The sequence below is a fragment of the Bombina bombina genome, chromosome 1 (assembly GCF_027579735.1).
Source record: "Bombina bombina isolate aBomBom1 chromosome 1, aBomBom1.pri, whole genome shotgun sequence".
NCBI classification, from domain to species: Eukaryota; Metazoa; Chordata; class Amphibia; order Anura; family Bombinatoridae; genus Bombina; species Bombina bombina.
Window position 1 is genome coordinate 567,806,626 of NC_069499.1, and position 144,179 is coordinate 567,950,804.

The 144,179-nt window shown below is 40.4% G+C and overlaps 2 protein-coding genes across 4 annotated transcripts in view; one reads left to right on the forward strand and one right to left on the reverse strand.

The window, feature by feature from the left end:
• The first annotated feature begins 19,205 nt into the window (after positions 1–19,205).
• Positions 19,206–117,651, forward strand: RPE (ribulose-5-phosphate-3-epimerase). Its single transcript, XM_053698778.1, has 6 exons — positions 19,206–19,279; positions 26,706–26,785; positions 29,662–29,801; positions 36,946–37,080; positions 92,246–92,332; positions 117,235–117,651. Exons 1-6 carry the CDS (start codon positions 19,272–19,274, stop codon positions 117,355–117,357), a joined length of 573 nt encoding a protein of 190 aa, XP_053554753.1. The 5' UTR covers positions 19,206–19,271; the 3' UTR covers positions 117,358–117,651.
• A 7,748-nt stretch (positions 117,652–125,399) lies between these two features.
• KANSL1L (KAT8 regulatory NSL complex subunit 1 like) overlaps positions 125,400–144,179 on the reverse strand; it is a 406,715-nt gene continuing 387,935 nt past the window's right edge. For 2 of the 3 annotated variants that reach the window (XM_053698780.1, XM_053698779.1), the window contains exons 15-16: positions 127,897–128,123; positions 125,400–126,091 (exon numbers count right to left, since the gene is read on the reverse strand). In XM_053698780.1, the coding sequence (XP_053554755.1) occupies positions 127,950–128,123 (174 nt within the window). In that variant the 3' untranslated portion in view covers positions 125,400–126,091; positions 127,897–127,949. Of the gene's footprint in view, positions 126,092–127,896; positions 128,124–144,179 lie in introns of those variants that run through there. The other variant, XM_053698781.1, reaches the window with a different exon arrangement.

The following is a 144,179-nucleotide window of genomic DNA, read 5'->3' on the forward strand; positions in this document are numbered from 1 at the left end:
GAAATTCAGTAAGTAAGCGGGGAGCATGAATATTCTTCAGAGGTATCCAAGAATCCTCCTCTACTCCGTACCCAGTCCAATGAACCAAATATTCCAACTTATTATGTCGCAGGCGAGAGTCAAGAATCTTCTCAACCTCGTATTCAGTTTGATCATCAACAATTGAGGTGGTATCAGTGTGAGATAATGAATCTGTTGATCCGAGATAAGGTTTCAGCAGGGAGACGTGGAAGGATGGATGGATTCTCAATGTTGATGGTAAACGTAAAGTTAAAGCATTACTATTAATGATCTTTATAACTTTGAATGGTCCAATGTATTGATTTGCTAATTTCTTTGCTGGCACTTTGAGCTTGAGATTTTTCGTAGAGATTAGTGAGTACAGCGCTACAAAATCCTAGAGAGAAGGATTTGTGGCTAAAGATGGTGTCCACGATTGGTATAAATATAAGTGACGGGTTGATAGTATTGCAAATAGCCTATAGGTCTAAGTGCATGAATATTATAATATATACGAAAAATAATAACTTATAATGGATCAGATGCTCCTATATGTTAAGCTAAAAACCATTTATTTTGCTAATAACATCTTACTAATAACATTTGATTTAACATATATAGTTAAAAATCCTTGACAATGTGTGTGTGCATAAAATACATAAAAGTCCTTTAAAACACAGTTCTATGACAGGATATAAAAACAAATCTATGGTACCAATATGTGCACATAAAAATAGGGGGGTTCCAGAATACAGTCTTAAAACTGAAGAATGGTCATGAGATCCTATGTTATATCGACTTGGTAGAGTGTCCCAATGAAAAATATAGGATATAAAGATGTGTGAAAAAATGTGAAAAAATTAAAAATTCAAAATTAAAAAATATCAAAAAATATATCAAAATATCAGAAATATATCAAAAATATATCAAAAATATATCAAAAATATAAAAATATATAAAAATATAAAATTTGTGATATCACAACTGTGAAAAAATATGTGAAGTGTTTCCAAAAAAATACCTTGGTGATAGTCAAATATATCCTTAAAAATAGTGATATATATATAATATAGTGTAACAAATAATCCCAAAAAGGTGTAACAAATGTTCCCAAAAGGTACTGATAACTCCAAATGCAAATGGTATTGAGAAGTCTATTGAGACTTAAATGTGTCCAAAGTATATATCCAAACAGGTGTAGTTATATTGTGTAGGTCCTCTTCTTGAGGTGTGTATTAAAACTGAAGATTTGCAGCTGTCAAAACACAGTAAGAATCCGAAGTGAGGGGGGACTGAAAACTGTACACTTATCAAATCTAAACGCTTTCAATATCTCCTGAAACAAATATGGTTCAAGATGTTATAATGAAGTTTTAATACACACCTCAAGAAGAGGACCTACACAATATAACTACACCTGTTTGGATATATACTTTGGACACATTTAAGTCTCAATAGACTTCTCAATACCATTTGCATTTGGAGTTATCAGTACCTTTTGGGAACATTTGTTACACCTTTTTGGGATTATTTGTTACACTATATTATATATATCACTATTTTTAAGGATATATTTGACTATCACCAAGGTATTTTTTTGGAAACACTTCACATATTTTTTCACAGTTGTGATATCACAAATTTTATATTTTTATATATTTTTATATTTTTGATATATTTTTGATATATTTTTGATATATTTCTGATATTTTGATATATTTTTTGATATTTTTTAATTTTGAATTTTGAATTTTTTCACATTTTTTCACACATCTTTATATCCTATATTTTTCATTGGGACACTCTACCAAGTCGATATAACATAGGATCTCATGACCATTCTTCAGTTTTAAGACTGTATTCTGGAACCCCCCTATTTTTATGTGCACATATTGGTACCATAGATTTGTTTTTATATCCTGTCATAGAACTGTGTTTTAAAGGACTTTTATGTATTTTATGCACACACACATTGTCAAGGATTTTTAACTATATATGTTAAATCAAATGTTATTAGTAAGATGTTATTAGCAAAATAAATGGTTTTTAGCTTAACATATAGGAGCATCTGATCCATTATAAGTTATTATTTTTCGTATATATTATAATATTCATGCACTTAGACCTATAGGCTATTTGCAATACTATCAACCCGTCACTTATATTTATACCAATCGTGGACACCATCTTTAGCCACAAATCCTTCTCTCTAGGATTTTGTAGCGCTGTACTCACTAAGCACTTTTTATATATTGACATTTTGGGATCTGGTTGGGAGATTCCGCAAAAAGAGCACAGCTTGTATGGTTGACATCTTGGCGCTGCAAGATATACATCTATAACATTTTTCGTAGAGAGCCACACTAGATCTCCTAGTTTATAAGAGGGAGGTGCTTTATGTTTTTTTATCAAAATAAAGTTTCTGGTTATCTTTTGCGTCTTGAAGATGTTTCCTCAATGTCAACATGGATGCCTTGATATTGGTAAGATGATCCTCTACATAAGGAGCAGATGTTTTGGGTAATGTCAAAGGATGGAATCCATACGTGGCAAAAAAGGGAGACATTTTTATGGATGAATTGTAGGCATTATTATATGAGAACTCAGCCATGGGTAACCAGTCTACCCAGTCATCTTGAATATGTGAAACATAACTTCTTAAGTATTGTTCCAAGGTCTGATTAAGACGCTCCGTTAGCCCATTTGACTGAGGGTGAAAAGCTGTTGACATTCTAGGAGTTATCTTGAGTAGGTGACAGAGTTCTTTCCAAAACCTGGAGGTGAACTGTGTTCCTCGGTCGGTTACGATGGATGTGGGTAAACCGTGTAGTTTAACAATATTTGAGAACACATTTGCGGTTGTTATTGCATTAGGGGTCTTCTTCAGAGGTATAAAATGTGCCAAACAAGTCAAATGATCAACCACTACCAAAATGGTTGTAAAATGTTGAGAGTTAGGTAAATCTACGATAAAATCCATCCCAATCATGGTCCATGGAACTTCTGGTACAGGTAGAGGGTTTAATAAGCCAAAAGGTTTATGATGTGCCTTTTTGTTTCTTGCGCAAACATCGCAGTTTCGTATATAAGAAATGACATCCTCCTTCATGTGAGGCCACCAGTATTGTCTATTTAATAAGTCGTGGGTTTTATTCATTCCTGGATGTCCAGACATCGGGAAGTCATGAATATGTTGAAGAAGTTCCTTGCGTAGAGATTATGGTACGTATATGAGTTCATTAAAACGGAACAACCCAGAAGCAGTATCTTTTGTGCATGATGCTGGTATGGAGTTGTCCATATCTTGAGCAGTGAGCAGGTCTGATAAGAAGGTGCTTGCAGTTGCTAAGATCTTGTGTGGAGGGATGATAGACCTGACTTCCTCTGACTCATAGTGTGGAATTAAGGATCTTGAAAGAGCGTTGGCCTGGATGTTTCTTGACCCGGGTCTGTAACTTAGCTGAAAGTTAAAGCGGTCAAAAAACAGTGACCAGCGTACTTGTCTTGAAGAAAGTGTCTTGTTTCTTTTTAGATATTGTAAGTTCTTGTGGTCAGTTAATACCTGGAAAGGTTCTTCAGTTCCTTCTAGTAGGTGTCTCCAATGCTCAAGGGCACTCTTTATTGCTAATAACTCCAGATCTCCAATGGAATAATTCTTTTCAGCAGTGGAAGTAGTCGAGAATAGTAGGCAACAGGATGACGGTCTTGAGTTCCTTTACGTTGTTGAGACAGAATGGCACCAAGACCTATATTTGAAGCATCTACTTCCAAGATGAACTGAGAATCAGGGTTCAGTAACTGTAAAACTGGTGCTGTAGAAAAACTTTTCTTTAATAAGTCAAATGCTTCCTGAGCTGAGTCTGTCCATGTGAATTTTTGTTTGCCAGTAAGCTTAGTTAATGGTTAAACTATTGTTGAAAACACTTGGATGAATTTTCTATAGAAATTCGAGAAGCCTAAAAATCTTTGTAGAGATTTAAGCGTTGTGGGTGTTGGCCAATTAAGTACGGCTTCCACCTTGTCAGGATCCATAAGGATTCCAGTTGGGGTGATGATGTATCCAAGAAATTTAATTGTATTTGCGTGGAATTCACATTTCTCAGCTTTGGCATATAAACTATGTTCTCTTAGTCTTGTAAGGACCCAACGTACGTGCTTAACATGTTCAGTGATATTCTTAGAAAAAATCAATATATCATCTAGATATATAACTACGCACACATCCATTAGATCTTTGAAAATATCGTTGATAAAGAATTGGAATGTGGCGGGGGCATTTGTTAAGCCAAAAGGCATGACGTTATACTGGAATAGCCCATAACGGGTCCTGAAGGCTGTTTTCCATTCATTCCCTTTTCGCATTCTGACAAGATTATACACCCCCTTGAGGTCTAACTTGGTAAAAACAGTGGCGTCTGTCAGCCTTTCCAGCAATTCAGGGATAAGAGGCAGGGGATATCTGTTTTTAATTGTGATTGCGTTTAGACCTCTATAATCAATAATAGGCCTAAGGGATCCGTCCTTGTTAGTTACAAAGCGGGTGAGGTTGAGGTAGAGATAAATCCCTTTCTTAAATTATCATCAAGATAATCTCTAAAATATGTTAATTCCTTTTGGGACAAAGGAAATATACGACCAAAAGGGATAGTGGTACCTGGTTTAGTCTCAATGGGACAGTCGTATGGACGGTGAGGGGGTATATTTTCTGCTTCCTTGAGATTAAAAACATCTGAAAAATCAGAATATTCTGAGGGTATCTGTTTTTGAACATGATTAATTTCTACATACGGGTAACATGTAGTGGAACAATAGGATGAGTTGAAGATGAGAGAGTTTTTACACCAATCTATTTTAGGGTTGTGTTTTTGTAACCATAGGAATCCCAATATAATGGGGTGTAGAGAACTAGGAATTACATCAAAGGTGATGTATTCCTTGTGATTTTTATCAGTTGTAACTAATAGAGGTATTGTATGGTGTGTAATAGGCCCTTTTAAATAAGTGGAACCATCAATTACCTTCACATACACAGGGTTTTGCTTGAGCACACAAGGTATTTTATGTTTATTTACAAGGTTTTTATCAATGAACACTCCATAAGCACCGGAGTCAATCATAGCCACGTTCTTGAGAAGATGTTGATCCCACTGCAAAGACAATGGTATTGTTATGCATTTATCACAACTAAATACAGTTTTAGGGTTAACTGATAAAATCTTACCCCGTTTTTGTCGGTTCAAGATAGGACAAGTAGACACCGTATGATCCTTTTGACCACAATACATGCATAAGTTTGCTTGTCTTCTTCTAGACTTTTCCTCTTGGGAAAGTGGACCTTTGATAGTGCCGATCTCCATAGGGACTGGTGTTATGTTACCTCTGTCAGGGTGATTAGTTGTATATTTCTTTGGATAGGGTTCAGTGTGTTGTTTCTCAGAGCGTCGTTCTCTGTACCTGCGGTCCATCTGAATACATATTTTAATAAGAGTGTCTAAGGACTCTGGAAAATCAATTCGAGACAATTCATCTTTTAAATGTTCTGAGAGTCCCAATCTAAATTGGTTTCTTAGACTCACAGAATTCCACTGTGAGTCTGTGGCCCATAACTGGAACTCTGCTACATAATCTTCCACTGGTCTTTTTCCTTGTCTCAGAGTCCTTAGATTGTTCTCGGCAGTGATTTGAGTATTACTGTCTTCATATAAAACAGACATAGCCTTAAAGAAATCATCTAAAGACTCCAAGATAGGATACGAGGTTTCGAAAAACCTGTCTGCCCATGATCTGGGCTCTCCATTGAGAAATGAAATAACAGTACATACTCTTATTCTGTCAGTATGGTATTTTTTTGGTTTCATTGTGAACATCAATATACAAGCGTTTCTAAACTCACAGAAACGTGAACGTATGCCAGAAAAAATAGGAGGAGGGTTAATATGAGGTTCTGGATGCTCTGTTGTTTTCTGTGTAAAATAGTCATTTATTAACCTCTTGAGTGTGTTGTTTTCATTTTTTAACTCATTTAAACCTTGTGCCAGAATTTCTACTTTTTGATTTAAAGTAGTTATTTCGGTAGCCATAGAAGCTGGATCCATCTTTTTTAGGATTGTTTATTCTATCATATGCTGAGAATGTTTAGTAAAATAATTGAACTAGTCTCATAAAAATGAGGTTTTGTAGCTTGAGTAGGAATTTCCAGCATATATTCCTTTGCTTGATAAGTGGATATTCGAACTAGTAAGCAGTTCAATGATTTATCAAATTACATATATCCTTCTTTCACAACTGAATGGTTTTCAATTGCAGAAAATGTATTAACTAGTAAACAGATTTAGGCTAACACAGAAATTAGAACCAGGTATGAGGATATTAGATAAATATTAACCTGTTCGTCTGTACTGTGTTTCTTTAATTCAGTGCAAGGTTTAGTGAGGATATTGCTTAGCATACAAACAGAATCTGAGAGTCAATATTCTAGCAGCAAGTAACAGTTCATACTCAATCTGGTCATGAATTATTGCAACAAGTGATATTTAGAAAGTAACTTAATATAGAGTAACTTTGTTACAAATACTTGCGGAAACGAATAGGCTCTTCTGTGTCAAACCGAATGCGTGCTGATTGCCTGTCAGCTGTTCAGCTAGGAGCTGTGGATCTGAGCTGCAGAGAGGAGGAGAGATCCGGCAGCGTGAGAAGGAAGGCGCTCTGTGTACTGACAGAGAGCAGATGACGTCAGCTGAATAGCGTTCCGGATTCAGTAGTGCAGCGGTAAAATTTTGGAGAGAATGAACTTTTCCTGTAATGCGTTTAATCCAGAGCGAAACAGAAGTTATAAATATAAGATTGCCCAAGTTCCAAGAACAAGATAGTTCAGTGTAAGAGATTTCAGTCTTGAATACAGGTAACGATTCACCTTAGCAGGTACGTCTGTCTGGCTTGAAAGTTGTCAGCAAGTGAGATTCAATAAACAAGCAACTACAGGTGTTCTGATCAAGCTATTTAAGAGGAGTGAACTTAGAGCAGGTAATGGATCTTCTTAAAGAGACAGTATCGTGACACTCTGCCTAAGTTTTTGGTGTTCTGTTTATGAAAGGTGTGTCTCCTCTAGTATCGCAATATCAGTTTTCCTAATGTTGAGTTGTCTTAGGATGGCTTTTCTTTTGATTGGGGATGTGATCCCTCCCACATTCCAGGTGGTTATCCTCATTCTACCACAGTGGCATGAGCACTAATTGTTTGAGTTTGTTAGAGTACCTGTTGCGTACTTACATGCGATAGAACCAGAATCTGTCCTCTTTCCCCCCCCCCCCCGGGGGAGCGCCTTAAGGTCGTGGACTCAATCTACTCACAAACAAGACAATTAGTAAACAGTAGTATAAACCAGTAACTTTCCCTTTCCCCTTAACCCTCCCAGCAAAACAACAATGGACAAAGTTCTTCAAACAGAGACGATATGTCCCCCCCCCCCTCACTTGTAAAGGATATAGTTCTACATTACTTGGTCTGTAAAATGTTCAATGTCCTTCCTCTGTAACCTTAGTGTCAGTCCTCAGGTTCCTGAAGCAGAAGGTGAACTTTCCTGATCCGAGACTGGGTGATGATCTTTCTCTCTCTGTAAATGCAGATTGAGCTGTTGTGGAGACTCAAAAAACAAAGGTCCATTTGTTGTGTGCAGGCATAATCTCGCTGGGTAAAGCAGAGCTGCTGTTCTACCCTGCTCCATCAGCTGTTTGCAATAGGGTGAAAATTCTTTCCTTCTGGCGGCTACTGCCGCAGAGTAACCTTGGAACAGGTATATTTTCTTGTCCTCATACTCCAAGGATGGAATCTTCCTGTACGCTTGCAAGATGGTGATCTTTGCCTTGAAATTGAGATACTTCACCATCACCTGATGCGGCTGTTGGTTCTTTTCTCCTTGTCTTCTTGGGTCTCCTACTCTGTGAGCCCTTTCTACCGTGCACGGTAGGCAAGATCTAGGGATATGTAGTAAATTTGGCAGGGTGTTTTCAGCAAACTCTATCAGCTGCGGACCCGGAAGAGACTCCGGTATTCCCACTATCCGGATGTTATTTCTTCTCGACCTGTTCTCCAAGTCGTCGATCTTTGCCCACAACCGATCTGCCTGTTGTTGTAGCGTTTAAATAATGGTTTCAGCTTCTCTATGGCGAATCTCACCTTCCGCCATAAAACAAATATTACAGTAGTAAAAAATACAAAAAAAAGTCCCCCCCAATGTCAGATCAATCTAACATAGTGGATGTCTCATAAAAAGTCATATTTGATTTATAAAACCACTTGGAGTTCAAAATATATGTCAATTAAAAAAAATAAAATAGTGAATTTCGTGATAAGCTTAAATTTTTTGCCAGATATGGCATTGTTCCCAGCCTGAGGTAAAAATGTAAATATGGCTTATTCTCTGCTTTTCACATAAAAAGTGCATGGAATACATCTTAAATTAAATGCATTTAATACATTGTGCTGGTAAAAATACATTTTAGACCTTTCTTGAAACTAAATGAATAAAATGGTATTATTTTAATTAATAAAATACAAAACGTCTGAGCATTTATTTGTAACAGAGGTTTTGTAAAGGTTTTATCTATTCCCTGAGAATGTGGGGTATATACTTTACACTTTAAAACACAAGAAACCTTTTTTGAAATACAAATATAAAAAAAAAATTATATATATATATATATACACACACACTAAATATATGGTTTTGAGACAGTTGTTCATTCCTGTGACTGTGCTTCTCTCCATGTGTATTTAGTCTCCCTATGGGGAAAAGGGGCAACCAGACATAGACTTGCTCAGTGTTCTTAGAGGAATATGGCTACACCTCACTGACGAGGCCTAATGAAGGCCGAAATGGGGTTGCTGTGTTCCTTCTTCGGAGAGGAATTGCCTGGGTGAGCCAATAACACGAGGCATCTTTGTGCAGCCACCAATCAGCTACTGTGCCTATCTAGATATGAATCCTATCTTTCTTTAGAATGATTTATTATTACATTATGAAAAAGATGGTCTTATAAAATAGTTTGATGGCCTTATAAAATAAACTCTACATGCTTGAATAAGAAAAATTGAAGCACATATTTAAATAACAAAAAATAATATATATATATATATATATATATATATATATATATATATATATATATATATATATAAACCTCCAATAAAAAGCATTAAATACATTGTGCTGTTGCAAATACATTTTAGACCTTTCTTGAAACTAAATGAATAAAATAGTATTTCTTTTACAAGATATGACGAGTCCACGGATTTTATCCTTACTTATGGGATATCGCCTCCTGGTCAGCAGGAGGAGGCAAAGAGCTCCACAGCAGAGCTGCATATATAGCTCCTCCCTTCCCTCCCACTCCAGTCATTCTCTTTGCCTGTGTTAGTGCTAGGAAGAGGTAAAGTGAGGTATTAGTTTTAGAATTCTTCAATCAAGAGTTTTTTATTTTAAATGGTGCCAGTGTGTACTGTTTTTTTTCTATAGAGCAGCATCTGGAGTAATAGCCTGTTAGGCTGTGGGAACTAGTGGAGTTTTTAATTTCATTGCACCTCCCTTGCTTGTGCTGTTTTCTATTTGGGTCTTAGAGAATGTTAACTATGACTTTGCTATCCTTGCAGGACCTCAAGAGGACCTCAAGAGGAAGAGTGGACCTCTTGATACCGGGGGATCATCATGCTGTTCCTCAGCATGGAGGTAAGTGCAGTCTTCCTCTCTGGGTCTACTATGGCTATCACAGACTTGACTGTGCTATTCCTCTATCTGTGAAGGGGCTTGGGCTAAGGGCTTTCCCTTCTTGCTGGTGTGGGTTTCATTTGTGTAATGGGACATAGACACATTTAGCACTCCCTATTCTCTCTGACACATACTATGACTAAGTCAGAAGCGCTGGGGATGGTTGTTTATTATGCAGGACTCGAGGTTAGAGTTTACATTTAAACGGGCTGACGCTGGGATGTAACATTTTTCTCTTGTCAGACTCTGGTGTATGGCGGCACTTTGTTTTTTTCCCGGGGGTTGTTTGAATACGCCCACAAAGGGCGGAGCCTAATTATCGCGCGCTTCTGACGCGCAGCTATCTGTTAGAAGTTCCGACAACTGTGTTTCACTACGGCTCCTGAGTTTGCTTGTGTCTGTAATTACAAGCGTGCTTAGGATCGCTGTGTGTTTTGAGGCGATATCCCATAAGTAAGGATGAAATCCGTGGACTCGTCATATCTTATAAAAGAAATACTATTTTATTCATTTAATTTCAAGAAAGGTCTAAAATGTATTTTTACCAGCACAATGTATTAAATGCATTTAATTTAAAATGTATTCCATGCACTTTTTATGTGAAAAGCAGAGAATAAGCCATATTTAAATTTTTACCTCAGGCTGGGAACAATGCCATATCTGGCAAAAAATTTAAGCTTATCACGAAATTCACTATTTTTTTTTTTTTAATTGACATATATTTTGAACTCCAAGTGGTTTTATAAATCAAATATGACTTTTTATGAGACATCCACTATGTTAGATTGATCTGACATTGGGGGGGATTTTTTTTTTGTATTTGTTACTACTGTAATATTTGTTTTAGCTCCAACAAAGGCTAACTCAAGCACATTTGTGTTTTTCCCAATACACTGTTATTTACTATAACTAGGCCTTTCTTTTTTAAATGATATTTACTAAATAACCAATTAAAGGAGAATGTATCTGAACTCTAATAACTATAAAAAGGCTTTTCAGGCCTATACAATACTCGTTGTAGACATGTGCCAGTTAATCCCTGTTTTAACCATGCAGAATTATTAGGCAAATTGTATTTTTGAGGATTAATTTTATTATTGAACAACAACCATGTTCTCAATGAACCCAAAAAACTCATTAATATCAAAGCTGAATATTTTTGGAAGTAGTCTTTAGTTTGTTTTTAGTTTTAGCTATTTTAGGGGGATATCTGTGTGTGCAGGTGACTATTACTGTGCATAATTATTAGGCAACTTAACAAAAAACAAATATATACCCATTTCAATTATTTATTTTTACCAGTGAAACCAATATAACATCTCAACATTCACAAATATACATTTCTGACATTCAAAAACAAAACAAAAACAAACCAGTGACCAATATAGCCACCTTTCTTTGCAAGGACACTCAAAAGCCTGCCATCCATGGATTCTGTCAGTGTTTTGATCTGTTCACCATCAACATTGCGTGCAGCAGCAACCACAGCCTCCCAGACACTGTTCAGAGAGGTGTACTGTTTTCCCTCCTTGTAAATCTCACATTTGATGATGGACCACAGGTTCTCAATGGGGTTCAGATCAGGTGAACAAGGAGGCCATGTCATTAGATTTTCTTCTTTTATACCCTTTCTTGCCAGCCACGCTGTGGAGTACTTGGACGCGTGTGATGGAGCATTGTCCTGCATGAAAATCATGTTTTTCTTGAAGGATGCAGACTTCTTCCTGTACCACTGCTTGAAGAAGGTGTCTTCTAGAAACTGGCAGTAGGACTGGGAGTTGAGCCTGACTCCATCCTCAACCCGAAAAAGCCCCACAAGCTCATCTTTGATGATACCAGCCCAAACCAGTACTCCACCTCCACCTTGCTGGCGTCTGAGTCGGACTGGAGCTCTCTGCCCTTTACCAATCCAGCCACGGGCCCATCCATCTGGCCCATCAAGACTCACTCTCATTTCATCAGTCCATAAAACCTTAGAAAAATCAGTCTTGAGATATTTCTTGGCCCAGTCTTGACATTTCAGCTTGTGTGTCTTGTTCAGTGGTGGTCGTCTTTCAGCCTTTCTTACCTTGGCCATGTCTCTGAGTATTGCACACCTTGTGCTTTTGGGCACTCCAGTGATGTTGCAGCTCTGAAATATGGCCAAACTGGTGGCAAGTGGCATCTTGGCAGCTGCACGCTTGACTTTTCTCAGTTCATGGGCAGTTATTTTGCGCCTTGGTTTTTCCACACGCTTCTTGCGACCCTGTTGACTATTTTGAATGAAACGCTTGATTGTTCGATGATCACGCTTCAGAAGCTTTGCAATTTTAAGAGTGCTGCATCCCTCTGCAAGATATCTCACTATTTTTTACTTTTCTGAGCCTGTCAAGTCCTTCTTTTGACCCATTTTGCCAAAGGAAAGGAAGTTGCCTAAAAATTATGCACACCTGATATAGGGTGTTGATGTCATTAGACCACACCCCTTCTCATTACAGAGATGCACATCACCTAATATGCTTAATTGGTAGTAGGCTTTCGAGCCTATACAGCTTGGAGTAAGACAACATGCATAAAGAGGATGATGTGGTCAAAATACTAATTTGCCTAATAATTCTGCACTCCCTGTAGACTTTCCCAAGCCAGTACTTATACATGAGCTTTATTTACTAAATAACAAATTAAAGGAGTATTTAGTAAATATCATTTAAAAAAGAAAGGCCTAGTTTTAGTAAATAACAGTGTATTGGGTTAAAGCACAAGTATGTTTGAGTTAGCCTTTGCATATACTAAATATATTATTTTAAAAAAAAGTGTTTGGTCAAACTGGCTTTTATGTACAGTTAGCACAAAAGTTAGCTTTGCCTGTAACAGGCAGAAAACACCCTCCCCCAATTAGATGTACATTTCTGGTTACCTGTGAGTTTCAGGTATTTTACACCATAAAATATGGCTCCCCTATTGTTGGTAGCCCTTATTTAAAACCCCTATAACATTTTTGGAAGTAAAATAATGTTAATAAGTTATCGCCTTATCTGTGAGAGAATGTAAAATAGTTTCATACCAACAACTATCCCTTTAAGGGGTTCAACTTATTGCAAAGTATTGCTGGCCTCTGGCACACAATTGGTTTGAAGGGATATGAAACCCAACATTTTTCTTTCATGTTTTAGAGAGACCATACAATTTGAAACAACTTTACAATTAATTTCAATGATCAAATTTGCTTCATTCCTTTGGTACTCTTTGTTGAAGGAGCAGCATTGCACTGCGGGAAGATAGCTGAACACATTGGATGAACCAATGACAAGAGGATATTTGTGCAGCCAACAATCAGCTTCTAGCTCCTGGCAGGGCACGACTGCTCTCAACCTACCTAGGTATGCTTTTCAACAAAGGATACCAAGAGGACAAAACAAAATAGATAATAGAAGTAAATTAGAAAGTTGTTTAAAATTGTATGCTAAATCTGAAACATGAAAATAAATTGCATTTAAGAGAATAACCACTCAGGGACACACTCCCTGACTCACATGAGCTCCATAGACATACCCTCACTCACATTTCAATAAGAATGTAATCATAACTTGAGAAGCCAGTTTTGGTGACTCACACAGACACACATTTAGAGTCAAACATGTACACAGGTTCAAGATCACTCAGTCACCCTCTGTCAATCATCTTTTCTTATTTGCACAGTCAGAAATATTAACCCTTATTATTAGTTTCTATTAACCCTTATTATTTTGGTGTATTCTTCGTATAATCTGTATACAAACTTCATTAGCTGTGTCTAATATTTGTGCTGCATACTAAATTTGTAAAACTACTGTATTAATTTGAATTTGATGCCATCCGTATAATGGTGATGAGGTGATAGTGGGACTGGAGCATTTGATAAGGCTAAAGGGATATAACATGGGAAAGAGGCTGTGATGCAGCACATCTTAAAGGGACATGAAACTCAAATAAATTATTTCAGGATTCAGACAAAGCACACAATTTTTTTTAAACAACTTTCCAATTTGCTTTATTAAATTGTGGGTTTGCACTGAAGTGATGAGTTGACACTGCCCGCAAGATGGTAAGATGAAGCATTGCTGGCACTGACTCAGACACCTCTTGGGCAGACATGCTAGGTGTGAGGAGTCTGTGATAAGCAATAAAATGGGAGCAAATGAGTTGCCCAGTGTGAGTAGGAAACTCAGAAGGACTTGGTGGTTAATATGAGGGTAAATGTGAAAAAGGATAATGGAGCAACAAAGCTCAGTGTTGTGTAAATCTCTCCCAATACCCTGGATTATGTATATGTCAGAACACTGAACATAAGTAGAGTTAGAACATTTATGCTTTTCTTTCTTATATTCCCTAAATGGGTCCTAAAGGTTTTTTCATAAACATCACATTGTTGTAGTTTCCAGGTCCTAAAGGTTTTTTCATAAACATCACATTGTTGTAGTTTCCAGTATCAAGCAATGCACTTAGATTTTAACAACATGAGTTCACATATTAGCTATTTATAAATATGAAGGAAAAAGCACAGCTTCAATCAAATGTTACCATTAGCCTAATAGCCAAAATGCACAATTATATATAGTCGTATTAGCCTAATAGCCAAAATGCACAATTATATATAGTCGTATTAGCCTAATAGCCAAAATGCACAAATATATATAGTTGTATTATGAGCTCTCTGTGTGCACGCCAGTGCTAGATAAGTCATTAGTAAAAATGTCATAAGCCACCAATAATACATTTATTAAAAACGATTCTGTTTGACAAAAGATAAAGTATGTGAAAGTTCAGGCCTTGAATAATACATTTATTAAAAACTATTCTGTTTGACAAAAGATAAAGTATGTGAAAGTTCGTTGACTGTATTTAGTACCCTTTCTGGTTACAAAATCCAATGACAGACCGCTTGTTCATTGTGATTTTGTAACCCTTGCCACATAATTCCTCGTATTCTCATCAGCTGTTTTAAGGAGTTTGGGCCTCTAGCGCATGCACAATGAGCGCCACAAGCCTCCACCAGCTGATTATACGTCACCGGAAGTGACGTGGTATACAAATTCCTATGGTAGACCCATTACTTTAGGACACCTGACAGGCTTGGACATCTGCGGCATTGTCACCAACTCAGGAATACAGAAATGCAAAGTGAACAAACTGAGCCAAGCCACTCCTACTGCAGGCTATGTCCCCAAGGTAGCAATGAATACTCCCAAGTCACGTGATGTGTTCTAGGGCATGCCTGAAAAAGTCTCACTATTAATGAAGAAATGTCTGTGAAAATAAAATAGCAAAATTCAGCTAATGTTCCTTTATTTGCAGAAGTAGGTTAGCTGTGCAAGCTTAGAAAACTGCTAAATTTCTTCATTTATAATATGTTTATTTGCACATTTTATAACATTATGGTTAATCATAAGCCACTCTCAACTTACATTCCTTATTTATGGTGTTAATATTGTCTTGCAGTGTTAAACAGTAAAGTTTATGACAATAAACAAATTAAAAGAAACACACAAAAGTTGTTTTTATGGTGATGTCTGTGAGAAACAAATTTACCACATTACACAACACTTTGCAATTTACTCCTATCACCAGTTTTTCTTCACTCTCTTGCTATCTTTATTTGAAAAGCAAGAATGTAAAATCTTAGGAGCTGGCCCATTTTTGGTCCATCACCCTGGATAGTGCTTGCTTATTGGCAGCTACATTTAGCCACCAATCAGCAAGCGCTACCCAGGTTCTGAGGCAAAAATGGGCCAGCTCCTAAGCTTTACATTTCTCCTTTTCAAATAAAGATAGCAAGTGAACGAGGAAAAATTGATAATAGGAGTAAATTACAAAGTTGCTTAAAGGGACACTAAAGCCAACATTTTTCTTTTATGATTCAGGTAGAGAAAACAATCTTAAACAACTTTCCAATATACTTCTATTACGTAAGTTGCTTCATTCATTAGCTATCCTATGTTAAAGAAATAGCAATGAACATGGGTGAGCCAATCACACAAGACATTTATGTGCAGCCACCAATCAGCATCAACTGAGCCTATCTAGATATGCTTTTCAGCAAAGGTTATAAAGCAAATGAAGCAAATTAGATAATAGAAGTAAATTAGAAAGCTGTTTAAAATTGCAAGCTCTAAATCATGAAATAATTTTTGGGGGTTTCATGTCCCTTTAAAATTGCATGCGCTATCTGAATCATTAAAGAAAAGATTTGGGTTTAGTATCCCTTTAATGCCTTAGTTGCCAAAGAAGGTTGTAATTAATTTTACTACCTCAGTACAAGGCCTCTAATGCCAGAAAAACAAAAAACAAACTACTAAATAAAAAACTACTAAATTAAGACACCTTAAAAGGAGGGTGCACTCCCAGATACCTGACACCAACTATTGAAGGACATAGGTGCAATAAGTAGTGGGATTCCGAAATTTTAGGAACACTGCATCCTTTTGCGGTGTCTACACCTGCAGGAATTCTCCTTTTAGACTTTAGCCTTCATAATCCTATATTATAAAAGGCAAGTGTTTGTCTGAAGCTGTCATGCGCAGTACAGACAAACACTTGGCCTTAGATTGACCTCCTCGCACGCGCACCCTCAGCGCACAGAGACCTCGCACCCACACACACCTCGCACGCACACCTCCATATAGACCTCGCATAGCGCGATGAGGATCAGTTAACAAGCGTCAGAGCGTCAGGCACGCGCACCCACACACACCTCGCATGCGCACCCACCCACAGTAAACAGCAGCGCGAGACAGCACCGGCGCGAGTAGTCGCGTGAGCAAGCATCAGAGCGTCAGGCTGTCATGAGGAGGCGCGAGCCTTTAAAAAGAGCGCAACGCTCCGCTATACCTCATAACCTCACACATGAATTTAAAGCTCAGACCTCAACGCTCCGCTATACCTCATTGAAAGCTCAGACCTCACACATATAACTGCTGGCCTCAGAGCGCAACGCTTCGCTATACCTCATAAGCTCAGACCTCACAATAACAACGCTCCGCTATACCTCATAACCTCACACAGAAAGCTCAGACCTCACACATATAACTGCTGGCCTCACACATGAATTGAAAGCTCACTGATATAGAAAATAAATATTTTAGTAGGCTCGTAAAAGAGGGGGAGAGAGAGACAGGGGGAGATAGAGAGAGAGAGAGAGAAAGAGAGAGAGGGGGGGGGGGGAGAGAGAGGGGAGAGAGAAAGAGGGGAGATGTGGAGAAAGAGAGGGGAGAGAAAGAGGGGAGAGAGAAAGAGAGAGGGGGGAGATAGAGAGGGGGGGGGAGAGAGAGAGGGGAGAGACAGAGAGATGAGAGAGACAGAGGGGAGAGAGATAGAAAGAGGGGGGAGAGAGAGAGAGGGGAGAGAGAGAGGGGGAGAGAGAGGGGGGGGAGAGAGAGGGGAGAGAGAGAGAGAGAGGGGAAAGAGAGAGAGGGGAGAGAGAGACAGAGGGGGGGGGGGGAGAGAGAGAGAGGAGAGAGAGAGGGGGGAGAGAGAGAGAGGGGGGAGATAGAGAGAGATGAGAGAGACAGAGTGGAGAGAGATAGAAAGAGGGGAGAGAGAGAGAGAGAGGGGAGAGAGAGAGGGGGAGAGAGAGAGGGGGAGAGAGAGGGGAGAGAGAGGGGAAAGAGAGAGAGGGGGGAGAGAGAGAGGGGGGAGAGAGAGAGAGGGGAGAGAGAGAGACAGAGGGGGGGGAGAGAGAGAGAGGAGAGAGAGGGGGGGGGGGAGAGAGAGGAGGGGAGAGAGAGAGGGGGGGAGAGAGACAGAGGGGGGAGATAGAGGGGGGAGAGGGGGGAGAGGTAGAGAGGGGAGAGGGGGAGAGAGATAGGGGGAGAGAGGAGAGAGAGAGGGGGGAGAGAGAGAGAGAGAGAGAGGAGAGAGAGGGGAGAGAGAGAGAGGGGAGAGAGAGAGGGGAGAGAGAGAGAGGGGAGAGAGAGAGAGGGGAGAGAGAGGAGAGAGAGAGAGGGGGAGAGAGAGAGAGGGGAGAGAGAGGAGAGAGAGAGAGAGAGAGAGAGAGAGAGAGGGGAGAGAGAGAGAGGGGGGAGAGAGAGAGGGTAGAGGGAGGGGGGGGAGAGAGAGAGGGTAGAGGGAGAGGGGGAGAGCGAGGAGTGGGGAGAGAGAGGAGCGAGAGAAGGGGCGAGAGAGGAGAGAGAGAGGGAGGAGAGCGAGAGAGGGGGATGAGAGAGAGAGAAGAGAGAGAGAGGGAGAGAGAGAGAGGAGAGAGAGAGGAGGAGAGACGCGGGGAGAGAGAGAGGGGAGAGAGAGAGGGGAGAGCGAGAGAGAGAGAGAGCGAGAGAGGAGCGAGAGAGGGAGAGAGAGAGGGGAGAGAGAGGGAGATAGAGAGAGGGAGAGAGAGAGAGAGAGAGAGGGGAGAGAGAGAGGGGAAAGAGAGAGAGGAAAGACGAGCGAGAGGGTGAGAGCTCGAGAGATGAGAGAGAGAGGGAGAGAGAGAGGGAAGAGAGAGAGGGGTGGGAGTGGGACCACTGTACTGCAAAAATGGCCCGTGTGAACGGGCTTTAGGACAAGTTTTAATTATAAAGCATCCAATAACAAGCAGGAGATTAGGTACAAAGTAGTTTATATTTTGATCGGTATGGCTTATTAAATCCTAAAAAGATCAAACGGATTCCAGTATTGCAATTATGCTTTAAAATGAACTGTATGCCCAAGCCTCACCTTTAACCCCATTAAATGGCAGAATGATTCAATATATTTTCCTATGTTAGTCAATACAATGTGGCATACTCTTAAAGGCGATCAACAAAATCTAGACCTCAGCAAATAGTTTTGTAGTACAGATTTAGTAAAAGATAAAGTATGTGCAAGTTCGTTGAGTGTAATTAGTACCCTTTATGGTTACTTGTATTTCGCATCAGCTGTTGTAGGAGTTTGGGCCCTTTAGCGCAATGCGCAGTGAGCGCCACAAGCCTCCACCAGGCTGATTATACTTCACCGTAAGTGACATAGTATACAAATTCCTATGGTAGTCGGTTTATTTTAAGACACCGGCAAGCGACCTTAAAATTTTACACTCACAGCCAACGAGTGGGACCAAGGTAGTGAGTCAGTGAGTTACTGTAGCGCGCCGCGCAGACAGAAAGAGGTGGGTGGAACACAGACATTGAACCATATTAAAAGTTACCTTGGTAACCCTAACATCTGTGACTTCTCTTAAAATCGAAAATATTACAGTACAATGTCACTTTAAACATCATACCCATCATGCTCTGTGTCGTTCCCCCATCACAGGAGCATTATGGGAAATGTAGTTACTTTGCTCTTTTATATCGGAGCGTATACACCGGCTCTTGGAATCTGTTTCCCAGCATTCACTCGGAAATTCGGAACTGTGAGCACGTGGTAGGTGGTTTGCATTCTGTGCCCATTGAGTTTCCATCATGTCGTCTGGTTCTAGATCGGACCGTCCATCCTAACAGCAAACCCTATCCTGCCTTGGTGCAGAGTGCGAGCGAAATGCTTCAGAGCGGGGCTGATTCACCTGCATCTGGATGTGATGGACGGGTGTGAGAGTCGAGGAGGCAGACCTTGGTTAAGGGGAAGCAGTTAATGCATCATTGCTTTAAATGACCATGACATTAATAAAATATAAGTTAATAATTATTATTCCACTCTTGTAATGAAAAGTATGTGTTTGTGCTTTTATAACCTTTAGGTTTAGTGGGCTACAGTGCAGTAAATACAGGTGTGATGTAAGAAATATAGGAATACGTTTAGTGTCTAGAGAAATAAATTATGGTTGATCTATGTAGTTGAAGCAAGGGTTACATGGAGAATGATGATGGTGACTCCCAAGAAATAAAGTTACCAGCTTATAAGGATAAACATTTTTAACACAAAAGTAGCAAATTGCTCTTTCATGACCTAGATTCATACATATATCTTATGCGCTTAGAATAGTCCTTTATGTCTTTGTTATTTTGTGGTGCAGGTTAATCGGAAATTAAATTATTACGACTCGTTGTTTGGGAAGCATCAAGTTTAAAGGGGCAGAATTATTGATCAACACAATTATATAATATACAGCAATATGAACTATATAAACAGGGTTTGCTTAGATTCTTAGGTAACTACAGTTGGTAATTTCTTATCATTTTTAGCGTTTTGAAATAAGAAATTACCACCACAGTTTATATCACACGTGCTCTCCATGTTTGAGACGACTCTCATATGCTCAAACTTTATTAATCTGAAAAATCGATTACTCTGCACGAGCACTATAGAGTGTTTAATTTATCTTATTTGAGGTATTACATTTAAATCTAAGCTTTACTTGTTGATCATGTATTTATTGTTTCTGAATATTTGTGGGTCAGGGATAATGTGGATATATCTAGCCAAACTTTACCCATACCACTAGGATTTATTTACAGTATGTACATTTTAGTCACGTGTTTTAAGTAAAAAAAAAAAGTTTGGTCAACACCCATAAACCTTCAATATAAATGGTAATTCATCCTCGAGCTGTCATGTTCCTTATTTACTCAGGCTGAGCAGGTAAACTGTATTTTTCCTGTTTCACCACACGATGGCGATTATATTCTATTTATTAGCCTTGAGTTCACAAAGGACAAGTCTATTACTTTTTCAAGTGCTTTTTATATTAAAGGCACATCAGGTTAAATTAAATTTTCATGATTCAGATACAGCATGTCCATTTTAAACCACTTTACAATTTACTTCCATTAAAAAAATCTTTGCACAGTCTTTTATATTTACAATTTTTGAGTCACAGAACTCCCTACTTGAGCATGTGCAAGAATTCAGACTATACGTATATGCATTTGTGATTGGTTGATTGCTATCAACATGGTACAAGGGGAGTGGAAATAGACATAACTTTGAAATTTGTTATAAAAAAACTTACTGCTCAGTTTGAAGTTCAGGACTAAGTGCTATTGCATTGTCTTGTTATCTTGCATTTGTTGATTATGCAAACCTAATGTGTTGACTGGGTCCCTTTAAAGTGAAGGTCAATTTTGGGTGAATTAGTGCTCGGTTTTTAATAAACCTATTAAAAACAAGGGCACTTTAATGAATCAAAATTGACATTTCACTCCTTTTCTTCAAAACTTACCTTTTAATCCTGTCAGCCGCTGCTATGCTTCCTCCGCCCGTCGCAAGCTCTCTAAGCGGGCCCCAAAATGACGAAATCGGCTTCCTCCAATCACGGCATTGCATCAGGCCTCTTCGTGGCTTCGACTGCCAGCCGCGTTACGAGGACAGATGTAGGTTGAACATACACATTATTAATGGTTTTTGGTAATTGTGATCTTTCCGAGAGCTATATTTAAAGGAATTGGTTATCTCCTTATACCACTAAGCTACATTAGATCTTGTAAGCTGTTGGTACAGTGTAAACTAACGTGCAGATGTTATTACTTCGATATAGGTGCCCTCACCTACACTATAATAATGGCCTCTTTATGGGATGCATTTTATTAAATGGAAACATAGAATCATAAACAAGATAAACGTAAAACCAACTAACATATTATGAAACATCTCAAATGGGTTATCAAATATTTCTAAACAAGATTGTGATGGTACATTACCTGCATATTATCAACCCCCAGAGTTTGTTTGCAAATGGAGCTGAGTTTTGATGTCTTCAGAGACAGCATTTTGCAAAGGTTGAGCAAGCCGTTGCTGTAGGATTGAGTATTGTAGAGTTGTGTCGGCTGGTGGTATTTTAAAAAGTTCAAAGTCTGTTCGTAAATCACTACCAGTATGTTTGAGGGCCTTCGGGATGAGGTCTGAAAACTGTTCAGAATAATGTTATGAATCGGAAAGACAATACATCTCTAAGTCCCCAACCCACCAGGGGACCCCCCCCCCCGAGCCCTCGCAATGGCAACTCGACATCCGTCCCGGTCTGGCTGGAGGCAAACTTGATATTCCAGTAGATTCTGGGGTCAGTAGTGTAGCAAGAAATGTGCCCCGCTCTCTGATAACAATTTTTATCAGAGTAGAGTTTGGAATATTCTCCAGCTGGATGTGGGGACAGGATCACATTACACTAATTATTTCCCCATTTCTTTTAAGATTTAAAGTACACACACGTTTACAGTATTACAAACTATCACAATTACTTTTCATCTATATTTGGTTTATTCTCACATAGGTTATTGGCATGCTTTTCTCTTGTATGCAAATCTCCTTCGTTTGGCATGCACGTCACAATCACATTTCATGAGGTCAAACCTTGACCAATCTAACACACCATACACTAAAATCACAACAGAATTATAATTTCTGTCATCGTTTCTAAACCCAACTGGTTGCCATTAGCTAAGAGCCACATATTTAAACAGCATTAATGATTAATAGTCCATCACATAGTAGAATAACTGTTTTTATATATTCTAGTCATACACTAATGGGTAATTACAACTTACCCATTGCACTAGAGTTATATACCCTAAGCCACAATGGATCCTGCAGCCAAAAACAAAAATGAGGCTTTCTACTTTTTTTTTTTTTAGAATTTTGGACAGGATAACACAGCCTTGATATAATACTTGCAGTATAGACCCAATACAATAGTTTGAGTGAAAGGACGAATACAGATTAAGACAGACTGTAACAGAGATTATTACCATAATCAATATACTGCCCCCACGTCTAAACAGTAATGTTACAATCCACAAGTTAATGTTTACATAATAGACATCTTTTACTAACATTGTATCTAACATAGTATATATGAAAGCTGTCACGGCCCTACATTGGTTTACATGATGGGAGTGGCAGATTAAGCTATCCAATTACATTAATAGAGAAACCTTCAACAGGCGTAGTGTTAGCACTTAAACCCGAAATCCGGCGGTTTTCCGCCTTTTAAAAAGCCCTATATGGGCGAAACGCGCCAGGGGTGTGTAGCATACGGCGAGCTCCATTTTTTAATATATCTTTAGATCCGTTGACTGCACTGGCTGGTAAGCAATTATTTTATGGCTCCTTATACTATAATCGTTAGAGCATTTAATGATAACCCATTACCTGCAAACTATATATACTAATAACATCAATATAGTAAGAGCGTAAAAGACATCTATTTGGTAGTCCTTACGCTTCTGTGAAAATTGTTTCCAGCAGCGGTGCACAACAGAGAAAGAAGCATAGGGTTGTTTCTCAGTACCTGCACAGCGGGATTAACCCGGCAACAGAAACTCAGCTCCCAATCTTTATCACACACACACATACGGTGTAGAACGCAGTCTCAATAGAATCAATAAATATATGTATATGTGTGTGTGTGTGTGTATGTATGTATGTGTGTTATGTATATGTATGTATATGTATGTATGTATATGTCGATATGTATGTATATGTATGTATATGTATGTATGTGTATATATTTATGTATGTATGTATGTGTAAGTATATCATATATATATATATATATATATATGTTATTTATTGTGTTATAATATAGCTATCTGTTAAGCTGGGGATAGCATACGCTGTACATATTGTGGTACTAGAATTATATTAAACCTGGTACATTAAACCTAATCTACTGAATACCTAGTATAGCCTTATTTTCTCCGATTTAGGCTACAATATAAATGTAACTTTATCTAACAAGTGATAGATTAATTATGTCTTTACTCTAGACAATATCCGTACAGTGTGGATTCCTGGTTAGATTTAAACATTTATCAAAGGCAATACTTATTGATAACAGGAATCCAGGCAATGGTTTTGTTAATAGTTCACACACACTGGGGTCCCATATTTTAACATCAAAAAAAGTTATATTTTAACCTTTCCAGTGTCTCCATCTTTAGTCCTAGCTTTGAGTGCTACAAGTGCAGCCTCTGGGGGGGCTCTTCCCTCATTAGTTGTTTGGATGTGGGGACATAGCTGTATTCGCCATTTTAGGATGCGTGTTGTATCGCCCCCATCCGATGGGTCTGGTTTAAAGGCGAGATAGTGGCTTGAGAGTGATGCCCGTCTGTGTTGTCCGTTAACCCTGTATTGTTGGTAAGGGGTGGTGCTGTAAAGCCGATGTCAAGCTGTGTGGTCTCTTTATCGATCAAAATACCGGCTTGATCATTCTCTTCAGACTTTGTGGTCAGACCTGGCCTAATAATCATAGGCAGCTGTAGTGATGGTTCTGTAAGCTTTTCAAGCCCTGCTCTATCTAGAGGAATTGTAATTCTTGTTCAGAGGCAACTCTGTCCATTTTAGATTGTAGCATGGCCTTCTATTTGCTGTGAAATTTAGCATTATCATTTGCTGTGTGGTTGGGTTGCTTAAGGGTTTCTGCCTATATAGGAAGGCAATGTAGGCTCTAGGAAACCTGAGATATTGATATCGGTGTTGAATGTTACCAGTTTCTGGCTAAGATGTCCTGGGGGGGGGGGGGGGGGGAGAGGACACTGCCTGTGAGATTTCTCCGTTACAGGCCTCAGTTGGCCAATTCCATCTCTAGGTTCATTAACACAGTAATTTGGGGCTGCAAATTTGGTAGTAGTATTAAGAAGTATGATTAGCAATCGTTAATTTTGATAAATGCTGTAAATTTATCACAGTAATCGGCGGATTACTGTTTTTTCTCTCCCGGAGTTCAAGAAGGCTGTGACTGCTTAGAGCCGCTGCTTGGACACGCCCCCTTTTTGTTTAATAATATTTTAATGAATTTTTTTAATTTCTGTAGTGTAGGATTCTCTCGCTCCCACTGTTTCCTGCTTTCTTTGTAACTGGCAGGAAGTGGTATGTTATATATATATATTTAATATATATATAATACCGCTCCTGATTATAAGCCGCACCCTTAAAGTTTTGGTGCCATTTTAAAGAAACTACATTTTTCAGCCCCTCATCTTCCCCCCATACACAGACCCCTCTTAATCTCTTAGCCTCCCTCCCTGACAGATCAGTTTTCTTACCCTCCCCCCCTCACACACACATCATAACCTTCACAAGCTGCCTCCTCTTAACACCCACTCAGACTCCTTTTCTCACACAGTGCCCACTAATCCCCCTATTAAACTATGCTACCTATACAAGCCTCACCCTCATCCCTCCTCACCCTTTTAGCCCCCTTCCTTCATCACAAACCCCCACAACCCCCTCCTCACCACTTTCACATACCCCAATCCAGACTCACCCTTCTCACCCTCAGCACACATACATAAGGCAGCTCCCCCCTAGGTGTTAAAGAGATTTATAGAGAGATTTTTGGTATTTTCAAAGGGGTTATTGTAGTTAATCCTCTTACTAGTAGTAAGTACAGTACTGAAGTTAGATGACTTTATTAAGATCAATATTATAGTCTACCTTAATCCGGACTCGCCCTCCTGTCACGCTGCCTCCTGTGTCACAAGCCGATACCTATAGTGTACCTTAATCCTGACTCGCCCTCGCTGTCACGCTGCCTCCTGTGTCACAGCCGATACCGGTAACTCAAAGCAGCTCCTCCCAATCCCATCCTGAGGCACATTGACGTGGGCCACGTTGTCTGCTGGGGGATATACCGTGTCAGACATCTGCTTCTGTGACACTGTGCAGTGGATCTCTGTTGGGATATTCTGGTGGTGCTCTCTGATTATGCTCATCGCGGGTGGGTCGGGCAGAGGGTTGCTTTTTTCCTGCTCCTTTAAGTAGGGGGATTTCTCATTGGTACCCATCCTGTCTGGTAGTGTTGTGTGCGGAAGCGTTCAGTTGTCAGAATTTCCAGGAAGTCAAGTGTGTGTGACCAAACCCCTCCTTGTAATGAGAACAGCGCTTCCGTCCAACCCCGACACGGACCATTTAATGTAAGACCCTGAGTATAGGCCCGCACCCCTGATTTAAATACTTACATTAGGGGAAAAAAAGTGCGGCCTATACTCGGAATAATACGATATATATATATATATCCTTTCCAAAACCCTTTTTTTGCGTTAGTGTGGGAATCTCCTGCGCTGGGCTGCCCACCCGTCTCCCTCTTTCTCTCCCCAGCACCAACAGATGATTGTTACAGACAGAGACAAAGGACAGTGTCACTGTCTGTAACAATCGGGCAGCCTGACTTCATATGATTTTGCTCTCTTACCATATGAAGGCAGATGCCCAGTGTGAAGATGCAGAGCTTCACTAACCAGCACTTGTAAATAGTTAAAATAAGTGAACTTCTTTAAAGAGAGCTGCATCTACTGGAGAAAAACAGCATGTTTAGTATTAACCCTGTTACTGTAGTTTTTTTCCATCAGTTTAATGTCCCTTTTAAATACAGCAGTGCACTACTGGTAGCTAGCTGAACACATCTGCTGAGCTCATGACTAGTAGCACATGCGTGTCTACCAATCACAAGCTAGCTCCCAGTACTGCTGTTGTTGAAGACGTGCACTTGTGCTTTCACCAAAGTATACCAATACACCAAAGTAAGTTTGTATTTTAAATTGTATGAAAATGAGATGCTCTATCTGAATCATGAAAGTTTAATTCTGACTTTTATGTCATCTTAACCATTTTTTTCCCCCAGAGAGCCAAAGAAGGCAGAGAGTAAGTCTGTTTGGTTTCTTAGGAGTTATTAATGAGTCTTCTGTTCTTTATTTTTCTACAATACTGGTCTTTTGAAGACTGGTTAGGTACATGAAAATAATATAAAAGTAATTTTTTTCATATTACAAAACTGTAAACGTGTTAACATATAAGACATTATATTAGATTTTACCCTCTGTGGTTGGATTTTTTTGAATGAGCACTGCAGTGAATATGATAAAAATAGTCTTTACTGATGATTTGATCATGTTTGTATGACCACTAACCTATGGCTTGTGGCTTCACTGGTACATTCATATATAGGGCACAGACGCTCTGCTCATTGTGACATCTGATAAAATAACAAGTTCCAGTACCATATTTCTTAAATAAATAAATAAATGTATGTCTATACCTTTCAAGACAATTTTAATATCTGCTTGTAACTTACTTACAGACATTTTGTTCCTAACATTACATTTGGACATCCGGTGGTGGAATGTCTACGGAAACAGCTGGGAAGTGATCCATTTTTTGGTAAGGTTTTTTTGTTGTTGTTGTAAATATATGAGATTAATTATGATTTTATTATAATATGCTATTAAGCGTTAAAGGAATTTACTTTAATTATGATAATTATAATTGTGTGTATATGTCCATAACCGCTTTGCCGTGTATGACGACATGTGGTTGCCATCTGCGCAATGATTTTAGTGCAGATGGCAACCGTGCGTCACCCCGGAAGTAGCAGGTTGGTTACAGAGGGATTAAGGAACCTGGACTGAGCTGGTAAATATCCAAACTCGTAAAAAAAACTACCCACACACATTTTGTAGATAGGTGATCTCTATGGGCCTGTAACAGATCAAAAAGGTCTAGAGACCACCAAGGCCTCTAAATTTAAAGCCCAAAGGCCCCTTTTTAAAAATGTGACACTCCAGGGAGTGCAGAATTATTAGGCAAGTTGTATTTTTGAGGATTAATTTTATTATTGAACAACAACCATGTTCTCAATGAACCCAAAAAACTCATTAATATCAAAGCTGAATAGTTTTGGAAGTAGTTTTTAGTTTGTTTTTAGTTATAGCTATTTTAGGGGGATATCTGTGTGTGCAGGTGACTATTACTGTGCGTAATTATTAGGCAACTTAACAAAAAACAAATATATACCCATTTCAATTATTTATTTTTACAGTGAAACCAATATAACATCTCAACATTCACAAATATACAGTTTCTGACATTCAAAAACAAAACAAAAACAAATCAGTGACCAATATAGCACCTTTCTTTGCAAGGACACTCAAAAGCCTGCCATCCATGGATTCTTTCAGTGTTTTGATCTGTTCACCATCAACATTGCGTGCAGCAGCAAACACAGCCTCCCAGACACTGTTCAGAGAGGTGTACTGTTTTCCCTCCTTGTAAATCTCACATTTGATGATGGACCACAGGTTCTCAATGGGGTCAGATCAGGTGAACAAGGAGCCATGTCATTAGATTTTCTTCTTTTATACCCTTTCTTGCCAGCCACGCTGTGGAGTACTTGGACGCGTGTGATGGAGCATTGTCCTGCATGAAAATCATGTTTTTTCTTGAAGGATGCAGACTTCTTCCTGTACCACTGCTTGAAGAAGGTGTCTTCCAGAAACTGGCAGTAGGACTGGGAGTTGAGCTTGACTCCATCCTCAACCCGAAAAGGCCCCACAAGCTCATCTTTGATGATACCAGCCCAAACCAGTACTCCACCTCCACCTTGCTGGCATCTGAGTCGGACTGGAGCTCTCTGCCCTTTACCAATCCAGCCACGGGCCCATCCATCTGGCCCATCAAGACTCACTCTCATTTCATCAGTCCATAAAACCTTAGAAAAATCAGTCTTGAGACATTTCTTGGCCCAGTCTTGACGTTTCAGCTTGTGTGTCTTGTTCAGTGGTGGTCGTCTTTCAGCCTTTCTTACCTTGGCCATGTCTCTGAGTATTGCACACCTTGTGCTTTTGGGCACTCCAGTGATGTTGCAGCTCTGAAATATGGCCAAACTGGTGGCATCTTGGCAGCTGCACGCTTGACTTTTCTCAGTTCATGGGCAGTTATTTTGCGCCTTGGTTTTTCCACACGCTTCTTGCGACCCTGTTGACTATTTTGAATGAAACGCTTGATTGTTCGATGATCACGCTTCAGAAGCTTTGCAATTTTAAGAGTGCTGCATCCCTCTGCAAGATATCTCACTATTTTTGACTTTTCTGAGCCTGTCAAGTCCTTCTTTTGACCCATTTTGCCAAAGGAAAGGAAGTTGCCTAATAATTATGCACACCTGATATAGGGTGTTGATGTCATTAGACCACACCCCTTCTCATTACAGAGATGCACATCACCTAATATGCTTAATTGGTAGTAGGCTTTCGAGCCTATACAGCTTGGAGTAAGACAACATGCATGAAGAGGATGATGTGGTCAAAATACTCATTTGCCTAATAATTCTGCACTCCCTGTATATAGCCTTTAATAGCCAGGTGATCACTGCATTTGAGTGGAGGCTCATGGGAGCCCCTATGTTCAGATCCAGCAATGACCTGCTCCTTGTATCTTCTATCATTACCTCTTCCCATGCAAGACTACAGGACTTCTCTCATGTGACACCAACCCACTGCAACGTATATCTTTGCACTGTCAGACTTTCCCCTAATCTGCTTTCTTTAAAACGCTCCCTAAAGACGATTTTGTTCAGGGAAACCTACCACCCAACTAATTCCACTTACCTAATAATTGCTCTCATCTAACTCTGTATTAACATCATTACTTTACAGTTCTTACCTCCAGTTTCCCACCCTAATACCCTTCCTACATGAATAGGGCCCACAATTCCTCCTGTATTTGTGTGTCAAATTTTGCCTTTTCTCTTACAATCATTATATCATTGTTTTTCTTATATCAATTATACCGATAGACAGCTCTACAGAATATGTTGGTGCTTTATAAAGTATAATAATATACTTATACAGAGTTAAGTAAAAAATATATACATTTAACACTTTGATTTCAAGTGTCATCTGCTGATTAAAGAAATATATCTATCTATCTCTATTTATATCTCCTACCCCCCAGGACCACCCGGCTAAAATTAACCAGTACTAAAAATGTTTATTGCACAAATGATCATTAAATACATTTATGTTAAGTTATGCAATTAATTTGTGCTTTCGATAGGTGAAAATGATATAATATTAAAGAAATATTACACTGCTGCCATCCAACTTGTAAAATTTTCTGTGACGAAAACTGATACCAAGATAATTAAGCAAATTTGTTAATGGTCTAAATTGAAATGCTGTTTAAAATTGTAAGTGCTATTTGATTCATGGGAAAAAAAAGTATTTTATGTATTTTTAACTGAGGGTTCTTTCTCTATACAGATATGCACATGATGGTTGCCAAGCCAGAGCAGTGGGTGAAACCTATGGCAGTTGCTGGTGCCAATCAGTACACATTTCACCTAGAGGCCACAGATAATCCTGGATCCCTTATTAAAGAAATTCGGGAAAATGGTATGAAGGTTAGTACAATAGTCCATTGTTTTTGGAAACCGATCTTTGACAGAGACTCCATTTGTTATAGTTGATGCAGATAATATTTTAAACTATCCATTGCACCACGGCTTAAGTAATACTGACCGCAATGGAAGCGCTTGATAAACCTGGGGGAGAGCCACGGGTGCTATTGGCTCCCTAAAATTAGCCCTTTGGTATCATGACCCCAGTACACCCATGGGTGCTCCTTATGACCGCAGCTTGCTGTTGCTAGCCACACTTAGTTCAGCCCGGTACTGCTGAATTCTTTATAGGCTGCACAGCAATCTTATAGTTCCATCCCATTATCTCTTTTCAATGAGTGTGGGCATTACTTGTTGATGCCTGCGTGCTTTCATTTAGGTTATGCGCATGCCCTAAGCTATTGAATTCGGCACAGATAAGTCAGTAAAGGGGCATTACAGGAGATAGACTTAGAGGCTGGTATTCTGGTCAGTCAGTGCTTCTAAGAATAACTACAGCCAGGATAGGGCTTGCTCACCTGCGGTCACCGCTTGTGAGTAGAGAACAGGAGCTACCGGCCTGTCTTTGACTTTCTTTACCGAGTGTCTCATTACTGCTTTCCATCTTAGAAGCTCCGTCCTGTATACCGCTGTGTGCACTGAGGCTCTAAAGCTGGAAAATGTTTGTCTGTGTATATATAATTTCCATCTTAATGGGAGGAGAGTCCACTGCTTCATTCATTACTTGTAGGAATTAAGAACCTGGGCACCAGGAGGAGGCAAAGACACCCCAGCCAAAGGCTTAAATACCTCCCCCATTCCCCTCACCCCCCACTCATTCTTTACCTGTCGTCACAGGAGGTTGGCAGAGAAGTGTTGGAAGATTCGGAGTAGCCTCTTATGGAGGGTAGTACTCTTTGCAATGGGACTGGAGTTTTAAGTAATCCTGTCAGCCTCTCAGTGAGAGCATGGGTGAAAGTTAGTGTCCGGAGATGCAGGGAGTGTCGTCTCTGCAAAACTAAGATAATTTCATATTTTATACATGTATGATAACGCTAGAAGACAGGGTCACAGTGTGACTCCTTTTATCTGTATAGAATCAAGGGTTAATATCTCCTGAGGGGGATTATTGAACAGGGGGGAATAATCTTATATGTTTGTTTGATGTTATGCTGCTTTTATGTGTGAGATTTTAAGGGCTCATAGGCTGTTATGGAACATACAGGTTTCACTTTGAGAGCCATGCAGCTTACAAGCTTGGTGCGCTTTTTCTCATAGCAGGGATGGTCCTGCATTGTTCATCATATGATTCTTTCCTGACCGGTTGTCTATCAGAGAGGAGTCCTAACTCTCTGTACTGTCTGGGTCATGGGAGGTGGTGAGTGCCAAAGCCATTGGGATATAAAGGTACAGTTTTTTTTTTTTAATAAAATGTTTTATTTCTATAGTTCTCCGGTTATTGCACTAGCGCTGGAGGATTCTGTTACTTAGAGATTCCTGTTTATAATGTCAGGAGGCCTTACAGCCCCCTCAATTATGTTCCATATGTCTTCATAATGTGATATCAAACATGTTTGATACCACTGAGCCGTCCACCTCTGAGGAGTTGTCGTCCAGCTTTTAATTATGGCAAAGTACATGTTGGTCACAATGTGAGGCTAACGAGGGGGGTGGAGGGTGATCACGTGATGCTGCTCAGCAGGGACCATGGAGGAATAATTAAATTTGCCCTATATTAATACCATTTGAATTGTTGTCTCATGACATATCTGTCACATTCTGAGACTGTGCTGGGCTTCCTGAGTTTTACCCTGTGATCATTTTTTTTTTTTTTTAAATCTGTAGCACAGTGATTATTTTCAGACTGTTATACGGCTCCTCACATTCCCCCACCCCTCCTGAGCACTACATTTCTGAAACAAGATCAGAAACTGTTTCAGTAATTGTTCTTATACAGCTTATGGGTTTGCGTGAAATTTGATTTTTATCACAAATGAACAGATCCTCATACAAATTGGTGATTTCAAAATTCAAAACTTCAACTGTAAGTTGCACTATTGGCATCAAGTTTCGCAGTAAATTAAATTTTTTTCCCCCATGGTGGAACTATTTTATGCAGTATCCTGCTTTCCCTTTTTAACTTTTGTTTTGGGATATTTGTTGCTACCTTTAGTTCTCACTGGCGTTAAACACCTAGAATTTTTAAAGGAATTTTACCCAAATGTTGAATCATTTTTAAAAGTGATGCAACATTATCTGTAAAAAGCTGACTAGAAAATAGCTTGTGAACACATAAAAAGAAAGATATTTTACCTCAAATTTTCCTCAGTAATCCCGTCTTATTGTAAAGGGATTTTAACCCCTTGCGCCAAATGGACAGAGATACTATGCACACTGTACTTTGCCCAGCATACTGTGCTGACGTAGTACCTATGTTCAGCATAGAGGGGCATGTTGGGGTCCATGCTGTCAGCTTAGACAGTGGGGGTCTAAACCTAGGGGCAGAAGGCATCTGTTTTCATGTTAAGGGAACAATGATTGTGCTCCTGTACCATATGATGCCAGATCGCTGATAGTTAGACATTGTCACTGTCTAACGATCATCAGTTGGTGCCGGTGTGAGGAAAGGAGGGAGCAGGTCGGCAGCTGAGTGTAGTAGGGGATGAAGAGGAAAGAATTTTATACATGACCTCTATCTCCCGCTCCCTCAACCTTCTGGCCCTAACAGAAACCTAGCTCTCTCCCCTAGACACAGCATCCACTGCTTCTGTCACATGGAGGTTTCCACTTCAGCCACACTCCTAGGTCTGGTAATAGACATGGAGGTGGTGTAGGTATTTTACTTTCCTCTCGTTGCACCTTTCAACAAATACATCCCATCTCTTCCCTCACATTTCCCTCATTCGAAACCCACATGATTTGCTTATTCTCCCCTCTCTCTATACGTGTTGCAGTCCTATACCGACCGCTGGCTCCTCAACTCAATTTCTAGATCTTCAACATCCCTCTTGACAATCCCACTGCCTCCTCTGCAAAACAACTTCTGCAACTCACTTCCTCTTTCGGTCTGTCACAATGGACTGATTCTCCAACTCACAAAGATGGTCACTCTCTTGAGCTGATCTTTAGCTATCAATGCACTCTCTCAAACTTCACAAACTCCCCCTTTCTTCTTTCTGACCACCATCTCCTCACTTGCAACATATCATCCCTCCCTACAACTCTCCCTCCTTCTGCTCCTCACACCAAACTTCACAGAAGCATTCTGTCATTAGATCAGCAACAGCTCGCTATTTCCCTCGAACCTCATCTCCTCCTTTTCCTGTCCTGAACAATCTATCTGCCACTATAATTCCACCCTTATATCCATACTTGACATTCTCGCCCCTCTTACCATAGCTCGGAAATCACACACTCATCCTCAGCCCTGGCATACTCCTCTGACACGGTACCTTCGCAGATGTTCCTGTACTGCTGAGCGGCACTGGAGAAAATCTTGGAGTTCAGCTGATTTTCTTCATTACAAATTCATCTTGAACTCCTACTATTCTGCCCTTAATCTCCATAAGCAACACTACTTCTCTACTCTTATCTCTAATCTTTCTTCAAACCCAAAACGTCTGTTCTCCACTTTCAATACTCTCCTTTGCCCTCCCCCACCGCCGAATACAACTTCTCCGTCAGCTCAAGACTTTGCCAGCCGCTTCAATAACAAAATCAACTCCATCAGAAATGAAATCAGCTCTCAATCAACCACAACCCACATAACCTTAAACTTAGCTCATTCTCCCCTGTTACTGAGGAAGAAGTTTCGGCACTTATACTGCGCTCTCACCTCACTACCTGTCCCCTTGACCCTATCCCCTCACAGCTACCCTTACCCCTATACTAACACACATTTTCAACCTCTCCCTCAGCACCGGTATATATTTCCCTCATCGCTGAAACATGCACTGGTCACACCTATCCTCAAAAAACCTTCCCTTGATCCTACCTCCCCTTCCAACTACCGCCCTATTTCCCTCCTCCCTCCTGCCTAAAAGCTTCTTGAAAAACTAGTATATGCACGCCTATCCCATTTCCTTACGTTAAACTCCCTTCTTGACCCTCTGCAATCTGGATTTTGTCCCCATCACTCCACAGAGACAGCAATTATTAAGGTTACCAACGACCTACTTACAGCAAAATCAAAAGGCCACTTCTCTCTGCTTATCCTCCTTGATCTGTCCGCAGCCTTTGACACTGTTGACCACCCTCTTTTGCTTCAAACCCTCCAATCCTTTGGCATCTGTGACACAGCCCTTTCGTGGCTCTCTTCCTACCTGTCAAACTGTACCTTTAGTGTAGCCTTCTCTGGGGCCTCCACTGCCCCGTCACCACTTTCTGTCGGAGTACCGCAAGGCTCTGTCCTCGGTCCCCTTCTCAATCTACACGTCATCACTAGGTTCCCTAATAAAGTCCCACGGTTTCCAATATCATTTGAATGCCGACGACACCCAAATGTACTTCTCTGCACCAGACCTATCTCCTTCCTTGCTAACCCGTGTCACTAACTGTCCATCTCTTCCTGGATGTCCTCTCACTACCTCAAGCTAAATCTCTCCAAAACTGAGCTCCTCATTTTCCCCCTTTCTTCCAAAATCTCCACCCCCAATCTCTCTATAACTGTCGACAACTCCATCATTACCCCTACCCCACATGCCCGATGTCTCGGGGTCACATTTGACTCAGATCTTTCTTTCACTCCTCACATTCAGTCCTTGGCTAAAGCCTGCTGCTTCCACCTTAAAAACATCTCTAAAATTAGACATTTCCTTACACAAGACACAACTAAGATTTTAATCCACTCTCTCATTCTTTCCTGCCTCGATTACTGCAACTCTGTCCTCTCTGGTCTCCCCACCTGCCGCCTAGCTCCTTTACAATCCATAATGAATGCCTCTGCCAGACACATCTTCCTTACACGTCGCTGTTCATCTGCTGCACCTCTCTACCAATCCCTTCACTGACTTCCTCTTGCCTCTAGGATCAAACACAAAATTCTCATTTTGACAAACAAAGCCCTCAACTGCACTGCTCCCCCCTATATCTCAGACCTTGTCTCCAGATACTCTCCCTCCCGTCCCCTTCGCTCTGCTCATGACCTACTCTCCTCCTCTCTGGTTACCTCATCGCACTCCTGTTTACAGGACTTCTCCAGACTGGCTCCCATCTTGTCTAACTCTCTGCCTCGCTCCACAAGACTCTCCCCTAGTTTTGAAAGCTTCAAGTGCTCCCTAAAGACTCTTCTGTTCAGGGATGCATACAACCTACGCTAACCTTACTTTATACCAGTTCCACTCCTCTTTTGCTATCCCCTGAACCCCCTTAGCATGTAAGCCTAAGAGTCCAGCTGTTTGTAGATCACCTTAAGTGCTGACTACAACAGTGCAACTCTTGGCAGGGCCTCTACACTCCCCCTTTTGTTTATAGTGCTGTGGAATCTGTTGGCGCTCTACAAATAACCGATGCTGATGATGATAATAATAATAAAAATGTTGACACTACGGCACATTGGTTTGAAACTGACAGAGGTCATGTGTCCCTACACTACCGAAAATTATCGGTTAGAGGGGGAGCTGGAACCCTACACTACAGATAAGTGCTCGTTTCGAGGTGGGAATGGTGTATCCGTATCCTTTATTGTATGAGCAACAATGCACTACTGGGAGATAGCTGAACGCATAAGGTTAGCTAATGACAAGAGGCACATGTGCAGCCACCAATCAGCAGCTTACTCTCAATAGTTCATTGCTGCTCCTGAGCCTACCTAGAGATGCTTTTCATTAAAGGATAGCTCAAAAGCGAAGAAAATTAGATAATAGAAGTAAATTGGAAAGTTGTTTTAAATCGAATGCTCTATATGAATCATGAAAGTTTTTTTAATTTTGACTTGACTGTCCCTTTAAGCACAACTTTAGCCCCCATATGCATGTGTAGAGATGTCATGTATGAGCCTCTTTAAGTCTGCTCATGTGAAGGAATTAATTTATAAAGCACTATAAAGAGGACGCATTTTTTGGTGTTTGAGGACTTTCCTAAAAGTGCAAGGTCACGTTTCTATATGAAATTTTCATTAAATTACAAGGAATCATTGACGCTAATTATAGCTGTTAATGTCCCATGAAATTATTTCTAAAAACAAATTTTGAACTTCAAACGCATTAAATCCGAGGGGTATTATTTTGCTCCTTTTAATGCATTGTATTAACTTAATTTTTCGATTCATTGTACTAGTGCTCACTGGCAAACAGAAACAGGACATTTAGTATGTAGGGAAATCGGCCTGTTAGTGGTACTTCGGATAGAGCATCTCCTTCAAAACTTGTAAGCGGAGCTTTTACAACCATCAATTCATTTTTGGTAGATGCCTACACAGATAACAACTTTGACATCCAGCAGAAAGGCTGACTTTACCACATTATCATCAAATAAAACCCAACCTGCCCAAGAAGTTAAATGTTCACTCCAAGTATCCTACCTTTATTTTTGTATGGCTTAGATGTGTATGTAAAGACTGTAAAATAAAGCATATCTGTGGGTGATGCATTCTTTTGCTGGCCTGCCCAGAATGAAGTAGACTGGAAGTGTTAATAGCCATGATGGATACTGAAAGTGGAGCTATGGCAAATACGTGTAGCATAAAGGGACATTACAGTTAATACTATATTGATACTATTTGGTGAAAAAAGGGCCATTAAATACAGTAGAATTGCAGAATCGGCAAATGCAAAATAAAACGACAATTAATTACTCTGAGTTTTAAGTGAGCAGTAGATTTTTTTTCAATACTTACTTTAATTTGCTGGCCCACTGTATCATGTGACAGCCATCAGCCCAATCACAGACTCCTATATGTACGCCGTGAACGTCTTCACATGCTCAGTTAGTAGCTGGTGCCATGCTCCTGGCTGCCAGTCTGAGATCATACATTTGTCTTTCCTTCCCTATACATCCCAGCTATACTATATTACCATACACACAATAATAATTTCAACTTCTCTTTCAAATGCATCTTTATACTGTTATCTGTATGGGATTATTTATATACATTAGTAGCATTTAGTCCTGTAGTAACATATGGATGGCATTATTTTAATATTTTTTTTGCTGTTTTTCTCTCTTCTAGGTGGGTTTGGGTATTAAACCAAATACTACAGTGGAATTATTGGCCCCGTGGGCTAGTCAGATTGATATGGCTCTGGTTATGACAGTGGAGCCAGGCTTTGGGGGACAGAAGTTCATGGAGGACATGATGCCAAAGGTAAGCAGTGTTACTTATTGGGGTGAACTCTAGTATCAGTATATAAACACTTGTACAAAACTATTTTTAACTTGTATGTATATAAAAGAACTTGTACATATTGAATGGTTGTCTCAATGAAAAAGGTAACGGGTACCAAAACTCATAATTAAACATTCATTATTCAGTTCATGCCATTTTAAATAACCTTCCAATGCATTTCTGTTATCAAATTGCATGTTTTCTTCTTTTTATATCCTTTGTTAAAGAGCATACCCAGGTAGGTTCAGAAGTATTTAGACTCGGGATAGTCTAGTCAAAATTAAACTTTCATGATTCAGATAGCACATGCAATTTTAACCCCTTAAGGACCAGCGACGTACCCTGTATGTCGCTGGCCTTTTTTTGGGACTTGATTGCTTTATAGCGTGGTCTTGCCACCAGCGTTGAGACTGCTCTATTCCACAAAGCCTGCTGGAGGGAGGGCATTAATAGCGTGTTCTTGCTAGACTTGTGCTATTATGTCCTGAAAAAAACCCTTAACGACCAGTGACATACAGGGTACATTGTGGTTATTAAGGGGTTAAGCAACTTTCCAATTTACTCCCATTATCAATTTTCTTTGTTCTATTTGTATCTTTATTTGAATGTTAGCTTAGGAGACGGCCTGTATGGGTTACGTTCTTGCTTTTTAAAATAAAGATACCAAGAGAACGAAGAAAAATTGATTATAGGATAAAATTTCAAAGTTGCTTAATATTGCATGCTCTATCTAAATCATGAAAGTTTAATTTCAACTGGACTGTTCCTTTAATTGTTCTGAGCACTATATGGCAGCAGTGTTTGCAACAATATATGTAACTATGTTATACTTTGTTGCAAACAGTGATATCAACAGGGTATAAAAAAGCTTGTTACAGACACTGATGACACGTTCATGCTCATGAGACTAAGTATGCTCTTTAATTAAGGATACCAAGATAACAAAGTAAAAATGAGAAAAAAAAAGTAAATTGGAAAGTTATTTAAAACTTCATCATGAACATGTGAGATATGATCAACCTGAGGAACGCCTCGCCATTTGTGGGAGGAGGAGAGTGCTTGATAGAACAAGCTCTGCAGACTGAATAGTTTAAAGCATAGCATGTAGCAGTTAGCCAGAAATCATATAAGCTTGTGCTTATCGAACCTAACTTTAGCTCATCAGGGAATGCTTTGTGTGTAACGCAGATACAAGAGTTCCTGTATAACAATGGGGTAAGACAGGCAAGGCCTAAATTGCAACACTCTCTTTGCTTACAAGGGACTTGCATAAGAGATGTGTTTGTGGCAAAGCTCATGTCATTTCTCAACATACCCAAGCTAATCTTCATCTAAGTGTACTGCTAGTTCTATGAGTGGGTTAATATGGTACTTTCAGGGCTAGCTCTGTCTGGTATTGTGCCTGCAACCTTGGCAAACTCCACATCTGTCTGTTATACTTATGGTTCCTGTTTAAGTTATCCTTCAGTTTATTAACTAGATGTGCATATTTTGAGACTCTTGGTGATGTTCTATAGCCACACTGTTAAATAAGTGATATTCTGAGGTTTACTCCTTTTATATAATGGCTTATTGTTTTGTTACAACTATTGAAAGCTCATCAATGGTTCTTTATTTAAAGATTATACAAAGAGTTAATGGAACAGTAAATACAGTAGATTTGCATAATGAACAAATGCATGAAAAAAAGACAATGCAATAGAACTTCAATTGAGTAGAAGATTTTTTTTTTTTTCTGACAAATTTTAAAGTTGTCTATTTACACTCCCCCTGTATCATGTGACAACCATCAGCCAATGGCAAATTCATATACGTATATTCTGTGAATTCTTGCACATGCTCAGTAGGAAATGGTGATTCAAAGTGTCAATTTAAACAGACTGTACTTTTTGTTAATGGAAGTAAATTGGATAGTTTGTCAAAATTGCATGCTCTTTCTGAATTATGAAAGTTTAGTTTTGACTAGACTATCCCTTTAAATGTGGTATCAATAAAAGCAAGAAATCTAACTATGTATTATGACTTTTAAAGATTGTTCTGCCTGTGTGTCTTAGTATTTCATGTAATTTAGCTTTGCTTCTTTTCTCAAAGAAGGATTTCAGTGTCCTTTCATGGATATGAAACACAAAACATTTCTTTTGTGAAAGAGCATACAATTTTTTTTTTTTTTTCTAATTTACTTCTATTATCATAATTGCTTTGTTCCTATGGTCTTCTTTGTTGAAGAGATACTAGGTAGGTGTCTGTAGCACTACAATTTTGTCACACAGTTGTTAATCTTGTCAGAGTATTCTATTGACAACTGAGGATGTAAGTATGGATAGTATTATGTCTATACTATGTAGTTCAATCGCTACAGACATACCGTGTAAGGCCTAAAGTGCTGGGAAAAGGAGTGTTTTTTTTTTTTTCCCTCCATGGCAGGCTACACAATATAGATGATGTAGGGAGTCTATTGTAAAATAGCTTAAAGGGACAGGAAACCCATTTTTTTTCTTCATGATTCAAATAGAGAATACCATTTTGAACAACTTTCTAGTTTATTTCTATGATCTAATTTGTTTTGTTCTCTTTGTATCCTTTGTTGAAAATACACCCAGGTAGGCTCTGAAGCTGCTGATTGGTGGCTGCACATATATGCCTCTTGTCGTTGGCTTTCTGCTAGCTCCCAGTAGTGTATTACTGCTCTTTCAACAGAGAATACCAAATAGAATTGGAAATTTGTTTAAAATGTTATGATGTGTCTTAATCAAGAAAAAAATACATTTAAAATATCTTACCGTGCTTACATCTGCTGTCTGCGGGGAAAATGCTCCCTAAGCTGTCTGTATGATGATCAGTGTTTGATCTTCAAATATAAGCTTATCATAGAAAGGTCCTACAGCCCTTCGTGTATTACCTCATAATATCTTTTATCCTAGTCAACTGCTTATCTAGATTGGTTCGGAATATACGAAACATAAGTTTTACAATGTCGTCATGTTTGCGATACTTTCTGTGTTTTCTTTGCTCTGCTTGTTAAAATGCAGATTACTCCCTCAATTAATAATCGCTGTTCCTATATATGGCTAAATGATTAATTGGTTGATTTATTAGAATATATTCCTGTGATATACTGGGGATAATCACCTTTTAGACGGGAATTATTATAATATATAACATAATTTAGGTAGGAACACCTCCAACCTCACTCATACTTCAGTTTAACGTATAGCCAAGAAGTGAGGTGTAAAAAAAGGAGTAAAAAGCATACAAAAAAGAGGAGCTGGAAAAACTAATGTGCTTTATACAAAAAATCATAACCACAAAAAAGGGTGGGTCTCATGGACTGTTGCCACTATGAAAGAAATTAAATCCAAAAAAATAATTTAAGTTTTCTTAAAAATGTCAGAAAAACTCAAATCAAAGGCATTAGAATCAAACTGATACAAGTGCCTGAAGAACCTTTCTACCAAAGGCTGCATCCAAAGAAGCAAACACATCAAAATGGTAAAATTTAGTAAAAGTATGCAAAGAAGACTAAGTTGCTGCTTTGCAAATTTGATCAACTGAAGCTTCATTCTTAAAAGCCCAAAAAGTGGCTACTGATCTAGTAGAATGAGCTGTAATTCTCTGAGGCGGAGTCTGCCCCCAAATAAGCTTTGTGAATCAAAAGTTTCAACCAAGATGCCAAAGAAATGGCAGAGGCTTTCTGACCTTTTCTAGAGCCAGAAAACAAACAAATAGACAAGAAGTCTTTCTGAAATCTTTAGTAGCCTCAACATAATATTCCAAAGCTCTTACCACATCCAAAGAATGTAAAGACCTTTTTAAGAGTATTCTTAGGATTATGACATAAAGAAGGAACAACCATTTTCTCTATTGATGTTAGAATTCAAAACTTTAGGCAAAAATTTAAATCAAGTCCGGAAAACAGCTTTATCTTGATGGAAAATCAGATAAGGAGACTCACAAAAGAGCGCAGATAACTCAAACTCTTCTAGCAGAAGAGTTAGCCAAAAGAAATATCACTTTCCAAGAAAGTAATTTAATATCCAAAGAATGCATATGCTCATAAGGAGGAGCCTGCAAAATTTTCAAAACCAAGTTGAGACTCCAAGGAGGAGAAATAGGTTTAATACCAGGTTTAATACAAATCAAAGCCTGAACAAAACAGTGAATATCAGGAAGTTTAGCAATCATTCTATGAAATAAGACAAAGAGCAGAAATTTGTCCTTTCAAAATATTTGCAGACAAACGCTTATCCAAACCATCCTGAAGAAACTGTAAAATCCTAGGGATTCTGAAAGAATGCCAAGAATAATTTTGAGAGGAACACCAAGAAATATAGGTTTTCCAAACCCAATGATAAATTTTCCTCGAAACAGACTTACGAGCCTGTATCATAGTGCTAATCACTGAGTCAGAAAAACCTCTATGACTAAGCACTATGCCATCAAATTTAGAGATTTGAGATCCTGATGGAAAAATGGCACTTGAGACAGAAGGTCTGGCCTTAAAGGAAGTGGCCAAGGTTGGCAACTGGACATCTTGACAAGGTCCGCATACCAAAACCTGAAAGGCCAAGCTGGAACTATCAGAAACACATAAGATTATTCCATTATGATCTTGGAGATCACCTTTGGAAGAAGAACCAGAGGCGGAAAAATGTAAGCAGGTTGGTAAAACCAAGGAACTGCTAGAGCGTCTACCATCTCCGCCTGAGGATCCTTGGGCCTGGAAAGATATCTTGGAAGCTTCTTGTTCAGACGCAAGGCCATCAGATCTTTTTCTGGGGGACCCCACCTCTGTACCAATTGAAAAAACATCTGGATGGAGAGACTACTCTCCCGGATGTAAAGTCTGACGACTGAGATAATCCGCTTCCCAATTGTCTACTCCTGGGATATAAATCGCAGAAATTTGACAAGAGTTAGATTCCGCCAAAGAAAGTATCAGAGATACTTAGTTCATTGCTGAAGGAATGCGAGGCCCCTCTTGAATATTGACATATGCCACTGTAGTGGTATTGTCTTTCTGGAATTGAATATAACGTTCTCTCTTGAATAGAGGCCAAGCCTGAAGAGTTCTGAAAATAGCACAGAGTTCTAAAATATTGATTGGTTACATCGCCTCCTGAGATTCCCAAACCCCTTGTGCTGTTAGACCACCAGACAGCTCCCCAACCTGTAAGATTTGCATCTGTTGTGATCACAGTCCAGGAAGAACAAACAAAGGAGGCCCCTTGAACAATAAGGTGATGGTTTAACCACCAAGACAGAGATTGTCGAATGTTGAGACTTGAGTATATCAACTGTGATATCTGAGTATAATCCTTGCACCATTGGTGCAGCATGCAAATCTGAAGAGGTCTCTCTTGAAGACGAGCAAAGGGGATCGCGTCCGATGCTGCAATCGTGAGACCTAAAACTTCCATGCACATAGCCAGTGAAGGTTTAGACAAGCTAACACTAACTTCATTCATCTCTTTTCTGTCAAAGAGTCATGGACACTGAATCTATCTGGAAACCTAAAAAGGTGACCTTTGTCTGAGGAATCAAGAAACTCTTTTGTAAATTGATCCTCCAACTATGTCTTTGAAGAAACGACACAAGTTGTTTTGTGTGAGATTCTGCTAAATGAAAAGATTGAGCTAGTACCAAGATATCGTCCAAATAAGGAAACACTGCAATACCTTGCTTTCTGATTACAGAGAGAAGGGCACCGAGAACCTTTGAACAGATTCTCGGAGCTGTTGCTAGACCAAATGGAAGAGCGACAAATTGGTAATGCTTGTCAAGAAAAGAGAATCTCAGAAACGGATAGTGGTCTGGGTGAATAGGAATATGAAGATAAGAGTCCTGTAAGTCTATTGTGGACATGAAATGACCTTGCTGAACAAAAGGCAGAATAGTCCTTATAGTCACCATCTTGAAAGTTGGGACTCTTCCAAACGATTTAAAGTTTTCAGACCCAGAATTGGTCTGAATAATCCTCCTCCTTTGAGACAATGACCAGATTTGAATAAAAACCCAAACCCTGTTCCTGTAGAGGAACTGGAACAATCACTACTGAAAGCTCTAGGTCTTAAACACACTTCAGAAAAGCCTGAGCCTTCACAGGGTTTGTTGGAACATGGGAAAGAAAGAATCTTCCCATGGGGAGGTCTTATTCTGAAACCTATTTGATACCCCTGAGAAACAATATGCTGAATCCACTGATTTTTGGACAGAATCTGCCCAAATGTCTTGAAATAATTTTAGTCTGCCCCCCACCAGTTGAACTGGATTGAGGGCCGCACCTTCATGCAGTCTGTAGTTGGTTTTTTATAGGGCTTGGACTTTTTTCAATTTGTGGATGGTCTCCAATTGGAACCAGGGGGAGGAGTATTTTTTTTTTTTTTTTTTTTTGTTTTGTTCCTTAGACTGACTAAAGGAACGAAAACGATTGGGAGCTTTAAATTTACCCTTAGATTTCTTATCTTGGGGCAGAAAAACTCCCTTACCCCCAGTGATAGTGGAGATAACAGAATCCAATTGAGAACCAAATAAATTATTACCTTGAAAAGATAATGATAGTAATCTAGATTTAGACACCATATCTGCATTCCATGATTTAAGACCTAAAGCTCTTCTAGATAGAATAGCTAAATACATAGATTTAATATCAATCTTAATAATATCAAATGTAGCATCACAAATGAAATGATTTGCATGTTGAAGTAAAACAACGTTAGACAAATCAGGATCAATAGCTGCTCTGCTAAATTGTCCAACCAAAAAGTTGCAACATCAGCTATAGAAATAGCAGGTCTAAGAATATAGCCAGTATGTAAATATGCCTTCCTAAGATAAGATTCAATTTTCCTATCTAAGGGATCTTTAAAAGAAGTACTATCTTCTATAGGAGTAGTAGTACGTTTGGCAAGAGTAGAAATAGCGCCATCAACTTTAGGGACTTCCTCCCAAAGCTCTAAATTAGGCACAGGTAAAGCATACAATTTTTTAAACCTAGAAGAAGGATTAAAAGAAGAACTAGGCTTAGACCATTCCTTAGTAATCATATTAGAAATAGCATCTGGAATTGGAAAAACTTCAGGAGTAACCTCAGAAGTTTTAAAAACAGAATTCAAACGTTTGCTATTCTTGTTATCAAGAGGACTAGATTCCTCAATACCCAAAGTAAACAATACTTCATTTAGCAAAGAACAGATTTATTCCATCTTAAAAAGAAAGGAAGATTTATCAAATTCAGAGTCTGAAGTAGGATCCTCTGAGCCAGAGAAGTCATCATCAGCAGACAATACTTCAGTATGCTGTTGGTCAATACAAACTTCATCAGAATTATGAGAAGTAGGAAGAGACCTTTTACGTTTATTTGAAGAAATGTGCAGGGTTGGATTTCTGGTGTCATGCCATTACTGTAGTTTCAGTATAGAGTCTCATTTTTTGGGAGCATCCTTTCTCTTCGGAAAGGGAGCTATGTTCGGGGTCTGGATCCCCTCCTTTCTCCTCCTGAGGGTTTTGGTGGCTCGGGGGGCTTTTATTTCCCTTGTCCTTTCGGACATTGCCAGTTGCCTTGGTGCTGGGTCCGTTGCCTCGGAGTGGGAGTCAGGTATCTGACTGCTCTGTTAAGCCTTGACCGTGTATCAACAATAGATCTTGTGGGCCTTCCTAAGGTGGGAGGCTTCGCGGTGTGTTATTTAGGATACTATCCTTCCCTGTTTTTTCTGGGGAGGGAGTTGCTCTGCTCTTCTGTGTTCTCTGTGAAGATCCTGGGGCAGCTTACTAGCTTTGATTAACTAGTGTTGGTGGTTTGCAGCCACTCAGACCTCTTTGGCAGAGGGAAGACTGTGGCTTCATCTGGAGCATTATAGGATCTAGTGGCTCCCGGGGGTGGTTTATCTCCCTTGGTCGCTCTCTACTGAGTGCAGGTTGGCATTCTGTGTAAGGAAGGGGGTCTCCCTTTGTCCCTCCAAGTTCCAGGATTGAGGCGTTACATTGGTCCCTTGGACTCCATGCAGATAGCGGTCTGGGATTTCCTTCCTTTATTCTGCTCGGTCAGTAAGGGTTTTTCTTTACGCGGCTTTGTCTTGTTGCAACCTTGGTTTGCGCTCTGGAGTTATGATTGGGGTTCTTTATAACCCTAGTTGTTCGTCTGATGGTCCTTTTGGACTCACTTATCGGAGTCCTTCTTCCCTTCAGGGCGAATGTGGAGGTTCCCGTTACCTTGGGTAGGGGGTGAGTTTAAGTGTGGGCTTGATGCCTGCGGGACTTTGTCTCCTCGGAGGCCTTTGCGCTTGGTTGAGTCTAGGATTCTGTGCGGTCCCTAGCAAGGGCCCTGCTGGTCTTAACTGATAAACATTTTTGTTCTTCTGGTGAGGCAGTTTTTTGTCGGTTGTTCGGGTGAGTCAGGCGGTGGTGCCCTCAGAATTGGCCGCCTCTTGTACCCGCCCGTTTTGCATTCTGTGTCCGCTTATAGCTTGGGTATTGTTTTCACGAAAGTAATGAATGCAGCTGTGGACTCTCCCCGTTTTAAGAAGAGAAACTTAAATTATGCTTACCTGATAATTTTCTTTTCTTCTGACGGGGATAGTCCACAGCTCCCCACCCACGTTTTTTGGGGCGGCCGTAAATTTCAATTTTTATTCTTCTGGCACCTTTTTCACCCTGATATTTTTCCTACTGTTCCTTTCCAAATAAAGTATAGTTCTAGAAAACTATTTGTATATGCAAAACATTAAGTCAAGTAATGAACTCAAACAGCAGCTCTAGGCTAGCATCAAATTTGAAATATGCTACACAATAATTTTACCGAAAATAACAGGCAAAAACCCATAAAATGCTATTTTCGACCGAAACGTTTCTGCGGCCAAAATTTCAGTGCATCCCTACCATAAACTGAGATAATATTTGAGCTCCAAGATGACAGAGCTTAAAGGGATAGTAAACCCCATTTTTTCTTTTATGATTCAGATAGAACATACAATTTTAAACAACTTTCCAATTTAATTCTATTATTAAATTTTCTTCATTCTCTTGTTATCCATTGCTGAAGGGACAGCATTGCACTACTGACAGGATGCTGAATATATCTATTTAGCCAATCACAAGAGACAAATGTGTGCAGGCACCAATTAGCAGTAGCTCCCACTAGTGTATGATATGTGCGTACTCCTTTTTTAACAAGGTATACTAAGAGAACAAAGCACATTTGAAAATTGAAGTGAATGTAAAAGTGTCTTAAAATGACATGCTTTAAAGGGACATAAAAACCCATTTTTCCCCCTCATGAATCAGAGAATACAGTTTTAAATTATGTTCCAATTTTACTTCTATTATCACTTTCACTTTATTCTCTTAGTGCACTTTTGCTCCTTCAATAAAGAATACTATGTGTGAGCTAGCTGAACACATTGCATCTGAAGCATGAAAGAAAATGTTTGGGTTTCATGTCCTTTTAACCCCTTAATGACCGAGGACGTGCAGGGTACGTCCTCAAAAAAAAGGCAGTTAACGCCTGAGGACGTACCCTGCACGTCCTCGGTGTGGAAAGCAGCTGGAAGCGATCCTGCTCGCTTCCAGCTGCTTTCCGGTTATTGCAGTGATGCCTCGATATGGAGGCATCCTGCAATAACCATGTATGGCCATCCGATGCAGAGAGAGCCACTCTGTGGCCCTCTCTGCACCGGACATCGATGGCCGGTATCGTTGGTGGGTGGGAGCCGACGTGGGAGGCGGATGGCGGCCATCGATGGGCCCAGTGATGTGGAGGGGGGCGGGATCGTGGGCGGGGATGACCGGGGGGCGCGCGCGCACGATAGGGAGGGGGCGGGCGCGTGCACGGGAGGGAGCGGGTGGGAACCGCTACACTACAGAAAATATGCACCATAGGATTTGCTAATCAGGGTTCTAAAACGTAATAAAAATAAAAAGCAAAATCAGGGGGTGTTGGGTTAGTATGTGGGAGGCAAGCTACACTACAGAAAAAAAAATGGGGAAAAATAAAAAAAAACATTTTCTCCAACATAGGTGTGTCCGGTCCACGGCGTCATCCTTACTTGTGGGATATTCTCTTCCCCAACAGGAAATGGCAAAGAGCCCAGCAAAGCTGGTCACATGATCCCTCCTAGGCTCCGCCTACCCCAGTCATTCTCTTTGCCGTTGTACAGGCAACATCTCCACGGAGATGGCTTAGAGTTTTTTAGTGTTTAACTGTAGTTTTTCATTATTCAATCAAGAGTTTGTTATTTTCAAATAGTGCTGGTACGTACTATTTACTCAGAAACAGAAAAGAGATGAAGAATTCTGTTTGTATGAGGAAAATGATTTTAGCAACCGTAACTAAAATCCATGGCTGTTCCACACAGGACTGTTGAGAGCATTAACTTCAGTTGGGGGAACAGTTTGCAGTCCTTTGCTGCTTGAGGTATGACACATTCTAACAAGACGATGTAATGCTGGAAGCTGTCATTTTCCCTATGGGATCCGGTAAGCCATGTTTATTACGATTGTAAATAAGGGCTTCACAAGGGCTTATTTAGACTGTAGACATTTTTTGGGCTAAATCGATTGATATTAACACTTATTTAGCCTTGAGGAATCATTTATTCTGGGTATTTTGATATAATTATATCGGCAGGCACTGTTTTAGACACCTTATTCTTTAGGGGCTTTCCCAAAGCATAGGCAGAGTCTCATTTTCGCGCCGGTGTTGCGCACTTGTTTTTGAAAGGCATGGCATGCAGTCGCATGTGAGAGGAGCTCTGATACTGATAAAAGACTTCTGAAGGCATCATTTGGTATCGTATTCCCCTTGGGTTTGGTTGGGTCTCAGCAAAGCAGATACCAGGGACTGTAAAGGGGTTAAAGCTTAAAACGGCTCCGGTTCCGTTATTTTAAGGGTTAAAGCTTCCAAAATTGGTGTGCAATATTTTCAAGGCTTTAAGACACTGTGGTGAAAGTTTGGTGAATTTTGAACAATTCCTTCATGTTTTTTCGCAATTGCAGTAATAAAGTGTGTTCAGTTTAAAATTTAAAGTGACAGTAACGGTTTTATTTCAAAACGTTTTTTGTACTTTCTTATCAAGTTTATGCCTGTTTAACATGTCTGAACTACCAGATAGACTGTGTTCTGAATGTGGGGAAGCCAGAATTCCTATTCATTTAAATAAATGTGATTTATGTGATAATGACAATGATGCCCAAGATGATTCCTCAAGTGAGGGGAGTAAGCATGGTACTGCATCATTCCCTCCTTCGTCTACACGAGTCTTGCCCACTCAGGAGGCCCCTAGTACATCTAGCGCGCCAATACTCCTTACTATGCAACAATTAACGGCTGTAATGGATAATTCTGTCAAAAACATTTTAGCCAAAATGAACCCTTGTCAGCGTAAGCGTGGATGCTCTGTTTTAGTTACTGAAGAGCATGACGACGCTGATATTAATATCTCTGAAGGGCCCCTAACCCAATCTGAGGGAGCCAGGGAGGTTTTGTCTGAGGGAGAAATTACTGATTTAGGGAACATTTCTCAGCAGGCTGAATCTGATGTGATTACTTTTAAATTTAAATTGGAACATCTCCGCATTTTGCTTAAGGAGGTATTATCCACTCTGGATGATTGTGAAAATTTGGTCATCCCAGAGAAACTATGTAAAATGGACAAGTTCCTAGAGGTGCCGGGGCTCCCAGAAGCTTTTCCTATACCCAAGCGGGTGGCGGACATTGTTAATAAAGAATGGGAAAGGCCCGGTATTCCTTTCGTCCCTCCCCCCATATTTAAAAAATTGTTTCCTATGGTCGACCCCAGAAAGGACTTATGGCAGTCAGTCCCCAAGGTCGAGGGAGCGGTTTCTACTTTAAACAAACGCACCACTATTCCCATAGAGGATAGTTGTGCTTTCAAAGATCCTATGGATAAAAAATTAGAAGGTTTGCTTAAAAAGATGTTTGTTCAGCAGGGTTACCTTCTACAACCCATTTCATGCATTGTCCCTGTCACTACAGCCGCATATTTCTGGTTTGATGAACTGATTAAGGTGCTCGATAGTGACTCTCCTCCTTATGAGGAGATTATGGACAGAGTCAATGCTCTCAAATTGGCTAATTCTTTCACTCTAGACGCCTCTTTGCAATTGGCTAAGTTAGCGGCTAAGAATTCTGGGTTTGCTATTGTGGCGCGCAGAGCGCTTTGGTTGAAATCTTGGTCGGCTGATGCGTCTTCCAAGAACAAGCTACTAAACATTCCTTTCAAGGGGAAAACGCTGTTTGGTCCTGACTTGAAAGAGATTATCTCTGATATCACTGGGGGTAAGGGCCATGCCCTTCCTCAGGATCGGCCTTTCAAGGCAAAAAATAGACCTAATTTTCGTCCCTTTCGTAAAAACGGACCAGCCCTAGGTGCTACGTCCTCTAAGCAAGAGGGTAATACTTCTCAGGCCAAGCCAGCTTGGAGACCAATGCAAGGCTGGAACAAGGGAAAGCAGGCAAAGAAACCTGCCACTGCTACCAAGACAGCATGAAATATCGGCCCCCGATCCGGGACCGGATCTGGTGGGGGGCAGACTCTCTCTCTTCGCTCAGGCTTGGGCAAGAGATGTTCTGGATCCTTGGGCGCTAGAAATAGTCTCCCAGGGTTATCTTCTGGAATTCAAGGGACTTCCCCCAAGGGGAAGGTTCCACAGGTCTCAGTTGTCTTCAGACCACATAAAAAGACAGGCGTTTTTACATTGTGTAGAAGACCTGTTAAAAATGGGAGTGATTCATCCTGTTCCATTGAGAGAACAAGGGATGGGGTTCTACTCCAATCTGTTCATAGTCCCCAAAAAAGAGGGAACGTTCAGACCAATCCTAGATCTCAAGATCTTAAACAAATTTCTCAAGGTCCCATCTTTCAAGATGGAAACCATTCGAACTATCCTTCCTTCCATCCAGGAAGGTCAATTCATGACCACGGTGGATTTAAAGGATGCGTATCTACATATTCCTATCCACAAGGAACATCATCGGTTCCTAAGGTTTGCATTCCTGGACAAACATTACCAGTTCGTGGCGCTTCCTTTCGGATTAGCCACTGCTCCAAGGATTTTCACAAAGGTACTAGGGTCCCTTCTAGCTGTGCTAAGACCAAGGGGCATTGCAGTTGTACCTTACCTGGACGACATTCTGATTCAAGCGTCGTCCCTCCCTCGAGCAAAGGCTCACACGGACATCGTCCTGGCCTTTCTCAGATCGCACGGCTGGAAAGTGAACGTGGAAAAGAGTTCTCTATCCCCGTCAACAAGGGTTCCCTTCTTGGGAACAATTATAGACTCCTCAGAAATGAGGATTTTTCTAACAGAGGCCAGAAAGACAAAGCTTCTGGACTCTTGTCGAATACTTCATTCCGTTCCTCTTCCTTCCGTAGCTCAGTGCATGGAAGTGATCGGGTTGATGGTAGCGACAATGGACATAGTTCCTTTTGCGCGCATTCATCTAAGACCATTACAACTGTGCATGCTCAGTCAGTGGAATGGGGACTATACAGACTTGTCTCCAAAGATACAAGTAAATCAGAGGACCAGAGACTCACTCCGTTGGTGGCTGTCCCTGGACAACCTGTCACGAGGGATGACATTCCACAGACCAGAGTGGGTCATTGTCACGACCGACGCCAGTCTGATGGGCTGGGGCGCGGTCTGGGGATCCCTGAAAGCTCAGGGTCTTTGGTCTCGGGAAGAATCTCTTCTACCGATAAATATTCTGGAACTGAGAGCGATATTCAAGGCTCTCAAGGCTTGGCCTCAGCTAGCGGGGACCAAGTTCATACGGTTTCAATCAGACAACATGACGACTGTTGCGTACATCAACCATCAGGGGGGAACAAGGAGTTCCCTAGCGATGGAAGAAGTGACCAAGATTATTCTATGGGCGGAGTCTCACTCCTGCCACCTGTCTGCTATCCACATCCCGGGAGTGGAAAATTGGGAAGCGGATTTTCTGAGTCGTCAGACATTGCATCCGGGGGAGTGGGAACTCCATCCGGAAATCTTTGCCCAAGTCACTCAACTTTGGGGCATTCCAGACATGGATCTGATGGCCTCTCGTCAGAACTTCAAAGTTCCTTGCTACGGGTCCAGATCCAGGGATCCCAAGGCGGCTCTAGTGGATGCACTAGTAGCACCTTGGACCTTCAAACTAGCTTATGTGTTCCCGCCGTTTCCTCTCATCCCCAGGCTGGTAGCCAGGATCAATCAGGAGAGGGCGTCGGTGATCTTGATAGCTCCTGCGTGGCCACGCAGGACTTGGTATGCAGATCTGGTGAATATGTCATCGGCTCCACCTTGGAAGCTACCTTTGAGACGAGACCTTCTTGTTCAGGGTCCGTTCGAACATCCGAATCTGGTTTCACTCCAGCTGACTGCTTGGAGATTGAACGCTTGATTTTATCGAAGCGAGGTTTCTCAGATTCTGTTATCGATACTCTTGTTCAGGCCAGAAAGCCTGTAACTAGAAAGATTTACCACAAAATTTGGAAAAAATATATCTGTTGGTGTGAATCTAAAGGATTCCCTTGGGACAAGGTTAAGATTCCTAGGATTCTATCCTTCCTTCAAGAAGGATTGGAAAAAGGATTATCGGCAAGTTCCCTGAAGGGACAGATTTCTGCCTTGTCGGTGTTACTTCACAAAAAACTGGCAGCTGTGCCAGATGTTCAAGCCTTTGTTCAGGCTCTGGTTAGAATCAAGCCTGTTTACAAACCTTTGACTCCTCCTTGGAGTCTCAATCTAGTTCTTTCAGTTCTTCAGGGGGTTCCGTTTGAACCCTTACATTCCGTTGATATTAAGTTATTATCTTGGAAAGTTTTGTTTTTAGTTGCAATTTCTTCTGCTAGAAGAGTTTCAGAATTATCTGCTCTGCAGTGTTCTCCTCCTTATCTGGTGTTCCATGCAGATAAGGTGGTTTTACGTACTAAACCTGGTTTTCTTCCAAAAGTTGTTTCTAACAAAAACATTAACCAGGAGATTATCGTACCTTCTCTGTGTCCGAAACCAGTTTCAAAGAAGGAACGCTTGTTGCACAATTTGGATGTTGTTCGCGCTCTAAAATTCTATTTAGATGCTACAAAGGATTTTAGACAAACATCTTCCCTGTTTGTTGTTTATTCAGGTAAAAGGAGAGGTCAAAAAGCAACTTCTACCTCTCTCTCTTTTTGGATTAAAAGCATCATCAGATTGGCTTACGAGACTGCCGGACGGCAGCCTCCCGAAAGAATCACGGCTCATTCCACTAGGGCTGTGGCTTCCACATGGGCCTTCAAGAACGAGGCTTCTGTTGATCAGATATGTAGGGCAGCGACTTGGTCTTCACTGCACACTTTTACCAAATTTTACAAGTTTGATACTTTTGCTTCTTCTGAGGCTATTTTTGGGAGAAAGGTTTTGCAAGCCGTGGTGCCTTCCATTTAGGTGACCTGATTTGCTCCCTCCCTTCATCCGTGTCCTAAAGCTTTGGTATTGGTTCCCACAAGTAAGGATGACGCCGTGGACCGGACACACCTATGTTGGAGAAAACAGAATTTATGTTTACCTGATAAATTTCTTTCTCCAACGGTGTGTCCGGTCCACGGCCCGCCCTGGTTTTTTAATCAGGTCTGATAATTTATTTTCTTTAACTACAGTCACCACGGTACCATATGGTTTCTCCTATGCTATTATTCCTCCTTAACGTCGGTCGAATGACTGGGGTAGGCGGAGCCTAGGAGGGATCATGTGACCAGCTTTGCTGGGCTCTTTGCCATTTCCTGTTGGGGAAGAGAATATCCCACAAGTAAGGATGACGCCGTGGACCGGACACACCGTTGGAGAAAGAAATTTATCAGGTAAACATAAATTCTGTTTTTTTTCCTGCAAATTGGGTACTGGCAGATAGCTGCCAGTACCCAAGATGGCCCCCAAAAAGGCAAAGGGGGATGGTTAGAGAGATGTTTGAGGGGGGATCAGGGAGGTTGGGGGCTAAGGGGGATCCTAAACAGCAGCATATGTAAATATGCTATACAATTTTTTTTTTAAAAAAAAAAACAAAGATTCCTTTTATTTTTGTACTGGCAGACATTCTGCCAGTACTTAAGATGGCGGGGAAAATTTGTGCCATAATTGCACAAGCTGTTTGTAAATGATTTCAGTGAGAAACCTAAAATTGTGAAAAATTTAACGTTTTTTTTAATTTGATCGCATCTGGCGGTGAAATGGTGGCATGAAATATACCAAAATGGGCCTAGATCAATACTTTGGGTTGTCTACTACACTAAAGCTAAAATTAACCCTAGAAGCTCCCTAAATGCTCCCTAATTAACCCCTTCACTGCTGGGCATAATACACTTGTGGTGCGCAGTGGCATTTAGCGTCCTTCTAATTACCAAAAAGCAACAACAAAAGCCATACATGTCTGCTATTTCTGAACAAAGGGGATCCCAGAGAATAATTTACAACCATTTATGCCATAATTGCACAAGTTGTTTGTAAATAATTTCAGTGAGAAACCTAAAGTTTGTGAAAAAAATTGTGAAAAAGTGAACGATTTTCTTTATTTGATTGCATTTGGCGGGGAAATGGTGGCATGAAATATACCAAAATGGGCCTAGATCAATACTTTGGGGTGTCTTCTAAAAAAAAATATATACATGTTAAGGGATATTCAGAGATTCCTGAAAGCTATCAGTGTTCTAATGTAACTAGCACTAATTTTGAAAAAAAGTGGTTTGGAAATAGCGAAGTGCTACTTGTATTTATTGCCCTATAACTTGCAAAAAAAGCAAAGAACCTGTACACATTGGGTATTTCTAAACTCAGGACAAAATTTAGAAACTATTTAGCATGGGTGTTTTTTGGTGGTTGTAGATGTGTAACAGATTTTGGGGGTCAAAGTTAGAAAAAGTGTGTTTTTTTCCATTTTTTCCTCATATTATATAATTTTTTTTTTTATAGTAAATTATAAGATATGATGAAAATAATGGTATATTTAGAAAGTCCATTTAATGGCGAGAAAAACGGTATATAATGTGTGGGTACAGTAAATGAGTAAGAGTAAAATTACAGCTAAACACAAACACTGCAAAAATGTAAAAATAGCCTTGGTCCCAAATGGCCAGAAAATGGAAAAGTGCTGCGGTCATTAAGGGGTTAAAGATGAATTTTGGCCAAGTTCATGTTTCATGGCATCCAAATCCATTGTCTGCTCTAATCATATATTGTTGTATTGGGGATTGAAGTTTTTATATATTGAAGCTGTGGAAGTCTTTGGTAGCCTTTCCTTCCTTCACTCAGGTTGAAAACCTTGGACTTGGGTATTTTGTTCACTTGTAGATTTGGAATAAATTATACTAGATTTTTTTTTTTTTATTAAAAAAACCCAAAAAAAACACTACACACTAAGAAGTCTCATTATTCCATAATCCAATCAGGAAGAGACAATCAAGCATATGTAGACTAAAACGAGAAAGTTATCCTATGAATTGTCCACTCTTGTTAGTGGTACCTCTACATGTGGTCAGGGGGTAAATATGAAGCTAGCTTCTCTGTGCAGTTTCAAAGGACAGAAGACAAATATTTATTGTTTTAAGGCTTTTTATAGTAGTATTGAACTTAAAAATAAACATTGTGAACTACCTAAAGTTGGGTGTATAATATGCTTAAAGGGATATGAAACCCACATTTTTTTCTTTCATGATTCAGATAGAACATGCAATTTTTTTTTTTTAATTCTTTATTTATAATCCAACAGAGTAAATATAATACAAACACATCATTGGCTTTTCCATTCCAAGCCGTAAAAGAGGCCTTAAAAAACAAAAATAGTAATAATGCCTGCCTAATGTAGATTCACATAAACAAATAAAAGAAATGAAAAGACCAATCCAGCTCTGGAAGAAACTATCCTCTATTAATTATGTAAATATACTCTGTTGGTGCTTTTTGTTTTATTCTCAAAGAAACAACTAAAACCAACAAATGAAAAACAAAACAAATCAACAAACAAACAAACAAACACAAAACAAAACAAAACAAAACAAAACCAAACAAAACAAACCATAAAAAAAAAAAAAAAAAAAAAAAGAAAAGAAAAAAAATAAAAAAAAAAAAAAGGGGGGGAAAGGGAAACCCCCTTTACCCAGTCTCCCTCCACATCTCCCTTCAACCACCTACCAGTTTCCTAGCAGGACTGTTTCTGAGTGTCGAAATGGAAAAATTATATGATTTATTTCAGTAGTGGGAAATATCTTTAAAAATATTGCCCATTTGCTGAAAAATTTCCTAATATCTTGTTCATTGTCTATATTTGTATCTCTTTGCTCAAGTATGCATTGTTTTTTCATGCAGTTCTTTACTTCAACAATACTTGGAAGTGCTCGACTTTTCCATTTTTTGCAAATTAGGTACCTGGTAGCCAGAATAGAAGAAATTACTATTTTTTCATTAACTTGCTTACCAGGTCCCCCATTTACACAAAATACTATTTGAAAAAATGTTAAAGTCACAGGGGCTATCTTTAAAACAGTTTTTAGCCAGTATTCTAGCTTGAGCCAAAAGTTTCTTATTTTAGGACATGCCCAGAACATATGCGATAAGTCTGCTGCAGGATATGCACATTTGGGGCACCTATTAAATCCAAAATTGCCACATCTGAGGCCCCTCCCAGGTGTAAAGTAAGCTCTATGAAGAAGTTTAACCTGTGATTCACGCCAGGTAGCGGAAAGTGTGGTCTGAGCAATTTTATTTAATGATAACTGAAGCAGCTTTGGTTCGACATTGCCCTGAGGGATTAATATGTTCCAATCCGCTGCCATTTTGGATAAAATTGGAAGACCTTTACTAGCATTAAGGTAATGATAACAAGGAGCTATGGACATATGTCCATTCCTGGCTAATACAAGCCAGTCTTCCAGTTTTCCTAGTCCCCAGCTCCAACCCCTTTCCTTAGTTATTTCCGAGACAAAATGCCTTGCCTGTAGATAAGCAAAGAAATCTTTGTTAGATAGATTAAATTCTGTTTTTAATTCCTGAAACGTTTTAATGCATCCCCTATTCCCATCTATTATTTGATAAACTTTACTCAGACCAGCATTATGCCATCCTTTAAAGACAGCCGAATTAAGGCCTGCTTGAAATTTCGGATTTCCTCTTAAGGGCAGATAAGAGGAAGCCTTAGCATTAATTGATAGGAGGTTGGCGATTTTATGCCATGCCTTAAGTGGGTTAAAGATTGTTTTCAGTTTCTTAATTTCCGCAGGTACTTCTTTTGTTACAGAATGTAATAATGCTATTGGAAGGTACGGGGTGCAAACGTCTGTTTCAAGTTCATTATTTAAGACATAATTATTGGATGAAATCCAGTCAATTGCTATCCGTGCCAAGAAGCAAAGATTATAAAGCCTTAGATCTGGTAGTGCAAGTCCACCATATTCCTTTGACATTGACAATTTGATAATGGAAATCTTTGATCTTTTCCCCTGCCACAAAAACTGTATAAGTGAACTGTTAAGTGTACGAATATCTTTTTCTAATAAAATTATCGGAGTGTTTTGAAGAATGTAAAGCAACTTTGGGAGAAGAACCATTTTAAATAGTGCGATTCTACCAGAGATTGATATAGGTAAGTTCTGCCATGACTTAAGTTTATCTCTAATAATTTTCAATATTGGTGGAATGTTGAAATTATATAAATCTGAAGAGTTAACCGGAATACAGATCCCCAGATACTTAAAAGAGTCCGTGACCTCCCGGAAAGGTATATTTAAAAGAGATGTAACGTTCTTCCTAAGCCAGAATATTTCCGATTTTGTCAAGTTCACTTTATATCCAGAGAAGGATCCAAAGTGATCCATTATGTATATCAGCTTGGGAATGTTAACTTTAGTGTTAGCCACATACAAAAGCAAGTCATCTGCATATAATCCAATTTTTATCTCGTAATTATGTATTTTTATACCCTCAAGAAATTGTCTTATCCAGATTGCTAGGGGTTCAATAGAAACATCAAAGAGAAGCGGGGAGAGGGGGCACCCCTGACGCGTCCCCCTGCCCAGTAATATATCAAGTGTGAGATTATTGTTTATTATGAGTCTTGTAGAGGGCTGGCTATATAAATTCTCCACAAATTTAGAGAACTTACCTCTAATACCAAATTGCATTAATGAATTTATTATGTGTTTATGAATGATAGAATCAAAAGCCTTTTCAGCATCAATAGATAGGATAGCAAGGTCAGGGGCGCCCTCTCCCCGCTCCTCTGAGCCCGATAAATTCCCAAAATACTCTGCAACAACCAGTAACTCTCTAATCTTTGCAGAGGAATTACGTTTGTTTAAAAACCCTGCTTGATCAGAGTGAATGATTTTACCTAGTGCCCCCTGAAGTCTAGATGCCAATATTGTAGTTAAAATTTTGTAATCTGAATTCAAAAGGGCTATTGGCCTGTATGATTCCTTACATTTAGGATCTTTGCCAGGCTTAAGTATTAAAGTCGTGAAAGACGCAGCGAAGGAAAATGGAACAGGTTTAGCATTTATGTAATAATTATTGAAAAGATTACACAGCAAAGGGGCACTTTCCGCGGATAATATTTTATAGAATTCACTAGGAAGTCCATCTGGACCAGCTGCTTTATTTGAAGATAATTTAGTAATCACTTTCTCAACTTCTTCTATAGTAAAGGGAGAATTTAAGGTGTCGGCAGATTCTGCTGATAATGTGGGGCAAATAATTTTACTCCAGAACTCATCAGAGTTCATTGTATCATATGATTTGGATGCATAAAGTTCTTGAAAATATTCAAATAATGCCTGTGAGATATCTTCAGATTTTAGCAATAATTTCCCTTTATATTGAAGTTGTTCAATACTTGACTGCTTTTTCTCATTTTTTACTAATTTAGCCAGCATTCTACCAGATTTATTGCCAAACCTATACATTTTGGCCTGAAGTTTCAGTTCCTTTTGGGCCTCTTGTTGCAATATAAATGTGTCCCTTTCATTTTTAGCGCGGACATATTTCGCCCAATTTAAAGGAGTTTTATTCATGAGAAATTGATTATATGAATTAATCAAAAATTTACCTACTTCCTTCTCTCTAAATCTCATCTTTTTCAAAAGCGCGGCCCTGTAAGCTATAATCTCCCCCCGCATCACTGCTTTTGCAGCCTCCCAAAATATATCGGGACGATCTAGATATTCGCTGTTAAAATGCACGTATTCCTCAAATTTACTTTTGAGCCAATTTTTAAACTTAAGATCAGGCGTCAAAAAATAAGGGAATAAGAAACGAGATGGGGTAGGTTGTGGATGCATATTATGGAGTTCAAGGGAGATAGGACCATGATCTGATAGTGTAATCTGAGCTATTTCGGATTTGACCTGAGAGATGGGTATATGTTCATCGATCAAGAACATATCAATGCGTGAAAGAGTTTTATGGGCTTTGGAAAAGCAAGTGTATTTCTGAACATCAAGGTTTTGTGCCCGCCAAATATCTCGTACTCCTAGGTTCTGCATAATTTTCTTAAGCATCTTAGATTCCAGATTATCTTTTTTTTGTTTCAGCCGTTTTATGTTACATCTCAATCTATCTATTGGACATTGTACTGCCATATTGAAATCCCCCCCGATGATTAAGTGCCCGGTGGCGTATACAATAAGCTTAGACTGAAGAATATCCCAGAATTCAGGGTCCAAGACATTGGGTCCGTATACATTACAGAGTGTATAAACCTTGTGGGCAATTTTAATCTTTAATAGAACATACCTCCCCCCAGGATCGGCCTCAGAGTGGATAACCACCAAATCAATTTTCTTCCCTATTAGTATAGCTACTCCCCTTTTCCTTCTCACACTGGGTGCAAAATAAACTTCCTTAACCCATGAGGCTCTTAATTTTAAAGATTCCTCTGTACTTAGGTGTGTTTCTTGTATAAAACCTATGTCTGTTTGTGTTTTCTGTAACTGAGCAAGAATAGCCTTTCTCTTAGTAGGTGTTGAGATACCTCCCACATTCCAAGAGACTACTTTATATTTATCTACCATCGTTACCTTTTATAAAACAAGAGGGAGAGGGGGGAGAGAAAAAAACAAAAAAAAAAAAAAAAAAAAAAAAAAAAAAAAACAAAACCCCACAGAGAATACCCACCCCTTGCCCCATGACCCACTTGATAGAGAGTCACGGGGTATCCCCCATTTAGAACCTGCATTTCATTTATTCATTGATTGACATATTTAGACTATACTCTTATTAAGAAGGTGGGTCTAGTGAATTAAAGAAAGTTTCAGCTTTATGAGCTTCCTGAAACCAGTGTGTGATCTCATTTACTGTGACTTTAAGTTTAGAAGGGTAAATTATGGTGGCCCGATAGCCATGCTGTATAAATTTAGTACATATAGGAACTAGTTCTTTTCTTTTTGACGCTGTATCAGCCGAAAAATCCTGAAAAATCAGGATTGGAACCCCTCCAATACTGATTGGCTGGTACTTGCGATAGTGTTGAAGTAAGACAGTCTTATCCTGAAAATTTAACAATCTCGCAATAACTGGTCTAGGCCTTTTTCCACCTTTCATATCTGTGCGAGATGGGCCAAGTCTATGCGCTCTTTCAACAATAATAGATTGGTAGTCAGATGGAATATTAAGAATTTTAGGTAATGTTTTAGATATGAAAGAGGAAAGATTTTCATATTGTTGCTCTTCTGGGAGTCCTATAATTCTAATATTATTTCTCCTAGAACGATTTTCTAGGTCTTCTAGCTTACTATAGACTTTTTGAATTTTAGTATTTAGGCCCTCCAGTTTAGAATTATGCGACATTGTCAAATCCTCAAGGTCCGACACCCTCTGCTCGACTTCTTGTAATCTATTAGAAAATTGTCGTACTTCCTGAGTTAATACCGAGATATCTTGCTTAATTTCAGTTCGCAGAGCATCAAATTTAGGGGAAAGAGCGTCTGAAATACTTACAACTAAGCTTTGAATATTTATTGCTTCCTGCACTGTAGAACTATTTGATACAATCGCTTGGCTGTCACTAGTGTTCTCTGAATTGCCTTTGTGTTTTCTATCCTTATTACGAGCCGCCATGGCGGGAGAGGGAGATGTGCAAAGTGGGAATTGTGTAGTGAGTGAGGGAGGTGAGAAAGAAAAAAAAGGGAAAAAAAAAAAACGTGTAAAAGAGAGGGGGAAAAAAAAAAAAAAAAAAAAAAAGAGAAAGGGGGAGGGGAAAAAAGTGAAGTAATGTGAGGACGTGACAGTGCTAACACAGGTGAAGGGAATTATATTTTAAAAGGGTATACTTGTGGGCAGTGATATATAAAAAAAGTGCAGTGATCTGTATTTATAGTGACCTAAGGTGACTAGTATAAGATCCTAGGTAAATGCAATTTATTCTAATTGTAAATAAACCTTATTCATGTATTTAATTCTGGCAAAGGCAAAATTATAAGGGGTTGATAGCAATTTAAGTAGCAAGATTCTGAGAAATGCTCAGATCCTAATACTATATTAATAGCAAGCAATTGCCTATATAGTTAATCTGGTCTGATAGGCACTAATGTTGAGAGCTTAGGAACTCAGAATATTTAGCTTTAAAAGCTTAACAACAGGTTAATTTAAAAAATACTTTAGACCAGGTAAAAAACTCAGAGGCATTTACTGCATCTACTTACACAAAAGGAGTATATATTCCCTTCAACCTTCAAAAGTAAAAAGGATGATAGGTAATAACACTCTGACCGTATGTTATCAGCCCTAGTAATCCATATTTAATATACAAGATATTCGTCAGAGTGTAAATCTGAACAGAAAAATTAGTTTATAGTAATATGTAGAGTAGATGCTTTCTTATGCCTCTATGCGACAGTAGCAGATTGGTATTGCTATGTTTAATCAGGCAGTTTTTTTTTATATTTCTATACAGAAAAGATAAAAAATCACTTAGGTGAAAGCTAATACATTGTTCTCACATATTTAAATATCAGGCCTTTCCCTGTGTAGAGTTAAATCAATTATTCAGATTTTATGCACCTGGTAACATCAAAATAATATTGATACAAATAATGTTTTTTATATATATCTCCGATACCAAACAAAAAAAGTACCAACAAAGGGGTTAAACTCCCCTAGTTTCTATCATCAGTAACTTAGGATGGCTTCATTAGTTATTATATCAAGACTTATAACCAAGAATACTGATCTAGCTATATATGAGAAAGTTGAGGATCTTTTCCAGTATCTAACTAGTTAGTAACTTTTGTACTTTATTTCTCAATAAGGCTATATGTTCAAATTTATCATAAGCCTTTCTGTGAAGGAAGGTATTTGTGTCTTAATTTGTAAATATTCGTAGGGGAGACGATTATACTACCCCCCTCTCCTTTCTTCTTCCCCCCCCTTCCTCTCTCCTTCCCCCCTTTCTCCCTTTCCTTCTCTATATAGAGCCCTAGTTTGATATGGGCTTTTCACTCTGTACCTATACAGACATGCAAAGGGTACTCTTCAATGCCCTAACTAAACATCTCTATACAAAAAAAAAAAAAAAAAAAAAAAAAAAAGCCAAAAGAAAAAAGAATTAGACATTTGTAAAATCATGGGTCAAAACAGTTGCTATCAGCCCACAGTTTTTATCGTGGAGTAAGTAAATAAGTCCATTCTCGAGGTAAGTCTTTGTATGAGTTTTTGTAAATGTAGCAGAGAAAGTCAAAGTATTTCAGGTGTAAGTTCTGGTGGCTGCTGAATTGCAGTAGAGAGAGATATTATATTGTGCGGTATGGTTTTTGAATGATACTGAGGGAATACATACAAGAATCAATGTATGTGTTGCATACTTTACCCATTCCTGACCAGGGGCACAGAGTATTCAGGGCGACTCCTCTAGGAGACCGGGCCTCCCCTACACGCAGCACCGGTGGGAGGGGAAGCACCGGACAAGCTGGGAAAGAAAAAATCCCGGAGCGAGCTGCCTGAGACAGCTCAGATCAAACGCCAGGAAAATGGCAGCCGTCAGGATCCAGATGGACGAGAAAGTGCAGGAGCAAGATCCGGACCCCTCACGCAGCACCGGTGGGAGGGGAAGTCCGGACCAATCGAATACGGCGCCCAGGATATCACTGCGCCTCCGCTTACCTCCGTCTGCAAGATCTCCGCGCATCAAAGGACATGAAGGTCCGTGCCAAGGCCAGCAGCAGCCGACAAGCCAGGAATCCTCACTCCAAACCAGGTAGGAGATGCGGAGATCAGCTAGATCAAAAAGAGGCCGTATGCTAAGTCCTGGTCAGGATGGTTCGTTCACCTCAGAAACTATGAAAGGACAGGTAGAATTAAAGCCCGGGCAGCAATATTTATGTAAGATCCTGCGCTGTTTTAAACAGGTCCCAGCTTCTCTGCCGTAGATTTGTTACAGTTCTGTCCTCTGAGTTGGTAGCAACGGCCGCTCAGAGGAGCCAGCAATGAGGAAAAGTTCAAAATATTACCGGCATTGGGTTTATTGATTTAGCCAATAGTTATCCTCTCTGTACTTCTCCACTATTTATTTTAACAGGTTATTAGTAATTTTGAGTGTCAGAAAACAGAGAGAGTTTTGCTGAAAACTTTGTAAGTCCTTAAGAGTACTACTTAATGCAGTTTTAGTGCTTTGGAGTGGCACTGATACAGACTCCGGTAGCGGTAATTTTGGCTATTCAAGCCGCCCAGGGTCTAGGGTTTTGGGCGCAGATTTCCCGCCATCAGGCTTGAAAGAAGGTGAATCAGAGCAGGTGTCTTACGTGACCATACACCTGAGCTCCTCCTCCGGAAGTCCACAGAGCAGAACATGCAATTTTAAGCAACTTTTTAATTTACTCCTAATCAATTTTTCTTCGTTCTCTTGGTATCTTTACTTGAAAAGCAGGAATGTAAGCTTAGTAGCCGGCCCATTTTTGGTTCACCACCTGGGTAGGGTTTGCTGATTGATGATTAAATAAAGAAAAATTGATAATAGGAATAAATAGAAAGTTGCTTAAAATTGCATGCGCTATCTGAATCATGAAAGAAAAAAAAAAATTGGGTTTCATATCCCTTTAACCCCTTAGTGACCATAGCACTTTTCAATTTTCTTACCGTTAAGGTGAATATCAACTTTCATGAATCAGTGCCCGTTTTTTAAAAAAACTATAAAAAACAGGGGCACTTTCATTCATGTAAGTTTACATTGCACCGGAATTTACAGATACTTACCTTCTTCTCCTGAATCACCGGATCGCTGATCCCACGCCTGCAGCTCTTCTGTACGTAGTCAGCAATGACGAAACCGGCTTCCTCCAATCACGACTTCCCCCCCAGGAGCATTCAACTGGTGAGGCCACGCCGTGATTGGAGGAAGCCGGTTTCGTCATTGCTGTGTTAAAACAGCAGGAAGAAGCAGGTGGGGCGATCTGGTGTTTCAGGAGAAGGTATTTGTAAACTTTCATGAATAAAAGTGCCCCTGTTTTTAATAGTTTTTTTTAAAAACCGGGCACTGATTCATGAAAGTTGACATTCACTTTAAGGACCAGGGCTATTTTTACATTTAAGAAGCTATGAGATTCTCAAAGCTAAACACAATTGTCACAGTAGTCAAAAAATAAAGCAACTTAATTTATTGCTATAAATATGCAAAATTAATGTGCAAAAGTTGAAAACAAAAATAGATACAGTTCATCTATCCTAATGCAGATATATATAATTCATTCATTACCCCTCACACACTCTAATTGAGCTCTATTAAATACTAATACAGTGCGTCCACTGTTAAAGAAATAAGAGTTCCTCTAGATACTTTAGTATCGTTAGGGTTTTAAAGTATGTCCCTCTAATGTGTGAATGACTGGAATAAAATTAACAGGAGCAGTCCAGCGTGGTATGGAGCATGCGAACTGTTGCACTGTCGGGGCAGACTTATGTATTGAATTCCTCTACCGGGTCCCCCACCATTTACTCACTTATTGAGCAAGCTGAACCAAAGCCAGAGGGGGCCAAATATGTAACTCAATGGTAGTATGTTGCTCCTTGTCAGGTCTTAGTACTCAGTCACTGTGCGTTACTTGCTTAACCTGCGGCAGATGTATATATATGATCCTGTGCCGGGTCCCCCACCACTTACTTTATTATTAAGCAAGCTGAACCAGTGCCAGAGGGGGTCAAGTATATAATTCGTCGGTAATGTGTTGCTCCTTGCCAGGTCTTTTACTAAGTCGCTGTGCGTTGCTTGTTTTACCTGATTCTGGACTGCTGGAAATTCTTCATCCCCGTGATTATAGCTAACAGCTCACCATGTATCCATGTAGTCTCCGGAGTATATCCAAAAAAACAGTCAGAGGTAATGTAAAAGGTAATTCAAAGATGCTGAAATTCCAGGCAGCGTGGATATCGGCATGAAGCCGACATGACCTACGTCAGAATGGGCCTACGTAAGAATGGGCTTTCTCAAGCTGAATGAATCAATATCGTGTATGCAAATTCAGCTCTTTATAAACTCAAGTCCCACAGGTGAATTAAACCAGCAAAACAGTTGCACAAAAAGAAAAAAATATGTATCATAAATATTGTAATCTAATACACAAAATAACTAAACATAAATATCCATAGTTGCACTTTTGACTACTGTGATAGGCAAGTATTAAATAACCTAAACTTAAATTTTGAAGTATAAACCTAATCTAATGTGTCAAAACCGACACATATTAGTAAAAAAGTATTTTAAATTCAGATACCTACAGTAACCAGAGTGAATTAATCTGAACGAGAGTTTTGTATTTAAGTTGATTTAACAAAAGTTTCATAGTGGCAATCGGTAGAACAGAGCTGTGATATTAACCACTAAATATAAACTAACGAAAAAGTGTTAGATTCAAAATTTAATAATTCAAATATTTGTTAGGAATTTAAATATATTTATTCCAAAGCAGAAGTATATCAGAGCATATCGCTTGACCCTAAAATAAAGGAAAGCGACTTTTAAAGGTATATACACTAAATAAGCTGGCATCCTAAATACAGGTATTTGCCATGTATACATAAATCTGATAAGTAGTGTCATGTTGAACACATAAAGCAGAGCTTTCCAAACTTTTCACGTTGTTGACACACTTTTTAGACCTACATCATTTTACGACACGGTAATTCAGTTGTACTAGCAAACAGGAGGTTAACTAACTTGAATTTTTAAGCTTCCACCTCCTATCCATATATCAAGAGCAGGAGCAGCAATGCACTTCGGGGTGCTAGCTGCAAAAAAAAAAAACACTGACTTCAGCTCAGTGTTTAAGCTGCCACCCTCAGAGCTCTGTGAGTCCGACTGACTACTGCCCATGCTGCAAACACACTGCTATCCCACTCACTGACTACACATGCAGTCACGAGCATATTGAGGAGACTGGACTACATGTGCAGTCAGGAGCCAATCTGCTGCCAAAGCCGCCAAGGGAATAGTTTCAGTTCCCACTGAGCTGCACCAATAGGTTAAGATGATCTGTGACACACTAGGTATCAATCACGTTTCAACCATGTGATACGCGTAGCAGGCAGGCAGGATGTCAGAAACCCCCCCCAAAAAATAAAATAAAATGTAAATTCAAAAAAATTGTGCTGAAGCAGGGACACACCTACACACTGCAGGCGACACACTGTGTCACGACACACAGTTTTTAAAGCACTGACATAAAGGCTCAGGGTTAAACATATATAATAGTTACCCATTAAGAATTAAGAAAGGGAGCATAATTTAGTTCCTCATTGAGGCCATTGGGCTGCATGGAGTGCAGATTATAAATCCATTTACACTCCGATTTTAATAATAGGTTATCCCAATCTCCCCCTCTCTCAGTAGCATCAATTAGTTCAAGCCCCATACATTTTTAAATCAGACACATTGCTCTGATGCATTTCTAAAAAGTGTCTGGCTACACCGCTATCCTTAATTGTTTTGTTCAGTATATCTCTCCTATGCTCCTTCATTCTTTCCCTGAACTCACGGTAGGTTTTACCTACATAAAATCTAGGCCATGAACAAATAGCAGTGTAGACTACACCCTCACTTCGGCAAGTGATATGGCCCTTAATCCTGTGGGAATACCCTCTATTGTCAGTTATTACTTGACCTTTATTAATGTGTTTACACATCTTACACTTGCCACATATATAGCAACCATCTTTCTTTTGGTATTTACCTAACAAATCTTTAGTACCTTTATAATGGCTGTGTACTAATTTATCCTGAATAGAGGGCGCTCGTCTTGCCGTCATAGCGGGGAAATCCCCCACAATTTTGTGTATATCCGAGTCTGATGTCAGAATGTTCCACTGTCTACATTTTTCTCAGTTCCCTCCATTCCATATTAAAAGTACTGATAAATCTGATTTGTGAGCTGGGTTGTTTATCAACTTGATCATATAATAAATGGGCACGTGTTGTATCTCATGCCCTATGAAAGCCCTTTTTAATAATTTTGTTGTGGTACCCTTAGCTTTAAATCTGATTTTGAGATCATCTGCATATTGTCTAAAGGATTCATCAGAGGAACAATTCCTCTTCTGTCTTAAATATTGTCCTATTGGGGTGGCATTTATTTGGTGTTGTGGGTGATGACTGGAGGCTTCAAGAAGTGTATTGGCTGAGGTACTTTTCCTAAAAGTTTCAGTTAGTAGTCTATTGTCCTTCTTGGTGATTTTTAAATCCAAGAAGGATAAAGACTCGTAACTCCACTCATACGTGAACTTAAGGTTCCAAGTATTGGTGTTCAGTTGTTCAATGAATTTGCTCAATTTATCAGATGTGCCCTCCCATAAAAGGAGGACATTATTTATATAGCGAATCCATAGTAGGATTAATAAAGGTCAAGTAATAACTGACAATAGAGGGTATTCCCACAGGATTAAGGGCCATATCACTTGAAGTGAGGGTGTAGTCTACACTGCTATCTGTTCATGTCCTAGATTTTATGTAGGTAAAACAGGGAAAGAATGAAGGAGCATAGGAGAGATATACTGAACAAAAAAATTAAGGATAGCGGTGTAGCCAGACACTTTTTAGAAATGCATCAGAGCAATGTGTCTGATTTAAAATTTATGGGGCTGAAACTAATTGATGTTACTGAGAGGGGGAGATTGGGATAACCTATTATTAAAATCGGAGTGTAAATTAATTTATAATCATGCAGCCCAATGGCCTCAACGAGGAACTAAATTATGCTCCCTTTCTTAATTCTTAATGGGTAACTATTATATATGTTTAACCCTATCTGAGCCTTTGTGTTCAACATGACACTACTTATCAGATTTAGTTATACATGGCAAATACCTCTATTTAGTGTATATACCTTTAAAAGTTGCTTTCCTTTATTTTAGGGTCAAGCGATATGCTCTGATATACTTCTGCTTTGGAATAAATATATTTAAATTCCTAACAAATATTTGAATTATTAAATTTTGAATCTAACACTTTTTCGTTAGTTTATATTTAGTGGTTAATATCACAGCTCTGTTCTACCGATTGCCACTATGAAACTTTTGTTAAATCAACTTAAATACAAAACTCTCGTTCAGATTAATTCACTCTGGTTACTGTAGGTATCTGAATTTAAAATACTTTTTTACTAATATGTGTCGGTTTTGACACATTAGATTAGGTTTATACTTCAAAATTTAAGTTTAGGTTATTTAATACTTGCCTATCACAGTAGTCAAAAGTGCAACTATGGATATTTATGTTTAGTTATTTTGTGTATTAGATTACAATATTTATGATACATATTTTTTTCTTTTTGTGCAACTGTTTTGCTGGTTTAATTCACCTGTGGGACTTGAGTTTATAAAGAGCTGAATTTGCATGCAGGATATTGATTCATTCAGCTTGAGAAAGCCCATTCTGACGTAGGCCCATTCTGACGTAGATCATGTCGGCTTGATGCCGATATCCACGCTGCCTGGAATTTCAGCGTCTTTGAATTACCTTTTACATTACCTCTGACTGTTTTTTTGGATATACTCCGGAGACTACATGGATACATGGTGAGCTGTTAGCTATAATCACGGGGATGAAGAATTTCCGGCAGTCCAGAATCAGGTAAAACAAGCAACGCACAGTGACTTACTAAAAGACCTGACAAGGAGCAACACATTAACGACAAATTATATACTTGACCCCCTCTGGCACTGGTTCAGCTTGCTTAATAATAAAGTAAGTGGTGGGGGACCCGGCACAGGGATCATATATATACATCTGCCGCAGGTTAAGCAAGTAACGCACAGTGACTGAGTACTAAGACCTGACAAGGAGCAACATACTACCATTGAGTTACATATTTGGCCCCCTCTGGCTTTGGTTCAGCTTTCTCAATAAGTGAGTAAATGGTGGGGGACCCGGTAGAGGAATTTAATACATAAGTCTGCCCTGACAGTGCAACAGTTCGCATGCTCCATACCACGCTGGACTGCTCCTGTTAATTTTATTCCAGTCATTCACACATTAGAGGGACATACTTTAAAACCCTAACGATACTAAAGTATCTAGAGGAACTCTTATTTCTTTAACAGTGGACGCACTGTATTAGTATTTAATAGAGCTCAATTAGAGTGTGTGAGGGGTAATGAATGAATTATATATATCTGCATTAGGATAGATGAACTGTATCTATTTTTGTTTTCAACTTTTGCACATTAATTTTGCATATTTATAGCAATAAATTGAGTTGCTTTATTTTTTGACTACTGTGACAATTGTGTTTAGCTTTGAGAATCTCATAGTTTCTTCTGGTTATTTATTTTATTGATTTCATGTGTAGTGCTGGATAAGGTTTACTGTTTTTCTCTTATAATTGTCGTTAATACTATTAAACCTCCTTGCACCTGGAGTCTCATCTGACATTGTAGATAGGTGGGCTCCAGTTCACAGTCAAACATATAACCTGAGCTAGCTGGTATTTATATATTTTTATATATATATTTTTATATATATATTTTTATATATATATTTTTATATATATATTTTTATATATATATTTATATATATATATATATATATATATATATATATATATATATATATATATATATATATATATATATATATATATACATACTGTGTATATATAATTTTTCTCGCCATTAAATGGACTTTCTAAAGATACCATTATTTTTATCATATCTTATAATTTACTATAAAAAAATTAGTCAATTATAAAAAACGTTGGGCCGCCTCCCTGCTCCCACCAATTATCAGCACCATCGCTGGTCGATGCAGAGAGGGCCACAGAGTGTACCTCTCCCACTTCCCCATCCCCAAGTCATTCTGCCGAGGGAACAAGGAACAGTAGGAGAAATATCAGGGTAGAAATGGTGCCAGAAGAAAAATATAATTTAGAGGGCCGCCCATCGTAGGAAATGAAATTTATCTGGTAAGCATAATTTATGTTTCTTTCGTGTAATTGGCAAGAGTCCATGAGCTAGTGACATATGGGATATACAATCCTACCAGGAGAGGCAAAGTTTCCCAAACCTCAAATGCCTATAAATACACCCCTCGCCACACCCACAATTCAGTTTTACAAACTTTGCTTCCTATGGAGGTGGTGAAGTAAGTTTGTGCTAAGATTTCTACGTTGACATGCGCTTCTCAGCATTGTTGAAGCCCGATTCCTCTCAGAGTACAGCGAATGTCAGAGGGATGTGAAGGGAGTATCACCTATTGAATGCAATGATTTTCCTAACGGGGGTCTATTTCATAGGTTCTCTGTTATTGGTCGTAGAGATTCATCTCCTACCTCCCTTTTCAGATCGACGATATACTCTCATATACCTTTACCTCTACTGATAACTGTTTCAGAACTGGTTTGGCTGTCTGCTTTATGTGGATGGGTGTCTTTTCGGAAGTATGTTTTTTTATTACTTAAGGCACCCCAGCTATGGTTTGGCACTTTATGCATTTATATATAGTTCTAAATATATGTATTGTACTTAAATTTGCCATGAGTCAGGTTCATGTATTTCCTTGTGCAGACTGTCAGTTTCATATTTGGGGAAAATTATCATTTTAAGAAATATTTTTCTTACCTGGGGTTTAGTCTTTTTTTCAATTTACTACATTTTTCTTGCAGATTGCGGGCAGTATTAGGCCCGCGGGTGCGCCAAATGCTAGACTTTATTGCGTCATTCTTGGCGCAAGAATTTTTTGCCACAAAAGTACGTCCGTTGACGCAAGTCTGTCATTTCCGGCGTCGTAGTTGACTCCGTGTTCCTTACACAGGGTTGCGTCGTTAGTGACGCGAGTGTGTCCTTTCCGGATGTTGTTGGCGGCAAAAAAAATTGTTACGTTGTGCGTCATACTTGGCGCCAAATTTTTTCATTAATTTAATACCCCATTGCTACTTGCCTCTTGCCTTTTTCTATGTCAGAGGGCTATGCTATTTGCATTTTTTTCCCATTCCTGAAACTGTCATATAAGGAAATTGACAAATTTCGCTTTATATGTTGTTTTTTATTTTACATTTTGCAAGATGTCTCAATCTGATCCTGCCTCAGAAGTATCTGTTGGAAGTTTGCTGCCTGATGTCGGTTTTACTACAGGGAGTGCAGAATTATTAGGCAAGTTGTATTTTTGAGGATTAATTTTATTATTGAACAACAACCATGTTCTCAATGAACCCAAAAAACTCATTAATATCAAAGCTGAATAGTTTTGGAAGTAGTTTTTAGTTTGTTTTTAGTTATAGCTATGTTAGGGGGATATCTGTGTGTGCAGGTGACTATTACTGTGCATAATTATTAGGCAACTTAACAAAAAACAAATATATACCCATTTCAATTATTTATTTTTACCAGTGAAACCAATATAACATCTCAACATTCACAAATATACATTTCTGACATTCAAAAACAAAACAAAAACAAATCAGTGACCAATATAGCCACCTTTCTTTGCAAGGACACTCAAAAGCCTGCCATCCATGGATTCTGTCAGTGTTTTGATCTGTTCACCATCAACATTGCGTGCAGCAGCAACCACAGCCTCCCAGACACTGTTCAGAGAGGTGTACTGTTTTCCCTCCTTGTAAATCTCACATTTGATGATGGACCACAGGTTCTCAATGGGGTTCAGATCAGGTGAACAAGGAGGCCATGTCATTAGATTTTCTTCTTTTATACCCTTTCTTGCCAGCCAAGCTGTGGAGTACTTGGACGCGTGTGATGGAGCATTGTCCTGCATGAAAATCATGTTTTTCTTGAAGGATGCAGACTTCTTCCTGTACCACTGCTTGAAGAAGGTGTCTTCCAGAAACTGGGAGTTGAGCTTGACTCCATCCTCAACCCGAAAAGGCCCCACAAGCTCACCTTTGATGATTTGTAGGAAGGTTTCTCCAACATAGGTGTGTCCGGTCCACGGCGTCATCCTTACTTGTGGGATATTCTCTTCCCCAACAGGAAATGGCAAAGAGCCCAGCAAAGCTGGTCACATGATCCCTCCTAGGCTCCGCCTACCCCAGTCATTCTCTTTGCCGTTGTACAGGCAACATCTCCACGGAGATGGCTTAGAGTTTTTTAGTGTTTAACTGTAGTTTTTATTATTCAATCAAGAGTTTGTTATTTTGAAATAGTGCTGGCATGTACTATTTACTCAGAAACAGAAAAGAGATGAAGATTTCTGTTTGTATGAGGAAAATGATTTTAGCAACCGTCACTAAAATCCATGGCTGTTCCACACAGGACTGTTGAGAGCAATTAACTTCAGTTGGAGGAACAGTGAGCAGTCTCTTGCTGCTTGAGGTATGACACATTCTAACAAGACGATGTAATGCTGGAAGCTGTCATTTTCCCTATGGGATCCGGTAAGCCATGTTTATTACGATCGTAAATAAGGGCTTCACAAGGGCTTATTAAGACTGTAGACTTTTTCTGGGCTAAATCGATTCATTATTAACACATATTTAGCCTTGAGGAATCATTTTATCTGGGTATTTTGATATAATAATATCGGCAGGCACTGTTTTAGACACCTTATTCTTAGGGGCTTTCCCAAAGCATAGGCAGAGCCTCATTTTCGCGCCGGTGTGGCGCACTTGTTTTTGAGAGGCATGGCATGCAGTCGCATGTGAGAGGAGCTCTGATACTTAGAAAAGGCTTTCTGAAGGCGTCATTTGGTATCGTATTCCCCTTTGGGCTTGGTTGGGTCTCAGCAAAGCAGATACCAGGGACTGTAAAGGGGTTAAAGTTCAAAACGGCTCCGGTTCCGTTATTTTAAGGGTTAAAGCTTCCAAATTTGGTGTGCAATACTTTTAAGGCTTTAAGACACTGTGGTGAAAATTTGGTGAATTTTGAACAATTCCTTCATGTTTTTTCGCAATTGCAGTAATAAAGTGTGTTCAGTTTAAAATTTAAAGTGACAGTAACGGTTTTATTTTAAAACGTTTTTTGTACTTTGTTATCAAGTTTATGCCTGTTTAACATGTCTGAACTACCAGATAGACTGTGTTCTGAATGTGGGGAAGCCAGAATTCCTATTCATTTAAATAAATGTGATTTATGTGACAATGACAATGATGCCCAAGATGATTCCTCAAGTGAGGGGAGTAAGCATGGTACTGCATCATTCCCTCCTTCGTCTACACGAGTCTTGCCCACTCAGGAGGCCCCTAGTACATCTAGCGCGCCAATACTCCTTACTATGCAACAATTAACGGCTGTAATGGATAATTCTGTCAAAAACATTTTAGCCAAAATGAACACTTATCAGCGTAAGCGCGATTGCTCTGTTTTAGATACTGAAGAGCATGACGACGCTGATAATAATATTTCTGAAGGGCCCCTAACCCAGTCTGATGGGGCCAGGGAGGTTTTGTCTGAGGGAGAAATTACTGATTCAGGGAACATTTCTCAACAAGCTGAACCTGATGTGATTGCATTTAAATTTAAGTTGGAACATCTCCGCATTCTGCTTAAGGAGGTATTATCCACTCTGGATGATTGTGACAAGTTGGTCATCCCAGAGAAACTATGTAAAATGGACAAGTTCCTAGAGGTGCCGGGGCTCCCAGAAGCTTTTCCTATACCCAAGCGGGTGGCGGACATTGTTAATAAAGAATGGGAAAGGCCCGGTATTCCTTTCGTCCCTCCCCCCATATTTAAAAAATTGTTTCCTATGGTCGACCCCAGAAAGGACTTATGGCAGACAGTCCCCAAGGTCGAGGGAGCGGTTTCCACTTTAAACAAACGCACCACTATACCCATAGAGGATAGTTGTGCTTTCAAAGATCCTATGGATAAAAAATTAGAAGGTTTGCTTAAAAAAATGTTTGTTCAGCAGGGTTACCTTCTACAACCAATTTCATGCATTGTCCCTGTCGCTACAGCCGCATGTTTCTGGTTCGATGAGCTGATAAAGGCGGTCGATAGTGATTCTCCTCCTTATGAGGAGATTTTGGACAGAATCAATGCTCTCAAATTGGCTAATTCTTTCACCCTAGACGCCACTTTGCAATTGGCTAGGTTAGCGGCTAAGAATTCAGGGTTTGCTATTGTGGCGCGCAGAGCGCTTTGGTTGAAATCTTGGTCGGCTGATGCGTCTTCCAAGAACAAGCTACTTAACATTCCTTTCAAGGGGAAAACGCTGTTTGGCCCTGACTTGAAAGAGATTATCTCTGATATCACTGGGGGTAAGGGCCACGCCCTTCCTCAGGATCGGCCTTTCAAGGCAAAAAATAAACCTAATTTTCGTCCCTTTCGTAGAAACGGACCAACCCAAAGTGCTACGTCCTCTAAGCAAGAGGGTAATACTTCTCAAGCCAAGCCAGCTTGGAGACCAATGCAAGGCTGGAACAAGGGAAAGCAGGCCAAGAAACCTGCCACTGCTACCAAGACAGCATGAAATGTTGGCCCCCGATCCGGGACCGGATCTGGTGGGGGGCAGACTCTCTCTCTTCGCTCAGGCTTGGGAAAGAGATGTTCTGGATCCTTGGGCGCTAGAAATAGTCTCCCAAGGTTATCTTCTGGAATTCAAGGGACTTCCCCCAAGGGGGAGGTTCCACAGGTCTCAGTTGTCTTCAGACCACATAAAAAGACAGGCATTCTTACATTGTGTAGAAGACCTGTTAAAAATGGGAGTGATTCATCCTGTTCCATTAAGAGAACAAGGGATGGGGTTCTACTCCAATCTGTTCATAGTTCCCAAAAAAGAGGGAACGTTCAGACCAATCTTAGATCTCAAGATCTTAAACAAGTTTCTCAAGGTTCCATCGTTCAAGATGGAAACCATTCGAACTATTCTTCCTTCCATCCAGGAAGGTCAATTCATGACCACGGTGGATTTAAAGGATGCGTATCTACATATTCCTATCCACAAGGAACATCATCGGTTCCTAAGGTTCGCATTCCTGGACAAACATTACCAGTTCGTGGCGCTTCCTTTCGGATTAGCCACTGCTCCAAGGATTTTCACAAAGGTACTAGGGTCCCTTCTAGCTGTGCTAAGACCAAGGGGCATCGCTGTAGTACCTTACTTGGACGACATTCTGATTCAAGCGTCGTCCCTTCCTCAAGCAAAGGCTCACACGGACATTGTCCTGGCCTTTCTCAGATCTCACGGATGGAAAGTGAACGTGGAAAAGAGTTCTCTATCTCCGTCAACAAGGGTTCCCTTCTTGGGAACAATAATAGACTCCTTAGAAATGAGGATTTTCCTGACAGAGGCCAGAAAAACAAAACTTCTAGACTCTTGTCGGATACTTCATTCCGTTCCTCTTCCTTCCATAGCTCAGTGCATGGAAGTGATCGGGTTGATGGTAGCGGCAATGGACATAGTTCCTTTTGCGCGCATTCATCTAAGACCATTACAACTGTGCATGCTCAGTCAGTGGAATGGGGACTATACAGACTTGTCTCCGAAGATACTGCCTTGTCTGTGTTACTTCACAAAAAGCTGGCAGCTGTGCCAGATGTTCAAGCCTTTGTTCAGGCTCTGGTTAGAATTAAGCCTGTTTACAAACCTTTGACTCCTCCTTGGAGTCTCAATTTGGTTCTTTCAGTTCTTCAGGGGGTTCCGTTTGAACCCTTACATTCCGTTGATATTAAGTTATTATCTTGGAAAGTTTTGTTTTTAGTTGCAATTTCTTCTGCTAGAAGAGTTTCAGAATTATCTGCTCTGCAGTGTTCTCCTCCTTATCTGGTGTTCCATGCAGATAAGGTGGTTTTACGTACTAAACCTGGTTTTCTTCCAAAAGTTGTTTCTAACAAAAACATTAACCAGGAGATTATCGTACCTTCTCTGTGTCCGAAACCAGTTTCAAAGAAGGAACGATTGTTGCACAATTTGGATGTTGTTCGCGCTCTAAAATTCTATTTAGATGCTACAAAGGATTTTAGACAAACATCTTCCTTGTTTGTTGTTTATTCCGGTAAAAGGAGAGGTCAAAAAGCAACTTCTACCTCTCTTTCTTTTTGGATTAAAAGCATCATCAGATTGGCTTACGAGACTGCCGGACGGCAGCCTCCCGAAAGAATCACAGCTCATTCCACTAGGGCTGTGGCTTCCACATGGGCCTTCAAGAATGAGGCTTCTGTTGATCAGATATGTAGGGCAGCGACTTGGTCTTCACTGCACACTTTTACCAAATTTTACAAGTTTGATACTTTTGCTTCTTCTGAGGCTATTTTTGGGAGAAAGGTTTTGCAAGCCGTGGTGCCTTCCATTTAGGTGACCTGATTTGCTCCCTCCCTTCATCCGTGTCCTAAAGCTTTGGTATTGGTTCCCACAAGTAAGGATGACGCCGTGGACCGGACACACCTATGTTGGAGAAAACAGAATTTATGTTTACCTGATAAATTACTTTCTCCAACGGTGTGTCCGGTCCACGGCCCGCCCTGGTTTTTTTAATCAGGTCTGATAATTTATTTTCTTTAACTACAGTCACCACGGTACCATATGGTTTCTCCTATGCAAATATTCCTCCTTAACGTCGGTCGAATGACTGGGGTAGGCGGAGCCTAGGAGGGATCATGTGACCAGCTTTGCTGGGCTCTTTGCCATTTCCTGTTGGGGAAGAGAATATCCCACAAGTAAGGATGACGCCGTGGACCGGACACACCGTTGGAGAAAGTAATTTATCAGGTAAACATAAATTCTGTTTTTTTGAGGGAGAGTGGGGTGGGTTATATTAATTCAAACTTAAGGGATAAATCAAATTTATTATTTATATATCGTGACCCTTAAGTTCCAGAACCATTAACAGTAATATACATCAAAATGTACAGTGAGATGCAAAAAAGAGAGATTTTGCAGCGCAAAGAGAAAGACTGTTGGTTACTGGACTTCGTTAAATACTAAAACCCACTATCAGAGTAAGCAAAAAATAAGTGTGATCAATATTCAATACTTTGAAATACAATTGACAACTTCATTCACACAAAATAACTTTATTGGAAAAAATAATTAAAGTAATAGTCCGGCTGGACTAGTACTCACGCACACTCACACACATACGGTTTAAAACTTGCTGGAACTCAGACTATGTAATTTGATCTGAATTGCACCTCATAAAATATACATCACTTCTTAACAGGAGGTATTGGAGTATTTGTATATATATAAATAATCAACTCCTGTAGGTAAGTGAGTATGTTATTAGTAGTGGTAGTAGGGTGTACCTAATAAGTACTTATACAAAAAAGCACCACAATAATATGAATAGTATCCGATTAAATTTCCGGTTTGTGTGCTGAGAAGTAAAAAGTCTATAGTACACTCAATATGTATATGTTAGTCAAACAGTCAAAAGTAAAGCTGGCGGTTTACTGTGTTCCTAAATTTTAATCATTGCAAGTGTTGCAAAATATGTTAAACTGATATTAAAGGGCCCCGGTCACAGCACAGTCATTGGTGATTTTAAAGTACGGTATATACCTTTAAATTAATTAAAGATTCAAATGCACTCTATATGCATAATGCACATATCTATCATTAAGTGTAATATTAATGTATGACTAATACAACCAATTATTAACTTTGCTTTGAGACAGAGATTGAAATCAGATTTTCAATTCAACCTTGCTGAATACAGATATACCAGCAGGTAACCCACGAATGGAAAAATATGCTGAGCTTAGCTAGAAAAGGTCTCTTCTATAGCGGAGGCCTGTTTAAACATTAGCTGTCTTTGGAGCTTATAGTTCAACCACACTAAGTGTCAATATACCAGCAGATTACCCACCAATGGAACGATATGCTGAGCTGAACTAAAAAAAGGTCTCTTCTATAGCGGAGGCCTGTTTAATCATTTAACTGTCACTGGAGCTATAGTTCAACCTTGCTAAGTATAAATATGCCCACAGGTTACCCACGTATAGAAAAATATGCTGAGCTGAACTGAAAAAAGGTCTCTTCTATAGCGGAGGCCTGTTTAACCATTAATTAGTACTGTATATAATTCTGAGCACAGATTACCCACGATCGACAAAAAGTCTGCTAATCTTAGACTGAAAAAGGTCTCTTCTATAGCGGAGGCCTTGTTTTAATATTAACTGCCACTATCTGTAAGCGTAATCACTATGGTGCAATTAGGTATTGAGGCTGAGTCAGCTATTAAAATCGAGGTTCCATAACCTCGTGCAGGTGCCCCTGACGCGCGTTTCACATAACGCTTCTTCAGAGGGGTACGCGCCGGCCGGACAGAGCGGGATATAAGACGATCTTAATCCCGCCCCTGTTTAGCGATTGGTTCATTGCGATAAGACTCAAAACAGTTTGATTGGTTCACATCCAATCATAACAATGACTAGCATTGATTAGATCCAATTGGATCATGAGCTAGCTGTGACATAGGACTTCAATGGAAAATAGGATTCAATGTGTCAATTCAGTCGTGCATCAGCCAATTAATATACTGAAACAAGAAATACAGACTGTATCAGTGTTACATTGCTTATAGTAACATTCATTCTATTGTTTATAGTAGTATTCATTGAATTGTTATTATGTTAGCATAGATGGTCTTGCACGCAAAAAGCGGAGGATGTAGACACAGTTTTCAGTGAATATAATATAGTGATAGTATGTGAAAATGGCATTAAGATGCCATAATCTGATTTAAAGTGATAAATCAGTGAACACTGATGCAAATTTACAATGAGTGAACGCTCAATAATAACGTAAAGTATAAATTATGATATGTTTTAGAAAGAAGAAATTTTCTTTATTTTAAACAAAAATTGTTAGGTGAGGAATAAGAATAAATATAGAAATTAAGTGAAAAATCAAAAATATTTTTGATATGTGAGGATGCAAAAAGATTGAAAATAAATAAGCTGGGGAATCAACTTTAGTGAGATGTAAAAGTGGTGCTGATAATACATAATAAATAGTGTTGAAAAGTAACTCAAATATATTAAAAGTGCTTATGAACATAAAAACCTGGTATATAAATGGAAAACTGTATATACTGAAATATTCCTCATGGGACAGTTTGTTAATGTATGAGCTAACCATCCATAGAAACATAAGAAAAATAAATAAAAGATAATAGAAAATGTTTCTATAAGTACACATTATAGTTGTTGAATTCATTTAGGCCATTGGGGTATACTGTGTTAAGAAGATGTATCCAACGACATTCTGCTTTGAGTAATGAGTCTTCAAGACTACCCCCTCTAATGCCTAAAGAGATTTTTTGAAGAACAGAAAATTTAAAATGGTTCTGTTGACTTTTATGTTTTATTAAGAAATGTTTTGCAACACTAGTGATCTTTTTTCCATTTTGTTGGTCTTTTTCTGCATTTTTGATGTTATTTTTGTGTTCTAGTATTCTGACTCTTGCTTCTCTAGTGGTCATGCCTACATAGGCTTTGTCACATTCACAGTAGATGACATAGATGACACCTGAGGATCTGCAATTGAAACTATGTTTCAATTTATGAGTTTGACCATATTTGTCTTTAATATCTTTTATTTTCTTCACACAAGAACACACTGAGCAGGTTCCACAGGAGTACATCCCTGGATCAGTATCACTTTTCTTGGGAATATGTAGGTAATGACTCTGTACCAAATGATCTTTCAAGTTTCTCGGTCTCCTGTATCCAATTTTCACATTATCACCTATTAAATCCTTGAGCTCAGGATCACTTTTCAGAATATGCCAGTTTTCGTTGAGTATTTTTCTGACACTCTGCATCTGGGGATTATAGGTGGTAATTAGTCTTGGAATGATGGTGGAATTGTCTTTAACTTTTGGGCACAATAGTGAGTCTCTAGAGGTTTTCAGTGCTTTGTATTTAGCCTGTTTTATGGCTCTATTGCTGTACCCTCGTTGTGAAAGCCTAATAGTCAAAAGTTTGCTTTCTTGTTCATAAATTGAGACATTGGAGCAATTTCTTCTCAATTGTAAGAATTCGCCATATGGTATGGCTTTTAAAGTACTGCCTGGATGTCCACTTGTCTTATGTAACAAAGAATTTGTGGATGTCTCTTTCCTGAACACTTTAGTTGTAATGGTACCTTCCGTACTTTTAATGATTGTAAGATCTAAGAAGTCAATTTGATGTAAATCTGCTTGATATGTTAGCTTGATGTTCAAATTGTTAACATTCAGCACTGATAGAAATTCATCAAGATATTCACGTGTGCCTTCCCAGATGAATAGTACATCATCAATGTACCTTATCCATAGTGGCACATGATTAGTGAATCTTTCCATGCCCTCCGAAAAAACAATTTTTTGTTCCCAGAATCCTAGGAAGAGGTTGGCATATGTAGGGGCACACAAAGTGCCCATTGCCGTGCCTTGTGTTTGCAGGAAGAAACTATCTTTAAATGTGAAGATATTGTGGGTCAGTACATATTTTAAGAGAACTAAAATAAACTCATTGTGTTCTTTGTTTTCAAATTCATTGGTGGATAGGAAATATTTGACTGCCTGTATTCCATCATTGTGTCTTATGCTGGTGTATAAAGACTCAACATCTGCTGTGATAAGCCAGGTATCATGATTTAAATGAATATTTTGTAACATTTTCAGAACCCCCATAGTATCACGGACATATGAGGGCATCATGGTAAGATATTCCCTTAACCTCTGATCTATATATTTACTAGCAGCCTCAGATTATTATTTCCTGATACTATGGGTCTGCCTGGGGGTTTGGACAGGTCCTTGTGGACCTTGGGTAAGAAATATATAGTAGCAAGAGTTGGGTTTTTTTGTATCAGGAAGTTTTTCTCAGTTTTAGTAATAGTCCCATTTTTCCACACTTTTAAAATGAGTTTATTATATTGTTCCAAATACTCAGATTGAGGATTAAACAAAAGTTTTTTGTAGCAATCTTGGTTGGACAATTGTCGCATGGCTTCCTCAACATAATCTTTTTTAGGCCATATAACTATGTTTCCGCCCTTGTCTGACTGCTTAATCACTACGTCAGTCCATGTTCTTATATCACTCAAAGCCTGTCTCTCAGAATGGGTAAGGTTATTATTGACATTATAGATAGGTAGTGTTTCTATCTTGTTGCATACTATCTGGGAAAAAACATTAATTTGTGGTGAGAGATACTGGAGGAGTATATGTAGATTTTGCTCTCAGACCTTTTTTCCAAAGGTTTTTCTGAATTTCTGTATCAGAATCACTTAGTAGCTCTTCTAAGTCTTGTAAAGAGTCTAAATCCTCTTTTGACAATGTGGGATCATTTTTATTTTAATACATTTTATTTAACAACAGTTTGCGTGAAAATAAATGAGTATCTTTAATTAGTTCGAATTTGTTTAGAGAATTCGTAGGGCAGAAAGTTAACCCCTTGGACAGAACACTTTCATGGTCAGTGTTTAAAATGTGTTCACTAAGATTAATAATTCTCATGAGTTGGTCCTGATCATGGTGAATGGACTCATTTCTCTCTTCCTCTCTGATTGCCTCTGTGGGCCTGTGTTTTTCCTTTTGTTCCCCCTTGAGGTTTTGTTGGTTGTTGACGTGTTTAATATCTGTTGCTGCCGTTGGCTTAATGCTAAAAAAGATACCTCTTTATTGGAATTTGATGTAGATGGTAAACTAGTTGTTTGTGTTGTTATTAATGGAGTATCTCTTGTCATAGGCTCCAAATCATCTTTGTTGCTCTCATTATCAGATATATCAGTTTCAGTGTCTGTACCACTATTGTTCTCTCTTATTTGAGTTCTATTATGCCTATATCTGTTAGATGTTTGGTATCTCCATTTATAAACTCTCTGTTGCTGAAAGTCATCAATGTCCCTTTGTAATTTTTGTTTTTTGGACTGAATTACTTCATTCTCAAGTTTGTCTAGTTCTTTCTGATAAGTCTGATATGTTTCAATGAAATCAAATAACATACTCACTTACCTACAGGAGTTGAATATATATATATATATATATATATATATATATATATATATATATATATATATATATATATATATATATATATATATATATATATATATATATATATATATATATATATATATATTCCAATACCTCCTGTTAAGAAGTGATGTATATTTTATGAGGTGCAATTCAGATCAAATTACATAGTCTGAGTTCCAGCAAGTTTTAAACCGTATGTGTGTGAGTGTGCGTGAGTACTAGTCCAGCCGGACTATTACTTTAATTATTTTTTCCAATAAAGTTATTTTGTGTGAATGAAGTTGTCAATTGTATTTCAAAGTATTGAATTTTGATCACACTTATTTTTTGCTTACTCTGATAGTGGGTTTTAGTATTTAACGAAGTCCAGTAACCAACAGTCTTTCTCTTTGCGCTGCAAAATCTCTCTTTTTTGCATCTCACTGTACATTTTCATCTTTGATGATACCAGCCCAAACCAGTACTCCACCTCCACCTTGCTGGCGTCTGAGTCGGACTGGAGCTCTCTGCCCTTTACCAATCCAGCCACGGGCCCATCCATCTGGCCCATCAAGACTCACTCTCATTTCATCAGTCCATAAAACCTTAGAAAAATCAGTCTTGAGATGTTTCTTGGCCCAGTCTTGACGTTTCAGCTTGTGTGTCTTGTTCAGTGGTGGTCATCTTTCAGCCTTTCTTACCTTGGCCATGTCTCTGAGTATTGCACACCTCATGCTTTTGGGCACTCCAGTGATGTTGCAGCTCTGAAATATGGCAAAACTGGTGGCAAGTGGCATCTTGGCAGCTGCACGCTTGACTTTTCTCAGTTCATGAGCAGTTATTTTGCGCCTTGGTTTTTCCACACGCTTCTTGTGACCCTGTTGACTATTTTGAATGAAACGCTTGATTGTTCGATGATCACGCTTCAGAAGCTTTGCAATTTTAAGAGTGCTGCATCCCTCTGCAAGATATCTCACTATTTTTGACTTTTCTGAGCCTGTCAAGTCCTTCTTTTGACCCATTTTGCCAAAGGAAAGGAAGTTGCCTAATAATTATGCACACCTGATATAGGGTGTTGATGTCATTAGACCACACCCCTTCTCATTACAGAGATGCACATCACCTAATATGCTTAATTGGTAGTAGGCTTTCGAGCCTATACAGCTTGGAGTAAGACAACATGCATAAAGAGGATGATGTGGTCAAAATACTCATTTGCCTAATAATTCTGCACTCCCTGTAAAGCTAAGTGCATTATATTTCCGAATTGTATTTGTAATTTATTTGTATTGGTTATCATGATAAACTTTTATATGCAGATATTGTGTCCATCAGTAAATAGTACAGTGCCTGTTGTTGTTCCTTTAACTTTTAATGTACATGTTATACCTATGAAATGTAAATAATTTGTTAGTGATTCTATTCAGAAGGCTTTGTCTGCTATTCTGCCTTCTAATTAATATAAGGTCTTTTAAAACTTCTCATAAGGTTGATGAAATTTTTAATGACCGACAACATAATGAATTATCCTCCTCTGATGAGGATCTATCTGATTCAGAAGATCCTTCCTCATATATTGACACTAACAAATCTACTTATTTATTTGAAATTAAGTATTTTCGTTTTTTGTTAAAGAAGTGTTAATTATTTTGGATATCGTGGAAACTAGTCCTCTTGATATTAGAACTAGTAAATTCTGTTTTTAATCCTCCTGTGGTTACTCCAGAGGTTTTTTTTTCCTGTTCCTGATGCTATTTCTGATATGATTTCTAAGGAATGGAATAAGCCGGGTACTTCTTTTATTCCTTCTTCAAGGTTTAAAAATTGTATCCTTTTACCTGCAATTTCTATAGAGTTTTGGGAAAAGATCCTCAAAGTTGATGAGGCTATTTCTACTCTTGCTGAACGTACCTTTATTCCTATAGAAGATAGTACTTTAGTAAGTTCCTTTAGATAGGAAACTTGTATCTTATCTAAGGAAAGCTTATTTATATTCATGTCGTCTCAGGCCTGCAATTTCTTTGGCTGATGTTGCAGCTGCATCAACTTTTTTGTTGGAGAATTAGCGCAACAAGAATTGGATTGGGATTTATCTAGCATTGTTCGCTTACTGCAACATACTAATCCGTTCTGATGCCATTTTTTGATATCATCAAGATTGATGTTAGATCTATGTCTTTAGCTATTTTTAGCTAAAAGAGTTTTGAGGCTTAAATCTTGGAATGCTGATATGACTTAAGTCTAGATTGCTATCTCTTTCTTTCCAAGGTAATAAGAGACCTAAGTGTAAATATAAAGCTTCTAATAGTTTTCGTTCTTTTTGTCAAATAAGGAACAAAAACCTAATCCTTCCCTATGGAATCTGTTTCCATTTGGTAATCTTCATTAATTGGAATAAATCCAACCCATTTAAGAAAACAAAAGCCAGACCCTAAGTCCGTATGATGGTGCGACTCTCATTCCAGCTCAGCTGGTAGGGGGCATTAAGGTTTTTTTTCAAGGATGTTTGGATAAATTCTGTCTAAAATCAATGGTTTCAGAGTATTATCTCTCAGAGGTATCGAATAGGATTCTGAGTAAATACTTCTGTGAGAAGATTTTTTTTTTCTCTCACGCATCCCAGCAAATCCAGTTAAAGCTCAGGCTTTCCTGAAGTGTGTTTCAGACCTGGAGTTCAGGGGTAGTCATGCCAGTTCCTTTTCAGGAACAAGGTCTGGGGTTTTATTCAAATCTATTCATTGTCCCAAAGAAGGAAATTTCATTCAGACCTATTCTGGATCTGAAAATTTTGAATCGTTATGTAAGAGTACCAACTTTCAAATGGTGACTTTTAAGGACTGTTCTGCCTTTTATTCAGCAAGGACATTTTAGGTCCACAATGGACTTGCAGAATGTATACCTTCATATTCCGATTCATTCAGATCATTATCAGTTCCTGAGATTCTCTTTTCTAGACGAGCATTACCAATTCGTTGCTCTTCCATTTGGACTAGCAACCGCTCAAAGAATATTTTTTAAAGGTTCTAGGTGCCCTGCTTTATGGAAACCAGAGAGCAGGGTATTGCGGTGTTTCCTTATTTGGACGATATCTTGGTACTAGCTCAGTCTTTACATTCTGCAGAATCTCACACAAATCAACTAGTGTTTCTTCGAAAACATGGTTGAAGGATCAATTTACCAAAAAGTTTCTTGATTCCTCAGACAAGGGTCACCTTTTTTTAGGTTTCCAGATAGATTCAGTGTCCATGACTCTGTCTCTAACAGTCAAGAGACGTTTGAAAGTGGTTGCAGCCTGTCGGCACCTTCAGTCTCAGACATTCCCTTCAGTGGTTATGTGCATGGCTTTGTTTGCTGAATCCATGGTGCAGGGATTATACAAAGATATCACAATTAATATCTTTAAATCCCAATGTTTGACACTCTGACGTGGTGGTTAAATCACCAGCGTTTAGTTCAAGGGGCTTCTTTGTTCGGCTAACCTGGACTATGATCACTTCAGATGCAAGTCTTTCAGGTTAGGGAGCTGTTTGGGGATCTCTGACAGCACAAGGGGTTTGGAAATCTCAAGAGGCGAGATTACCAATCAATATTTTAGAACTCCGTGCAATTTTCAGAGCTCTTCAGTTTTGGCCTCTGTTGAAGAGAGAACCGTTCATTTATTTTCAAACGGACAATATCAGACAGTGGCATTTGTCAATCAGCAGGGTGGGACTCCCAGTCCACAAGCTATGAAAGAAGTATCTCGGATACTTGCTTGGGCGGAATCCAGCTCCTGTCTTAATTCTGCGGTTCATATCCCAGGTATAGACATTGGGAGGCGGATTATCTCAGCCGTTAGACTTTACATCCAGGGGGGTGGTCCCTCCATCCAGATGTGTTTTCTCAGATTGTTCAGATATGGGGTCTTATAGAGATAGATCTGATGGCCTCTCATCTAACCAAGAGACTTCCCAGATGCCTGTCCAGGTCCAGGGATTTTCAGGCGGAAGCAGTGGGTGCACTGACATTTCCTTGGTGTTATCAACCTGCTTATATTTTCCTGCCTCTAGTTCTTCCAAGAGTGATTTCCAAAATCATCATGGAACAATCGTTTGTGTTGCTGGTGGCTCCAGCATGGCCTCACAGGATTTGGTATGCAGGTCTTGTTCAGATGTCCAGCTGCCAACCTTGGCCACTTCCGTTAAGGCCGGACCTACTGTCTCAAGGTCCGTTTTTCCATCAGGTTCTCAAATCATTAAATTTGAAGGTATGGAAATTGATCGCTTAGTGCTAAGTCATAGAGGTTTCTCTGGCTCAGTGATTAATACTATGTTACAGGTTTATCTACTTTCTTGGAAAGTGTTGTTCCTTTTGGCCATCTCTTCTGCTAGAAGAGTTTCTGAGCTATCTGCTCTTTCTTGTGAATCTCCTTTTCTGATTTTTCATCAGGATAAGGCGGATTTGCAGACTTCATTTACATTTTTTTTCTAAGGTTGTGAATTCTAACAACATTAGTAGAGAAATTGTTGTCCCTTCCTTCTGTCCTAATCCTAAGAATTCTTTGGAAAGATCCTTACATTCTTTGGATGTGGTGAGAGCTTTGAAATATTATTTTGAAGCTACTAAAGATTTCAGGAAGACTTCTAGTCTATTTGTTATATTTTCTGGTCCTAGGAAAGGTCAGAAGGCTTCTGCTATTTCCTTGGCTTCTTGGTTAAAGCTTTTGATTCTTCAGGCTTATTTGGAGTCGGGTCAGGGCCCGCCTCAGAGAATTACAACTCCTTCTACTAGATCAGTCTCCACTTCGTGGGCTTTTAAGAATGAAGCTTCGAATGAAGCTTCAGTTGATCAAATTTGCAAAGCGACAACTTGGTCTTCTTTTCATACATTTACTAAATTCTCCCATTTTGATGTATTTGCTTCTTCAGAAGCAGTTTTTGGTAGAAAAGTTCTTTAGGCAGCTGTTTGTTTGATTCTTCTGCTGATGTTTTAAGTTTTTCTTGTCATTTTAAAGAATAAACTTATATTTTGGGTTGTGGATTATTTTTTCAGCGAAAAATGGCTGTTTACTTTTATCCCTCCCTCTCTAGTGACTCTTGCGTGGAGTTCCACATCTGGGGTATTGATATCCCATACGTCACTAGCTCATGGACTCTTGCCAATTACATGAAAGAAAACATAATTTATGTAAGAACTTACCTGATAAATTCATTTCTTTCATATTGGCAAGAGTCCATGAGGTCCACCCTTTTTTATGGTGGTTATGATTTTTTTTTGTACAAAGCACAATTATTTCCAAATTCCTTTGTTGATGCTTTTTACTCCCTTTATTTATCATCCCACTACTTGGCTATTCGTTAAACTGAATTGTGGTTGTGGTGAGGGGTGTATTTATAGGCATTTGAGGTTTGGGAAACTTTGCCCCTCCTGGTAGGATTGTATATCCCATACGTCACTAGCTCATGGACTCTTGCCAATATGAAAGAAATTAATTTATCAGGTAAATTCTTACATAAATAAAAGTTTTTCCTTCTTAATATAAGGAGAGTCCACGGCATCATTCCTTAGTGTTGGGAAAACTATACCCAAGCTCTAGAAGACACTGAATAACAGGAGGGACAAAAATAGAGGCAGACCCTAATCTGAGAGCACCACAGCCTGCAAAACCTTTATCCCAAAAGCTGCTTCAGCCGAAGCAAAAACATCAAACTTGTAAAATTTAGAAAAAGTATGTAAGGAGGACCAGGTAGCCACCTTACAAATCTGATCCATAGAGGCCTTGCTCTTAAAGGCCCAAGAGGAAGCCACTGCTCTAGTAGAATGAGCCGTAATCCTCTGAGGAGGTCCAAGTCCCGCTGTCTCATAAGCTAAGCGGATAACACTCCTTAACCAAAAAGATAAGGAAGTCAAAGAGACCTTCTGACCCTTACGCTTCCCGGAATAGACAACAAACAAGGAAGATTTGTCTAAAATCCTTAGTAGCCTGAAGATAAAACTTCAAGGTGCGAACCACGTACAAATTATGAAGCAAATGTTTCTTCGAAAAAGGATTGGGACACAAGGAATGAGCCTCAATCTCTTGATTGATGTTGCGGTCTGACACAACCTTAGGAAGAGAACCTAACTTTGTATGTAGGACAGCCTTATCAGAATGGAACACCAGATAAGGAGGCTCATATTGCAAGGCAGCAATCTCAGATACTCTGCGTGCAGAAGCAGTAGCCAGTAGAAAAAAGAACCTTCCAGGACAAAAATGTAATAACAATTTCATGCATAGGCTCAAATGGAGCCTGTTGCAAAACAAGGAGGAGCATTAGATTTTAACACAGGTCTGATCCTAGTCAGAGCCTTAACAAAGGACTGTTCATCTGGAAGCTCCGCGAGCCTCTTGTGCAGTAAAACGGACAGGGACGAAATCTGTCCTCTCAGGAAACTGGCAGAAAGGCCTTTCTCCAGTCCATCCTGGAGAAACTATAGGATCGTGGCAACCTTAACTTTATGCCAGGAAAATCCACGCTCTTCACACCAGAATAAGTAGTTGTTTCTCCACACCTTATGATAGATGCGATGAGTATCCGGTTTACGAGCTTGAATGAGAGTATAAAAAAACTCTCCGAAAAATCTCTCTTGGCTAGGACGAAGCGTTCAATCTCCACGCAGTCAGCCTTTAGAGAATCTAGATTCTGACATCCCCCACCAGATCTGCGAACCACATCTTTCGCGGCTATGATGGAGTAATCAGTATCACTGATGCCCGCTCCTGCTTGATGCGGGCCACTACACGAGGAAGGAGTGGTAACGGCGGGAAAAGGTAAATTAGAATGAACCTCCAAGGCACTGCTAATGCATCTATTAGCTCCACCTGAGGATCCCTGGACCTCGACCCATATCTGGGTAGCTTGGTATTGATACGGGAAACCATGAGATCTCCGGCGTCCCCCACCTGTTGCGTTTCTCCGCAAACACTTTGAGATGGAGAGACCATTCCCCCCGGATGAAAGGATTGTCTGCTGAGAAAATCCACTTCCCAGTTGTCCACACCCGGAATGTGGATCGCTGACAGCGAACAGCTGTGGGCTTCCGCCCACTCCTAAATCCAAGATACTTCCCTCATTGCTAGGGAACTTCTTGTACCACCCTGATGGTTGATGTAAGTCACTGAGGTTATATTGTCTGATTGGAATCTGATAAACTGGGATGAACCCCGAAGGGGCCAAGCTTTCAGAACATTGAAGATTGCCCAAAGTTCCAGAAAGTTGATCGGGAGGGAGCATTCCTCCTGAGTCCACAGGCCCTGCTCCTTCTGGGAACCACAGACAGCTCCCCATCCTGATACTTGCATCCGTAGTCACAATCTCCCAGGATGGTCTTAAGAAGGATGTCCCTCGGGACAGATGATCTGGACAGAGCCACCAAGAGAGTGATTCTCTCAACCGCTTGTACCAGAGAAATCTGTTGAGACAGATCCGAATGATCGCCGTTCCACTGCCTCAGCATGCACAGTTGCAATTCTCTGAGACGGAACCTAGCAAAGGGAATGATGTCCATGCTGGACACCATGAGACCAATCGCCTCCATACACTGAGCCACAGAGGTCCTTAAGGAGGTCCGGTGGGCAAGACATACCAAAGCTAGCTTGCAACGACTCTGGTCTGTTAGAAATATCCTCATGGATATGGAGTGTCTTATAGTACTCAGGAATTCCACCCTGGTGCTTGGTATAAGTGAACTCTCTTCTAGGTTTATCTTCCATCCATGAGATCGAAGAGGAGAGATTCCGAATGGTCTTCCGCCAGACAAAAAAATGGTGCTTGTACCAGAATATCATCCAAGTAGGGAGCTACTGCTATACCCTGGGTTCTGGCAATGGCTAGAAGAGCCCCTAGAACCTTCGTAAAAATTCTTGGAGCAGTAGCTAGACTAAACGGAAGTGCAATGAACTGGAAGTGCTGGTCCAGGAACGCAAACCTTAGGAACTAGTCCTTGTGAATTGGAATGTGAAGGTAAGCATCCTTCAGATCTATAGTGGTCATGAACTGTCCTTCCTGAACTAAGGGAAGGATGGACCTTATCGTCTCCATCTTGAATGAGGGGACATTTAGAAATTTGTTTAAGCACTTTAAGTCCAGAATCGGGCGGAAAGTTCCTCACTCCTTTGGGACCACAAAAAGGTTTGCATAGTATCCCAAACCTCTTTCTGTGATAGGCACCGGGACAGATCCTGCACGCACCCCAGAAAGGCTTCCCTCTTTTCTGGTCTGGCAGATAAGATTGAGAGTAAAAATCTGCCCTTGGGTGGATGAGACTTGAAACCTATCTTCTATCCCTGAGCTATGACCTTCAGGACCCATGGATCCTGAACGAAGCGTCTGAAAAGAGCGACAGTCTGCCCCTACACAATCCAGAGCCGGATCGGAGGCCGCCCCTTTATGCCGATTTAGTCTCGGCAGGCTTTTTGCTCTGCTTGTACTTATTCCGGGACTGAGCCGGCTTCCAAGTACTCTTGGTTTGCTCGGGCTTAGTGGAGGACTGCTGCTGTTGGGATTTATCAGAACGAAAATTATAAACTTGTACCTTAGACTTGTTCTTTTTATCTTACGGTATGAAGGCACCCTTGCCCCCTGTAACCGTGGAGATAATGGAGTCCAGGCCTGGAACAAATAAAATCTTTCCCTTAAAGGGGAAAGAAAGAAGTCTGGACTTAGAAGTCATATCCGCAGACCAGGACTTCAGCCAGAGCGCCTGACGGGCCTGATCTGAAAAGCCAGAAGCCTTAGCATTTAGGTGAATAATCTGCATGTTTGCATCACAGATAAAATAATTAGCAATTCTCAAGGCCTTTATTCTTTCCTGGATAACGTGGAAGAGAAAGTACAAAGAAGAAGAAAGGAAAGTGGACAGTTTAATAGCACTCAAAGATGTGTATATCTATATAGAGAGATGGCAAGGGAAATCACCCAAAGGGGATCTTGTAAATAAAACTTAGCATTTAATATAAATTAATAAAAAAAATCAACAGTGTGAGTGTATAAATGTATTAAAACTTAGATTAATAAGTGATATTGGGTAATAGCATCCACACTAGCTACTATAATTAAAAAGCCAATAACAGCCTGTAACACTCACCGCTCAGTGCAAACACATCGGCTCACGTACTGCATAGAAAATTAACTGAATAAGATGATTGACCTCGATACACTTAACTCTAGAAAATGCAGTTCTGGAGCAAAGTAAGCACCACTCTGTGTAACTATAAGTTACAGGTAAGATGGTAAATTAGCCCCTATATCAAAATTAGAAGAGCTATTCCAGTGATTGCTAATTCCCCAAAGCGCCTCCACCTCGATTTAATCCGATAAGGAGTCGCACCAGTAGGTAGCTACTCCAGCAACCGTGGCAATTGCCGCTGCCGGTTGAAACAAATATCACATATATGTTGAAACATCTTTCTTAGAGTTTCCATTATTTTATCCATCGGCTCTCTGAATGACGAGCTATCCTCAAGCGGGATAGTAGTGCATTTGCCAAGCGTGGAGATAGCGTCATCTGCCTCAGGGACGGAACCCCACAACTCCAATTGAGAGTCCTGGAATAATTTTTTAAAGGAAGACGAAGGGGAAAAGGAAGATCCAATGCTGTCCCATTCGTTCTTAATAATGTTCGCCATCTTTACAGGCACAGGAAAAGTTAAAGGCACTACCCTGTCCTCATAAACTCTGTCTAATTTAGGAATCAAAGGTTCATCAGGCAGCTTGGCCTCTGGAACCTCTAATGTAGACAGGACTTCCTTTAGAAGAAAACGTAAGTGTTCAATCTTAAATCTAAAGGCTGGTTTCTCCGCAGCAGGAGGCTTAGAGGCAGCAGACTCCGTCCCAGAAAGTTCATCCTCTGAAGCATCAGAGTGCAACTTTATCCTCTGATAACTGAGACAGAGCAGTGAAATCCAATAAATTACACAATGGCACTGGGGCAGGAGAGCTATGTTTAACCTTTCGCTTGCGTTTTAGCAGGGCGAGGTAAAGCACTAAGGGCCGCAGACACCGCCGTTTGTAACTGCGCAGTAAAATCTGGTGGTAAAAGGCCCCCTCCAGATGGAGGATTAAACGTTCTACGGGAAACTGCATGTGTAGGAGATGAATGTAAGGTATGCACCTCGCTGGACGCGAGTCCTCAGAGGTGGACGGCTCAGTGGTACTAAAAGGGTTAACCTTCTTTGACCGAACAACGTTGTCAAGGCATGTGGAACTTAACCGAGAGTGGGCATACCAAAGTCTCCTCACAATATAAACAGGTATTACTATTTGGAATAGAGGGAGTACCCTCTAATATATCAGAATCTTCCATAGCTTAAGCTAATAACAGCTGGACACAGAAAATAAACTATCTTTATTTCTCAAAAAGGCACCTTTATACTCCCAATGGCTGGGGCACTCACCACCTCCTAGACCCAGCCTGGCGAGGTTCAGTATTTCCCAACAGTAAGGAATGATGCCGTGAACTCCTTATATTAAGATGGAAAAGGGTATTGCACGATGCCTCAATATTGAGGCATCGCTGCAATACCCTGAAAGCTGCTGAAAGTGATCACGACCGCTTCCAGAGCTTGAAACCTCAGTGGACGTGCCAGGCACGTCCTTGATCATTAACGACCATTTTTTGTAGGACGTGTCTGGCACATCCTTGGTCGTTAAGGGGTTAACAGAATCACAGACGCCTTCATGTTCCCTATAATAACTAAAAATACATAAATGTTTTAAGCTTTGGTAGTGGATGATGGCCTCAAATTTATTTATCATTCACATTTATTTTTGTGTTCCTAGGTGCAGTGGCTTAGGTCACAGTTTCCTTCTCTGGATATTGAAGTGGATGGTGGTGTAGGACCTGATAACATTCACAGATGTGCTGAGGTAAGAATTGGCAGTTGTGGATATGCTTTGAAATCTACAGTGACTGTTACTGCCAGGTTTCCAAATGATCCAGACATAAGTCACAACCTGTTAAGTCTTAATTTAAGAGGCAAGTTAGCTACTGGCATGGTCATTTGTAAACTTGTGGTGCTAACTGTAAATGATTAATTAACAGTAACAATCTGTTCAATATAATTAATAGCTTATCTAAAATGAATATTGACAATCTACGTAACAAATAAAATGTATTCTTACCTGATAAATTCTTTTTCTTTCTTGGTAATGAGTCCACAAATCCTAATTTCTCTTGTAAGGTGTATCCAGTCCACGGATCATCCATTACCTGTGGGATATTCTCATTCACAACAGGAAGTTGCAAGAGGACACCCACAGCAGAGCTGTTATATAGCTCCTCCCCTAACTGCCATATCCAGTCATTCTCTTGCAACTCTCAACACGCATGGAGATAGTAAGAGAGAGTGGTGAAAAATAGTTAGTTTATTTTCTTCAATCAAAAGTTTGTTATTTTTAAATGGTACCGGAGTTGTACTATTTTATCTCAGGCAGAAATAGAAGAATCTGCCTGAGTTTTCTATGATCTTAGCAGGTTGTAACTAAGATCCATTGCTGTTCTCACATGTCTGAGGAGAGAGGTAACTTCAGCGGGAGAATGGCGTGCAGTTTACTCTATGAGGTATGTGCAGTTACAATTTTTTCTAGAATTGGAAATGCTAGAAAATGCTGCTGATACCGGATTAATGTAAGTTAAGCCTGAATACAGTGATTTAATAACGACTGGTATCATGCTTACTCTCAGGGGTAATACCCTTATATAAATGCAATATAAAACGTTTGCTGGCATGTTTAATCGTTTTTATATATGCTTTGGTGATAAAACTTATTGGGGCCTAGTTTTTTCCACATGGCTGGCTTTATTTTTGCCTAGTAACAGTTTCCTGAGGCTTTCCACTGTTGTAGTATGAGTGGGAGAGGCCTATTTTAGCGCTTTTTTGCGCAGTTAAAGTTACAGACTGAGACATCCAGTTTTCCTCAGAAGTCCCCTGAATGCTACAGGACATATCAAAAGGGCCTAAAGTCGTTTATTGGGACGTCTGTCGTTTTTTTTTTATCCGGTTTTTGAACTAAGGGGTTAATCATCCATTTGCAAATGGGTGCAATGCTCTGTTAGCTTATTATATACACTGTAAAAATGTTGTTTGATTTACTGCCTTTTTTCACTGTTTTTCAAATTTTGACAAAATTTGTTTCTCTTAAAGGCACAGTACCTTTTTTTATATTTGCTTGTTAACTTGATTTAAAGTGTTTTCCAAGCTTGCTAGTCTCATTGCTAGTCTGTACAAACATGTCTGACATAGAGGAAACTCCTTGTTCATTATGTTTTAAAGCCATGGTGGAACCCCCTCTTAGAATGTGTACCAAATGTACTGATTTCACTTTAAGCAATAAAGATCATATTCTGTCTTTAAAAAATTTATCACCAGAGGAATCTGACGAGGGGGAAGTTATGCCGACTAACTCTCCCCACATGTTAGATCATTTGACTCCCGCTCAAGGGACTCACGCTCAAATGGCGCCAAGTACATATAGGGTGCCCATAGCGATTACTTTACAAGACATGGCGGCAGTCATGGATAATACACTGTCAGCGGTATTAGCCAGACTACCTGAATTTAGAGGTAAGCAAGATAGCTCTGGGGTTAGATGAAATGCAGAGCATACTGACGCTTTAAGAACCATGTCTGATACTGCCTCACAATATGTAGAAGCTGAGGAAGGAGAGCTTCAGTCTGTGGGTGATATTTCTGACTCAGGAAAGATACCTGATTCTGATATTTCTACATTTAAATTTAAGCTTGAACACCTCCGCGTATTGCTCAGGGAGGTTTTAGCTGCTCTGAATGACTGTGACACAATTGCAGTGCCAGAGAAATTGTGTAGACTGGATAAATACTTTGCAGTGCCGGTGTGTACTGATGTTTTTCCAATACCTAAAAGGTTTACAGAAATTATTACTAAGGAATGGGATAGGCCAGGTGTGCCGTTCTCTCCACCTCCTATTTTTAGAAAAATGTTTCCTATAGACGCCACCACACTGGACTTATGGCAGATAGTGCCTAAGTTGGAGGGAGCAGTTTCTACTCTAGCAAAGCGTACTACTATCCCTGTCGAGGACAGTTGTGCTTTTTCAGATCCAATGGATAAAAAATTAGAAGGTTACCTTAAGAAAATGTTTATTCAACAAGGTTTTATCCTACAGCCCCTTGCATGCATTGCTCCTGTCACTGCTGCTGCGGCGTTCTGGTTTGAGTCTCTGGAAGAGGCTTTACAGGTAGCGACTCCATTGGATGACATACTTGGCAAACTTAGAGCACTTAAGCTAGCCAATTCTTTTGTTTCTGATGCCATTGTTCATTTGACTAAACTAACTGCTAAGAATTCTGGTTTTGCTATACAGGCGCGTAGGGCGCTATGGCTTAAATCATGGTCAGCTGACGTGACTTCAAAATCTAAGCTGCTTAACATTCCCTTCAAGGGGCAGACCCTATTCGGGCCTGGTTTGAAGGAGATTATTGCTGATATCACTGGAGGAAAAGGTCATGCCCTTCCTCAGGACAGGTCCAAATCAAGGGCCAAACAGTCTAATTTTCGTGCCTTTCGAAACTTCAAGGCAGGTGCGGCATCAACTTCCTCTAATGCAAAACAAGAGGGAACTGCTGCTCAGTCCAAGACGGTCTGGAGACCAAACCAGACCTGGAACAAAGGTAAGCAGGCCAAAAAGCCTGCTGCTGCCTCTAAGACAGCATGAAGGAACGGCCCCCTATCCGGTAACTGATCTAGTAGGGGGCAGACTCCCAATCTTCGCCCAGACGTGGGCAAGAGATGTTCAGGATCCCTGGGCGTTGGAAATTATATCCCAGGGATATCTTCTAGACTTCAAAGCTTCCCCCCCCCGAAAGGGAGATTTCACCTTTCACAATTATCTGCAAACCAGATAAAGAGAGAGAGGCATTCTTACACTGTGTTCGAGACCTCCTAGTTATGGGAGTGATCCATCCAGTTCCAAAGGAGGAACAGGGACAGGGTTTTTACTCAAATCTGTTTGTGGTTCCCAAAAAAGAGGGAACCTTCAGACCAATTTTGGATCTAAAGATCTTAAACAAATTCCTCAGAGTTCCATCATTCAAGATGGAAACTATTCTTACCATCCTACCTATGATCCAGGAGGGTCAATATATGACTACAGTGGATCTAAAGGATGCTTATCTTCACATTCCGATACACAAAGATCATCATCGGTTTCTCAGGTTTGCCTTTCTGGACAGGCATTACCAGTTCGTAGCTCTTCCTTTTGGATTAGCTAGAGCCCCAAGAATCTTCACGAAGGTTCTAGGGTCGCTTCTGGCGGTCCTAAGGCCGCGGGGCATATCAGTGGCCCCTTATTTAGACGACATCCTGATACAGGCGTCAAACTTCCAAATTGCCAAGTCTCATACGGACATAGTACTGGCATTTCTGAGGTCGCATGGGTGGAAAGTGAATGAGGAAAAGAGTTCTCTATCCCCACTCACAAGAGTTTCCTTCCTAGGGACTCTGATAGATTCTATAGAAATTAAAATTTACCTGACGGAGTCCAGGTTATCAAAGCTTCTAAATTCCTGCCGTGTTCTTCATTCCATTCCGCGCCCTTCGGTTGCTCAGTGCATGGAAGTAATCGGCTTAATGGTAGCGGCAATGGACATAGTGCAGTTTGCACGCTTACATCTCAGACCGCTGCAACTCTGCATGCTCAGTCAGTGGAACGGGGATTACACAGATTTGTCCCCTCTACTAAATCTGGATCAAGAGACCAGGGATTCTCTTCTCTGGTGGCTATCTCGGGTCCATCTGTCCAAAGGTATCACCTTTCATAGGCCAGATTGGACAATTGTAACAACAGATGCCAGCCTTCTAGGTTGGGGTGCAGTCTGGAACTCCCTGAAGGCTCAGGGATCGTGGACTCAGGAGACACTCCTTCCAATAAATATTCTGGAACTGAGAGCGATATTCAATGCTCTTCAGGCTTGGCCTCAGTTAGCAACTCTGAGGTACATCAGATTTCAGTCGGACAACATCACGACTGTGGCTTACATCAACTATCAAGGGGGAACAAGAAGTTCCCTAGCGATGTTAGAAGTCTCAAAAATAATTCGCTGGGCAGAGATTCACTCTTGCCACGTATCAGCTATCCATATCCCAGGTGTAGAGAACTGGGAGGCGGATTTTCTAAGTCGACAGACTTTTCATACGGGGGAGTGGGAACTCCATCCGGAGGTGTTTGCACAATTGATTCATCGTTGGGGCAAACCAGAACTGGATCTCATGGTGTCTCGCCAGAACGCCAAGCTTCCTTGTTACGGATCCAGGTCCAGGGATCCCAAGGCGACGCTGATAGATGCTCTAGCAGCGCCCTGGTCTTTCAACCTGGCTTATGTGTTTCCACCGTTTCCTCTGCTCCCTCGACTGATTGCCAAAATCAAGCAGGAGAGAGCATCAGTGATTTTATCTTTCAAAGAGTTTTATTGGTATTTTCACAAAAATACAGTGATAGTGGTAAAATAACAGTTCTTTAAAACATTTAACTTAACAACACGATTCATGTCAGCTTAACATATAGAAGTTACTTTCTGAGATACATCTTTTCCTGGTATATATATATAGTCTGGGCGAGCATTTTGGTAACTTTGTGCTTATTAGTTTCATATTATACAGTCTATTTCCAATTCACCTACAGGAGTGATTACTCAGCTCCCCGATTTTAGCCTCCTGTCTCGCACTGGGGGTGTTGAAGGCCTGGCCAGCCGTGATTGTGTGAAACCTGCTTTCGTTAGGTCCCAGTATAATTTGATGTCTAAAAATAATGCCTTTCTCTGTGTTTTAAAATAGCTGTATTCCTCTAATAGTAGTGTGTCATCAACATGTTTAATCCACTCCTGCACTGTAGGTTTTACAGGGGTTTTCCATTTGCTAGCTATCAAAGACCTAGCTGAGTTTAGAGAAAACTGGATCACCTTTTGTCTGATTTGGCACATGTTTCTGGGGAGGGCATTCAGCAGTGCAATAACAGGGGTTAGTGTAAATGTGTCGTCTAATAGTTGTCTTAAGGAAAGTTCTATCTCTCGCCAAAATGGCCTAACCACGGTGCAACACCACCACATATGGGACATAGTCCCCCTGAGGCTGCATCCCCTCCAGCAGAGATCGGATGAATGTGGGTATATACTTTTAAGGCGTGATGGTGTCAAGTACCACCTGGATAATAACTTATAATTGAGCTCTAGTATTCTAATGGATGATGATGACCTCCCCACCAGAGCATGAATTCTACTCCATTCTTTGTCCTCTAGGACAATATTTAGGTCTTGCTGCCATTTGGTGGTATATGACGGTCGTGTAACCCTGCCATCTGCCTGTAATATGGATTTTGCTAGTGATAATGTGTGCCTGAGGAGGCCTTGAGCAGTGCATATGGTCTCAAAACGGGTCATGGGTCTCGTCCAGTCAGGTTTATGCTTAGACTTTTCAAAAAGGTGTTGCAACTGTCCATATTTTAACCAGTTTGCAAAAACCCCATGCAGGATGTCCCCTAGCTCCTGTCTATCTTTAAGCCTCTGTCCGTTCAAAACCTTATGTATGGGTATCGTGTATCCAATCTCGTCTGGAGTTTTGTTTACTAGGCTATATTCCATACCACCCAGAAATTCTGCATTCGGGGTCAGGGGTGATCTCAGTGTTGAGATGGAGGGGCAAGTCCTCAGGACCTCGTCCCAAATCGTAAATACTGAGGTGTAGAATTTGAAAGTGTTAGTCGCTACTGGTCTATGTGATTTGGGAATCCAGCACAAGGCTCCCACATGCGGGGTTTTCAGTATGTGGGAATCAATCGTTATCCATGCCTTTGTAGCCTCATTCCTATTCCAATCTAATACCCTCTGAACTCCTATTGACCTATAGTATGTCGCTATGCAGGGGAGTCCCACCCCCCCGGCCGCTAGAGTTTTGTAAAGCGTGTTCCTATCCACTCGAGGTTTTATCGAACCCCAAACATATTTATTCAGCAAAGCCTGTAGTTTTTTGAGAAAGCTGGGCGGAAGGTGTATTGGGAGCCCTAGCATAATATACAAAATTCTGGGGAGAGCTGTCATTTTCAATGTTTGAATCCTCCCCCACCAAGAGAGGGGCTTCGTCCCCCAGTCCTTTAAGTCGTTCTGTGTGTTATTATAGAGTGACCCAAAGTTAGAATTAAACAGAAGCTTATGTCTTGGCGTTGGGTTTATTCCTAGATATTTAATAGTCTTAGACTGCAATTGATAGGGACAGTCCTTCATTAGTGATTCTAACTCATTTTCTGTCAAATTTACGTTTAATATCTCAGACTTTTGATGGTTAATTGAAAAAAATGATAGTTTACCAAATTCCCTAAACTCCTCTGTCACCGCGGGTAGGGAAGTGTCGGGGGAAGTAAGAGACAGCAGCACATCGTCCGCATATAGCGAGACCTTGTAGTTATTTGGACCTAGGGATATCCCTTTGATTAGCTCATTCTGTCTTATGCGCGCCGCAAGTCTCAATACCCAGCACAAATAGCAAGGGAGACAGAGGGCATCCCTGCCTTGTTCCATTCCCTATCTGAAAGGAATCAGACAATACACCATTCACTTTCATCTTTGCTGTTGGTTTAATATACATTGACTGAATTCTGTTTATTACCAACTCTCCGAAGCCGAATTTTTTCAAGGTGGCAAATAAAAAGGACCAATTAAGGCGATCGAACGCCTTTTCTGCGTCTGACGCTAATAAAATGGAGCTTATTCCCTGTGTCTTAGCGTATTCCATTAACTGCAAGGCTCTTATGGTGTTGTCCCTGGCTTCTCTGCCAGGGACAAAACCAACCTGGTCTGTGTGTACCAAGGTTGGAAGGAAGGCGCTGATTCTAGTTGCCAGGATTTTCGCATAGATTTTCAAATCCGTATTTAGGAGGGATATTGGTCTAAATTTAGATGGGGTATCTGATAGGTTTTCTGATTTCGGGATCACTGCAATGTGCGCTTCTTTGGTTAGAGTGGGAAATTGCTCTCTTTCATCGATAGCTTGGAACAATGAGAGCAGGTGGGGCGCTAGGACCATACTAAAGGTTTTATAGTATTTATTTGATAGGCCATCTGGCCCAGGGCTCTTTCCTGCAGGCAGTGATTTAATAGCTTTAAGAATTTCTTGTATTGTTATTGGCTCTTCTAGCGCTATTCTTTGTTGTTCGCTCAGCCTCGGGAGTTCTATAGATCCTAAATAGTTGTCTATATCTGTTGCATTAGGGGAAGGTAGGGACCTGTCTAAATTGTAGATGTTGTCATAAAAGCGCCTGAAAACTTCCGCTATCTCTGGACTCTTATGGATGTTATTTCCAGAGCTGTCTTTTATGCTAAAAATGTGGTATTTGGCTTTTTTCTTACGTAAAGCTTTTACTAATAGTGCTCCCGCTCTATTACCACCCTGGAAATATACCTTATTCAGAAATAATGCCCTCCTATGAGCGACTTTGGTTAGGTATGAGTTAAGCGCTAATCTAGCCTCTGTTAACTTAGTGAGGGACTTGTCGTCAGCAGGGGTCTGTTTATGAGTGGTTTCCGCCCTGTGTAATTCTGCTGCAAGTTCTTTGTATGTCAAGTTATGGAGTTTCTTTAATCTGATGCTGTGACTAATAAGATTACCTCTTATTACAGCTTTATGAGCTTCCCATAGGACACCTTTCGTATCTACTGAGTCGGAATTATGAGCGAAATATTCTTCCAGTTTCTCCCTAATGTCTTGTACTATATCAGGGTCGTGAAGTTGTGAGTCATCTATTCTCCAAAATGAGTGTCTCTGGGGTTTTGTGGGCCAGTCTATCTCTAAAAGTACTGTCGCATGGTCAGACCAAGCTGCCGGGGTGATCTCTGTGTGGGTTGCTAAAGTGAGATGACTGTGTTCTATCAACAAGTAGTCTATTCGAGAGTATGATTTCTTTGCAAATGAGTAAAAGGTGAAGTCTCTGGAGCGTGCGTGCTGTAGTCTCCATACATCCACCAAAGCAACTGATTTAAGGCTGTCTGCAACACTTATGCTAACATTATGGGGTCCCTTTGATCTAGGAGCTGAGCTATCTATCTTCGGCTCTAGGGGTACATTCAGGTCACCACCCACTATTAATATTCCTCTTTTAATCTCAAGGAGTTTTTCACATACCCTTCTAATGAACCTTGCTTGTTTCACATTGGGAGCATAAACACAGGCTAGCGTGACTGGAGTTTCGAATATAGAGCCTCTCAGTATGAGGAGTCTGCCCTCTCTGTCTTCATATTTATCTAGTAGTTGAAAGGGGACATTCTTATTTAACAAGACCCCTACTCCCGCTATCTTCTTGCTTGGGTTGGCATTAAAGAAACCTAAAGGGTAATCAGTTGACCTAAATTTGGGCGCGTTAGGTCCCAAAAAATGGGTCTCTTGGGTGAAAACTACGTCACCCTTAAGTTTACGAAAGTGGTTTAGAGCTATAGACCTTTGTGGGAGAATTGAGGCCTCTGCAGTTTTGGGACAGCAACACTAATGGTTTGTTAGCCATAATCTATAAGACCTAAGTGGTTTTTGCTGATCAGCTAGTTTTTTTACGTGTATTGTAGTGTGGTGCAGGCCGGCCTCCCCTACCCCCAGAAAAATACGAGACTTACCGCTGCTCTCTCTATTTCCGGACTGTCTAAGATTTCTAGCTCCTTCATGAACAGTTGTAACACATACATGGGAATAGTATCTCTGAAGAATCGCTTGCTGACTTCTTAAAAACAGAACAACAATAACAAAAATCAATGATAACATAACAGAAACAGAATTATCAACAACAATTAACATATTGTGGTCTTTAAACACAGTAGTGTCTAAACTAAATAGGGGGTGGATAGAGACTGAAATACTCTCAACATTCACATTGGGAAATGAACAGTAAATGAATCGTATAGTACATGCATATCTTGTGGGGTTTATAGAACTAGCTCATTATTGATCTAACTTCTATAGGGCAACAATATTATAGACTTCAGAATTCTAAATGCTACAAGTACATCTTTTCTCAACTAGGTCTTAATTCTCTCAATTTAAAGTCCTACTAATGGAGGGTGAGCTCTCATTCATAGTCAATTATCCTTTTTATTAAGTCTCACTCCTAGTTGATCAAGTGTCCTCCACCACCTTCGATCTATTCTGTATTGGTGGAATCTGGTTTCTTGTTCTTTTCCGGTTGACCTTTTGCCAGTGGGGCCTCTGAGGAAGCTGCCTGTTAGGTTGCTCCCTGGAAGGGATTTCTTGTGTATTGATGGTGGGGTGGGTAGTGGAATGTCAATCAATTTACAGAATTCTTCAAGGTCCTCAGTGGATTTATAGGTGGCGACTTTGTTTCCTTTGTTAACCTTTAAGCAGAAGGGTAATCCCCACCTATAGGGTATCTCCAGCTCTCGCAGGTGTTCGGTGAGGTATCTGGCTTCTTTTCTGTTATTCAGTGTCATAGGACTAAGGTCTGCGTAAATTTGTATCGAGTGACCCTCGAAGTTGAGAGGAGATGCCTTCCTCGCTGCTTGCGCAACTAGTTCTTTATCTTGGTATTGATGGAATTTAATGATTAAATCCCGTGGGGGATCAGCATCTCCTGGCTTGGGTCTAAGTGCCCTATGGGCCCTGTCTAGCTGATATGGGGGTGCAGTATTGTCTTTTGTTAGGTGATGGAAAAGTCTTTGCAAGTATCGTGGGGTGAGATCCTGTGTGACACTCTCAGGTACTCCTCTAATTCTTAGATTCTGCCGTCTCCCCCTATTGTCTAGGTCCTCCAGATGGCTCTTTAATTGCTGGATTTCAATGTCTTGTATCGAGAGGCATCTAGAGTGACCATCTAACACATTGTTGGTGTCATTTGCTTGCTCTTTCATATATTCAATTCTCTCCCCCATATCTACCAAATCTTTCCTAACTTCTGCCAAGCCATCCTTTACAATCTTTGCAACTTGTTGTAATAGGGTATTAAAGTCCGCTTTGGTTGGTAAAGAATCTAAATCAGCCCTTGTTAATGGGGCACTTCTCTCTGATGTTGTTGATTTAGGGGATGCATTTGTAGACATTTCTCCTGCCTCTTCATCTAATTCCACATTGGAGTGCTGTGAAGTGGTCAGAGCTTTAAAATATGTGTTCAATTTGGTACTTGCAGCTAAAGTGGATTTTGCTGCTTTGTCCCCTTTTGTGAGCCTTTTTGAAGACATTCTGTTATACAGGTAAGGCTGTGCAACTTGGTACGTAATCTGGGCTGTTTGCTTGTTTGCGGCCTGCGGCCTAGTGGAAGTGACAGGATTTCCAGTGAGGATATATGCGTTTATCTCTGTCTTGAGTCACTTCAGGTGTCTGTACTTTTAATGAAGTTTGTTTCTAATTGGGATTAGAATACGGCTCCAAAGTAGGTGTTCTAAAGGCAGAGTGCAAAACTACCTGTGTCACAGTAAGCCACGTGTGTAGATTGGGTCGTATAGTGTGCTTTTTGCTTGCTTTCCGTGTCTGTTCGAGTAGCAAGTATGTCCCAAACAAGTTTTTACTATATGAGCAAAATCCTTAAGTTTTTAAGACTCTTTCACTGTACCCCTTAGTAAAAGTGTATGCGCTGTGTGCGCTCTGACTGGGTGCTGCTGCAGTCTAAGATGGCGCGTGTGAGGTAGCGTGATTCTTATTTCGGGCCCCACACGGTGTCTTAGCGCAAATTAAAGTAAAAATGCTAAGTTGGCCTTTTACAGAGTCTTACTTGTGATCCGGAGTGGGTTACCGAAAATCTGTAGCTTTTCCTGTTGCGGGTGGTGAGTAGGCCCGTCTCCGGTGTGATCTGAGTGGCACTCCAAAGTCTGTGTGGCTCCGGAGCAGGGTCTTTCTCCTTTTAAGTGCTTTGCAGCAGCGGTGCTGTTTATGAAGGGGTATCAGGCTATTAAGGGCTAAAAAGTGCGGTTGATTACATGCTTATCTGGTCCCAATGCAAACTATCACACGGAGCTTCTCCTAAATGCGACTCTCCATCTTGGTAGTCGGCTCCGCCCCCGAGCATCAGTGATTTTAATAGCGCCTGCGTGGCCACGCAGGACCTGGTATGCAGATCTAGTGGACATGTCATCCTTTCCACCATGGACTCTGCCTCTGAGACAGGACCTTCTACTTCAGGGTCCTTTCCACCATCCAAATCTAATTTCTCTGAGACTGACTGCATGGAGATTGAACGCTTGATTTTATCAAAGCGTGGCTTCTCCGAGTCAGTCATTGATACCTTAATACAGGCACGAAAGCCTGTCACCAGGAAAAAATTTTTTATATTTTTTTATTTTCATATTTTTTTATTGAGGAACTGCATGGTACAATAAGAAATCATTGTATAACAGGATAAAGATAACAATAATAACGAAAACAAAAGAAAAAACAGAGGTATAATAGACACACAAAGAGTGAGACCTTAAGGAGAAAGGCTTGGACTAAACTTTCAAATATCTTTCTGAAAAAGGATATGAAGTGCAAACTCTGTGTTTAAAGGGAAAGCATAGCACTATACATGGCAGAGAAGTTATTGTGCTATTTATTCCATCTCTGTCCAATAAAATTATAGATAATACTTAAGGACTCAGCTATGACAACCAAGTTTGTATTAAACGTGAGTGACAAAAACTCCACAGGAAGGACCTATATTTAAGGATTACTATCTACATAGTGATACATATAGACCAGTATTATCTATAACAAATCCCGTGTCATTGTATTGAAAGCTAATGTTTATCCTGTTTCGCCCATAGCCTCGGCCGCAGGCCACCAAGCGAATATATTTTATTACATATCGTGGGTACATGCAATATTGTCCTGTTGTGTGCTTTCCTTGTCCAAAATGTTCCCCCAGGAGCCCCCCACATACCCCCAGTAGAAACAGGCAAACAAGCAAAGCATTATTAGAACATGAATATTATCTGCAGGACTAGTGTCGATAACATGGTTTTGTACATAGCTAAATTCACGTTAAGGTTTCTTGATACAATCCTGTGGATTCCTGCAAAGCACCACACTTACCAATTATATTTATAACAAAAAAAAAGCAAGAAACTGGAATATATGCAACGGGTCAACTGGATTAAATATTAATACAAGCTGGATTTCTGAGTTAAGTTATGTCCCCAAGGCTTATTTTATCCGTTTGGAATTGTCCCAACAGAGCTGCACGAGTCTCCAGGTAAAGCGTGAGGAAACTGGCACCGGGGGAGGAAGACATTTATATGTGTAGTCCCCAGGTCATACCCTTTGCGGTGATTATTCTGTGTTATTTGGGGTATCTCCAAGGAGAGATGGGGTTGATCATATTTACCAAGCGTGGTCCCCCACACAGAAAGCAGTTGCAACTCTGTCATGACTTTCTGGAGTTCCCCCCAAAGGACCCCCGCAGCCATCCTCGGTTGATTATGCCCCTTCATCCGCTGGAGCTCGCTCAACTTGCCGGGTGAGCACAAAGTCTTAATTCTCGTTGGGCTCTTCTGCTCCGATACTATAGCGTATGGGCCATTTGCATTCTCCAGCATCGGCTTAATCCGATGCGGCTCCCAGAGTGAAATACTTTCTGAGGGCTCATTTTGTGTGCTAGATATATCCATAGAGAGCACCTCAGTGTTATCTGCAGTATCAAATGTGAAGCGCATCGATAGGGTGTCAAAAGGAGCTTTATCGATAAGTTGCTGGAACAGAGATTCAAGTTTACACCATCTTGCTTGAAATTTATCAAATTCTCCCACAGCGGCCATTTTAACTGCGCAGTGCTTAATCCCTTATGTTGTTTTTGCTTCAATTTTTTGAAATGCACTTGTATTAGTCCAAAAGGTAGTATATTAATAAGAAAAAACTCTGTGTTATAACTGATAAAGTCAGTAAGGCAGACTCCTGCTGCCAGCACTGATAACCCGGAGGAGCCGGGGGAGGTCGTTACCTGCAAATAGGCCGCCGCCTCAGGTCTTGTTCGCCCGAATTATAGCTCTAAAATCATAAAAACAGCAAACAAGAGATATATTATAGCCACCACTTCTCTAGTGACTGTTGTATGTAGAAATATATAGATGATTTTGTTGTTGAATGCTCATAAATCGGCGGATTATAGAGTGTTCTTTCAGAGCTTATAATGAAAACGTCCTATTAGGTACGCTGTTCGGGCACGCCCCCCCCCACCAGGAAAATTTATCATAAGATATGGCGTAAATATCTTTATTGGTGTGAATCCAAGGGTTACTCATGGAGTAAAGTCAGGATTCCCAGGATATTATCCTTTCTCCAAGAAGGTTTGGAAAAAGGATTGTCAGCTAGTTCCTTAAAGGGACAGATTTCTGCGCTGTCTATTCTTTTGCACAAGCGTCTGGCAGATGTTCCAGACGTTCAGGCATTTTGTCAGGCTTTAGTTAGAATCAAGCCTGTGTTTAAACCTGTTGCTCCGCCATGGAGCTTAAATTTGGTTCTTAAGGTTCTTCAAGGAGTTCCATTTGAACCACTTCATTCCATAGATATCAAACTTTTATCTTGGAAAGTTCTTTTTTTGGTAGCTATTTCCTCGGCTCGTAGAGACTCCGAGTTATCTGCCTTACAATGTGATTCTCCTTATCTGATTTTCCATTTGGATAAGGTAGTGCTGCGTACCAAACCTGGGTTTATCTAACAAGAATATCAATCAAGAGATTGTTGTTCCATCCTTGTGTCCTAATCCTTCTTCAAAGAAGGAACGTCTATTACACAATCTGGACGTGGTTCGTGCTTTAAAGTTTTACTTACAAGCTACTAAAGATTTTCGTCAAACATCTGCTTTGTTTGTGGTCTACTCTGGTCAGAGGAGAGGTCAAAAGGCTTCGGCAACCTCTCTTTCTTTTTGGCTAAGAAGCATAATCCGCTTAGCCTATGAGACTGCTGGACAGCAGCCTCCCAAAAGGATTACAGCTCATTCTACTAGAGCTGTGGCTTCCACTTGGGCCTTTAAAAATGAGGCTTCTGTTGAACAGATTTGCAAGGCGGCGACTTTGTCTTCGCTTCATACTTTTTCAAAATTCTACAAATTTGATACTTTTGCTTCTTCGGAGGCTATTTTTGGGAGAGAGGTTTTACAGGCAGTGGTACCTTCCGTTTAAGTACCTGCCTTGTCCCTCCCTTCATCCGTGTACTTTAGCTTTGGTATTGGTATCCCACAAGTAATGGATGATCCGTGGACTGGATACACCTTACAAGAGAAAACACAATTTATGCTTACCTGATAAATTTATTTCTCTTGTGGTGTGTCCAGTCCACGGCCCGTCCTGTCATTTTAAGGCAGGTAAATTTTTTCATTTAAACTACAGTCACCACTGCACCCTATGGTTTCTCCTTTCTCTGCGTGTTTTCGGTCGAATGACTGGATATGGCAGTTAGGGGAGGAGCTATATAACAGCTCTGCTGTGGGTGTCCTCTTGCAACTTCCTGTTGGGAATGAGAATATCCCACAAGTAATGGATGATCCGTGGACTGAATACACCACAAGAGAAATAAATTTATTAGGTAAGCATAAATTGTGTTTCTTACATTTAGGAATACATCACCTGGCCACCAGGAGGTGGCAGACACCCCAAACAGAGCATTTTACTATCCCTCCCAGTAGTTCAAACTGAGGATAGAAAAAAAGAAAGGGGTAAAGAGGTGCAGGCTAGACTGCCATTAAACATTAGAGAAGGGAGGGTTCGTGGACTCTCACCACAAAGAAAGAAAATTTATTTTCAGGTAATACATTTTATTTTCTTTCTACTGGTGGTGAAAGTCTACTAATCCTAATTCTTATATATGGAAATCTATACCACAGCTGTGCAGTGTACAAAGACTTAAGGGTGCGATGAATAGGTAAGGCAGTCACCTAGATAATAGCCACCACCACCTGAAGAAACTTTCTCCCAAAAGATGCCTCAGCCGAGGCAAAAAAACCCATCAAACTGGTAACATTTTGTGAATGTATGTAGAGAAGACCAGGTTGCAGTCTTGCAGATCTGTTCCATTGAAGCCTCATTCTTGAAGGCCCAAGATGTGGACACTGAACAGGTGGAATGAGTAGTAAAATGAGCCGAAGGTTGCTATCCCTTCCCTAAATAGGCTATCCTAATGATACTTTTCAATAAAAAGGATAAAGCAGAAGCCTTTTGACCCTTGCACTTGCCAGAGTAAAGCACGAACAGGTATGACGAGAGACGAAATTACGAAGGTAGAACTTTAATGCTTGAACTATATCCAGATTGTGCAATAACCTCTCTTTAGAGGACACCGGATTAGGGCAAAGGGACAGAATCACTATTTCCTGGTATTAGCCGTAGAAACCACCTTGGGTAGAAAACCTGATTTCGTCCAGAGATATGCAAATCGAAGGGAATCTATCCTGTTTAAGACGAGCTATCACACATGGAAAAAGCACAATCAGGGGAAACGTATAAACTAGACAGGAACCCAAGTGAACTGCTAAATAAGTCTAAAGTATGCCTAAGGATCCCTCTTCCTAGAGTCGTATCTCGCAAGCTTGAAATTAAGATAAGAGGCCATAAGATCTATCTCTGGCAATCCCCACTGGCAAACACTCATCTAAGACCTCTTGATTCAGAGACCATTCTCCTGAATGGTTTGTCGACTTGGATAATCAGTTTCCCAATTTTCTTCTCCCGAAATGTGGATTGCTGATATTAGACATTTGTGACGTTCTGCCTTGTCTAGTATGTGAGTTACTTTCTGCATCGCCAAACGAGCTGCGAGTTCCGCCATGGTGATTAATATACGCTACCATAGTGACGTCTGAAATCAAATATACGGGCCAGAACCCAAATGGGGCCATGCCACTAAGGCATTAAAAATGGATCTGAACTCCAGACAGGCTTGCGTCTGTGGTGATAATCTCGCTGGAGGAAACTCATGCCCTGAAGAATGGGTTTGGGAGACTTACTTCCACCAAGAAAGAGTTCCTGGTGACCAGATTCAAAGTTATCACTTGAAGATGATCTGAGTGATCCTTGTTCCATTGCCTGTGCATGCACAACTGTAGAGGTCGCAAATGGCATTGCTTCCAAGGTTGCTACCGTAAAACCCACTACCTCCATACACTGCGCAACAGAAGGTTGAAAAGTAGACTGCAGAGTCTGACAAGCTGATTAAAGCTAGATCTTGCGTTCTGTCAGAAAATTTGTGACACCTAGAAAATTTACTCTCGTATGTGGAACAAGTGAATTATTTTCTAGATTTACTTTCCAGCCATGAGTCTGAAGATTCCAGAGTAACTTCTCAGTGTGAGCAGCCGCTAATTGTAAAGATAAAGCCTGAACCAATATGTCTTCCAAGTATGGAGCCACCGCAATACCCTACAGCCTGACCAGAGCAAGTAGGGTCAGCACTTTATTAAAAAAAAAATGGGGGCAGTAGCCATGAGCTGGCAATGCTGGTCTATAAAAGCGAACCCGAGGTACTGAATGTTATCCGGGTGAACTGGAATGTGAAGGTATGCGTCCTTAGTCTATTGTAGTTATGAATTGACCTGATTGTCTCCATTTTGAAGGAGGTAACCTGTACAAAATTGTTTAGACACTTAAGGTCTAAGATAAGGTGAAAAGTTTTTTTGTGACAAAAAATAGTTTGGAATAAAAGCCCTCTCGCCCTGGGGAACGGGAACAATAACCCCCATGGGTTGCCGATCCTGAACACAATGCAGTACGGCCAACTTCTTTTCTAGTTTCTCGAAATCTGAGACGAGTAAAACCTGCCTCTTGGAGGTAGACATCGGAAAACTATTCTGTACCCTTGAGATACAATATCCTGAACAGACTGAGCCCAAATTTCGTGAAATAGACTTAATCTGAGACCTACTTCTTGGACTGTTTGTTCTTGATAGGATTTGGTTTCCAAGTACTTCTTAAATGTTCAGATTTACTGGAAGAAGAGTTTATTTGCGTCTTGTTCTGATGAAAGGGACGAAAAAGCCCAACTGCTCTTCCCTTAGGTGTTTATCCTGAGAAAGGAAAGTACCCTTCCCGCCAGTGACTGGTTCACGTTTTGGATTCCATAATTTCAACAAACAAAGACTTACCCTTGAAAGCCAAAGATATGTCTAGATTTGGACACCATATTTGCTGACCATGACTTTATCCATAGAGCTCTTCTGGCTAACACAGCAAAAACTTAAAATTATGCTTACCTGATAATTTTCTTTTCTTCTGACGGGAAGAGTCCACAGCTGCATTCATTACTTTTGGGAATTCAGAACCTGGCCACCAGGAGGAGGCAAAGACACCCCAGCCAAAGGCTTAAATACCTCCCCCACTTCCCTCATCCCCCAGTCGTTCTGCCAAGGGAACAAGGAATAGTAAGAGAAATATCAGGTGAAAAAGGTGCCATAAGAATAAAAATGAAAATGCCCCATAGAAAAAAACACGGGCAGGGAGCAGTGGACTCTTCCTGTCAGAAGAAAAGAAAATGATCAGGTAAGCATAATTTAAGTTTTTGCTAAATGGGAAGAGTCCACATCTGCATTCATTAATGTTGGGAAACAATCCCCAAGCTATAGAGGATACTGAATGCAAACAAAGGGCTGGTACATAAGGCGGCCCCTACGAAGGGCCTGAAGTAACCCAACACCCGATACAAAAAACTAACAATTTAGACACAAGGAGCGAAAAACCTGAAAGGACCAAGTAACTGCCCATCAGGCCATCCTAGAGACTACTAAGAATCTCTAGAATCCATTGAGCACAGAAAACCATTGAGTATTCTGATCGCAGAATTAACCCCCAACCCGAAGGAAGAGACTTACACCTACCCTCAAAGAGGAAACGGAGGACCCATAAGGTATCCAAAGGATCACTAACTGTGGTAAAAAATCTCAAAATAAGTAAAGCAAACCCAAGGTTGCTAAACCACCCAGGGAAGGACTCCCTACAAGGAACAGGGAACATTCCACACCTATATAAAAAGGCAAGCACGGGAAAGAACCAAGGTCTACCCTCAGCTCCCTGACACAACCCCATACGACTTATGGTGCTTTAAGGAAGCCACCGGCTCCCCACTTAACCATAGTTTTGCAGACAACTGCCAAAAGTAGACAAGAGGAAGAACTCATATGGAGCTGAAGAAGTCGAAGCCCGAAGACAAGGATATAAACAAACTAAATATCCTATCAGAAAAAAGGCAATCTTGTGAAAACACACAGCCACCTCTGAGCTCCAGACACAATGCAGCAAGGCTGACCCTGAACTATTGTGGGAGATCAACTCACAGAGAATGTCGACGGCAACTCTCTCCTTAGAACAAAATCCGACCAGCAGCATATAAAAACAGTGGAGGAATGAAACATTGTGAACTCCCCACCGAAAGCAGGAGACCAGAATGGAAAGCTGCCCCAGCATCTCCACTCCAAGACTTCAGCTACTAAGCAGGGTAGAGATCCCAAACCCGCATCAACTGTAAGTACACGGTCAAGACTCAGCAGAGCAGTCAGATCCCCGACCCCCCCCCCCCCCCCCCGAGGAATGGACCCAGTCCAAAGGGATGGGCAATATCCGAAAAGAAAAGAATATAAAATTCTTCAGACCACACCTCAGAAGAAAAGGGAGGGGCCTAAAGGGTAACGACCCCTCAGGGAAAAATTCTGTCCATTTAAATCACGCTTGACCCCAAACCATAACGGAAATACTATGTGCTCTGGTTCCAGAACCCCTACGCAGCTCCCTCCTAAGAGGGACCACTCCCAAACCAGGGAGATGGACGCTGTGGTTTAGTGTCTCAGTACCAGAATCCAACCCCAGGACCTCTTGCATGCAAGAAGGACAGAATCCCTCGGAAAACGTAGAAAAGAAGGGCCTCAATAGAAATCTGTATACAGAAAACTCCCAGAAGGAGGACAAACGCAAGGAACCGCTTCCACAGCCATAGGCATGGAGAAGGGATTAGAGAACGGTGAAACCAAGTGATGAGACCATCCGGCCATACTGACAGCTCAGTGGAATATACAACCCACAAGCCCACATCACGGTGCAATAACTGATAGCTGACAGATCCTACCGGAAAGACCGCCAGCTAACCCTCAGGTAGATACCATAAGGGACAAGCGGATGTCTTCAAACCTAAACGATTGAAACCGAACCGGCCGGGGCCGATCTAGGTCCGGACTCTGAACTCTCAGACAAGAGGAATGGAAAAAGCTAGGCCCCCAGAACTCGAGACCAGTCGAAGTTCAAACCCCCTGAGGAACTGGCATGTTACCCCATATGGAGAAGAGCCCCCTGGGCAATGCATCCCACTAGACATTGGGTGCTTAAAAGGTTGAGACCAGAAGCCTAGAAAGCCATCTTAACAGGAAAAGGACAACCATCACCCGGGGGAGCATCCGAACCAGGACCCTCTACTTGTAAACCCATAGGGCTAGATCTATTAGAGAGTCGAAGAGGAGCATCCCCCCGATAAGGTCACGGGATTACACAGGACAGGCTCCATAAGGATGAAGGACTGATGAGGTCAGGGTATTTTACCAACTGGGCTACCTCTCCCTACCAGCCCTTAGGATGAGAAGTGATATCACTAAGATCCCTAAGGCAGTGCTTGACAAATATGTAAAAAAATTAGGAGCCAGTAAGAATATTTAGGAGCCAGGCATATTTTAGGAGCCAGACAGTTGTATTTGTATATAGACATATGGAGAATAACCCAAAAAGTTAGGAGCCAGGGGTAAAATTCTAGGAGCCAGTGGCTCCCAGGCTCCTGGGTTTGTCGAGCTCTGCCCTAAGGGATCAGCCTCACAGAAAATCCTGTACCTCACGAGAAGAACGGAGGGATCTTCACAACTGATCTTCACAACTCCTGGCAGAGCAGACAGCCAGGAAATGTCGGGGGGAAACGGGGAGTAACCGCAACCCCTGTGCTCCCTAGAGAGCGTGCAACATACCAAAATGGGAATGGTAAGGAAGACACAGATGACCCAACCACCCAGGAAGGGCAGCAAGTAGCCCCAGCAACCTGCGAGAGGTACCGCGACCAGACCACAAAAAGGCCGACATCCAACGAACAACCCAGCACCACATGGGTGACATGAACCATAAGGAACAGCAGCTAGAGCCCGACCAGTACCTGCCTGGTACGAGAACACTCTGAAAACCTTCCAAGAAAAATCGAAGCCCCCGAAGGGATCGTTAAAATAAACTATAAACATAACTTTGTCAATATATAGTACTGAGCAACTTCAGAGAAAGTGCTCACGCGACCAGAACATCGCAAGTATCGGTTCCAGAGAAGAAAGTTCCGAAAATGGAAAATTGTTACAGACAGCTTTATAAAACAAATTTAAACAAATCCTAACCGGATTAAAGAAAATGAAGGCAGCACCCGAGGGTGAATGCCCAAGGAGAATGGGCGCACTAATAGGACCAGTCGATTAGAGGCCCTATTCTTCTAAGCTCCGAACTGGAACCGATACTTAAAAGAGAGAGCAAAAAACAGAGACGTCAAGGAGATTGGCTTCATCCCCATACGTCTAACCCAGTCTGCCATCCGGCATGGAAGACCGAGATTTTCTCGGCCCAGTAGGACCGGAATCCTCCAGTACCGCCAAAACATGTTTTAGTAGAACACGAAGACGTGCCAGTCTATAACGGAAGGCAAAATGATCCCCCGCTGGATCGATTGACGACCCTGGCCCTGAGGGAGGGGCTCCTGAAGCCTCGGAGGCCATTACTTTCCCAGAAGGTCGAACTGACTCAGGCAATCTCACGCTTGACGGACCCTGGTTAAAAGAACATGGACAGTATCTTAAATACTTCTCTTGGGAGATATAAATGTGCCAGCGCCATAGATATGGCCATGTGGAACCGTGCTGTAACCTCTGGAGGAAACAGGTTGCCTTCCGGAGGAGTAACGGCCCTAGGGACACCTGCTTGCGTAGCAAAAGAAGGTTCTGGGGCACGCGCCTCACGGGACATGGAATCCTCAGGGGCGGATGGCTCAATGCACTCTACATTCCCTGATTCGGGGGAAGAGAGTACTTTAGAACGGCAAACGGTATATAACTGATGGGTATGGATAATCCGGGCCATTTCATACTCCTCACAAGATGTATACTGAGTTGGAGATGTCAGTCTCTAAAAAAAAATCAATCCTCCTTAACTTGGAGATTGCAAATATGGACTAAAGCCAACGGCACCTTACACCCCCAATCTGTGAACCAGACAACCAACAAACAGACTCTCTCCTTCGCTACTCGGTCAGGGTACGGAAATACGTGACCACACCTGGTCACGAGGTGCGTCGTGTAAGCCCGCAAAAAAAAGTGCGTCAGTCCAAAAGAACCACGCAGTCTGATTATAAGGCCATTATGTTCCGAATAGCGATGAGCGCAAGTATCACTACACATTAGCACACAGATCATATCACAAACATGATAAAAGTCCTGTATATAAAAGAGTCAATATCTAAAGGAATTCAGCGCTACAAAAAATACCTGGTGTAATAATTTGTAAGTGATATTATGTCAATGTATCATAAGTATCAATTATTAAAGTAACAAACGGTCAATATACATTTCTAAATAGTGAAAAGAGTCCTGGATTGCCAAGATAAAAATGCTATAAAAGGGCAATCGGAGTGATGGATTTTGGGATATACAAGTTCCTGGTTAATTTCACATTCAGGCACACTAACTATATCATAAAATGTCAATAGCAATAGTGGTGATCGAACAGCAGCTGGGGATTCAAAAAGGCAAGTGATATTCTCTTACCAGAGGGTACCTCAATCATATGAGGTAATGTCTGTGCATGTGGTTTAAATTTCTCCGGTCTGTTACGATTTTTCCTCCTGTCTTGGAAGTTATCCTGTTCGGTGTCTTCTGTGCGAACCTGTGTATGGCCCTTCTCCCCTTTGGAGAACTCCCGGTCTTAGGGGTTGTTAGCTTGGTGTCTCCCCGTAGTATGGTAGTTCAAGTATGGATCTTGGCTCTCACTGATCCCAATGGGATATCTTTAAAATCCAGTCTGGCTCCAGCACCTTAGGGTGGAATAGTATGTAAAACACCAACTTATTTTAGTGGCATTTAGCTCAGTGTCTCTCAACTCCAGTCCTCAGGACCATTACCTATGATAAAAGTCCTCCCTGTTTAATAACCCCCACAGGAGATATTAACCCTTGATTCCATTTAAGATAAAGGAGTCCCACTGGGACCCTGACTTTTTTTGTTAACATTAAATTCACATATGGAAATAAAATTAAACTATCTTACCGGTATCCACGCCGTGGAACAGGAACACGGTCCTTCAAGTGTGACAGATAGTAGCAGCACTTCTGACATGGACTTCAGTGAAGAAAGGCAGGCAGCGAAACTAGTCAACGCTGATTGCCAAGGATCTGTTAACATAAGTCGGGATGGTTTTGCAGAGACTCCCTGCATCTCCGGACTCTAACTTTCATCCATGCCCTCACTGAGAGACTGACAGAATTACTTAAAATTCCAGTCCCATTTCGAAGAGTACTACTCTCCTTAAGAGACTATCTTTCAATCTACTGACACTTCTCTGCCAACTCCTGACGAAAGGCAAAGAATGACTGGGAGATGTATTTAAGCCTTTGGCTGGGGTATCTTTGCCTCCTCCTGGTGGCCAGGTTCTGAATTCCCAAAAGTAATGAATGCAGCTGTGGACTCTTCCCATCTAAGAAGAAAACCAGTGTTTTTAGCATTAATGCAAACAATTTGTATGATTGTGTCACAATTAAAAGAATTTGTGGTTTTAAGCGCCTGAATACAGTCCTGGGTCTCTTCTAAAGAAGATTCCACCGTTTTTAATTCTGATAGTTACACCAGAAAGCTGCAGCACCAGCTACTGCTGCAATGCTTACTGCGTGTTGGAAGAGAAGACCTTCCTGTAAAAAAATCTTTCTGAGATATCCTTCCAATTTCCTATCCATAGGATCCTTAAAGGACGTACTTTCCTCCAATGAAATAGTACGCTTAGCTAAGGTAGAAATAGCTCCGTCGACCTTAGGCACAGTGTTCTATAATTCTAAATGGTTATCGGAAACAATCTTTTAAAATTGGGAAAAAGGAACCCCAGGTTTCTCGCATTCCTTAGATATCCGTAACCTAGGAAGGGATGGAAAAAACACAGGAGCCTTTAAATTAGGCTTGAATATAATGTGTAATTTCTGAACCGGAGACTACTCTACCGTCTTAGATTCCACCACTCCTAAGGTTTTCAAAACCTCCTTTAGTAAAAACTTAAGATGCTCTATTTTAAATTCATTTCTTTGTTATCCTTCACAAAATTCCTAGAGGAGTCAGAGGATTAAAGTTCACCCTCCATGTTAGACAAAGATTCATACTCCTCAGCAACCTGTGTGATGGGCTGCAGGGGTGCCACCTTTCTACTTGTAGAGTGTTCGGGGCAGTGTCGTGGTTTGAGTGGTTAAGGCACACCCCCGATACCGGCTCCCTAGAACTATTTTCAGATACTTTTTATTTACTCAGATCGGTTACTGAGAAAAATACAGTTTTTCATCTTATCTTTGTTTAGGAAAACATGCCCCCAGACATGTAGACCCCAAAGTCTAATCCTATTATTGATGAGGTAGCCTTACTGCCCAGGTGCAGGGTTAGGCAATAGTCTGTTTGCACAACAGCTTTAAGATTCTTCTATTGTTCACATTCCAAAAGTGGGATTGTCCATGGAACAGTATAAAACTGTGTGTCTTTGATTGTATTAAAGTATTCCTTTTTGTTTTGATCCCAAAATTGGTCTTGCCTGATTCTTGGGGTAATTATTTGAGGTTTGGTGGTCTGAATTTGGAGAAATCTGTGTCTGGCGGATATACCCAAGAGGGGTACAAGGGAGATCTGTCACAACCTGTAAAGCCACAGAAGTGTCAACTGAGCTATTAGTTCTAGATTGAATAGAACAATGTTTAATCTTCTTTTTTTTTTCCTTTTACCGGAGGGTGGCATAGCTGAATGCAAGTGAGTTGCAAAATCAGGGGGAAAGGTGGTTAATTCAGACCGGTATGTGTACAGAAGCATGAGAGCTGGGTGTCATCTGAAGGATCAAAGTATTGCACCATACTGAAGTATCCAGTTGACTTTGACCCGCTGACTGCTATGGAAAGATTTTAGCAAAGGAGCATACAACGGTAGGTAGTCTGAGTACTAGAGCCCCCAGAATGAGACTGAACAGATGACAGACCAGAGCTGCATAATTGAGCTGGAGGGCAAACCATATTAAATTACAATCCATATAGAGCAAATAAGAGTGTGCACAACAGTGAAGTGAACAGACACCCACCAGTAAAGGCAACTAGCCTGAAATAGGGACTTACCCATCTTTTTGATCAATATTTTCTGCAGTCCTGAAAGGACTGTATGGGGATACATCAATAGGCCACTGGGTGAGGCACGGGAACTTCCCTATGACATCACTGAGCAGAAGAAAATCAATACTCAACTAAGAGTTTAATATGGATAACAGTACACCCCAGACCCTCTCTTGAAGGAAACATCCATTGAGGGTACTTGTTAAACAATATTCCTGCAGAGCACCTCTGAACTCTGCCTGCCTCCTTGATGAGGCAAATAACTACTGGGAGGTTAGAGGATGTTGTAGGGATAGTTGAATGCTCTGTTTGGGGGAGGGGGGGTCTTAGTCTCCTCCTGGTGGCCAGGTTTTTTTTTTTCCATATTTAAAAATTAGGATTCATGGACTCTCACCACCATTGGAAAGAAAAAATAATGTGAAATAAATTTTAATTAGCTGTTTCTTCTTCAGGCTGGTGCAAACATGATTGTGTCTGGTAGTGCTATAATGAAAAGCGAGGACCCTCGTTCTGTGATTAACCTTCTACGGAATGCATGCTGTGAAGCTGCTCAGAAGCGTTCCTTAGACCGGTGAAGCTTGAAGAGAGTGGGAGCAGGACATTCCAGCTTTCATAGCATAATATTGGCATTGAAGAATCTTTCCAGATACTAAGAGCAGGCCCGGGACAGAGCAGGAAGTTTTATATATGGACCTCCTGAAACAATGTCTAACCTTTCTTGTATAGACTGTTAATGAGGAAAGACTTTAAATGAGCATATTACAAACATTTCCCCCCTGCATTTTATTATATCTGGTAATAATACAACTTGGAAACCTTGACATATCTATTTTCATGGAAAGAAATAAACTTTCCAAAATGTACAGAAAGTTGTTCATTACTTTGAAATTTTGTATAGAGGCTTGATTTATTCTTTATACGAAACTGTGCTGAGGTAACAAATGCATGCATATTTCATCATTGAGACATTTAAAAATATAAATATTTTTTTAATGAAAAACAAGCCACTTTCTTTCATGTAATTGGCAAGAGTCCATGAGCTAGTGACGTATGGGATATACAATCCTACCAGGAGGAGCAAAATTCAGTTTTACAAACTTTGCCTCCTATGGAGGTGGTGAAGTAAGTTTATGCTTGATTTCTTCTATGATAAGCGCTTCTAAGCATTTTGAAGCCCAATTCCTCTCAGAGTACAGTGTTTGTCAGAGGGATGTGAAGGGAGTATCGCCTATTGATGTTATGGTTTTCCTTGCGGGAAATCTTTTCAAAGGTTTTCTGTTATCGGTCGTAGGGATTCATCTCCTACCTCCCTTTTCAGCTGATTCATCTCCTACCTCCTTTTTCTCTGCTGATACTTTTTCAGTACTGGTTTAGCTATCTGCTATATGTGGATGGGTGTCTTTTGGTAAGTATGTTATTTCTTATTTAAGACACTTGCAGCTATGGTTTGACGCTTTTATGTATTAATATAAAGTTTTAAATATATGTATTTTACTTATATTTGCCATGAGTCAGGTCTATGTATATTTCCTTTTGCAGACTGTCAGTTTCAGTTTGGGAAACATGTTCAGGAAGTTATTTGTCTTACGTGGAGTATAGTCCTTTTTTTTTTTTTCAAATTGACAGTTTTTTCTTTCGTGGGCAAAATTAGGCTCCCAAGGGCGCAAAATGTTATCTATTGCGTCAGTCTTTTTTTGTCGCGAAGGTATGTCTTTGATGATGCAAGTTCGTCATTTCCGGCGTCTTAGTTGACGCCAGGTTTTCCTTGCACAAGGTTGCGTCTGTTATGACGCGAGTTGCGTCATTTCTGAATGTTGCTGGCGCCAACATTTTTTTCAACTTCCTTTTGCGTTGTGCGTCATACTTGGCGCCAAATTTTTTTATTTTTCACCCCACTTCCTATATATGCCTCTTGCCTTCTATATACTCAGAGGTCCATACTGTTTGCATTTTTTCCCATTCCTAAAACTGCCATATAAGGAAATTGTAAATTTTGCCTTAATGTTGTTTTTTCTTTTACATTTTGCAAGATGTCTCAATCTGATCCTGTAAATATGCAAGCACAAGAGAGGCGCCCAAATGTGTGTATCTGTGGTGGAAAATAACTATAGCAGCAATAAATCTTTGCACAGGGTACTTACAATTTCACAGAGCACACCTATGTGCTTATAGACGCAGGCTGGCTATCAGAGCTAACCAGCTGGCTCCCTCCGGTCTCAGGCCTGCCATTGCTATGGCTGATGTTGCAGCTGCATCAACTTTTTGGTTGGATAGCTTAGCGCAACAGGAAACAGATCCTGATTTGTCTAGCATTGTTTGTTTGCTTCAACATGCTAATCATTTTCTCTGTGATGCTATTTTTGATATCATCAAAATTGATGTTTATTTGGCTATTTTAGCTAGAAGAGCTTTATGGCTCAAATTTTGGAATGCTGACATGGTATCTAAGTCTAGATTACTATCTCTTTCTTTCCAAGGTAACAATTTATTTGGTTCGCAGTTGTATTCAATTCAACTTTCACTGGAGGGACGGGAGTTTTTTTGCCTCAAGATAAGATATAAGGGTAAATCTAAAGCTTCTAATCGTTTTCGTTCTTTTCGACAGAACAAGGAACAGAAAACCAATCCTTCCCCTAAAGACTCTGGTTCCAATTGGAAACCTTCAAGTTGGAATAAATCCAAGCCTTTTAAGAAGCCAAAGCCAGCCCCCAAGTCTGCATGAAAGTGTGGCCCCAGATCCAGTTCAGCTGGTGGGGGCAGGTTGAAATTATTCCAAGACATTTGGGCAGATTCTGTTCAAAATCAGAGTATTGTCTCTCAAGGGTATCAAATAGGATTCAGAGTAAGACCTCCTGTGAGAAGATTCTTTCTCTCTCAAGTTCCAGCAAATCTGATGAAGGCTCAGGCTTTTCTGAAGTGTGTTTCAGATCTAGAGCTTTCAGGGGCAATAATACCAGTTCCGTTTAAGGAACAGGGTCTGGGGGTTTATTTGAATCTATTCATTGTCCCAAAGAAAGAAAATTAATTCAGGCCAGTTCTGGATCTGAAGTTTTTGAATCATTTTGTAAGAGTCCCAACTTTCAAGATGGTGACGTTAAAGACTATTTTGCCTTTTGTTCACCAAGGTCATATGTCCATGATAGATTTACAGGATGCTTATCTTCACATTCCGATTTATCTAGACCACTATCAGTTTCTGAGATTCTCTTTTCTAGATAAGCATTACCAATGTGTCGCTCTTCCATTTGGCCTAGCAACAGCTCTAAGGATCTTTTCGAAGGTTCACAGTGCCCTTCTATCTGTAATCAGAGGACAGGGTTTCCTTACTTGGACGATATCTTGGTTCTAGCTCAGTCTTTACATTTAGCCGAATCTCACACAAATCAACTTGTGTTGTTTCTTCAGACATGGTTGGAGGATCAATTTACCAAAGAGTTTCTTGATTCCTCAGACAAGGGTTGCCTTTTTAGGTTTCAAGATAGTGTCCATGACTCTGTCCTTAACAGACAAGAAACGAATAAAATTGGTTTCAGCGTGTCGAAACCTTCAGTCTCAATCATTCCCTTCAGTGGCTATGTGCATGGAAGTTTTAGGTCTCATGACTGCAGCATCGGACGCGATCCCCTTTGCTCGTTTTCACATGAGACCTCTACAGCTTTGTATGCTGAATCAATGGTGCAGGGTTTCTACTCTATCACAATTGATATACTTAAATCCCAACATTCAACTCTCTCTGACCTTGGTGGTTAGACCATCATAGTTTATTTCAGGGGGCCTCTTTTGTTCATCCTACCTGAACTGTGATCTCAACAGATGCAAGTCTTTTAGGTTGGGGATCTCTGACAGCACAAGGGGTTTGGAAACCTCAAGAGGTGAGGTTACCAATCAATATTTTAGAACTCTGTGCTATTTTCAGGGATCTTTAGGTTTGGCCTCTGTTAATGAGAGAACCATTCATTTGTTTTCAGACAGACAATATCACAACTGTGGCATATGTCAATCATCAGGGTGGGACTCACAGTCCACAAGCTATGAAAGCAGTATCTCGGATACTTTCTTGGGTAGAATCCAGCTCTTGTCCAATTTCTGCGGTGCGTATCCCAGGTGTAGACAATTGGGAAGTGGATTATATCAGCCGTCAGACCTTACATCCGGGGGAGTTGTCTCTCCATCCAGATATATTTTGTCAGATTGTACAGATGTGGGGTCTTCCAGAAATAGATCTGATGGCTTCTCATCTAAACAAGAAACTTCCCAGGTACCTGTCCAGGTATCCTCAGGCGGAGATGGTGGATGCTTTAGCAGTTCCTTGGTTTTACCAACCGGCTTATATCTTTCCGCCTCTAGTTCTTCTTCCAAAAGTGATTTCCAAGATCATTATGGAACAATCGTATGTGTTTCTGATAGCACCAGCGTGATCTCACAGTTTTTGGTTTGCAGATCTTGTTCAGATGTCCAGTTGTTAGCCTTGGCCACTTCCTCTAAGACCAGACCTTCTGTCTCAAGGGCCGTTTTTCCATCAGGATCTCAAATCGTTAAATTTGAAGGTATGGAAATTTAACGCTTTGTCATAGAGGTTTCTCTGACTCAGTGATTAATAGTATGCCACAGGCTTGTCTGTTTCAATGAAGATTTATTATCAAGTTTGGAAGACCTATATTTCATGGTGTTCTTTTCATAAATTTTTCCTGGCATTCTTTTAGAATTCCTAGAATTTTAGTTTCTTCAGGATGGTTTGGAGAAAGGTTTGTCTGCAAGTATTTTGAAGAGACAAATCTCTGCTCTTTCTGTTTTATTTCATAGAAAGATTGCTAAGCTTCCTGATATTCACTGTTTTGTGCAGGCTTTAGTTCGTATCAAGTCTGTTATTAAATCAATCTCTCCTCCTTGGAGTCTTAATTTGGTTTTGAAGACTTTGCAGGCTCCCCCTTTTGAGGCTATGCATGCTTTGGATATTAAACTACTTTCTTGGAAAGTGTTGTTTCTTTTGGCTATCTCTTCAGCTAGAAGTTTCCGAATTGTCTGCTCTCTCGTGAGTCTCCTTTTCTGATTTTCCATCAGGATAAGGCTGTTTTGCGGACTTCATTTAAATTTCTTCCTAAGGTTGTGAATTCTAACAACATTAGTAGGGAAATTGAAATACCTGTTACACTATGCAAGCGTAACTCTAGGGGGAGCTAGAAGAAATATATAAAACAATCTGTAGGATAATACTGAAGTATAGTAAAAACAATAAAAACTTAAAAATAATATAAAATGATCAGATAATAAAAGACAAAATAATAATAACAATTACAGAAAAAATGAGACATGGACTCTCATCAAATGTGATGTGATGAGATCAATATAAACAGAAAATGCAGCTTAAAACAATATATCATAAATAAATAGTATTAAGTCTCTAATAAGTTCTTATCTGTATATGATATTGATGCTCAGACAGTCCCAAGATTAGGAGGGCACTTCAGAGGTTTATTAGTCCTCCTGGGTAGCACATATATAAGATTCTCCCTTAGATCCAGAAGTCAGCTCCTTGTCACAAAACCAGTCTGGGTAAATACTCTCTCTGTGCAAAGAAAATCACAAAGACAAGAGTCTTAGTAGGGAAATTGTTGTTCTTTCCTTGTGTCCTAATCCCAAGAATGCTCTTGAAAGATCTTTGCATTCTTTGGATGTTGTAAGAGCTTTGAAATATGTTGACGCTACTAAAGATTTCAGGTCTATTTGCTGTCTTTTCTGGTTTTAGGAAAGGGCAGAAAGCTTCTGCCATTTCTTTGGCATTTTGGTTGAAGTTTTTGATTCATAAAGCTTATTTGGAGGCAGGACAGTCCCCACCTCAGAGGATCACAGCTCATTCTACTAGATCCGTCTCCACTTCTTGGGCTTTTAAGAATGAAACTTCAGTTGATCAGATTTACAAAGCAGCTGTCTTTTCTGGTTTTAGGAAAGGGCAGAAAGCTTCTGCCATTTCTTTGGCATTTTGGTTGAAGTTTTTGATTCATAAAGCTTATTTGGAGGCAGGACAGTCCCCACCTCAGAGGATCACAGCTCATTCTACTAGATCCGTCTCCACTTCTTGGGCTTTTAAGAATGAAACTTCAGTTGATCAGATTTACAAAGCAGCAACTTGGTCTTCTTTGCATACATTTACTAAGTTTTACCATTTTGAATGTATTTGCTTTTTCTGAAGCAGTCTTTGGGGGTAGTTATCAAGCCGTCAACCTCAAATACGCTGGAATTCCGCAGCGTATTTGTGGCGAGGCTGATTCGCCTTAGTTATCAAAGGCTAGAGACCGGCAAACGTAGAATTTTGTGACGTAAACTTCGATCCGCCGGACTCGGTCCGACACAGATCGATTCTTACGTCACTCCAGATGTGCGGCACAATCTGACTACTTTTGCTAGTTATCAAAAAACTAGCAGGTACGCTCGGCACTTTTACGGCCCAGCGTACCTGGTTTTCAAACCGCCACCCTGGAGGCGGCGGATCCCATAGGAATCAATGGGAGTCTGACCATAGCGAAAGTACAAGTTCGCTGCTGCCAGACATCCCATTGATTGCCCCCCCATACACTGCCGCAACTAAATAAAATGATTAACCCCTAAACCGCCGCTCACGGAGCCCACCGCAAGCTACTCTATACATATTAACCCCTAAACCGCCGCTCCCTGTTGTAATATTTTTTTAAATGTTTAACTTATTTTTTTTATTTTTTGTAACTTAGCTTTTTTTATTTTTTGTACTTTAGTTAGTTTATGTAATTGTAGTTATTTGTAGTTAATTTATTTAATTAATGTAATGATAGTGTAGTGTTAGGTTTAATTGTAACTTAGGTTAGGATTTATTTTACAGGTAATTTTGTATTTCTTTTAGCTAGGTAGTTATTAAATAGTTAATAACTATTTAATACCTATTCTAACTAGCTAAAATAAATACAAAGTTACCTGTAAAATAAATATAAATCCTAAGATAGCTACAATGTAATTATTAATTACATTGTAGCTATCTTAGGGTTTATTTTACAGGTAAGTATTTAGTTTTAAATAGGAATAATTAAAGTATAGTGTAGTGTTAGGTGTAATTATAACTTAGGTTAGTTTTTAGTTTACAGGTACATTTCTCTTTATTTTAGCTAGGTAAGCTATTAAATAGTTAATAACTATTTAATAGCTATTGTACCTAGTTAAAATAAATTGAAAGGTACCTGTAAAATAAAAATAAATCCTAAAATAGCTACAATATATTAGGGTTTATTTTAAAGGTAAGTATTTAGTTTTAAATAGGATTAACTTAGTTAATAATAGAAATATGATTTAGATTTATTTAATTAATATTTAAGTTAGGGGGGTGTTAGGGTTAGTGTTAGACTTAGGTTTAGGGGTTAATAATTTTATTACAGTGGCGGCGGTGTAGTGGGGGGCAGGATAGGGGTTAATAAATGTATTATAGATGGCGACGGTGTAGGGGGGCAGGATAGGGGTTAATAAATTTAATATAGGTTGCAGCGGGTTCAGGGAGCGGCGGTTTAGGGGTTAAACTATTTATTTATTTGCGGCGAGGTGCAGGATCAGCAGGATAGGGGTTAATAACTTTATTATAGAGGGCGATGGTATAGGGGGAGCAGGATAGGGGTTACTAGGTATAATGTAGGTGGCAGCGGTGTCCGGGAGCGGCGGTTTAGGGGTTAATACATTTAGAAGACTTGCGGCAGGGTCTAGGAGCGGCGGTTTAGGGGTTAGTAACTTTATTTAGTTGCGGGGGGCGCCGGTATAGTGGGTAGAACAGTGTAGTTTAGTGTGAGTGCTTAGTGACAGGCTAGCAAGAAAGCTGTCAAACAGCCGAAGAGCAGCGAGATCGGATGAGTGATAACTCTCACAGTCCGCTGCTCATCGCCCCGCGGCTTTTTGACAGCTTTACTTGATAACTTAGGCAAATTTTTTCAGGTCCGCGGCGGCGATGTGAGGCGAGCTTAGGCGGACGTATTGGGCCGGCGAAGGCAGGAAAGTTGACACGTTGATAACTACCCCCCTTTGTTAGAAAAGTTCTTCAGGCAGCTGTGTCAGTAGAACTTACCTGATAAATTAATTTCTTTCATATTGGCAAGAGTCCATGAGACCCACCCTGTTTCTGGTGGTTATGATTTTTTGTATAAAAGCACAATTATATTTCCAGTTCCTCTTTTTTGTATGCTTGTTTACTCCTTATTTTATCACCTCACTACTTGGCTATTCGTTAAACTGAATTGTGGGTGTGATGAGGGGTGTATTTATAGGCATGTTGAGGTTTGGGAAACTTTGCCCCTCCTGGTAGGAATGTATATCCCGTACGTCACTAGCTCATGGACTCTTGCCAATATGAAAAATGAATTTATCAGGTAAGTTCTTACATAAATTATGTTTTTTCTCTTATGTGGGAGTTAATAGCCAGTACAAATACTGCAGCATGGAACAAAAAAAAACGTTTACCAACAGTGGTTTGTATAAGGAAATGTGCAGGGATTTGTAACACATCCATTTTCAGGGGTTCATTTTGTACACATTTCCAGGTTAAGAATTAAGACCCAATGAGCAGACAGCAGAAAAGATGATTCACAATTAATTTAGCCCACACAACACCTACAGAAATAACTTTAATACAATAGAAAACCTGTGGACAAGTTTATAGTCTGGATAATTATAGAAAGACAAGTAACATCGCTCTTCGTATATATTTAACCCCTTCACTACTAACTTTTTTTTGTAACTGGTTTTACCTAACCAACAGTATGAAGGATTTTTTTTTTTTTATACATAGTAACAGTAAAGACAGTAGCACAACATAAAACTTAAATGGTACAATACAAATAAATTGCCCTAAATACAATTTTGCTGGGCAGACACTTAAGAGTCCTTTACACAAGCAAACTGATCCCTAATGTAGGGGTGAAAGAGGAAAAAGTAACAACCCCCCCAGCATTCACACATGTGGAATGTAAATACTAAGTGTCCCCATATGCAAGAAGCATTTTACTTAAACTTTAATGGAGAAAAGGCTTCGATCATTAACATGAGCAAAACTAAACTAATTTGCTTTATACTTTGTCTAAGTGCTAGTAACACTGAACAAGTGCTTGAGTTGTCATCTTTGGGGAATGTGTTCACACAATAAGCCTTCAGTGTGTCCTATCACCAACACTATCCAGCAGCAGTTATTGGCAAGTGTCCATTGCTTTCTTTGGAGACCCAGCCAGCTGGGTAAGATATCATGGCCAAGTGATTATCTAGGCACAGGGTGGCTAAAAGGTCCTGTGGATATAAGTCCAGCTGCACCTACAAAAAAGAAAAAGCAGATTGAAATGCAATGTGATATATATATATATATATGTAATAAGTACACACGCAAACAAACTAACTTTTAATTGCATTTAATGTAAATTAAACTTGGTCACCACAGCAATAAATAATCCTTGAACAGTATAGAGATGGTTTCCCCATTAAACCAAAATGTTTAGAGATTTGCATATATACTACACTCAAATTACGCTATCCTCTAGTCCAGGATTCTTCCAAAAACCCAGTGCCATGATACCACATACCTTTGCGACCCTATTTGTATGCTTAGTCTGAAAAAGATATCTGAATTTTTTGCAAAGTGAGTAAAATGTGTGCATACTTTATATTCCCGATTGTAATCAAACTTGAAAGTGTTGCAAAAAGTAATAAAACACACACACACACACTCTCTCCCTCCCACAACTTAACTACAAGTTGTGACTCAGTAATGAGTCTGGCCTGTTTGAAGAACCCTGTGTCTATGCCTGACTATTTGAACTGTCTGTGGACTAGAGGCAGGAACCATTCTACAATAAACACAATACGAAATAAGGATATTTCTTCTCTGAAGGCAGTCAAACACTGATTAAACAAATATTTGCTTACTACTGTTCTAGAGCAGGGTTCTTCAAATGTTTTTTCCCCAAGACCCAGTACCATGATACCACATAATATCGCAACCCTTTATTTATGCTTGGTCTGAAATTTTTTGAAGTAATATATAAGATGGCTGCAATTTTTGGCTAAGTGAGTAAAATATTTGCATACTTTATTTCTGATTGTAGTCAAACTTGAAAGTGTTATAAAAGGTAACACACAACACTCTCCCATACAACACACACTCTCATATTATACATACACATTTTCATATTACACATACATACACACACACCACACAACACACAACACTCTCCTACAACACACACACACACAGCGCGACCCAGTAAACCTGGTGCTGCGACCCAATAATGGGTCCCGACCAGTGGTTTTAAGAAACCTATTCTAGAGTAAAGGGACAATGTACACTAGATTTTTTTTTTGCATAAATGTTTTGTAGATGATCCATTGATATAGCCTATCTGGGAGTGTTTTTGTAAAACTGTATAGTTTTGCTTATTTTTAAATAACATTGTGCCAATTTTCAGACTCCTAACCAAGCCCCAAAGTTTTAGATTTATACAGACTTCAGATTTCTTCTGTTTATATAATGGGTCTTTTCATATGCAGGGGAAGGGTCTACTCTCAGTCCCTTTCAGTTGGTGTCCCAGTTTAACCTCAACAGTGCTAAACTTGGAACTTCTAAGTAAGTTTTTAAAAGGTTTTATACTGTATTTCTATATAAGTATCTGTGCATATTATTATTTATAGTAGTGTCTCTTACATGCAGTTATATGAAAATTGGTGTATACTGCCCCTTTGTTGCATCCAAAAGTTAACAATTTACAGGCATTAAAGGACAAAAGGTGTAAAGGTGACCATACGGCTGCTTTACAAGACTGATCTAGTGATGCAACATTGCTTTCAGGTAACTTTTCAAAGCGCAGACCACAACTAAGGAGACAGAGTATCTCTACCTAAATGATGGGATTCAGACAGGGCTTGACAAAAAGCACTATAGATGAATGCAAAACTATAAATAATAAAGATCTATTACCTGTATATTCTACTGGATATGGCATTTTTACTTTGTTTTAAAATGGCACATAATGTATGTGCTGCCAAAGTTTTACAAGTCAAGTGTAACATTTATCTAGAAATAACACTACTAATTCAGTTTCGGGAAACAGGATCAGACCACTTACCTTATTTTGCCTCAAGCATCGAATCAGCCTAAATGCAAATACAGATTCTCTTGTCACCTTTTGTTACAATCACTAACTGGGTGACTATGATAAAGCTCTCCTCCTTCTGTAGGTAATAGGGATTGGTGGTCTTTGGAAGTTGTGTGTTTTGGTGGTCTCTGTTTATCTATCAAGGCAGAGGCTGATGCTTCAGTAAGTGGAAAATCTCTCCGTGCCCATTCCTCGATCTGCCAAAGAAAATGTTCATAAGTTAAGATGCTTCAAATAAAAAAAATATGTTAGGAATTAGAAAGATTTGCTATGACTAATAGGAATTAGCCATCACTTTGCTTCAGAATAGACAATTAATAAGACCTTTGGAGAATGCAGTCCTAAATATACGAGCAAAATAAAGTTAAAGGTATAGTCTAGTCAAACATTCATGATATTTTTAACTTTACTTTTATCAAATCTGCTTTGTTCTCTTGGAATTCTTTTTTGAAAGCTAAACCTAGGTAGGCTCATATGCTAATTTCTATGCCCTTGAAGGTTGCCTCTTATCTCAGTGCATTCTGACAGTTTCTCACAGCTAGACAATGCTAGTTCATGTGGTTACATATAGATAACGTGCTCACTCCCGTGGAGTTATTTATGGGTCAGCTCTGATTGGCTAAAATGCACGTCTGTCAAAAGAACTGAGATAAATGGGCAGTCTGCAGAGGCTTAGATAGAAGGTAATCAGTGGTAAAAACATGTATTAATATAACTGTAGGTTATGCAACACTGGTGAATGGGTAATAAAGGGATTGTCAATTTTTTTTAAATGTACATTCTGAAGTAGACTGTCCCTTTAAAGGGATTTGAAACCTAAAATTTTTATTTCATGATTCAGATTGAGCATGCCACTTTTAAATAACTTACTCATTTACATCTATTATCAAATTTTTTTCATTCTCTTTGTATCGTGTTTCTTGCCATGTAATGCTCTAACCACCTACTTAGCTATCTCTTCACAAAGAATACAAGGGGAACAAAGAAAATTTGATAATAGAAGCAAATTGGAAATCTGTCTGAATCACACAAGAAAATGTGTGTTTCATAGCCCTTTACAAAAAGTAACTGTGCTTTCCTGGTCCATGACAGCATAAGTAAAGACATACCAACGCAGTACTAGAACGATGTTTGCTTAACAGTACATCTTTCAATCTACAGCCATGATATAGACAAACATAAACATAAAGGCTTTTTAAAACATCAAGTCATCACTGCATTTTCATCAGTGTGCTTGCAGTTGCTTTTGCATAATTTTGAACCTGCAACAACTACACAACTTAGCAACCTTCCCTAAAGCTCTGCTCAATGCTAAACAAAAAATGATTTTACTTTGTAATAAATAAAAAAGTCTTGCCATTTAACGAATTACAGATGTTGAAATAGTCCTATATATACAATAGGAATAGTCTAGTCAAAACTAAACTTTCATGATTCAGATAGAGCATGCAATTTTAAAGTGAATGTCAACTTTCACAAATGAAAGCCCTGTTTCCAAGGGAAGTGCCGAAGATTCAGAGTAGTCTCTGATGGAGGGTAGTACTCTTCGGAATGGGACTGGAGTTTTAAGAAGTCCTGTCAGCCTCTCACTGAGAGCCTGGATGAAAATTAGAGTCCGGAGATGCATGGAGAAACCATCCTGACTCATTAACAGCTCCACAAGCAATCAGCGTTGACGAGTTTTGACGCCTGCTTTCTGCACTCAAGTCCATGTCAGGAGCGATGCTTCTACCTGTCATACTTAAAGGGCCGTGTTCCTGTTCCACAGAATTGATTCTGCTAAGATTGTTTAATTTCTTTTACAAGATATGACGAGTCCACGGATTTCATCCTTACTTATGGGATATCGCCTCCTGGTCAGCAGGAGGAGGCAAAGAGCACCACAGCAGAGCTGTATATATAGCTCCTCCCTTCCCTCCCACTCCAGTCATTCTATTTGCCTGTGTTAGTGATAGGAAGAGGTAAAAGTGAGGTGGTAGTTTAGATTCTTCAATTAAAAGTTTATTATTTTTAAATGGTACCAGTGTGTGCTATTTTTCTCAGGGCTAGAGCTTCTGGCTTTTCAGCAATGGACTGGGGAGATTTTTATTCTGCTATGCTCCCATATTGGTTGCTGCCCTGCTGATGGTCTTAGCAGATATTATCTAAGACCCTGTTTGTCCCCACAGATGTGCTGGAGGTGAGGAAAAGGAACATCTTCATTGTGTGGGACAGCTTCATACTGCGTTCAGCATTGAGGTATGTACAGTCATTTATTTCTGGGGAGACTGAAGTATCTCAGAACAGACTGGCACTTATTCCCTGTACAGGGAAGGGGTAATCGTTTTGCACAAGGTCAAGTTATGTGCATAAGTATTCCCTTTTTTAGTTGAATAATCAGTGGCCTAATAAAGGGTCAACCGGTGGCTATTTTTTATTATGGGCTTGACGCTGGGAGATTGTGGCATGCGCAGCAAAGTGTTCTATCTTTAACTTTGGCAATAATAAAATAGTGTGTTTTTATTGTGAGGGGGCACATTGATGGTTCGAGGTACTTTTTATAAGATACCAACATGTTTATTTCCCATGCGGTTCTTACTGTAGCCGGGGACTTTAGTTGCGCCCACGATGGGCGGGGCTTAGAGTTTTGCGCACTCAGACGCGCATTTACTATCCGGATCCTGTCTTGGAGCAGCATGTATCTAGGCTCCGGTATGGCCTAAGTCACTTGTGTTTACAATCATCACAAGCAGCCTTAGGAGCGCCGTCCACGACTATTCAGTGTTCGATTGGGACAGGTAGGCGCTGTGGCGAGGTGCAAGGGGTTAATTTTGGCCTAAAATGATTTAATCGGTCATACACTTACAGTAAAAGCTTTTCAAAGTGTTACGGCTTTAATTTTTAAAGAGACAGTAGACCCGTTTTTCAGCAACTTTTCTAAAAATCTTTGCATTTTAAATTTATTTGAAATTTCAGAAAAAACAACCAATATTGCTATTGCTGGTTTGTTTGTCATGACTGAACTTCAGGAAAGTACATGTTCTATGTGTTTAGATGCCAATGTGGAAACCCCTATTCCTTTTTGTCCCTCATGTACGGAGAGGTTTTTACAATTTAAAGAATTCATTTTCTTTAATGCAAGTATATCTAAGGATGCTTCTCAGACTGATGAGACTCAGGGTATGCTGCAACTTTCTCCCCAAGCGTCACAACCTTTAACGCCAGCCCAAGCGACGCCATGTTCAACTGCATCCTCTTCATTCACTCTGCAGGATATGGCTGCAGTTATGTCATCCACTCTTACAAAAGTTTTATCTAAGTTGCCAGTGTTACAAGGCAAACGCAGCAGGACAGAAGCACATGTGGTCCCTGCGACTTCTGATGCTTTAATGGCTATCTCCGATATACCTTCCCAGGGCTCTGAGTTGGGGGGTAGGGAGGCTCTGTCTGAGGGGGAACTGTCTGACTCAGGAAGTGCATTGCCCCCGACAGATTCGGACGTCATGTCTTTCAGATTTAAACTTGAACACCTTCGTCTTTTTTTTGCGAGAGGTTTTGGTGACTCTGGATGACTGTGACTATTGTGGTCCCACCAGAGAAATTGAGTAAGATGGACAAATACTTAGAGGTCCCTTCTTATTCCGATGTTTAAGGTTCCTAAGAGAATTTCGGAAATTATTGCAAGGGAATGGGAAAGACCGGGTTTCCCGTTCTCCCCTTCCTCTATTTTTAAGAAAATGCACCCTATAGCTGACACTGTGCGGGGTTCTTAGCAGACGGTCCCTAAGGTGGAAGGAGCTATTTCTACCCTGGCGAAGTGTAAGACTATTCCTATCGAGGACAGTTGTGCTTTCAAAATACCCATGCATAAGAAGTTGGAGGGTCTTCTCAAAAAAATTCTATATTCATCAGGGGTTTTTATTGCAACCGGCGGCCTGCATTGTAACAGTCACGACTGCGGCTGCTTTTTGGTTTGACGCACTAGAAGAGTCTCTTAGAACTGAGACCTCTTTAGAGGAAATACAGGACAGAATTAAGGCGCTTAAGCTGGCAAATTCTTTTATTACGGATGCTTCCTTTCAGATCACCAAATTAGCAGCTAAGAGTTCAGGTTTCTCCATCTTAGCACAAAGAGCTTTATGGTTAAAATCTTGGTCTGCGGATATGTCCTCTAAATCCAAGCTTTTGGCTATTCCTTTCAAGGGAAAGACCCTATTCAGCCCTGATTTGAAAGAAATAATTTCTGATATTACGGGAGGTAAAGGTCATCTGCTCCCTCAAGACAAAACATCTAAGCAAAGGGGACGACAGAGTAATTGTCGTTCATTTCGTAATTTCAAAGGAGTCCCCCCTTCCTCTTCCGCTAAACAGGAAGGGAATTATTCTCAAGCCAAGCTCACCTGGAGACTCAACCAGGCTTGGAACAAGGGTAAACAACCCAAGAAGCCCGCTGCTGCTCCCAAGATAGCATGAAGGGGCGGCCCCCGATCCGGGACTGGATCTAGTAGGGGGCAGACTTTCTTTTTGTCCAGGCTTGGATAAGAGACGTTCAGGATCCCTGGACACTAGAAATCGGATATCAGTTGGAGATCAAAAATTCCTTCCCAAAGGGAAGGTTTCTTCTTTCACGATTGTCTGTAGACCAGATAAAAAGAGAATCCATAATAAAAGCGCAAGCTATAGAGGACTCAGACGCGTTAGAGGATACTACCTCTTTAACAACGTTTTATTCCTGTGTGTATTGTGAGGAGGTTCTTGTAGATCAGCCTACTCAACTGTTCCACATGCCTTGATAACATTGTGACATCTAAAACTAAAGGAATGTCTAGTACTACTGAGCTGTCCATCTCTGAGGGCTCCCAGTCCCAGGAGGTGCGTTCCCTGCTTTCATCTCCGAGTGCACATGCAGCGCCCCAGGGTCCAACCATTACTCCTACAGGAGAGATTTGTTGGCCGTCATATTTTGCGGATCAACTGCAAACGGCGGTATCAAAAGTGATCCATGCCTTACCACGTTCTAAGCGTAGGGCGTATCATGGCAGCCTGGCCCAGGGGTTATCTATGCATATGGAAATAGAGGCGTTATACGAGGACAAGGCCCACTCACTCTTCGGAGGAGGCTCCTTCTGTGTCATCTCATCCTCCGGCTGCGGAGGAGCCTGACTTTAGCTTTAGGATGGAGAATTTGTGCTTTTTTGCTGAAGCAAGTGCTTGCTACTCTGGAGGTTCCGGAACCAAAGCTTCCGGAGCAACCTTCAATTCCTAAGCTTGATAAGGTATACGAGGACAGGCTGGTGCCCCAGACCTTCCCGGTTCCGGTGGCAAATATTATTAAGAATGAATGGGAGCGATTAGGTTCTTTTCTCCTTCTTCTAAAAAACTGTTCCCCGTTCCGGACTCTCAGCTCGAGCTGAAGGGGACTGTCCCTAAGGTGGATGGTGGTTAGTCGTTTAAAGAGAGCATGGATAAAATGTTTCAACATACGGGGTTTGTTTTTCAACCGGCAGCGGCTGTAGCAGCAGTTGCCGGAGCTGCGACATATTGGTGTGAATCCCTGTGTGATATGGTCGCCAATTCTTTTATTTGTGACGCCAATATGCAAATTATTCGCCTGAACACAAAGGTTTCAGGATTCTCTCAGTCTTGGTCTGAGGACATGACCTCTAAGTCGAGGCTGTTATCCCTGCCTTTTCAAGGAAAGATTCTGTTCAGTCCAGGATTGGATTCGATCATATCCACGGTTATGGGAGGCAAGGGAGCTTTCCCACCGCAGGATAAGAAGGCAAAACCTAAAGGATCTACTTTTCGTCCCTTTCGCGCGGACAAGTCCCAGCGCCAGCAGCCAGTCGTGAAAGCGGATCAGTCCAAGGGAACTTGGAAGCCTGCTCAGTCTTGAAACAAGTCCAAGCAGAACAAGAAGCCCACCGAGACTAAATCGGCATGAAGTGGCGGCCACCCGATCGGTCTCCAGACCAAGTAGGGGGCAGATTGTCTCTCTTCTCCGAAGCCTGGTTGCAGGATGTTCAGGACCCTTGGGTTCTGGAGGTTGTCGCCCAGGGTTACAGGATAGGGTTTTCCATCCACCCAGGAGCACATTGCTCCTGTCAAAACTGTCTTCAAGACAGGAAAAGAGAGAGGCCTTTCTAGATTGTGTGAGGGATCTCTCCTCTCTGTGTTATCGTACCAGTACCCCAAGTAGAAAGGGGTCTAGGGTACTATTCAAATCTCTTTGTGGTTCCAAATAAGGAGGGCACGTTCTGCCTGATTCTGGACCTAAAGTGTTTAAACAAGTTTCTGGCTGTTCCATCATACAAAATGGAAATTAACAGATCAATTCTGCCCCTAGTTCAAGAGGGGATAGTTTGACGACAATAGACTTGAAGGATACTTACCTTCATGTTCCTAAGATTTGCGCTTCTGGACCAACACTTCCAGTTTGTGACCCTTCCCTTCGGCCTGGCGACGGCCCAGAGAGTCTTCACAAAGGTTCTGGAATCACTTCTTGCAGTGGCCAGATCTGGGGGCATTGCTGTGGCGCACTATTTGGATGACATCCTAGTCCAAGGGCCATCGTTCAGCCTCGCAGAGGATCATTTGAGGTCTCTTCTTTTATTACTCCAATCTCGCAGTTGGAAGATTAACTCAGGAAAGAGTTCCCTGGTTCCCAGCAACAGGGTGTAGTTTCTGGGCACGGTAATAAAGACTCTATGTCCATGAAAATATTTCTCACAGATCAATGATGCAGGAAGATTGCGTTCACCTGTCTTGCCCTTCAGTCTTACTCTAGCCCTTCAGTGTAAGGAGATGATCGGGCTCATGGTTTCCAGCATAGACGTTATCCTTTTCGCCAGGTTCCATCTCAGACCTCTTCAATTGTGCATGTTGAGACAGTGGAATGGTGATCATTCAGATCTATCACAGCGGATATCCATGGATGATCAGACCAGGGACTCCCTATCTTGGTGGATCCCTCCGGAGCATCTATCCCTGGGGACATCCTTCCTGAGACCGTCCTGGTGGATTGTGACCACGGACGCAAGTCTGGCAGGATGGGGAGCTGTTTGGGGTGCCAGATTGGCACAAGGAAAATGGACTCAGGAGGTGTCTCTCCTTCTAATAAATATTCTGGAACTTCAAGCTATCTACAAGGCTCTGAGGGCGTGGCCTCCTCTGGGGTCATTCAGCTTCATCAGATTCCAGACCGACAACATTACCTCAGTGGCTTACATCAACCACCAGGGGGAATGAGGAGCTCCCTAACAATGATGGAGGTGTCTCGGATTTTGGAGTGGGCGGAGTCCCACAGCTGCTCGCTCTCAGCGACCCACATTCCAGGTGTGGACAAATGGGAAGCGGATTTTCTCAGCAGGCAATCCTTCCATCCGGGGGAATGGTCTCTTCACCCCATCCCGATTGCTCATTTGTGGCTGCAGAGGACGTGGTTTGCGGATCTGGTGGGGATGTCATCCTCTCCGTCATGGAGGTTACCCTGTTGCAGGGATTTGCTGGAACAAGGTCCCTTTCAACATCAAAATCTCGTTTCTCTGAGGCTGACTGCGTGGAGATTGAACGCTTAGTCTTAGCCAAGAGAGGTTTTTCTGAAAGTGTGATTGACACACTAGCTCAGGCAAGAAAGCCAGTCACATCTACCATAAGGTGTGGAGGACTTACTTGTCCTGGTGTGAGAAACACGGATATCCTTGGAACAAGGTGAAGGTATCCAGAATTCTGTCTTTTCTCCAAGAAGGTTTGGAGAAGGGTCTTGCCGCCAGTTCCTTAAAGGGACAGATTTCGGCTTTATCAGTCTTGTTGAGCTTCCTGACATTCAATCTTTTGTTCAGGCTCTGTCTAGAATCAGACCTGTTTTTAGGCAGTCTGCACCCCCATAGAGCTTAAACTTGGTCCTTAAGGTATTGCAGAAGGTTCCGTTTGAGCCTATGCATTCTATTGACATTAAGATTCTGTCCTGGAAGGTTCTCTTTCTGTTGGCCATTGCATCAGCACGCAGAGTATCTGAGCTGGCTGCCTTGCAATTCGAGCCTCCTCATGTGGTCTTTCATGCGGATAAGGCTGTTCTTTGCACCGGTTTGTGGTTTCTTCCCAAGGTGGTGTCTAACCATAACATTAAATCAGGAAATAATTGTTCCTTCTTTGTGTCCTAACCCTTCTTCTAAGGAGAGGTTACTTCATAATCTGGATGTGGTTCGGGCCTTAAAGTTCTATCTTCAGGCTACAAAGCATTTCAGACAGTCTACATCTCTTTTTGTGGTGTATTCCGGGAAGCACAAGCGGCAAAGGGCCTCTTCTACTACTTTGTCCTTTTGATTGAGGAGCTTAATTCGCTTGGCCTATGAGACAGCGGGACATAAGCCTCCTCAGAGGATCATGGCTCATTCAACTAGAGCTTTGGCTTCGTCTTGGGCCTTCAAGAATGAGGCCTCTATGGAGCAGATTTGTAAGGTGGCTACCTGGTCCTCCTTACACTTTTACAAAGTTTTTGCTTCTGCGGAAGCTGTTTTTGGGAGACAGGTTTTACAGGCTGTGGTGCCCTCAGATTAGGGTCCGCCTTTTTACCCTCATGGTTTCATTCAGTGTCCTCTAAAGCTTGGGTATATGTTTCCCAAAAGTAATGAATGAAGCCGTGGACTCTCCTCCCCTTTAGATGGAAAACATAAATTAATTTGATAATTTTGTTTCCATCGTGGGGAGGAGAGTCCATGGCTCCCGCCCGTAATGCCGGTGGGCGGACCTATATTTAATTTATCTTCTGGCACCATTTATACCCTGATATTTCTCCTACTGTTCCTTGTTCCCTCGGCAGAATGACTGGGGGAGGTTTTTAAGCCTTTGGCTGGGGAGTCTTTGTCTCCTCCTGGTGGCCAGGTTCTTATTTACCAAAAGTAATAAATGAAGCCGTGGACTCTCCTCCCTACGATGGAAATAAAATTATCAGGTAAGCATAATTTATGTTTGTTAAAAATACTGTTAAAAACAGGGGCACTTTCATTCATGAAAGTTTACATTGAAGCGTTTTCTAAAAATACCTTTTCTTCCTATAAATCGTGGAACACCGGCGCAGCTATTCCCCTGCCTCCAGGTCATCTCTTCTTACGTCAGAAAAAAAAAATCCGGCTTCCTCCAATAACGGCTTCCCCCCGCAGAGCAAATATTGCCTGAGGCCACGCCGTGATTGGAGGAAGCCGGATTTGTCATTTCTGAAGTAAGAAGAGACGTCCTGGGGGCGGAGGAATCGCTGCTCCGGTGCTCCACCCTCACTTGCTAGGAATAAAAGGGAAGTATTTTAAAAGAACGGCTTCAATGTAAACTTTCATGAATGAAAGTGCCCCTGTTTTAATAGTATTTTTAAAAACAGGGCTTTCATTCGTGAAAGTTGAAATTCACTTTAAGCAACTTTCTAATTTACTCCTATTAATTTCTTTCATGTAATTGGCAAGAGTCCATGAGCTAGTGACATATGGGATATACAATCCTACCAGGAGGGGCAAAGTTTCCCAAACCTCAAAATGCCTATAAATACACCCCTCACCACACCCACAATTCAGTTTTACAAACTTTGCCTCCTATGGAGGTGGTGAAGTAAGTTTGTGCTAAGATTTCTACGTTGATATGCGCTTCTCAGCATTGTTGAAGTCCGATTCCTCTCAGAGTACAGCGAATGTCAGAGGGACGTGTAGGGAGTATCACTTTTTGAATACAATGATTTCCCTAGCAGGGGTCTTTTTCATAAGTTCTCTGTTATCGGTCGTAGAGATTCATCTCCTACCTCCCTTTTCAGATCGATGATATACTCTCAATTTACCATTACCTCTACTAATAACTGTTTTAGTACTGGTTTGGCTATCTGCTATATGTGGATGGGTGTCTTTTTGGTAAGTATGTTTTTTATTACTTAAGACACCTCAGCTATGGTTTGGCACTTTATGCATTTATATAAAGTTCTAAATATATGTATTATACTTATATTTGCCATGAGTCAGGTTCATGTATTTCCTTCTGCAGACAGTCAGTTTCATATTTGGTGAATATAAACATCTTTTAAAAATGAAATTTATTTCTTACCTGGGGTTTAGTCTTTTTTTTCAATTGACTACTTCTTACAAATTGCGGGCGGTATTAGGCCCGCGGGTGCGACAAATGCTAAACTTTATTGCGTCATTTTTTACGCGAAAAAGTACGTCTGACACAAGTTCGTCATTTCCGGTGTCATACTTGACGCCGAGACCTTTCACGCGGTTGCGTCATTAGTGACGCGAGTGTGTCATTTCCGGTTATTTTTTGGCGCCAAAAATGTTTAGTTACGTTGTGCGTCATACTTGGCACCAAACTTTTTTCATTATTTCAATACCCCATTGATGTTTGCCTCTTGATTTTTTCTCTATCAGAGGGCTATGCTATTTGCATTTTTTCCCATTCCTGAAACTGTCATAAAGGAAATAGATAATTTTGCTTTATATGTTGTTTTTTCTCTTACATTTTTCAAGATGTCTTACTTTGATCCTGCCTCAGAAGCTTCTGCTGGAACATTGCTGCTTGACATCGGTTCTAACAAAGCTAAGTACATTTGTTGTAAAATTGTAGAAATTATATCGCCGAATGTCATTTGTAATAGTTGTTTTGATAAACTTTTACATGCAGATAATGTGTCCATCAGTAATAGTACATTGCCAGTTGCAGTTCCTTCAACTTCTAATGTGCATAATATACCTGTAAATTTTAAAGAATTTGTTTCTGATTCTATTCTGAAGGCTTTGTCTGCATTTCCGCCTTCAAATAAATGTAATAGGTCTTTTAAAACTTCTCATTTAGTTGATGAAATTTCAAATGACCAACAATATGATAATTTATCCTCTTCTGTGAGGATATATCTGATTCAGAAGATCCTCCTCAGACATTGACACTGACAAATCTATTTATTTATTTAAAATTGAGTATATGCGTTCTTTATTAAAAGAAGTGTTAATTACTTTGGATATTGAGGTAACCAGTCCTCTTGACGTTCAGTCTAATAAGCGTTTAAATGCTGTTTTTAAACCTCCTGTGGTTTCTCCAGGGTTTTTTTTTCCTATTCCGGAGGCTATTTCTGATATGATTTCTAAGGAATGGAATAAGCCAGGTACTACTTTTATTCCTTCTTCAAGGTTTAAAAAATTGTATCCTTTACCAGCAAAATCTATAGAGTTTTGGGAAAAGATCCCCAAAGTTGATGGGGCTATTTCTACTCTTGCTAAACGTACCACTATTCCTATGGAAGATGGTACTTCCTTTAAGGATCCTTTAGATAGGAAGCTTGAATCTTATCTAAGGAAGGCCTATTTATATTCAGGTCATCTTCTCAGACCTGCAATTTCTTTGGCTGATATTGCGGCTGCATCAACTTTCTGGTTGGTGAATTTAGCGCAACAAGAATTGGATTCTGACATATCTAGCATTATTTGCTTACTGCAACATGCTAATCATTTTATTTGTGATGTTAGATCCATGTCTTTAGCTATATTAGCTAGAAGAGCTTTGTGGCTTAAATCTTGGAATGCTGATATGACATCTAAATCTAGATTACTATCTCTTTCTTTCCAAGGTAATAATTTATTTGGTTCTCAGTTGGATTCTATTATTTCAACTGTTACTGGGGGAAAGGGAGTTTTTTCTGCCTCAGGATAAAAAACCTAATGGTAAATCTAAGGCTTCTAACCGTTTTCATTCCTTTCGTCAGAATGAGGAACAAAAACTCTATCCTCCCCCCAAGAAATCTGCCTCCAATTGGAAGCCTTCCTCAAATTGGAATAAATCCAAGCCTTTTAGGAAACCAAAGTCAGCCCCTAGGCCCGCATGAAGGTGCGGCCCTCATTCCAGCTCAGCTGGTAGGGGGCAGATTAAGGTTTTTCAAGGATATTTGGATAAAGTCTGTTCAAAATCAATGGATTCAGAGCATTGTCTCTCAAGGGTATCAAATAGGATTCAGAGTAAGACCTCCTGTGAGATTTTTTCTCTCACGTATCCCAGTAAATCCAGTAAAAGCTCAGGTTTTCCTGAAGTGTGTTTCAGACCTGGAGTCTTCAGGGGTAATCATGCCAGTTCCTCTTCTGGAACAAGGTTTGGGGTTTTATTCAAATCTATTCATTGTCCCAAAGAAGGAAAATTTATTCAGACCAGTTCTGGATCTGAAAATTTTGAATCGTTATGTAAGAGTACCAACTTTCTAGATGGTGACTATAAGGACTATTCTGCCTTTTGTTCAGCGAGAACATTATATGTCCACAATAGACTTGCAGGATGCATACCTTCATATTCCGATACATCCAGAACATTATCGGTTTCTGAGATTCTCTTTTCTAGACAAGCATTACCAATTTGTTGCTCTTCCATTTGGCCTAGCAACCGCTCCAAGAATCTTTTCAAAGGTTCTGGGTGTCCTACTCTCTTTAATCAGAGAACAGGGTATTGCTGTGTTTCCTTATTTGGACGATATCTTGGTACTAGCTCAGTCTTTACATACTGCAGAATCTCACACGAATCAACTAGTGTTTCTTCAAAGACATGGTTGGAGGATCAATTTACCAAAAAGTTTCTTGATTCCTCAGACAAGGGTCACCTTTTTAGGTTTCCAGATAGATTCAGTGTCCATGACTCTGTCTCTAACAGACAAGAGACGTTTAAAATTGGTCGCAGCATGCCGGCACCTTCAGTCTCAGTCATTCCCTTCAGTGGCCATGTGCATGGAAGTTTTAGGTCTCATGACTGCAGCATTGGACGCGATCCCCTTTGCTCGTTTTCACATGAGACCTCTACAGCTTTGCATGCTGAATCAATGGTGCAGGGATTATTCAAAGATATCACAATTAATATCCTTGAATCCCAATGTACGACACTCTCTGACATGGTGGATAGATCACCATCGTTTGGTTCAAGGGGCCTCTTTTGTTCGGCCAACCTGGAATGCAGATGCGAGTCTTTCAGGTTGGGGAGCTGTTTGGGGAGCTCTGACCGCACAAGGGGTTTGGAAATCTCAAGAGGCGAGATTACCAATAAATATTTTAGAACTCCGTGCAATTCTCAGGGCTCTTCAGTCTTGGCCTCTGCTAAAGAGAGAACCGTTCATTTGTTTTCAGACAGACAATATCACAACAGTGGCTTATGTAAATCATCAGGGTGGGACTCTCAGTCCCCAAGCCATGAAAGAAGTATCTCGGATGCTTGCTTGGGCGGAATCCAGCTCCTGTCTAATCTCTGCGGTGCATATCCCAGGTGTAGACAATTGGGAGGCGGATTATCTCAGCCGTCAGACTTTACATCCAGGGGAGTGGTCTCTCCATCCAGATGTGTTTTCTCAGATTGTTCAGATGTGGGGTCTTCCAGAGATAGATCTCATGGCCTCTCATCTAAACAAGAAACTTCCCAGATACCTGTTCAGGCGGAAGCAGTGGATGCACTGACACTTCCTTGGTGTTATCATCCTGCTTACATCTTCCCGCCTCTAGTTCTCCTTCCAAGAGTGATCTCCAAAATCATCATGGAACAGTCTTCTGTGTTGCTGGTGGCTCCAGCATGGCCACACAGGTTTTGGTATGCGGATCTGGTGCGAATGTCCAGTTGCCCGCCTTGGCCACTTCCGTTACGGCCGATCCTTCTATCTCAAAGTCCGTTTTTCCATCAGGATCTCAAATCATTAAATTTGAAGGTATGGAAATTGAACGTTTAGTTCTAAGTCATAGAGGTTTCTCTGACTCAGTGATTAATACTATGTTACAAGCTCGTAAATCTTTCTCTAGAAAGATTTATTATAGAGTTTGGAAGACTTACATTTCATGGTGTTATTCTCATAAATTCTCCTGGCATTCTCTTAGAATTCCTAGAATTTTACAGTTTCTTCAGGATGGTTTGGATAAGGGTTTGTCTGCAAGTTCCTTGAAAGGACAAATCTCTGCTCTTTCTGTCTTATTTCACAGAAAGATTGCTATACTTCCTGATATTCACTGTTTTGTACAGGCTTTAGTTCGTATTAAGCCTGTCATTAAATCAATTTCTACTCATTGGAGTCTTAATTTGGTTCTGAAGGCGTTACAGGCTCCTCCATTTGAGCCTATGCATTCTTTGGACATTAAACTACTTTCCTAGAAAGTGTTGTTCCTTTTGGCTATCTCTTCTGCTAGAAGAGTTTCTGAGCCATCTGCTCTTTCTTGTGAGTCTCTTTTTCTGATTTTTCATCAGGATAAGGCAGTTTTGCGGACTTCTTTTCAATTTTTACCTAAGGTTGTGAATTCTAACAACATTAGTAGAGAAATTGTTGTCCCTTCTTTATGTCCTAATCCTAAGAATCCTTTGGAGAGATCCTTACATTCTTTGGATGTGGTAAGAGCTTTGAAATATTATGTGGAAGCTACTAAAAATTTCAGGAAGACTTCCAGTATATTTGTTTTATTTTCTGGTCCTAGGAAAGGTCAGAAAGCTTCTGCTATTTCCTTGGCTTCTTGGTTGAAACGTTTGATTCATCAAGCTTATTTGGAGTCGGGACAAACCCCGCCTCACTCATTCTACTAGATCAGTCTCCACTTCGTGGGCTTTTAAGAATGAAGCTTCAGTTGATCAGATTTGCAAAGCGGCAACTTGTTCCTCTTTGCATACATTTACTAAATTCTACCATTTTGATGTATTTGCTTCTTCGGAAGCAGTTTTTGGTAGAAAAGTTCTTCAGGCAGCTGTTTCAGTTTGATTCTTCTGCTTTTGATTTAAGTTTTTTTCTTTCAAATATGACAAACTTATTTTTTGGGTTGTGGACTAATATTTTCAGCGGAATATAGCTGTTTTTATTTTTATTCCCTCCCTCTCTAGTAACTCTTGAGTGGAAGTCTCCACATCTCTGGTATTGATATCCCATATGTCACTAGCTCATGGACTCTTGCCAATTACATGAAAGAAAACAATTTATGTAAGAACTTACCTGATAAATTCATTTCTTTCATATTGGCAAGAGTCCATGAGGCCCACCCTTTTATGGTGGTTATGATTTTTTGTATAAAGCACAATTATTTCCAAATTTCCTTTGTTGATGCTTTCTACTCCTTTCATTATCACCCCACTGCTTGGATATTCGTTAAACTGAATTGTGAGTGTGGTGAGGGGTGTATTCATAGGCATTTTGAGGTTTGGGAAACTTTGCCCCTCCTGGTAGGATTGTATATCCCATATGTCACTAGCTCATGGACTCTTGCCAATATGAAAGAAATGAATTTATCAGGTAAGTTCTTACATAAATTGTTTTTTCTTCGTTCTCTTGGTATCTTCATTTAAAAAACAGAATTTATGCTTACCTGATAAATTTCTTTCTTTTGCGATGTACCGAGTCCACAGATTCATCCTTACTTGTGGGATATTATCCTTCCTAACCGGAAGTGGCAAAGAGAGCACCACAGAGAAACTATAAAGGTGCAGAGGTGACTGAAGTTTTTAATAAAAAATACTATCTGTCTTGAATAGACAGGGCGGGCCGTGGACTCGGTACATCGCAAAAGAAAGAAATTTATCAGGTAAGCATAAATTCTGTTTTCTTTTGCAAGATGTACCAAGTCCACTGATTCAACATTACTTGTGGGATACCAATTGCAAAGCTTTAGGACACGGATGAAGGGAGGGACAAGACAGGAGCCTAAACGGAAGGCACCACTGCTTGCAAAACCTTTCTCCCAAAAATAGCCTCCGAAGAAGCAAAAGTATCAAATTTGAAAAATTTAGAAAAGGTATGAAGCGAAGACCAAGTCGCAGCCTTACAAATCTGTTCAACAGAAGCATAATTTTTAAAAGCCCATGTGGAAGCCACCGCTCTAGTAGAGTGAGCAGTAATTATTTCAGGAGGCTGCTGTCCAGCAGTCTCATAAGCCAAACGGATGATGCTTTTCAGCCAAAAGGAAAGAGAGGTAGCCGTAGCCTTTTGACCCCTACGTTTTCCAGAATAGAAACCAAACAAAGATGATGGATGAAAATATTTGGTTGCCTGCAAATAGAACTTCAAAGCACGAACCACGTCCAAGTTGTGCAATAAACGTTCCTTCTTAAAAGAAGTATTAGGACACAGAGAAGGAACAACAATCTCCTGATTGATATTCCTGTTATAAACCACCTTAGGGAGGAACCCAGGTTCGGTACGCAAAACCACCTTATCAGCATGGAAAACAATATAAGGCGAGTCACATTGTAATGCAGATAATTCAGAAGCCCTTTGAGCTGAAGAGATAGCAACTAGAAACAGAACTTTCCAAGAT

Coding starts and splice junctions, on each gene's coding strand:
- RPE (XM_053698778.1), top strand. Junction 29,802..36,945: donor TTCGGGAAAATGGTATGAAG/GTTAGTACAATA, acceptor TCTCTCTTCTAG/GTGGGTTTGGGTATTAAACC. Junction 37,081..92,245: donor TGGAGGACATGATGCCAAAG/GTAAGCAGTGTT, acceptor TTGTGTTCCTAG/GTGCAGTGGCTTAGGTCACA.